Source organism: Malaclemys terrapin, chromosome 9 (assembly GCF_027887155.1).
Source record: "Malaclemys terrapin pileata isolate rMalTer1 chromosome 9, rMalTer1.hap1, whole genome shotgun sequence".
Lineage (NCBI taxonomy): Eukaryota > Metazoa > Chordata > Testudines > Emydidae > Malaclemys > Malaclemys terrapin.
In genome coordinates this window covers 32345191-32489369 of record NC_071513.1, presented here as the reverse complement: position 1 = coordinate 32489369, position 144179 = coordinate 32345191, and positions in this window count along the sequence as shown.

Genomic DNA, 144179 nt, shown 5'->3' with positions numbered 1-144179 from the left:
ACCATGGCATGAGAATACAGGTGATATTGTCCTGAACTGTGACACGTTCTCTCAGGGCTATGCTAGAGTGCTCCTTTGGCTCCCTGCTGACTTTTTTTTTTGCCTGTTTCTGTGCTCTCTCTCACTGTGTCTGTTCACTCTCACTCAGAGCCCTACCAAAAACAATATCCAGTGACTGTATTTGCATTCAGCTCTGCTTACATAGTTCAGCTCCTAACCAGTAGTGCATGTGGCCTGCATGATGACCCTATTGTTTCAGCTATCTTAGTCCAAAAGAGTTTATCCTGAATGAAGGGTAGCTGTTACACCTACCAGCTTCAACCCTAACCCTAATTCAACCCCCAGCATAAGAGTATTATCTCTTCTGAATGAGGGACTCTGTGCCCCACATTGTACTAATGAGTAGTTGAACAATTCCCTACACCATTGATCTATTTTTACACTGGTGTAACCTTGTTGATTTCTGTGGAATTACAGTGACGCAAAACTGATGCAATGAATCTGGCCCTTTGTAAATGTGATTATGAAAAATTGGTGGAATTCAGATAAAAGGCAGCATAATATTTTACAATTTTATGTGTGAAAATTACAAAGCAGTGGTCTCTGATATACAGTTTTTTCAGTGAAGCTCAATATTAATCTCTTTTCTCATTTTTGACATGTTTCTTCCTTTATCCGACTATGCTTACCTAATGAAACGACAACTTTGACACCCAAATGGCTTTTTCTTGTTTCTTCACTTCATATGTTTTTCCAGCTTTTGCATCTCTTTTTATGCCAGCAGCAACTTCTTCCAACAGAGCTGTCAACAATCTTTCTTGGGTCATAAACTTATCTGAGTAAAGAAATAGTCCAGCTGAATTTCTGTGGGCAATTAGTAGGTTGGTTTTCTGTCAAAAAGCTATATACTAAAAAATGGTTAAAAAATTAATTTAGCTATTTTCCAAGAAAAATGTGACAAACTTTTAATTATTTTTTTAAAGTTTTTTGATGAAGAAGAGGGTAATCATTTGCAAAAACGTTCACATTTTTTCTATTTACTCTGGGCTGGATTCAGATCCTTTTACTCAGATTGCTTATTCTATTCTACAAATAGTCCCATTAACTGTGACTACCTGTGTAATAAATTATTACCCAAAGGAATGGTGCTGACTCTATGTGGATATGTTGGTGGTATCTCAGACTATCAGTAGCTCTAATCTGAGAATTGATACTGATGCTAATTAATATGAGAAATTGACATTAAGTGCATGTTTTAAAAAAGGATGAGCAAGGACTGTCTTGCTCGACCCACCTGTTCAAGGGAATAAGGACTCTTAAGAAACCACCCTAACTCCCCTCCACAAGCTACCCACATTGGAGGCCCCATCCTTATGGGGCCACTATGCCTTCTTCCTCTCAGGTGGGCAGAGAATGGGTGGGTAGAGGTGAAATATGGATGGACCTTAACTACCCCCCCCCCAACATGCCACTCAGTAGGTCTGCACAGACATTTTGGGGGTCCTGAGACAAAATCTGAAACTGAGGATCCCCATCCTCCCACCCTGAAACTCAGGCCTGGGGGAGATGTGGAGATGGATTGGAGAGCGAGCCTGCTCTGCACTCTTCCCTGTACTGATAGCTCATGTTTCATGGATCGGGGCTTGGCTTCCCACTCTGTGCACCACAATCTGTTACACAGGGCCCCAGTACCACTGAGGTTTGGCATGGCCTCAATTCTGTAATGATGGGGGGGGGGCAAATCTGAGTGAGTGGCATTATGACCTGGCATATGGGGTTGCAGCACCACTCAGTGCCCACAGAAACTAGGTCAAACCTGAGTGGTGTTCCGCCCCGTGCTCCAGGTTGCCACACCACTCACTAAAATTCCACTGGTTTAGGGACCCTCTCAAATAGGGGGATGAGGGGCAAGTGCTCTGCCAGTTAGCCCAGGTGACTTAGCATGGGGGGGGCGTAATTAGGTGCTACTGTTATATCTTCCCTCTGGAGGCAAGAAGGAGACATAGAGGGAATTGAGATGGTGTCAAAAGGTATGTCTAGACTAGAATAAAAGGTATTTTTTTGAAATGGGATAATCTATGATTTTTCAGCTAGTATATTTTAAAACCGTAGTGTTCTCAGGGAGGAAGGTTTCTCCTCTAGTAACAAAACCTGAAACCGCATGGATTTTTCATGGCCTAGGACTTTCTCTGTAAGGCTCTGTAGACCCCTATTAAGGAACCAAAGATATCGTTTACTCACAGGCCACCAGAGAATTCTGGTATTTCAGTGTCTCTATATACCTTTTCCAAGTTATCCTCAAGCTGTGAGGGTACGCAAGGCATAGTTGAGAGGATGAAGGAGATCTGGGTAACAGAAGTCTTCAAGATTAAAAATTAAATTAGTAGCTATAAAGATCAGTGGAAATTTATGATATATATATATATATATATATATATATATATATATATATATATATATATATATATATATATATATATGAATTTTATAACCTATAAATTCTTAATTATGATATTGTTCTATGCTCCTCAGTTTAATAATTTGCCATACATTTTACAGTTCATTACTATAGAAACTAATTACTCTGTTCACACATTTGTCTTCAAATATATGATGGGGGAAAAAATGAAAGTGAACAAACAATTCAATGGCATAAATGTACTTTAAGTTTTAACAAGAAACTTCACAGATGTTTTTACACATATTGAAACCCAAAAGAATATCCAGGAGGATATTTCCTTATTGCTACCAAGCACAGTCATATCTAACAGTGAGTTTGTGATTTAGAACTATATTGGTAATTCTTAGTAACCTACATTCAGACAAACAATGACTATTCAATTATTATTATGTATTATTTGTATTATCATTGTGTCTAGGAGCCCTACACCATTCCTTGTTTGCTAAGGATGATAACAGTAAGTGGAGGGATTCAAGGGGAGACTTGTTGGGGGGAAGGGGAGTATTAGAACTGCTTGAGAGGAGTGTCTTGTAGAGAGAGAAGACACATTCCTGTAGATGTCTGAGTTCATGAATTACAACCTCAAGCAACTATTAAAAAATTGGCTCCCAGCCATCCATTTGGAACTGATAATTCTAAGATTCAGTTTGTGAATATGATCAGAAACTAGATCCTACAGCATGTACATACACTGATTTCACAAAACATCATGGCAATTGCTGTCTCAGTGAAATTAAATTAAGAAATCAAAAGGCACAGTTTCCAAGACTCCCATCAGGAAATCTCACTACAAATGTATGTCATTCTTCAGGCAAAATTCCTAAAGTCCGTTTTCATCAACCACTCATCTACCAAAGCTTCCTGTAGTTGCAAAGTGTCATGAGGTTGTAGTTTCTTGATGGTTATTGCTCTTTATTTATATTTGTTGAAAAGCGGCAGCTACTGTTTGGTAGTAGGACAGATAATTAGTGCTATTTATCATATGCACAGTTGTATCATAATCATGATGTACGCTGCTGGTGTGTACAGTATTGCCAACCCTACGCATTCAAAAATAATGAACTAGGCCCCCAAAATTCACAAGATTTGTTTCAAATCATGAGATACTTTTAAATACTTGTGTGTGCTTTTTTCTTCCATCTGGTTTCTACACCTTTAGGCTGCACTTGTTTTTATGTTGTCAAGATTTCTGCTGCAACCATGAGGATTTAAAAACCTACTTTTCCTTAATGAAAGCTGAGTTCAAGTAATTACTTGTCTTTAATAGCTGTGGCTTTATGAAAAACTCCAAATATTACCAGACTAGCAACAAAAGCATGACAGCTGGCAAGGTTGGTTTTATGTTTATTATCGGTGATTTTACAGGTATGCTTTACCTGCATGATACAATGGTAACCTATAACGCCAAGGCTCTGACCACTCCCCATCATTCTCTACCTGTTTCACAGTTTTCCTATATTAAACATACATAGCTTGACAATGATGAGGATGTAGTTCTATCTTGACCTTTCCCTGCCCCAACGTGCCCCTTATGCCAAGGTTGGAGGGAGTGGGTGAAGAAGCAGGAATAGGGACTACATTAGATCCACTTCCATCGATAGGGAGTTCTCTGTCTGGGAAGTTCTGCAGCCAGTTTGAATCACTTTAGTGGTATAAAGGGGCTGGAAAATGGCCAGATCTCAGTACAGAATCCATCCCTAAGTCTTCAGTCCACATTTTATCCTTTACATTTTATAATATGCATGTTCTAGCAATAAAGGAGACCAAGTAGCCATTGGCATAATTTCTACACTGCAGGGAATTTATGGTGAATAAAGGAAATCCACACTGAAGTGTGTTGTTTCATTTCATGAGGGACCCCAGAATTCAGGGAAGAAAACAGCACTAATCAACTTTTTTTTTAATGAAATGAAATCCTCTTGATGACTTTGTCATTATCAGCTTTAATGCCAGCAAACTTTTTCCCATTGATGACTTTAACATTCACAAAATTAACATTAATGACTGCATACTAGTTGAATGTCTGTCACTCTTCAGATTAATTTCATCTCCAGTAGTATTTTCAGCTCCTTAGTCACTTTCTCAATCTTGGAGATATCCTAAAACAGTTTTCCAATAAATTGAATAGTTACCTAATCCCTCTCTGATCATTTTATAGTAAACTGTGAAGTTTATTTCCAAAAGCTCATTTTTAACTCTGAAAATCCATACATTATTTATCATCTAGAAGCTATTTTAATGCTGATTTATTTGACAGGTCTGTTTTTATGCGATAGTTTTAATTACGTTTTTCCTAAGAGCACCAAAAATACACCTTTTTCTCTCACACATACTCAAGTAAAATAAATGACGCCAAACCAGGGTTGTTAGGTCTGGTAACATCCTCATCTCCTAACGCATCTTCCATGGGAGACAGGAATAGATGCTTTAAAAAGTTATTGGAGCACTTAAAGGTGGTTTTTTTGTTTCTTTTTTAGCATGAAATCACACATTTCTCTTTTGCGTTAGTAAATGCTCCATTTTCAAGTCTGAATGTGAGGCACAGCCATAGTGAATGCTGCGCACATTTATATGTATTGTTTATTATCCTATTTGGCAGGCTACTGGGCTAGTCGCTGTGGGAGACAGTAGGAGGTGCTACCTCTATGCTTTCACTTCTTACTGAGCCATCTAGGCCCAGCCGTGAGCAATTATTTTTAAATACAACATTGCTCCTTTGGCCTTCTTCCAGCAAAGAGCACTATGACACAACTTTTATTGCAGCCAGTGGATGCTTCTTCCTCCCCCAGCTCTGTGCGTGTGACTGCAGAACAAAGCGGGAGACAAGGGCTAGGAGGATGAGAGGCATTGTGGTAAAGGGGTCACTAGGGAGATGTGATGAAGGGGCAGAAGGTTTGGAAGCAGAGGGGACAGAAGAGTTGCTGGGGCAGATCGGGGAGGGGTTGGGGAATGATGATCTGCTTCGACAGGCAGGATTGATAGGAAAAGGTGAGATGCTGAGGCAGAGGGTGTGGGGTTACTGGGGACTGGGAGTGGGCAGTTTGTGGAGGAAGACTGAGTAAGGGTTCTGGGGGCAGGAAGAAAAGCGTTGAATGAGCCAGCAGAAACAATTAAGAGTTCACAAGCACATGGGAATGGTTGTGTATGTGTGTGTGGGGGTGGGGGGTGGGGGTGGGGGCAGAGACCAAAGGGAGAAATTGAGAGAGGCACCATAGGGAAGGATAGGAAGAGAGGAGAGAGAGAGCCCTGTGAGCAGAAGTAGAGACCACTGTCGGGGGTGGGGAAGGGATTAAAAATATGAACGAGACCCAAGGCAGAGTTCTATGATAGCAAGGGGAGGTTCATAAGAAAGGGAAGTGGGGGGGGAGGGAGGAAGAGATGCTGGAGGAAGGAGGTGTGACGAAGTGGGAATGTTCTTAATGTTTTCTCTGAATACTGTGTGGGTGCCTCAGTTTCCCCTATGCCTTTCTTAAGTATCTAGGTGGTGGGATAAGGGTGTGTGATTGTTGCAGAGCCCTAGAGGGCCAGTGTGATGGTGTCACCACAGAGACTGGCTGAAACCCTGTCTGGGTCCCTCCCCTGCAAAGGTGCCAACTGAAGGTGTTGGAGAACGAAGAGATCAGGTGGCCTCAGGGGAGAGACAAAGGCCAGAGAAGAGGCTGGAGGGGGCTTCAGTTTGGAGCTGGTTGGGGAAACAGAGGGAGCCCCAGGCCTGGGGTCTAAGCTCCCTGCCCCCCAAGATGGACCTGACTGAGGGGGTCCTGTTGTCTGTACCTACAAGCTCTGTGTTGGACTGTGTTCCTGTCATCTAATAAACCTTCTGTTTTACTGTCTGGCTGAGAGCATGGTGAATTGCAGGAAGTGGGAGGTGCAGGGCCCAGACTCCCCCACACTCCGTGACAGGAGGAAACCCAATGACAAATAGACTCCAGGAGAAGGGAAACGTTTTCAGGGGATACAAAAAAGGGTGTTGTGTAGTGTTTGGTGGAGACTCAATATGGGGTGAGGAAATTAGTTCAGGGTGGGTTGGAGTCAGGAGGGAGAGAGGGAGAAATGTATTCCCATTTTGACGTGGGGCCAGGTTTTTTATTGCAAACTTGGCAGAGGCAGACTTTGTGCCAGATCCGCAGCTGGTGTAAATCCACACAGCATATCTGAAATCGGTGAAGCTAGGGAAGTTTACACTAAGTGATATTCTGTCCCTTTGTGTTTTTCATGTTCTCTTTCAGACAGTGGCTCCTGATGGGGAAAATAGGGTTACCATATTTTGTGCCTCCAAATGGAGGACACTCCACGGGGGCCCGGCCCCGCCCCGCCCCCGCCCCAACTCCGCCCCCTCCCCAAAGTCTCCGCCCCTCCCCTGCTTCCCGCGAACATTTAATTCGCGGGAAGCCTGAAGCAGGTAAGGGGGGTGTGGGGGGAGGAGGCGTGGCCCAGGCTGGCCCCCCCGGCATTTCCAGCCTGGGTCGGCTTGGGCCCTGGGGTGCCGGCCCCGGGCCCTGGGGTGCCGGCCCTGGGCCCGACCCCCGGCCGACCACCCCCGGCCCGCCCAGCACTGCCGGCCCCCAGCGGCCCAGCGCACCCCCCGGCGGCCCGGCCCCGCGGCCCCGCGGCCCAGCGCACCCCCCCCCCGCTACCCCGGACTGGCTCCTGCCCCGCGGCCCAGCGCACCCCCCCGCTACCGCGGACTGGCTCCCGCCCCGCGGCCCAGCGCCCCCCCCGGCGGCCCGGACCGGCTCCGCGGCCCAGCGCGCCCCCCCCCCCCCCCGCGACCCCGGCCCGGCACCGCGCCCCCGGCTCCCCGCCCGGCACCGCGCCCGGCCCGGCACCATGCCCCCGGCCCCGCGACCCCGGCCCGGCCCCGCACCGGCCGAGCCCTCCCTCCCTCCCGATTTTCCCGGACATGTCCGGCTTTTGGGGATTTCCCCCCGGACGGGGATTTGAGCCCCCAAAAGCCGGACATGTCCGGGAAAATCCGGACGTATGGTAACCCTAGGGAAAATATGTGTATGTGGATGCTTATAGCATTTTTCACCTAGCTTTGAATCTTTGAAGATAGACTGGCATTACAACTGATGCTGTAGGGATGTTGACAGCAGTTTCACTGTTTGCAGTTTTTCATACTGGGATGTTGGCCCTAGAGGTTTGAGAGATCATTGGAGAGGAGCCAAAACTGGGACTCACAATTTCTGATTGATTTTATGTCGTTCATCACTGAGTGCTAAATAGTCAATAAAGATGCTGAATATTTTATGTTCAGAAATAAACATTAACTGGGTTGGGAGAATAAGAGAATATCAGTGCCACTAAATGTTTGGATCAAGCATTTTTCTAGCACCCTGAGATTTTAAAATATATAAAATATTATATAATATTGCAGCTTGCTCTCCTGATTCATGCTGGTTTTGTAATACTTAAGCAGTCAACTTTTACCCATGTTGGTTGTCTGTGCACATGCTGAGGAGATGATTAATTGGTAGATAACAAAGAACTCCTTGATCTCGGAGAATCTTATGCCTTTGGTCCATTGAAGTAATCACCAAATCATCATACCACTATCAAAACACACATACCCACCAGTATTAACTTATCTTCATTAGCTGGAGCAGAAAAAAACCCGATGGTTATAAGCTACAGTTCAAAGGGCTGACAAAGGTCACACTAAATAGCAAAGCAGCATTATGTGGTATCATATCCTATTAGTATACAGTTATAAACAGCTACCTTCCACACCACATAAACACTATTGGACCTAGAGAAAAGTGGTATAACAGTTTCAATTCAGTGCTGACAAACATGGAGAAGTCATGCACGTGGGAGTTGTGCAGTGTTCAGCAAACTGAGCAGTTCCAGATAGCTTGGGATTTTCAAAGGAGCCTTGGGGATTTAGGTGCCCAAATTCCACTGGGTTTCAATTTCAGTTCCGCAACTAACTTCCTCAACTTCTTTGAAGATATCAACTCTACTAGGCCAACCTATTGCCACTGTTTGTGTCAGCCTGTAAATCTGGGTTAGGAAGGGTCCTGCTAATATGGGCACATGACTCAGCCTCCTCCATGCTAGCAGCACATGTCTGTGTCAGGCACATACCACCATGAGTTGTCTACAAAGTACACCTCATAGAATTTAAGGCCAGAAGGGGCCATCATGATCATCTAGTCTGGCCTTCTGCATTTTGCAGGCCACAGCACCTCACCCACCCCTTGCTGTAATAGAGCCATAACCTCAGGCTGAGTGACTGAAATACTCAAATCTTGATTTAAAGACTTCAGGTCAAAGAGAATCCTCTAGTTCAAACCAGCAAGTGACCTGTGCACCACTCTGCAACAGAAGATGAAAAATCCTCAGGATCTCTGCCAATCTGATCTGGTGGGAAATTCCTTCCTGAGCCCAAATATGGTAAATAATTAGACCCTAAGCATGTGGCTGAGACCCACCACCTAGACATCTTGGAAAGAATTCTCTGTAGTAACTCAGAGTCCTTCCCATCTCCAGCTGTTGGAGATATTTGCTAATAGCAGTTGCAGATGGGCCATATGCCATTGTACTTCATCCTCCATAAACTTATGAAGTTTAGTCTTGAAACAAGTTGTTTTTTCCCCCCTCACTATTCCCCATGGAAGGCTGTTCCAGAAGTTCACTCTTTTGAGGGTTAGAAACCTTCAGCTAATTTCAGGCCTAAACTTGTTGATATCCATTTGTTCTTGTGCCAACATTGGCCTCAACTTAAATAACTCCTCTCCCTCCCTCTTCTTTATTCCTCTGATGTATTTATAGAGTGCAATCATATCTCCCCTCAGCCTTCCTTTGGTTAGGCTAAACAAGGCAAGCTCCTTACATCTTCTCTTGTAAGGTAGGTTCTCTATTCCTCTGACCATCCTAGCAGCCCTTCTCTGCACATGTTCCAGTTTGAATTCATCTTTTTTAAATGTGGGAGTCCAGAATGCACATAGTATTCCAGACGAGGTTTCACCAGTCCCTTGTACAATGGTAATAATACTTCCCTATCTCTGCTGGAAATACCTTGCCTGATGCATCCTAGGGTTGCCTTAGCCTTTTTTCATAGTCACATCACATAGTCATTTGATCCACTTCTTTCTCCTCCTGTCATTTTCAAATAAGTCCCCTTTTACTATTGGTTTTAATTTCCTTTGCAAGGTTCAGCTCTGCTTGGTTTTTGGTGGTTCTCACTTTTTGCCTGCAGTTTCTGATCTCCAAGCTTTCCTTGATGATCCATTCCTCCTTCCATTCCTTGTAGACTTTTTGCTTTTTGTTAATAACCTCAAATTACTGCCTGACTTCTTCAGAGGGTTTCTTGTGCTTCTCTGAACTTTTCAGACTTCTTCACACACACAAATACAATAGCATGCATAATATTTTTCAATACTGCTCTGTCCTTAGCTAGGTTTGAGCAAAAATTTATGTTAAGTCTGATTTTTAATTTATTTACTTTAAAAAATGTTGATCTGCTTTTTAAACAAGTGAAGTATGGAATTGTGTATGCAAATCCCATTTGCACGTGCAATTATTGTGAAGGGATTCACAACAATGGTAAATATATAAGCCAGTGTCCATAATTAGTGATTTGTTCAGACAATTATCCTATTTTCTTCTCCAGTCATGGAGACTGTGCGCATTTGTAGGCCCCATTTTAACAGATGCTAGATACATGACAAAACTCATTATAATCACATATTTCAAAGTTGCACATACAAAAATCAAAGATGACCTTGAATTATTCCTTTCCCAGGTAACACACAACCAGACTGAGTGCCAAAAATCTGTTTCACCACAAATTTCTCCTAAAGCCAAATAATAATAATAAAAAAAATGCTCTCAACTTTTAAGCCTGCAGATTATAAAAAGAAAGACATATTCCTACTGAGCTCAGTGCAATTGTTATGTTGATGTTTGATACTATGTGCTTATTCTGAGAAGTTATAGTATACAAAGTATTAAGACACAGCATTATGAAGATCAGTATATAATCTTACCGAATCCAAGATTTGCAGTTGCATAATTTTTTTACAAGAGGCTAAAGTTTAAGTTCTTATAATTTTGTTCTTAATATTGTGTTTTAAATATCTCAATGTGTTTTATCATGGGCAATTTATTTTTCAATGAGCCTATGTGCAGGTTCTTAAGAATAGCTTTCACTTAGGATCCATTTGCTCAGGTTTTACTCGTTGTGGTGAGCACTTATGGCACAACAGTGTATCTGCTTAACTGAGTAAGTGATCACAAATGTGGCTAAGGGCTGCATGATCAGGCCTTGACCCATTATGATAAAATAATTAAATACGTTTAACATTTGTTTGTGAAATAAAAGAGCTCTTGCTGTGTTAAATTCTAGCTGGTACTTCTCTGAAGGGAAGACAGAGATTGGGTGCTTCTGTGGATGCATAAATCTGAGAGGTTATAAATGCCTTTGATCTGAGTTTTTTAGATAAATTTCTTGTGTCTGTGCCTTTTGTTTTACCTCTCCCTATTTAAATCTCTGCTGTAAAATCCTGATTCTAACTGGATGTGGTAACTGAGCTTTTTGTTTTGTAGTAAACTTTTCAGGAAGAAATTAATTATCATTATTACTGAGCATTATTGTCATGTTGGTCTACAGTAAGTTGATAATTGTTTGGAACTGAGTAAGCCCCAACTGCACCCAGAAACTAACTGGCTGCTGAGAGTTGTCAGCAATACCCCCTAAACAAGTATAAAGGTCACTTTCTCTATTAATGCTGAAAATGGTTTTGTTCCATATGTATTTGAAGTGAATCCATTTTCAGAACCAGTTTAGGAAAGCCTGTTGCTGACAAGCATTATAAACATCAGGTCAAATTGCTAGAAATGAAATTCTGGCATCACTCAAGTCAATGGGAGTTTTGCCATTGACTCTGTTGGAGCCAGGATTTCACCCCAGATTTCCAGTTTCCAAGCTGTGGCCTTGTGTTGTTGCTCTAATAAAGATGATACCATACAAACTTAAATGATAGTGCATTCTGTTTTCTGTTGTGACCAAGTGATCACTGTCCTTAAATGTTGAAAGAAACCATAGTCACTAGGACATCTTCTGTCTTACAAGATTAAAGAGAGTCAGTCACAGCTTTATGGAGAGAAATTCAGCATGCTGTGCTGGCAGTCACAAGACCAGGTTCAGGAATGTTCAGAATGCTAGGACATGGGCCACTATACACTGATTATAAATCCAGTACAAATTCAGGTGCTAATAAATTAACGTTCAAAAGACAGAAGATTTCTCTCTGAGTTATGTTCCCAGGTCTTCCTCACATCTCTGTAGAAGAGTAGCAATACATCACTTCTAGATGAGTAAGGGTAGTGTTTTAAAGTGATCCTAATTGTATGCACATAATTTTCGAACTGCTGAGAAGGATCTGCTATCACATTTTTGAAGCACTGAATATCTATTTATATAAAATCTATTGCATGCCTTTACCAACTTAAAAAATAGGTTTGACTTTTTGTAGTCTAGTGTGTTTTATTAGCCAGCCATCATCAATATCCGCAAGCCATTACTGGCAGTAAGACTGAAAAAGGAGCAATAGATTGTCCATGAAGCTGTAGTAATTCATTGCTCATGTTTAGAAAGACAAATAAAAGGAGCACCATGTCCCTCTTCCATACATTAACCTTAGGAAAATAGAGACACACTGTATTTTCTGTATAGACAACTTGCTAAGCATTCATTTGCCTGGCAGTCTGCAACATATTAGCGATAAAAGGTGGGGGTCCAAAATACGTTCCGTGGGCCAAATGCATCTTGCTTCCCCTTGTCGTCTTTAACACTGAGGGGCAACCCATTGAGAAAACAGGACCCAGCCTGCGTTGTTTACATCTTGACAGCTTTCACCATTGTCTGCAAGATCCGTAGCGTATCTTTCAGGATAATCCAGTTTACAGTGATATTAAGGAAAAGGCCTCTGATCAAGATGAAGCACAGTATATTCCCTCTCCAACATCCTGGTTTGTTGATATGGGCTGTGTTCTCAGGTTGGTAAAATCAGAGCACTCCTATTCAAAATGTTAAGAAAAGGACAAGTAAGTTAGCCTGAAAGAACATCAAAGGCAGTGTCAATGCAAGCATGACAAACAAAGTCAGTAATTGCTAAGCTAAATTCATTATCCAATAGAATGTTCAAAAGAGTCAGAATTGTAATAGAATATTGTTTGATACAAAAAATATTAGAAGCACAGATAGTCCTTAATTTAATACTTACTGAGCGTGTTCCATGACAGGGATGACAATGGTCCAGGGTCTAATCCTGTGATGTCTTCACCCTCAGGTCTTTAAAATTTATTGTCTCCGAGGACCAAAAAGTATATGTGTCTAAATCAGACACAGCAAGGCAATTCTACGAAGATTTCCTCTTTGGCTATATTTGTATTTCTCCCTACAGTGACACAAGAGCATGAGTATCAACCTCTCAGGGTAGACTGTTTGAAAACCAGGGCACAAACCCCAAGTTAGCTGTGAGTTTTAAATTTAGATTTCCCCAACCACCTGCACACAGTGCAAACTCCTCAAGCATTTCAACATCCTTAATACAGATTCATAAATAGTTACCCAGGGTACTCCAGTCTGTCTTGCCACTCACATGAGTGTATTTCTGATAGATGGCCCTTTAAATCAAGAATCACAGCAATAGTCAGGTTACTCCTAATCCCAAAGGAACAGTCACTTACCCAGGGTCAATTGCGCTTGGGCTCTCACACCAACGACAATGCTTGTAGTCAATCCTATAGTAAACTTTATGGGGATTCATTAAACAGGAAAAAGAAATTAGAGAGTTATTTCTGAGGTTAAAGTAAACACACATAGATACATAAATGAGTTTGTCTTAGGTTTCAAAAGGTAATATAGGCTTCTATAATCAGCAAGTTCTATTTGACTTGCAAGGTTAATACAGGCTAAGCAGCTAGGGAGCTCGTGCTTATGCTTAGAAACACCTTACCCCCTCCCCCCAGAATCCAAGCTGCATAGAGATGTTTATTTCCTTTGGTTTTGAGTTTTTATCCCCCTCTTGCAATATGCTGAGCTTCAAACTGAGCTGATGGGTGGCATCCACTTGCAAGACATCTTCACAGGGAGGAAAGCAGAAAAATAAGTGTTTAGTCTTTTTATTGATGGTTTCTTAGTCCAGATATAGGGAGTTTCCAGTTGTAAGATCCAACCAGAGCCCATCATGGGTCTCCTCTTTCAGGAGGGGCATATCAATTTTCTGTAGGAGAGCAGCTTTTCACACTAATTAATATCCCTCTCCTCTATGGCAATTCATATAGTCACAGAGGCTCATAATTCAACTGCTCAAATATATTACAATATGGAACATGGATATTAAAAGTAAGATTAATGCATGATAATACAGATTGTGTTCAACTAAGACATGGGGACCTTGGCATGAGCTGACGAGTGGCCTGCTAATGTCACAGTATTGTTTTACAAAAATTTGAACTAGCCCTTGGAATAAGTGTTCTGTACTGTCTCTTTAACTTGTTTCCTTCAGCAACAATTTTTAGCTAAGAAATCCATGCCCTTCTCCAGTAACAGGAAAATATAGCAATGAAGAAATGAAGTTTTCTTCATGAACTATAATCTCTTTTGCTTGCATAGATGACAGGTGCTGGAATGAGTACTAATGGGAATTCCTGTGCTCCCAAGCGTAAAATGTAAGCATCATGGAGAGGAAAGATGGGCTTGTAGTTAAAGAACTGGACTTGGCTCAGGACATTTGGGTTCATGTTCTTACACTGCTGTAGACTTCATGTTTGACTATGGCATAACCTTTGGAATTCCTTGCTAGAGGATATTGTGAAGGCCAAGACTATAACAGGGTTCAAAAAATAACTAGATAAATTCACGGAGGATAGGTCCATTAATGGCTATTGGCGAGATGGACAGGGATGGTGTCCCTAGCTTCGGTTTTGCCAGAACCTGGGAAAGGGCAATGGGATGAATCACTTGATGATTACCTGTTCTGTTTATTCCCTCTGGGGCACCTGACATTGGCCACTGTCGGAAGACAGGATACTGGACTAGATGGACTTTTTTTTTTTTACCAGTATGGCCGTTCTTATGTTATTAGCACCTAATCTTCAGTAACTCATCTGTAAAAATGCAGATTATAATATTTATCTCTTTGTGAATCCAGTAGTAGGTAGTCTTCAGAAACACACTAGAAAGGGAAAAGTACCCGTAATTATTGCTTTAGAATTCTAGCCCCTACTGAGGGGCTCACATTAATGGTCTTTACTGAGGGACCGGAGCACAGAGTATATTAATCTCCAGTTACTCTATTGTTCTTCTTATCCACCGCCTGTCTCACTTCCACTCCCTCTTCCCATACCTCCCATATCCCAGGAACTAAATTTTCTGAGAGCAACCAATCTTCCTCTATGCATTACTTTTAAATCAGATTACTGGGAGGGGGGAGATAAAAAAACAAATACAAAATCTCCATGGAGATGTTAGACTGTGTTACTCCCTAGATATTAGCCATTTTGAATTGATGGATGCAGTGTTGTATGCATGTTGATCCTAGGATATTAGAGATACAAGGTGGGTGAGGTAATATCTTTTACTCGACCAATTTCTGTTGGTGAGAGAGACAAACTTTTGAGTTTAAACAGAGCTCTTCTTAGAGAAGAAGAGGGTTGCTTGTTCTTTTTCAGGATTGCTGGTGAAGTGAGGAAGCAAAGTGTCCCAGGAAATGTGACCCTGGGTTTGTGGCAGCATAGATATTTTTAGTCTCATATAATAGGGTTTTGTCTCAGGCGAGTATATTTTGGGGGGGAAATTTCAGCCATGCTCCTCACTCTTTGTCAAGACCATAGAGTAGATAAATGAGCAAGTTGTATCTCATGAACGAAGAGACTCAATTCATACTCCAAGCACAGACTGGATGTACATTTTTAGTTGGTTGGGGCTGGAAGGGATGGAGAGTTAGTTTATTGGTTTGGAGTCTTTATATTGGTTTGGGTAACTCATCCTATCTTTTACTTGGTGGCATGAAGGCTTATTCCTTGATAGAAAATAGCCCATTGTTTTCTCAAATCCCTCTGAAATTCTCTCTGTTCCTTTTACTTGCTACTTTTTTTCTCTCAAATTCTCCTTCTGCTTTCTCCACCCTGTCCTCCAATGTAATGTCTGATCCTTCATTAATTGTACTTGTTGGCACCGATTTGTTTTGATTTTACTCCATATTAAGATCAGCTACACTTTTTCTTTGCATGCTCATGCTTTCAATATAATTTTCTTCCAGCTACACTCAGAGAAAAGAAATGTGCCCTTTAATGGTGAAATGATTTGCTAAATGTCATAAAAGTATTTGGGAATGTCTACTGAATGTTCTTCTCGTGAATAAAAGGGCAGTAAGGGTCAGCAAAAGCTGATAATACATGTTTCAGCTATGTAAGACTCTTATGACAGAAAACTTGGATTTCAATCAAAAATAGATTGCAGATAATACTCTTATTACATGAAGTACAAAGTTAAAAAGAGGTTACTGTGCTTGCAATAATCCAACTTACTTGTGAAGTTTAGGAGTATTATAAACCCTTAATTTGTGATGTGACACTTTTGTAAGGGGACTGTTGCCCCCTTACTAACACTCAGTGGGGGTGTTTTGGTTGCTAGCTCCCAGCACTAAACGGGGAAGGGTCAATGGCAAATCAGGAGCCTGAGACTGACAGTCTCCAGGAACAATGGCGAGAGGCCAATGCTCCAGGTAAGCCTGATTGACAGGGCGGGCAGGCTAATCAGCATGACAGGAGGCCAGGGTGGGTCCCGTCCTCCGTGTGAGTTGGAATTACCTGGGTCAGACTGAGTGGGGCCGAGCTAAGGAGAGAGCAGGGGCCCAAGCTGAGCTGGAGAGCAGAACCGTGCCAGATCCAGAGGGGCCAGAGGCGCAGCCACAGAGCCAGAGATGCAGCCCAGGGAGAGCAGATCCTGTGCTGGGAGCAGAGCTGCAGCCACAGAGCCAGGTGTGGTGAGCAAGTGGGGCCAGCCAAGGGGGGACCGTGGGCAAAGGGCCCAGCACAGAAAGACACCCCCAGACAAGGGCCCTTGCAGGCCAGACCGGGAGGGGGACCTTAACCCTACGGGGGGCTGACTCTGGGAAGAAGGGTCCCACCACTCAAAGCCCGGAGGTGTGTGGCCACCACCATTGCAAGTGTCCAACCCGCAGCGTCTCTGCAGCACGGCCAGGGCCTGAGAAGGAGGCCTGGGACCTACAAGGAGCAGACTGTGACCTGCCCTGATGTTCCAGAGACAGTGTTTGTGATGTTCCCTGCCACAGAGCGGGATGATGTGTTTTCCTTTAACCTTTCCCATTTTTCCTTGTTCTTTTCTTTAGATTGTTAATTAAACAACTTGTATTTGCTTTAAATTGTATGGAATAATCAGTGGGTCAGGGAGGTGCCCAGTGCAGAGAGAGTATCCCGGAGTGGGGACACCCTAGCCCCTGTCCTAGGTGACCACAGCAGGGTTGGGGGTCGAGCCCCCCAGGAATCCTGGGCCCAGCCTTGTTGGGGTTACGAGGACTCAGCCAGACAGGAGAGTGGAAGGGGAGCCCTCAAGGGCAGGGAGGCCTCTGGGTAAAGAAAGTGGGAGCGGGGACTCAGATCCTTTCGCTAGCCCACCTCACCGGGGTAGTGCAGAAGCCAGGAAAGTTCCCCACAATAGCGGGACCATTCCCCCGCTTACACTTTGGTGGCTTGGTACATGATGGAAGCTTTCATTTTTCTCTCTTCCTTTCTGCTACTGAATGAAATAAGTGATACTCTTTCTTCCCTAAAGTTCTATTTCAGGTATGTCTACACACAGAGACTATGCAAGCTTAGCTATGCCAGCATAACTTCCTAGCCTACATGGAAGGAGGGTTTTTTTTGTTGGTGTAGGAACACCATCTCCCCAAATATAAGTATCATTCTTATGTCAACATAGTTGCATCTACACTGAGGGTAGCTACGTTGGTCAGGGATATGGCATCAAGTGTCTATGTTGATCTAATTTTTAAGTGTAGACCAAGTCTCAGCTCATCATTTAAGGTACTTCCAAATTCTTGTGTATAATTCAAAGATTGCTTTAGCCCAGAAATGTGATTAGGTAAAATCAAATCTTGCACATTATAAAATTAGTCTCTCTTCCTCTTGGTTCAGCACATGTATGAATTATTTTTGTAATATACTTTTATACAATAGTTACTCTTTGTACAAATTTTGGATATTACCCAAGCCCAGTGCAACATAACATAAGAACATAAGAATGGCCATACTGGGTCAGACCAAAGGTCCATCCAGCCCAGTCTCCTGTCTGCCAACAGTGGCCAATTCCAGGTACCCCAGAGGGAGTGAACCTAACAGGTAATGATCAAGTGATCTCTCTTCTGCCATCCATCTCCACCCTCTGACAAACAGAGGCTAGGGGCACCATTCCTTACCCATCCTGGCTAGTAGCCATTAATGGACTTAACCTCCATGAATTTATCTAATTCTCTTTTAAACCCTGTTATAGTCCTAGCCTGCAAGGTTTACAAAAAATGAGCTATAAATATTCAGTACCTCTTTGTTTTGGGCTTTCTGATTAAAGTATAGGAATAGAAACCCCTGTGTCAGGTATGTTTTATTTTTTTTGATGCTGCAAATTTTTCAGGACACTGACTAATCTTTTAGTGATCTATTGTACAAATGGTGCAGGGTCTGTAGTAAGGGGCAGTGAGGCGCTACAACATCACATAGGGAAGGACTGGAATTCTGGCTGGCTATCATGTACATATAAGAGGATGGGGTGGAGTCATTGTCCTGTTTCCTCCTACTGGCATGAGACCCCAGTTGTCTTATCTTTTTCCATGCTTCTGTGAGTAGTGGGATATTTACCTTAATCGGGCTCTCCTGGAAGGTGAGAGACTCAGTTCTGTGGTGGCATATCCATACCTGCGATGCCATGGAAGCTCGCTGGATGGATCTCAAAGGTTTTTCACAGTTTTGAGGGAAGAGATGGAGATAGGTGAGGTTGGAATGAGGAACAGCTAATGTTCATGGCAGTATCTTCTGTTGAGTTTGTCGACCTAAAATTGCAGTAGCACTAATTCCCAAAGGGTCAATGCTGATAATATTTTGAACTATGATGAAGGATGTTAATGGCTAGACCATTTTCTCCTTACTTGGGAAAAACTCTTCTTGATTTCAGTGTTGAGTCCTTAGAGCAAGATTGGGCTCTAAAGCATCAAACTGTAAAAATATCCAATATTTTATTTAGAAGATTTCTGACATGGAAGGAAACCAGCACCAGTGCTGTATAACAAGAAGGCAACCTAAAGGACTGAATTTACTGCATTTGAGTACAGGCAACATCCAGTTACTATTAAATAGATTGTCTTGTAGGTGAATAAATGAGATACCATCAGTGTACCAACTCTTTTCCCTCTAGAAATGGCAGCTCAAACAGGCAGATTGGTGCTCAGAAGACTGATAATCCATTACTGACCTTGAAATGGGTAATATTTACCAAAGATTAACTGTTCTTGGACAATGTTTCCAATGTATTAAGGACAAAAAGCTTCTCTCTCTTATCAGATGTGTATGTCTTCCTGTTGTACCTGTTTTATTCTTGAATACACTTCTTTTGTGGCCATTGCAACACAAATCACTCCTTCTGTTTAAGTCTTTGTTGCATGTGTCTCTCTCTTATAATATTCATGACTGTGCCTGGGAGTTGTTCCATACTCAAAGGGTTTACCATTTGGCCTGTGTTGCCATTCTGCAAGAAGAGGACAAACACTTCCTTTATCTGGAAGGTAAACCCTGTTATGGCGATAAGGCTAATCAGAGCCAAATAACAGGATTTTTTCATTCCTGTATTAAGTCCTTTGCTATTGTTACCGTAGTTCTCCATGGAGTCTGTTTTACCGCACAGATATTTTATCTGATACCTGGTTGTTGGCACTGTACATTGTGTATTAGATTCAGTCACAAGTAAAGACATATTAACAGTGGAAGTTTATATATGTAGAGCAGAGCAAATAATTCTTAAATACAGCAAAACATTAATCTAATATTGATTCTTTTTCTGTTGGCAAAATGTTTGCTAGTAGACCACAAAAATTTCAAAAACATTCAATTTCTTGGTGAAATCTTTCCTCTCTAGGTGGCAGGGACTGGACCAGAATATATATAATTCTTGCAATTAAGTCTAAATTGTGCTTTGAACAAACATTGTGCTAGTGTAGCCCAGGTGGTCCAATTGTTATTGAATATATAGATGATATGGTTGAATTGAAATTTGCTTTCCAATTTAAATGAAAATTCACACAAAAGGGCTTTTCCACCACTGATTTTTGGCTCTAGATGCTTGTTTAATAAGCAGCATTACAGGAAAGGAAAGAGAAGAATAACTTTATCCCTCAAGTCCTTGTAATTCAATATTTTGCTTTCTCCTACCGGTAGTTTCATTCTTCATGTAGCACTACTGAGAACCTACTACCTTTGAATGACTTCCAGCACCAATAGTTCCAGCTTTGCAGATTGAAATTATTTTCTTCATTTTAGCATGAAAATATGTATAGCTTGCACTTTGTCCCTTTACCTAAGAATGTTCAGTGGCACCAAGGAAGCAGATGAGGCAGAGGCAGCGGAAGAGATTGCCCTGTAAGCATCAGAATGAGCAGACTCTAAAGCAGAGCTGCCTTGTTGACCTATGATATGAAACTGACCTGTTCTTTCCCTACTGTATACACAGAGATACTTCCCATGTTGATGGATATATTTCAAAGTTTGTTTCTGTAAATATTTGTGTGGCTGCTTGACCCTGTCAAACAGCAACGTTTTCCTATGGTCATTCTTGATATGCATGAAGAAATTAAGAATTAGCTAAAACAAGTTCAGGTTCTAGTATGACCATTTCCAGTGAATTTGATGAAAACCACATAGGTGCCTATACATTTTTCCCCCCATCTACAGAGTATTTGTATGCAAAAGAGTGATGAATATAGATTAAAGAATGTTCACAACAATGTGAAAGCCTTTCAGTAATATGCTAAAGATAATGTTTTTAAAAAATATATATATATAAAAAAATCCTGTTTGACATTATTACCTTTATCGACCAATGTAACATTCATGGAAGGTATATGACTTGATACTACATGACATAGTTTCTTAATCAAACTCAACATGGCACCTAGCCTGTTTTTAATCCATTTAATATCGGGTCTTAAAATGTAACTGTAAATGGGGAATGACCTGGAAGAATGTAAAATAATTACTGATAAAATTTGCAGATGACAAACAAACTGAAGGAGTGGTAAATAATGAAGAAGACAGGACACCCATTCAGAGCAATCTGCATTGCTTGGTAAGCTTGGCACAAGTAAATAATATGTAAAGTCATCCATCTACAACAAAGAAGGCAGGCCCTACTTACGGGAGGGGGACTCTGTCTTGGGAAAAGGTAATTCTGAAAAGGACTTGAGAGTCATGGTGGTTACTGAGCTGACCACAAGCACCCATTTTGACGTGGTGGAGTCAATGCGATTCTTGGGTGTATAAAACAGGAATATCAGGTAGGTGTAGGGCAGTTGTATTTAAAGCTGGCCAAAACTTTTTGGGCAAATAGTTTTGATCAACCCAAAACTGTTTTCTAATTTTGCGTTGAGTTTGCTGAATAGTTTTGACCAAACTAAAAAAAAAAATAAAACCATTTCAGTACAGTTGTAACAATTTTTCATTTAGAATCAAAATATTTCAATTGGGGCATATTGACAAAAGCATAGGAAGACAAGATTCATAAAACCCTTGGTGGCAGGGGAAGGAGGGGAAACTCTTGTGACAAGCAGGAGCAAAGTCTGTATTATTTCTTAGGAATGTAATGAAATACTTTGTTTCCCTGTTCAATTTTATACGGCTGCCTAACTTAAAGCATATAGTCAAATCAAAGGAGGCTGTAAAGAGAAGCTGTTAAGGTACCCAAGAAGGCTAAAACAAAGAGACAGGTAAGACAGCCTCTCTATTATTCATTTCATAGGAATTAAGACAACAATGGCTGGACCATCAGTTGGGGAAAGAACCTACCTGTCTGGCACCATCTATGTTAGGATATTTTTCTTTTCCCAAGGCTAGGGCTGAGATCAAAAGATGCCGAGGAGTTAAAAAGGTGCCTCTAGCAGAAAGGGAGGGAGAAAGGGTCAAGTTAGCTAGAAGCTGATAGGGACCACAGAGAATTTGCAGCATGGCTCACTCACAGACTCACTGCTGTAAGAGTAAGGGTCTGCAGCACACAAGCTGGTGCCCAGAAAGAACAGAGCACATAAAAGCTAAGGTATGTCTATCTGGGGCTTGAAGGGAATGCTAAGCATAGATAAAACAATATGCATAGAGACCTCTCTGTTATTTTTAAATTGACTTCTCTCAGCTCAGTGTAACATTTGGTAAAATACATCATACTTCATTACAGAGAAACTGCTTCTGTATTACTGCAGACTATTACTGACCACAGGCTTCCAAAAGATAACTTCCCCAGTGTCCAAGCCCACTTAGACCTGCTAGGTAACGGTTCACACTGAGGAAGGTTTAACCTGGAGACCCAGCCAGGGAGAGGTTGGAGTGCACGATCCTGTCACAAAAAGAAGCGGTGGCATGGGCCTGCCTCTTGAAAGGGGGACTGGAAAAGGATCTCAGAAGTGGTAGACGTCCCAGGGACCAGGCTACCTCCTTTATAAACATTAGCCCAGTGGTAAGGGTGCTCTGCTCTGCTCTGCTGTGATATGGGATACTCAGGTTTGATTTCCCCACTCTGGCTGTTGTGGAAAGGGTCTTGGTCCTTCATAGTACAGGACAGTACTCCAGCTACTGAGCTTTCTAAATCTCTCCTGTCAAAACTCTTCCACTTTGTATAAATAATGAAATAGTAATTGGAGCAGCATCAAGACCTTGAAGCTCCTACAGCAGGGGTGGGCAAACTTTTTGGCCTGAGGGCCACATCGGGGTGCCGAAACTGTATGGAGGGCTGGGTAGGGAAGGCTGTGCCTCCCCAAACAGCCTGGCCCCCTCCCACTTCCTGCCCCCTGATTGTCCCCCTCAGAACTCCCGATCCATCCAACCCCCCCTGCTCCTTGTCCCCTGACTGCCCCCTCCCATGATCCCCCACCCCAACCACCCTCCTGAGACCCCACTCCCTATCTAACCCCCCCTTCTCCCTGTCCTCTGACTGCCTGGACTCCTATCCACACCCCCGCCCCGTGACAGCCCCCTGGGACTCTCATGCCCCCACCCACAGAACCGCCGCCCCATCCAACTGCCCCCTGCTCCCTGTCTCCTGACTGCCCCCTGGAATCTCCTGCCCCTTATCCAGTCTCCCCACTCCCTGCCCCCTTACCATGCTGCTCATAGCACCAGGACTGGTAGCCATAAGTAGTACACCGTAAGTAGCACATTCCTATGGGGAGCAATTTAATACACTACACCTGTGGTTCTTGCAGCCACGCTACCCATCAGGAGCTTGCAGCCCTTCCACCCAGAGTGCAGGTGGCATGGTGAATTGAGGCTGTGGGGAAGGGGCCAGGGGCTAGCCTCCCCAGCTGGGAGCTCAAGGGCCAGGCATGATGGTCCTGCGGGCTGTAGTTTGCCCACCTCTGTCCTACAACCTGGGTGAGTACCCTAACCAGCAGCCTATAGAGTCATTCCCAGTCTCTCTCATTGGCCCAATGGCTATATATTGTCATTATAAATGACTATGAATTGCCACTGTGAATGACAGTGAATAGTTTTTGGGCAGAGAAAGTGAATGTGAATGGCTTTATAGTCTGCTGGTTAGGGTACTTGCTGCCAATGGGGGAGACTCAAAATAAAAACCATTCTCCCATGAGTATTTAATTATTTACACAAAGTGGAAGAACTTCAAAGGGGAGGTTGAGAAAACACTGCAGCAGAGCATTGCATAGCCCAGGGGCAAAGTTACTTTCCTATAATATGGAAAACCAAGTTCAAGTACTTTCAGAATTGGGAATTGTACATGGGCCTCCCACATCCCAGGGAAGTACACTAACCACTAGACTAAAGCTAATAAAGGTGGGCTGATGCCACCTACCACTTTGTGAATCTAGTACTCCTTTGTTTTTATCAAAATGTCTGAAATTTAAAAAAAATATATTTTTAACAAACAATACCTTTTTGTTTTAACCTGACTCAAAAAAAATCAAGTTTTTGATTCACTGAATATTTTGAAAAAGTGTCATCTTTGGTTTGACCTGAAACAAAACTGCTTAGATTTTTCAGAATTGTTAGTGAACCCAAAAATCCATTATTTGCCCAGATCCAGTTATGTTGCCTATATTTGGAACTGTGCATCTACTATTGGAATACTAGGTCCAGCTCTGGTGTCCACAATTCAAGAAGGGCATTGATGAATTGGAGAGAATTTAGAGAAAAGCCACAAGAAAGATTAAAGGATTGGAAAACATGCCTTAGAGAAAGAGACACAAGGAGCTCAAGCTGTTTAATTTAACAAAGAGACAGTTATGGGGTGACTTGAACACTGTCTAAATACCTATATGGAGAACAGAAATTTGATAATAGAGGGCTCTTCAACCTATCAGACAATGGTATTAACAAGCTCCAATGGTTGGAAGGTAAAGCTAGACAAACTCAGACTAGAAATAAGCCACACATTTTTAACAGTGAGGGTAATTAAACATTGGAACAACTTACCAAGTGTTGTGATGGATTCTCCATAAATAGAAATTTTAAAATCATGATTGTATGTTTTCCTAAAAGATCTGCTCTTGTTCAAAGAGGAAGTTATGCAGGGAAGTTATATGGTCTGTGTTATATAGGAGGTCAGACTATCAGGGATAGTCAACTAGCAGACAACAGGGGGAGGGATAGCTTAGTGGTTTAAGCACTGGCCTCCTAAACCCAGCATTGTGAGTTCAATCCTTGAGGGGGCCACTAAGGGATCTAGGGCAAAAATCAGTACTTGGTCCTACTAGTGAAGGCAGGGGGCTGGACTCAATGACCTTTCAAGCTCCCTTCCAGTTCTTTGAGATAGGTATCTCTCTCTCTCTATATATATATATATATATAAAAAAATCTGGATAACCAGATGCTTTTTGAATGGACCACAAAATGTTTTTATTTACCTGTTATTATTGCCATGTGAAAAATGTTTCTCTGGACTATAGACTATACCTTTATCAAGAAATGTGGACCTTGACAAAAAATAATTGACTAGCCCCAGACTATATGATCACAATGGTTCCTTCTGTTTTTATAACTTATTTTGGACTTAAACTAGTACAATTCTACTCTTCAAAATGACATTATTATTAATAAAAATAAATGTTAAGCAGAAGAATGGAAAAGGCTGCAAGACAATGGACTCTATTCTTTTTAACACTGTTGGCAAAGTTCCTAGTTCTACCATTTCCAGTTAATTAGGAGCAGACACGGCAGTACTAGTAAACCCCACCTCACTGTGAGCTTTAGTTGCTGGTTTGACATGCTACAGCTCATCACTGCAACAATTACTTTTCCATCTGACTAATAGTTTTAATTTAGATTTGCTTCATTTTGTACATCATTACCCTGGACATGTCATTACCCTGGACAAATGGTGTCTCCTCCACTTGTCTAAGAGAGTTTAATATTCAGCCTGACAGATATCCAGCCAACAATGCCTTGTAAGGAAAGAACAGTCAGAGACTTTCTCACTACACCGGACCGAATAACAAGTTAGCCCTCCTTAGAGTCAGCCAGTTTAGCATGGCAAAGTTATACCAAATTAATTTATTTTGAACAGAAACCTGAATTGTTTTAAAATGAAAATTCCACATAGAAGAGCTCCAGATGTCAAATATTCCATTGATGTTGCCTCATGTTAAGGTATTGCAGTGGGTATCAGTCTTTTATTCTAGTCCAGTTTAATCTACTTAGATTTCTGCACACCAGATACTGTAATTTTACATCTGATTTCAACAGGGTAGAACTAGATACTCCCTTGGGTAGTATCTTGGAGAAACTGCCAAGGTTGTCATCGTGGAGGCAATAAACCTTCTCTCATGTGCAATTAGGGAATGACCTGGCTGCTGACTGACTAACCCTGTGAGTTATGCTTCACTGAGGAGTAACTTATCAAATGTCATTTTGGAGTTGGAGAACCAGAATTCCTTAATTCTCTTTAGGCTGAGTAGCTGCTTCAAGGAAATTTGTTCCCCTCAGTAAGAAGTCTGCTGGCAATCACAGGCAAGAAAAGTAATTGAGTTGCATGAGGATCCTAATGTTATGTTCAGTTTTTGAGTAGGGAAACACTTGCCCATTAGCCAAGCTGCTGGTGTAGGATGGTTGCAGCATGAATGAGAAACCAGTGACAGAGAATGAGCACACTCTTAGTCTTTCATAACAATATATCTACAAAGACACACAAACTCACAGCAAAATACAGGATCTGGGCAAGTGCAGTCTCTTCTGCTGCATCCCACACAAGAGTTTTATCCCAGCTCTCTATATTTGAAATATAGGAAACTCTGTTAAGCTCCATACTCCTCTCTGAGGTGCATAGTCTTACCAGGTAGATTCAGGCATCAGGCTCCTCCTTTTTAAGTAGCTGTTTTTACTATTCAAAGGAGTGCCATTTGAGTGCCTAGCACTCATTTATTTTAATAAGGTGTAAACAGCTCTACCCTGACATCTGGTGGTGAATTATGGTGAGTGTGGAAAAGAACTTTAGGGGCTGATCTTGTTTGCATAGGCACACCCACCCAGCCTAGCATGAGCCCATGGCACCCCAAAATGGTCACTTTTGCAGCTGTGGGATCCCCAGTTTCTCTGTTATTGGGGCAGGAGAAATAAAATGTTGTTACCCTGATTATGTGAATCAAGGACAATGGAACTGTTTTATGACAGAGGGTCTCACCATCACCTAAGTAGCACTCGCTAGACAAGGGACATGGGTTCCAAAAGCCAGTTAGTTGAGAGAGGTTGGGGTATAGGTATGTATGCCTAATAGTATGGGTCCCCTTTGGGGGCCTGGAACACCAATTGTACTACTTCCTCTCCCTCCACTATTGAATAACAGAGCAAATTTTGTTTCTATTAAGAGTCTAGCTAGATGTTGCTGAGCTGAATTCACTTTGGGCCAATGGTGCATTAGCACTGGAGCTCCCCTACTACAAGCTGAAAATGCTAAAAGGGCTGAGCTGAGATGAGATAAGATACTGAATGCTGTGTTAACTAGTGGGAGAGCCTGAAGATATATTGCTAAGCAGCTGGCAGAGTGGAGCAGTTTGTGGGACGGTTGGAGCAGCCCATGGAACAGTGAGTGGAGCAGAGCTGAGCAGTTTGTGGGGGCAACTGGCATGGTTCATGGGATGGTTGGTGGAGTGGCTGGCAGAGCCGAGCAGTTTGTGGGATGGTTGGAGCAGCCCATGGAACAGCGACCGGAGCGGAGCAATTTGCGGTGATGGCTGAAATGGTTCACAGGACAGCTGGAGGAGTGGAGCGGAGTGGCGTGGGGCGGCTGGTAGAGCGGAGCCATTTGTGGTGAAGGCTGCAGCAGAACTCCACGGAGAGGTGGAGCAATTGGCCTTGGACCATGTAAGGTGCCCCTTAACACCCTGTGTACCCCCCCCCCATTTCCACTCAGGCTGGGGGAGTAAAACTCTGCAGATAAACTTGGACTTAAGACCCTGAGGGGAAAAGGACACTGCCAAACTTACTTGGAGGTGGGTCTTTTGCTCATGGTTTGTGTTATGAACCCTGTTTGTGGTGTTTCCTCAACATAATGCCTTCTTTATTAAAAGGCTTTTGCTACACTCAGACTCCGTGCTTGTGAGAGGGGAAGTATTGCCCCCTAGAGGTGCCTGGGGGGTGGTATGTAATTGTCCCAGGTCACTGGATGGGGGCTCGAGCCGGTTTTGCATTCCGTTATTGAAACGAAACCCCTAGATACTGAACCCGGCCCTTGTTGCTGCCAACTCAGGGGTAGAAAGGTTACAAAGGTCTATGATCATCTTGGCTTCCAAGACCCTTAATGATATTTGGCCCATTAGCCCCTCTTTCATAACAATATGTCTACTAAACTCTTTGCATAGTAATTATCAAATAGTACATATCAGCCATTGTATTACTGGCTTCTTAAGACAACAGAACTATTGAATTTTTCATCACTATTCTCGAGTTCTCTTGGCCTAACGGAAGAGAATGCTCCTGAGCTACTTGCAAAGGGGGTATGCAGATAAACACAAGGGAGAGTGAATACACAATAGTGTACTGTGAGCATGTTTTGTTGGCATGGGAGCTGTATTACTAATGACTGATAAAGCCACACATAAGCTTTCTAGTCTTCCTAAATGAGCATCAGTGAAGCCACCTTTCCTCACCAGCAGGAAGTTCAGATTACAGTGGTGACTTCATGGTGTGAGGGGGAAGGTCAGGATTCAGGGGGTCATTTCATAAGCAGAGATCTCATCTTCCTCTGCAGCCCCTAGCTGGCTATAGATCTTGTGGGGTTCACAGGTATTTGTGAACCTAAGTTTCTTAGCACAAAGGAGCACTGATTCTTATTGGGAGGCTCTGGGTGCTACTGTAATCAAATATTAAATACGTTGTCAATAACAATAAGAATCAGTGTTGGTTCTTGGCTCCCTTTGTGGCTGAGGCTGACTGAGGCAGATTAGGAGTGTTGGTCCCTGTCACCTCTCATTACTGTTCTTTGGTGCATGTGTGGGAGTGTTGCTTTTGCTGAGTTTTGCATTGCTTAAGCGATGGAGGGCTTATGACTAACCCCACCCCAGGCTGGCTGTAAAAGTCCATGTATGCCTTCTATCCTAAGGGATGGATAATCCAGAGGCCAAGGGCATCTTTGCACAGACAGCTGTTCACTGCTTTGCAATGGAGATCCAATTATAGGAAATTACAGACAGATTGGCTTCAGATTTCAATGATGTGTGTGGGGGGGTTCTTTCTGACAAAAAAGAAAAGAAGACAAGCCTTCATGAGGCACAAAATGTGATCTCAAATAATCTTTTAAATATGTCAGTCTATAACTTATCCTGACTCACTTTTTTTAGAAGGTGTCAGGGAGAAACAGAATCCCCATGTGCTTTAAACGTGTACTGTGAAGCTGTAATGAAGTGTATGTATTGTTATGCTCGAAGGTGTTACAGTGAACCTTTGATACAAAGACAATCACAGACCTGGTTAAAGCTTTGATACAAAGACAATCACAGACCTGGTTAAAGCTGAGTCATGTGCGAAGCACTCTTCTTTCAGGCTAAATGGTAAGGCAATTAATCCCCTCCCTCTAGTGAGATATTTGGAAGCAACAGAAGCTACCATCCAAGGCAATTCGCTTTCTTTCAAGCCTTGAAAAGTGGCTAAGTCACATAGATAAATAAGGGTTTCCCTGATTGCAAAGGCACGGGCTGAGTTTTGAGTTGGTGTGTATGGTAGATGAGAAAACCATAGAACCCAGCAGGGAGTGAAAGAAGCAGCAGTGAGAGTCACACTGAGCAGAACAGAGCCAGAGTTCCTTGGTCACCAACTCAAGGGAGAGGTAGTCTTGGGGATTTATGAGCAAGGGAGCTGCCTGCTGTTGTTTCTACTGTATTTCAGGGGTACAGGACTTTGTGTACATTCTGACTCAAATAATTAATTTTTCCTCCAAAGGCAAACAACCCTGCAAGGCCCCAATACTGGCTAACTGCTTGTGTCAAAGGGGCAACAGGACCAAGGCCCAGTTACCTTAGCTATGGAACAATGTTAATTTTGGCATTATGTAGATTTATTTTTATGGGTTTTTCTTCCCAAAGATGGACTATGATTTTGATGGGTGATAGGTCAATTCCTTTAGGGCAGGGGTTCTCAATCTTTTTCTTTCTGAGGCACCCCACATCCCCCAACATGCTACAAAAGCTCCATGGCTCATCTGTGCTACAATAACTGTTCTTTTGCATATAAAAACCAGGGCCGGTGTTAGGGGGTAGCAAGCAAGGCAACTGCCTGGGGCCCTGCCACAGGAGCCCCCATGAAGCCACATTGCTCAGGGTGGCGGGGTTCAGGGCCCTGGGCTTCAGCCCCATGCAGTGGGACTTCAGCTTTCTGCTGAGGGCCCCAGTGAATCTAATGCTGGCCCTACTTGGCGTATCCCCTGCTCACAGCCCCCTAGGGGGCCCTAGACCCCTGGTTGAGAACTACTGCCTTAGTGTAAGGTCTGCTTCCCCACACTCTGCCAAGAAAGAGTTAATGCCTTTATTAGAAAGTCTGCTTCACAACTCCCTGACAGCCGGGGATTGGCCAGAACCTGCTAACTGTCAAGTTAGAAGTTCTTGGGAGCTGCAAGAGCAACAGGTGATAATTGCAGGCTAATTATTATAAAAGATACAATCACATAGCATATTCATTTTCCAAGGAGAGGGGGTATGAGAACTAAGAGCTCTCTGACTTGTTTATAAAATGCAGAAGCATGTTTGTTATTTTTTCTGGTAAGTTTGTTTAAGAGACTGATTAGGATTCAGTACAACAGAGAGGATGAGATTTGAGAACTCCTTTTGTTCACCTTATTGATTAGCTTTTTGTTTTCAAGTGAATAAGTTAGGTAGAATAAGAGCAGTTGTTCTCTCATTTGTCTTGCATTGGCTAACCTGGCATGTTAAAATCCTACATCAGCAACTGAAGGGGTAAGACTTAACAATTAAATACATTCTGAAACAAAATAGCTGAAAATCAATTGATACTTCAAATTTTGTGCAATTTCTAACATTTATTTTTCTGATACACTGGTCTATAATATGCTCCCTCAGACCTTGATCTCTTTCACTTTCCTAGTACTTGCTCATATGTTTTATAATTTTAGAAAAGCTTTTTGTTTCATCTCTATTAATTCTCAATGGTCTTGTAGAGGAATAAGTAAACATGCCTACAAAAACCCAGGGTAGGGGATCAAAGCTGGGGCAGTCTTTCAGTAAGGAGTAATGAAGACTTAAAGCAGTAAACGTGAGGGGTCTTGAATAAAGGAAAAAAGCTTAGCTGCTATTTGAAAATGTGCCCTATTTTTTCCCAACCTTTTTTCATTCTAATCCCAAACAAGAGGCAATACTGAAGAAGAATTTCAAAAATAGAGTGTCTCAGAAAATGCATGCCAGTTGAGCTATATGCACACATGGCTTTGTGCTGTTATGTCAAGTTAGGTCACATCACATGCTATGAATTGACCTAAAGTAACCCAGTGCAGCTTGATGCATATGCTTCATTGCCTTGCCAGTTTAAAGCACCACTGCCTTTTATAAGGGACAGTTCAAAGTTAAAATTGCCCTCCAGTGGAATGTATTTTGAGGGTTTCCAACAGGTATGTGCTGCTCTTAGAAATTCTGTGGTTTTGATCAGAACCTGAGAGCAAAATTGTGTGTGGGAGAAAAAGGTAAATTAGCAAGCAAAGAAAAAGTTAAAGTAATTAAAAATGTGTTTATACATGTGGTGTTCATTTAATTCTCTAGCTGTATTCTATACATTATTTGTAATTAAATCATTTCATCTAACTTCTGTGATTGTTAAAAATGCAAGACCTGGGTCTCTGTTTGTGAAAGAGTTAAATGGCAGGACTTCTTTCAAGCACATAAATAGAGCAGCATAGCACAATGTGATGGGGTGCATGAATCCAATGCTGGCAGTGACAGGGTTATGGGCATCTGGAATGTCCAATCAGATGCCACAGAATGGGCTGAGGGGAGACAGGATTAGACCCAGCTAGGGAGAATAAGAGTGGGTGGCTCCCATAAAGGGAGGAGAGCTGCAATAGGAAGCTTATAGTCAGAGTGGCTGTGAAAGGAAGAGAGTGTCAGGGGTTCTAGGTGGCTCCCTAGCAACAGATTGTCTGGAAGCTGTACAAGGAGTCAGACTTTGAGAGAGATACATGCATAACAACTGGAGGAAGTAGTCTTGCAAAAGCTGTCTGTGGACAAATTGAGGTAGGCAGCAGCAGCAGCAACGGATTGTAAGGAGCAGGTTTTAGTTCCTTAAATACAGGGTCCCAGAGGAGCCAGTGGGCCTGAGTTCCCCTACCATCCCCAGAAAGGGAGGTGGAAGAGCCTGTCTGAGAAAGAGGGGACAAGAACTGTAGATCCCAGACTGAGGTCAGGGCTGACATCCCAATTACAGGGAGTTTTGATCTGTTACCCTTGAAAAGGTGATATTATAAATGACCTGACTGGAGTTGTGAGAAATGGCCAATTGTCAGAGAGCCAAACAGCTGTTCAGGGAGAGGGGGAGAACTGAGATGGAGTCACTGCAAGGGCATTAGTGGTGAGCTGGTTGGTGAGTTCACTCCAGTGAATGTACTTGCTATCATCAGGCAAGAACCTTATCCTGGGAGAAGGTTGTTTTCGCTTGGTTGGGTTGTGTAGGACTGGTCATAATGGTAAGTAGAGTGCTTAGTAACAAGTTTCTGTGGGATTGAGCCTAAAAACAGAAATAAAACTGGCCCTTCGGAAACAGAATCAAGAAGTTGGATATCTTTAGTAATTGCTTCCCTTTCTCATCACAGAAAGCTTCTCTTCTCTGATGTTTCATGAACATTTCTGTTTTCATTATCCTCAGTGGTATGTTGGGGAAGAAGGTTGGTGCATAAAGGAAGAATGATTACTGTGTGTGAATAACCCCCTGTGATGTTGCACTCCATAGGTATTATGGAAATATGCTTATGAGTGTGAATATAATGGAACTGGAATATGCTTTATGCAAAGGTCTCTTGTAAGGTATCATTACAAAGTTTATAATCTGAGTGTTCATATTTCTAGCTTCAGATACAAGAATGACACATCCATACAAATAGGATGAAGTATAACTCTGAAGTCCTATTGTAATTCTGCAAAGTGTGGGCCATTAATAGTGGTTTGGAAGCTTGATGGTTCCCATTGACTAGGACAATTGGTTGTAAATGGCTCTGTTTACTTGCAAATCTCCCTGGGTATCTGCATGCCAGCCCTGGAAGAAAGAGGTCTCACAGGACATGTAACTGTACCACCTGGACCGGAATCCATCTTAAACCTGGTCCTTTTCCAGTTAGAAGGAGGGGAGGGAATCCAGAGAGACAAAGGGTTTCTGCCTTGGGCCAAAGCTATAAAAGGGGGTGGAGCAGAACAAGGGGGGCTGCCAGTCATGAGAATCCCCTAGTTACCACCAGAGCTGGAACTAACAAGAACTGTACCAGGTAGGGTGACCAGACAGCAAGTGTGAAAAATCGGGACAGAGGGTGGGGGGTAATAGGAGCCTATATAAGAAGAAAAACCAAATATCAGGACTATCCCTATAAAATCGGGACATCTGGTCACCCTAATACCAGGGGAAAGGATTGGGCCCAGACTTGGAAGGAGTCTAATCTGTGAAAGAAGTTTATTGGAATCTCTGAGGGTGAGATATTACCTGCATCAGTTTCTTAATGTATTAGACTGAAACTTGCGTGTTTTTGTTGTATTTTGCTTGGTGACTTACTTACTTTATTCTGTCTGTTACTACTTGAAGCCACTCAAATGCTACTTTTTATACTTAATAAAATCACTTTTGTTTATTGATAAACCTACAGTAAATAATTAATACCTGGGGGAGCAAACAGCTGTGCATATCTCTCTATCAGTGTTATAGAGGGCAGACAGTTTGAGTTTACTCTGTATAAACTTTATACAGAGTAAAATGGGTTTATTTGGGGTTTGAATCCCATTGGGACCTGGGTGTCTGTGTGCTGGAGATAAGTGACCTGCTGAGTAGTTTTTGGTTAAAGTCTGCAGCTTTGGGGGCATGGACCAGACCTGGGTCTGTGTTGTAGCAGGCTAGTGTGTCTGGCTCAACAAGGTAGGGTTCTAGAGTCCCAAGCTGGAAATGGGCTCAGAGGTAACTTCAGCACATCAGGTGACAGTCCCAAGGGGGTCTCTGTGACCGAACCTGTCACACCTCCTCCCCCACAATGATCGATGTTGTGTTGCAGCCTATGTGAGCATGACAAATTATATAAAATTACCTGTTCTTCCCCCAACAACCTCTTCAGTTATCTAGGCTATGTTGAAGGAAAGAGCTTGCTAGTTCAAAGGTAAGAGTAATATAGGAGCATTAGAGTTTGTGGTTACTGCTTTGTAGCAGTGGAGAACAAATAACTCATTGACTTACTTTGAAGCATAATGCTTACTACCTAAGTGTTTTGAGCAATTGGATATAAAGTTCTGTCCATCATCAGAAAAGGTCTTTTTCTGCTGTTAATCGGAAGATTGCTTACATCCCCACTTGAGCACAAGATTTGTAATGGTGTTTAGGTGCCTAAAGATGCAGATACGTGTCTACCTGGATTTTCAAAAACTCTTGGGTGCCTAAGTCCCACTGAAATTGATAGTGACAGTTGGAATGAACATTCATTTTTTTTTTAAATAAATTGTTGTTTATAATTTGACTTTTTAGAACGGTGTTCTGGACAACTTTGTTGCAAAACACTTAATAAAATCTTCCCAAAATGGTCTTAAAATATGAATAATTTTATCTAATATGAACAGCTACCTGGATTTAAATGAATTTTGAAATTTATATTGTGAGTGAAAGTTCTATGTTTTATGATATAGCTGTGCAAAATTAAGAAACCCTTTGATCTTGAGGGGTGTTTGAATGCTGCTGCAAATGCTATAAACATTTGTTTGAAAGCTTTCCAATTATAATGTGCTTGCCAGGTTAGGAAAAAATCTGGACCCAGAGAAGGAAATACTGTGGAATGCCAAATATTTTATTTTACAGCTGCTGAGGAGGGAGACTTATTAATTTTTCCTCACTGGTGATTAAAATTATCCTGATAATCTTGGCTCAGGAGGTTATTTCTGTAGTGCATGAGCAATGGAACCATTTTTAATAATCAGGACATCTGTCTAAAGGCCAATGCTATGGTTTCTGTAGGGTTGGGTCCTCTGTCTTCCAAAAGGCCTCTCTTTTTTTTTTTTTTTTCCATTCCAGAAGAAGGTAAAAACTAGATGAATGATCAAACATTACCACTCTGCAATGCTCATAGAATGAAGATTTATTTTACAAAGTACAGAAGTTAGTGACATCCCCATATTTGCACCATTGTCTCTTTTTGAATGGTTCAAGGAAAGAATGTGTACATCTAAGAACTAATATTCATGCTGAATTCAGGGAGAAGTGGGGATTTATAACATTAATAGATTAGAGAGAAATGTAAACACTCGATATTGAACACATTTTAATTTTCAAAGGTTTGCAGTGGGAAAATAACACCAAAACATGAGTTTTGTGGGGGGGAAAAAAAAAAAAAAAAAAAAAAAGCTGAACACTAACAAATATTTTTTTTGTAAAAACAGATGTTTGGCGGATGAAGACATTTTTCTTCAATGAAAAGAGAAATACATTGACTGATCCTGATCACCTGTACACTAGTTGTACACTACTTTACATTACACAGCATTAGGAGATCTATTTCAGGCTAATTCTTAATAAAATTTCAAATCCATGTATCTATTCCTTTTATGAATTGTCTGTGAATTTGGAGTTCTACCATACTTTTTTTCAGGCAAACCATCTCAGTGCTTCAGGTATTACTACCACTCACCTACCAAACTCTGTAATCTCATTGTAAATGATCTCTTTAAATGGACCTGCCATTGGGTGCCCTTACATCTCCTGCTTTTCTTGTATTTAAAGGTAAAATGGCACTGCAAATGCGTGGAAATAATGGTTGGTTTTATATGGCTACTTACAGTGATGCTATATGTTAGGGAAGGACTTGAGCCTGAATATTTGATCTATTCTTAAACTTTGGATATGAAAGCTAGGCCACTTCATAACTTTTTTACTGTCTCTACACATGGCTGATGGAGCTAGTTGATGGTGTGACCCCATCTAAAACAAAATCCCATCTTCCATTCCCCTCCCCAAGTTTAGTAAAAGGAAAAACTTTGCCCAGTTCTGTACTTAGTCAAAAATGGAAAAACTTTCACAAAAAAAGACAACAATTTTGCCAATACATTGAAAAATATTGAGTCGTTCTAATGGCTATGTGCATTTTAGTATATATGGCACCTTAGAAACAAGTACAAACCTTGATATTTTTCTTGCCAATATATTCTCGAGGGACAGACCCCTCATGAACTTGGTTGGAGTCATGGAAGCACTTATGACAAATGAAAGGGATTCCGTGCTCCACTAAGCTTCTGCTAGGGTGAAAGGTAGGGCCAGCAGAGTCCTATGCCACAGCCTTCTTTGAAGATTGAAATGCCACATAAGTCTTGGGAGGGCTTCTTCCACAATGATGAATTTCACCTAGGGGAGCACAGAAAAAGCTATGTGGCTACCATTAGCCCTGTTCTGTTAGGATGATTAATAACAGAGGCAGAGAGGTATGTCTACTTTAAAGATATGTGGAAAATGTGCCTGAACTAATCCTATCTAAAACCACTAGACACAGGTTCACCCATTTTTAAAATACATTCCTAGATTAATTGTAGCCTGCACATAATGAATACTGTAAACTTATGAGAGCAATGAAAAGTTGGTGCTGTTCCAGAGAATCAATTCAGAAAGCTGATATTGGAAAGTTCCACATCACATCTGGGGTGCACAAGGTCAGACTGTGGCCAGTGGGTTCCTCCAAGGAGCTCCAGCGCCTCCAGGCAGAGAAATTTCTCTCAGCACTCCCTGAAAGAACTATCACGGCCACCAATTGTGCTGTGATCTCATCCTGCCCTTGCCAGCTGTGGCACTTTTCAAGACTGGATTTATGGAGGCTTTTTTGGGTTATTTTCTTTTATATTGCATGGATGGTAAGTGGTTTGCAGCACTTCTCACAGGGAGAGTAATTGTGTGTGTGTGTGGGGGAGTGGTGATACAGTGGGTGACTTAATTTCAGATACTCTGGAGCATGCTGAATCTGAAATTAACTGGGAACTTGAAGCTTAATGGACTTAATTCCCTGCCTTCAAAGTCTTGAACCCCAGCAAGTTTTAACAGAAGCAAATTCAATCTTCAAGCTTTCTGTTAATGTTAGAGAGCTGCCCTTTGTATAATATGGATTTTGGTTATGGTCAAGGCATTGACCCCATATGACTGGGCTAATTCTTAGTATCAAATAAGTCATAGAATCATAGAATATCAGGGTTGGAGGGACCTCAGGAGGTCATTTAGTCCAACCCCCTGCTCAAAGCAGGACCAATTCCCAACTAAATCATCCCAGCCAGGGCTTTGTCAAGCCTGACCTTAAAAACCTCTAAGGAAGGAGATTCCACCACCTCCCTAGGTAACCCATTCCAGTGCTTCACAACCCTCCTACTGAAAAAGTGTTTCCTAATATCCAACCTAAACCTCCTCCACTTTAACTTGAGGCCATTACTCCTTGTTCTGTCATCTGGTACCACTGAGAACAGTCTAGATCCATCCTCTTTGGAACCCCCTTTCAGATAGTTGAAAGCAGCTCTCAAATCCCCCCTCATTGTTCTCTTCTGCAGACTAAACAATCCCAGTTCCTTCAGCTTCTCCTCATAAATCATGTGCTCCAGCCCCCTAATCATTGTTGTTGCCCTCTGCTGGACTCTTTCCAATTTTTGCACATCCTTCTTTTAGTGTGGGGCCCAAAACTGGACACAGCACTCTAGCTGAGGCCTCACCAATGTCGAATAGAGGAGAATGATCACATCTACACATTTGGCTCTCTGAAGGAAACTATGGCGCGCACAGTGAAAGATTCTGCCTTGGTGAAATTCACCCCAGTGATACAGCATGAGGTCTACATATTTCATAGGTCCCATTTTGAAGGCCAACCACTTAAGTTCCACTTAGAGCATAGGCTGTGTGTTTGTCTCTAAGGGGTGAATTTCATTCTGTGTATTTATAATAACCTGCAAACTATCCAGTGAATCATTGTCATTCCTGTTCATTGTTTTTAATGCATTTCTTCAGAGTAAGCTGTTTTGCTTTTTCTAGATTTTTGCTTTGTGAGACTGTCTTGCTTTTGGCAATTGAGGTTTTTAATCAACTTTTTCCCCTCCCTGCATCTCTCCAAAATGCAAATTCCATATGTCCATGCATTTGCAGTTATCGCATTTCATGGCAACTGTACCTCTATTCCACCTCTATGATCTAGCAAGGGCACACACTCTAGGCTTCCAGCTCTCCAACCGTTGCTTCTCTTGGGTGATGTGCCTTTTTCCCTTATGACCAAGGTATCTCTATAGTGTGATCCCTAAGCAGGCTTCTTTCGCCATCTCTTTAGAGACAGTACACAGTATAATTGCCACTGTTACAAGTTACCTCACCATCTTTTTTTTTTTTTTAAAGTAAGCACACTTTATTCTTTAGGTTCTGTGTATGGTTTTACCTTTTTAAAAACAGTAAAAGAACCTACATGCATGCTAATAAGCTTACCAGAGATCACTCCAACACCAACATGGGCATTGGCAGGTGAGCAGTCCTTCAAAACCCTACTGGGGGAGGGGATTCAAATTCACTACGCCCTTTGTCCAGAACAAGAATGCAGTCTTATGGAGCCTCTTTAGCCTAACATCCTTCCAATCTTTCACTAAGGATTGGGGCCCTGCATCGACCAGGGCTTGTCAGTTTACTGGATGAGGAAGAAGGCCCTCAGTCAGTTTTTAAGTCCGGCAGTTTAAGCTGGGTGTGGGAAAGGGAGGGGAAATAAGGGGGTGGGGGACATAAGTCCCCCCATCTGAAACCTTGGTTTTATTTCAGTTTTTGAAAAACAGTAACAATGTCCTTGTCAAGGCTGATTTCCCCACTCTGGCACTTCGAGTGTGGAAGGTCAGGGCCTGCAAGGACTCTAAAAATTAATACTGGCCACTCCGGGCTTGTATTAAACTCCCAAGGTTACAGCTTTTCTCTGACCTTGGATTGGTAGATGCTGCCACTACCCAAGCGCAAAACCCCTTTGAAAACCCAGGAAAGTGCACTTGGGAATTCCTTCCTGTGGGGTATCCTCAAGCTCTTTCACTCCCTGTGGCGGGCTCATACCTCATCAACCCATTAAGACGGAGACGGGAGGTAACCCTGCCTCTCTATGCCTACGTCCATTTTCTAACCCCTCGCCCCACCCCTGGTAGTCAGCACAGCATGGCCCAAGAGGCACCTACTGCCTCTTCCTGAATGGGGTAGCATGGCCTAGTGGCCAGAGTCCGTTTAACATGCCCCTAGGGCAATGCAGCCCAATGGCCAGAGTCCACCTGTCAAAGTTAGAATCAGGACTCACAATTTTGTCAAGACCACTCTGTTTATTAGCACAGCGCTCTGCTAATACAATCAGATAATGTGAGCCTCCATGCAAGATTCAAACAGTCTTATTTATACAGATAAAAGGGTGCAAACTAAACAAAAGGACAGAGAGAGCAAAATTGTAAAATATGCATGGAGCACAATATGCATATCCTGCTTCCTTGTTAACTCTTATCGATCTAAGACTAATGCTTCACTAATTGCCCTTAAGTGGCAAGTTAAGCAGTTAATGTCTGCTTTCCTGCACACCTGGCTTGCAGCATTTCTAATTTCTACTTAAAGGTACATACAGCATTCTTTAATTCCTTCTATTTCTTTAGTATAATTCATTTCACTTTCACAATCCCTCCTTTTGGTCAAGCTTACGCAAAGACCAACAATTACTGGGTTCCACATATTAATAGTTCTTTATCTCTTTGTTCATCAGCGATATTTAACATCATCATATTAGCACTCTGTTTTGGGGTAGTCACCTGAGTGGCATACCTTACACAATTCTGGATACAACAGGAGATTAACTGAAAACATACAAAAATCATTAGGATTCCACACAGGATAGTCAGGGCTCCCTGAAACAACCAGTTTCCTATGCCAGAGAAATTGAATAGGTTACTTAGCCACTTCCATAAAGAACTTGGCTCTTCATGGGGAAGAGATGCAATTTGTTCTAAGTGACTAGCGTCAGGTATGAACACACAACATTCTTTTCCAATGAGAGCACAGGTCCCTCCTTTGGCCGCCAGCACTATGTCCAGTGCCTGACGGTTTTGGAGGGCCATCTGTCGGATCGCCCCTGTTTCTTTGGCCAGGGTTTTTAAACTCTCTCCGGTTTCATTTGCCATTATTTCAACTACTGCTTGTAACCTTAGGAGCCTTTTTGCATGGTGTATTACTCCCCCAAGTGGGATAAGGGAACCACCAATGGCCTCTTCCCAGGTCAAGGGGCTTATGTTATTTACATACCATTGGGCATCTGATAAGTCCCTTCTTCTTCGCCTGAAATTACGCAGGCGTTCTCGTGGGAAGGACCCCAGCACTCGGAATTGTGGGAAGAGTCGAGCGGGATAACAGATACCTGACCAGTTAGCTGGTAACACAGTATAAGCTTTGGTCCCACAAACCCAATGATGGCCTATTAAGGCTGGGAAGGGTTGGTTGCACCCATTTGTCACATAGGTGCCTACAAAGGAGGAGTAATATCCTCCGAAGGGCACAGGGTAATTCTCCTTATGAGGAGTGGTGTTATTTGCATGGCATTGGAAGATTGTATTGTTTCCACTAAGATTACTGTAGGGGGAACATGAAATTGATTTTTCTGTTTGATCCCAGGTTGAGAAAAAATTCATATCCCCATACGCAGCCCGCCACTCTTTAGTTTTGTTCGAATAATCCCATACACCATTTGCCACAATATGCTGAAGGCAACGACTTTTTCCCAGATCCAGCCCTGTCCCATTACACACCCAACACCAATGACCTTTTCCCTCCACCACACTTATCCATTTAGATACATTTATTCCCACTGCTTCCCAAGTGTCATTGCTGTTCCATATTTTGTTAAACGGACGAAGTCCCCCAGTGAGCTCTGGGGAATTGAGTGGGATTGCCAGGACAGGAACACCAGCTTGAGAGTGAGCTGGGATGTGGCTGCAGACCCAGCAATTAGAAATATTAAGAGTCTGAGCTATCCACACTTGCTGCTGGATAAAAGAATTGTCATTGTGGGCTCCCCAGACCTTAAGACACCAGCAGCCAAGGAACAGGCGCCACCAGAGGTGCATGTTGGAGGCAAGGCCCTTCTGGTTCTGACAACCTCAACTGAGGGAACCGTAGTTACGGTTTCACGTCCACCAGGCAGCAGGCGCTAGGCTCACTACTGCTCCTTCTCGGGCCTTGCTTTAGGTCGTCGTCTGCTTCTGGCAACCCTTACGAGAGGGTAGATTGTAAGGTATTGCAGGCTGTTCCTCTACGTCTTTTTCCGGAGTCAAAATTGACTCTGCGCAGTCCTGAGGTGATGATTGGTTCGCCGGGGAGGGTGTCTTCTTACACTGCGAAGCATGTATCCACGCTGCAATGCCAGATAGTTTAACAGCTGTCTGGGTAGTAAGCAGTACCTGATGAGGACCCTTCCACCGGGGTTCCAAGGCGTGTTTTCGATGATGGTGCCATACGTAGACCCAGTCACCTGGCTCGAGGTTGTGGCAAGCGTCAGAGGTGGGTTCTGTTGGCCAGGCGGCTCGAACCTGTGAATGGAAGTGATTTACAGTGATTTACATTAATCCCTTGCAATATTGAAGGAGCGTACTGTGAGTCAAGTTCAAGTCTGGGATTGGAGTAATGGTAGCCATAGCTCGCATGGGCCGTCCCATAACAATTTCAAAGGGACTCAATTTATGCCTTTGGGATGGAGTGGATCGCATTTCCATAAGGGCTAGTGGTAAAGCTGCTGGCCAGCTTAACCCTGTGGAGTCACAAATCTTAGCAAGCTTATTCTTAAGTACACCATTTCGCCTTTCCACAGCACCTGCACTTTGTGGATGGTAGGGACAGTGCAGCAGGTGTGTGATATGTAATATACGATCCAGGTGTTGAACAATTTGTCCGGTAAAATGTGTACCCCGGTCACTGGACAGAGTGGCAGGAATTCCCTTGGCAGGCATAATATGATTTAACAAACATTTAGCAACAGACAGTGAATCAGCCTTGCGACAAGGAAAGGCTTCAATCCAACCAGAAAATAAACATATCATAACCAAAATAAATTCATATCGTTGACACTTAGGCATTTGTACAAAATCAAGTTGCCAATGCAAGAATGGTGCCTGGGGCAGGCCCCGGAACCCCTGAGCCACTTTTACAGGTTTACCAATATTGTGGCTTTGGCAAGTGGTACAGGCAGCACAGTGGCGGGCTGCAAAGGAGCTGAAATGCGGGGCCCACCATCCTGCCTTAGTTACAGCAGAGACCATCCCCTCCTTTCCGACATGCGAAACACCGTGTAGCAGGTCGGCCAGCGACGGATAGAGTGAAAAGGGGGCCACAAAGGCACCAGTAGGCGAACGCCAAAGGGAATCAGGATATAGAGAGCAACCCTGGGCAATCCAGGAGTCTTTTTCGACTTCTGGGGCAGAGTCTTGGAGCAGGGTGAGGTTAGTGAGGGACGGCGGTGGTATAGAAACAGAAAGGGAACCTAGAAATGCATCTGGGGAAGGTTCTATGGCAGCAGCATGTTTAGCAGAGGCGTCAGCAAATGCGTTACCCTTAGCAACATCAGTATCTGCCATCGAGTGGCCAGGGCACTTAACAATAGCTAGGGCAGATGGAAGTAAAACTGCATACAAGAGGGCAGCGATGTAGGGGCCATTCTTAATAGGGGTACCGGCAGAAGTAAGGAAACCCCTAGCTTGCCAGAGGGTGCCAAAGTCATGTACAACCCCAAAAGCATAGCGAGAGTCAGTGTAAATAGTGGCGGAGCGTCCCTCTGCCAAAAAGCAGGCACGGGTGAGGGCAACCAATTCGGCAACTTGTGCTGAGGTTACAGAAGGTAAAGGCGCAGCTTCTAGGGTCTCAGCGAGTGACACTACAGCCTACCCTGCAAGGAGACGACCTTGGTTGTCTCGAAAACAGGAACCATCAGTAAACAAAACAAGGTCAGAGTTAGGGAGAGGGGCATCAGAGAGGTCAGGGCGCGGTACGGTGACAGCAGAAACAGTTGCAAGGCAGTCATGGGGATCACCGTCATCAGACAAAGGAAGGAGAGTGGCAGGGTTTAACTGAGAACAACGCTTCACAGTAATATACAAAGCTGACAGCAGTAAAAGTTCATACCTAGTAAGGCGAGCGGAGGAGAGGTGGCCTGTGTTACGTTGTAACAGCAGGGTTTCCACAGAGTGAGGGACCATGAGGGTAAGGGGAGAGCGAAGGACAAGGAATTCGGACATTTCAACTAGGCGTGCTGCGGCAGCCACAGCACGCAGACAGGGGGGTAAGCCTTGGGCCACAGGGTCCAAAGTGGCAGAGAAGTAAGCCACTGGGCGGTTCTTGCCTCCGTGCACCTGAGTGAGAACTCCAAGTGCACACCCAGATTGTTCATGGCAGAAAAGGGTAAAGGGCTTAGAGTAGTCAGGCAGCCCTAAAGCAGGGGCAGAAGCCAAACCCTGTTTGAGGGAAACAAAGGCAGAGTCTGCTTCAGGGGGCCATGGCATGGGGTCAGGCACAGAGAGTCGAGTGAGTTCCTGGAGAGGTTTTGCAAGGGAGGCATACTGGGGAATCCATTGCCTGCAAAATCCAGCCATGCCCAAAAACTTTCGGACCTGGCGTGGGGAGCGGGGTCGGGGAAAGCTAAGGATAGCCTGGACGCGGGCGAGAGAAAGTGTACGGGAACCCTGGGAGAGGAGAAAACCAAGGTATGTGACAGAGGCTTGACAGAGCTGTAGTTTTGAGCGAGAAGCCTTGTGACCTTTTTTTGCTAGGGCAGTAAGGAGCACTAAAGAATCAGTTTTTGAGGCAGATAATGAGGGGGAACAGAGGAGTAGATCATCTACATATTGGACTAGAGTGGACCCGGATGGGAAAACAAGGTCAGCTAGGTCTCGGGCTAGTGCCTGGGAAAAGTAAGATGGGCTTTCAGTATACCCCTGGGGAAGCGTAGTCCATGTATATTGCTGTCCCTTGTAAGAAAAGGCAAAGAGGTACTGGGAGTCAGGGTGAACCGGAACAGAAAAGAAAGCAGAACACAAATCAACAACAGTAAAATGAGTTGCCTCTGGTGGGATAGAAGCCAGAATTGTTGCTGGGTTAGGGACAACAGGAAAGGCAGGTATGACAATACGATTAATGGCTCGAAGGTCCTGAACAAATCGCCATGATTTGCCATCAGCTTTTCGAACTGGGAGGATAGGGGTGTTACAGGGACTGGAGCAGGGAACAATAATGCCTTGCTCCCGCAGGGCGGTCATGACCGGAGCAATGCCAGCCTCGGCTTCGGGGTTTAAAGGGTATTGAGACAGGCGAGGCAGAGGTTTGGAGGAGTCAACAGTAATGCAGACGGGGTCAGTATTTAGGTGGCCCACCTCAGAGGGATGGGTTGGCCACAGAGAGGATGGGACCTGCGAAATTAGGTGTTCAAGGGACGGGACCAGTGTGCAACAAGGGACTGGGGTGGAAAGGGGGGTCTCAGACAGCAGGGAGGCCACAGAATCACTCAGAGAGGACTGGGGAATTTGCAAATAGACACCATCCGGGGAACAGTATATGGTGCAGCCAAGTTTACATAACAGATCCCGACCCAAAAGGTTTACTGGAGTGGAGTCAGAGAGAAGAAAGGCATGATCTGCAGATAGGGGACCAACCTGGACCGGTAGAGGTTTTGAAAGGGGATAAGGGGTTGGGATTCCCGAAATGCCCACAGCAGACACAGTTTTTCCGGAGCAGGGAACCGCAGGCAGGTCAGTAGTACGAACTGCAGAGAGCGAAGCTCCCGTATCAACAAGGAAAGGGAGAGACAAATCATTGATAGTTAACACACACTCACCCGTGTGAGTGAGGGGTAGTAAAGGAGCTAAAATTTCCTGAGGTTCCCTGGCATCCCGTCATTGCTGTGGAACAAAGTAAGGCTGGGGACTGACTGGCTGTGCCGGCAGGGGGTCTAGCTGGTTATTTACAGAGTTATTAGGCCTGCTCGGACATTCGTTCTTCCAATGTCCGGGCTGCTTACAGTAATTACAAACATCCCCATAACCCGAAAATCCAGTTCCTCGGCCCCTCCCTCGACCACGTCCCCGTCCCTGGTATTTTCCCCGTCCCTGGTACTGTTTGCCCTGTCCTGAATAATGCTGTATTTGCAGGGCCATTAACTGTTGAGCTGATTGTTCCTCCTTTCCTTTTAAAGTACGTTGGCAGTGCTCTGCCACTGTTTGCAGTTTGTCCATGGTTTCGGTCTCCCACCCAACACTTATTCGTTTTAGCATATTACCAACAGCAGGTAGGAGGCCATTAACAAATGCATTAGCCAGGGCGCCCTGTCCATTTTTATCCGGTTGCTGTATACCAGAATGTTGCAGAAAAATGTCAGTTAACCGGGAGCGATAGTCACCCGGGTTTTCTCCCTGTCATTGCTTACAGCCGTTTATGGCTGTCCAGTTAGTTTTAGGAGTCCATACCCGAGGGATGGCTTCAAATAGATTTTTAGCTCGCTCCTTACACCTTTTCCGGTATTCAGCATTAGGACCAGTGTCTGGTAAAGTAGAGTGGCGGTCAGCTGCGAGCCAATTTGCTGCTGTGAGCCATTTTTCATGCTCACTAGGGGTGAGTAGCTTGCACAGCTGCAGGAGGTCTGCCTCAGAGGGTTCATAGGTGTCACATACTAACAAAAATTCCTCTGCGAATTTGGTAGGATTTTCCCGGGGCTTTGGAAAGCCTTTTACAACTGAAAGGAGTTCTGTACGAGTCCAGGGTTTATAGCTCCAAGTGGGACCCCCGTCTTGGCCCCCAGTATGCAGGATTCGGAGGGGAGCCTGGATATTTTTAAGGCCCAAGCGTAAGCTTTTACGGGGCAGAGCGGGATCAGAGGAATGGGCCTGGGTGGTATCGGACGATCCAGATGGGTCTGAACTGGAGATCTCTGGAAATTGTTCCTGAGCTGGGGAATCTGGTGACAGTTGTTCCTGAGCTGGGGAATCTGGTGACGGTCTATTGATCCGACGCAAGGCTGCCAAGCCAATTAATGCGTCTTCCTCATCATCATCCCCAGAATCTAACAAGGAGTTTTCTTCATCTTTTTTCACAGAGAGACAGGAGTATGAAGGGGGATCTGCTCGGAGAACGGGGAAAAGGGGAGCGCTCGGTCTGGTGGTGGGAGAGGAGGTTTTCAATAAAGCTTTTAACTTATCATTTGAATCTTTGAGAGAGGCGAGTTTCGATTCTGTCCACCTACGATTTGCCTCTTCCCACCACTGCATGAAACAATCAACCTCTCCTCTGGCCAATTTAGTTTTAGATTGGCCGAGTTTGTCTTTTAAGACGTCTACTCGGTCCTTGTCCCAAGATCCTAACAGTGGCCACTGAGTTTTGGGATCTCCCTGAGTTAGCCTAGACCATTTTTCCAGAAATTTACAGGAGTCCGGACCCTTCCTAAAATACATAAAATGAGCCGGCGTTCCTTTAGGGAACTGTCCCGACTTAGACGTCTGGTTACCCATACAGGAGGACTTTACACACACACCAATCACACAAGAAGGAAATTCGGGTTCGTCAGAGCGATGCCCGGTGCAACACACAAAAGGAGCCCACAGGCTACTGCCTCAATCGCCCTTGCTTTCACACCAAAGGTTTTACCCAAGGTGTGGTGCGGCTGCGATTGTGCAGATTTCACTCACTCAGACCGTGGGGACAGGAACCCCTTGGTCGGCCGATCCCCGGACGGAGATGGCACCCAGACTCAAACACTCCACAGGAGGACAGATAGACACAGAGACAGGACAGTCCTCAGTCCGGACAAAACACAGAAATAATTACCTGACCAGCTTCCTGATGCCAGATCCTGGGATCCCTACCAGAACAGAGTGGGAACCAACAGGTTCAATGGCGTAGACCTCACTGTGGTTGTGTGCCCTTCCGTTCAGGAGGAGGACCGCTCGGGCCAAATGCCCAGGTGCCGGCTACCACGGTCGTCCTACAAAAATGGTCAGAAATCACACAGCCCCAGTGAAGACAGTTGCCATCTCGGTGGAACCTCCAAATTGTCAAAGTTAGAATCAGGACTCACAATTTTGTCAAGACCACTCTGTTTATTAGCACAGCGCTCTGCTAATACAATCAGATAATGTGAGCCTCCATGCAAGATTCAAACAGTCTTATTTATACAGATAAAAGGGTGCAAACTAAACAAAAGGACAGAGAGAGCAAAATTGTAAAATATGCATGGAGCACAATATGCATATCCTGCTTCCTTGTTAACTCTTATCGATCTAAGACTAATGCTTCACCAATTGCCCTTAAGTGGCAAGTTAAGCAGTTAATGTCTGCTTTCCTGCACACCTGGCTTGCAGCATTTCTAATTTCTACTTAAAGGTACATACAGCATTCTTTAATTCCTTCTATTTCTTTAGTATAATTCATTTCACTTTCACACGCCTATCTCTCCTCCTCGCTAATGGGATAGCGCAGCCAGAGTCAATACAGCCACCTTTGAAGGCAAAAGAGTGGGCCTAGTGGCTGATTCCTGGGGGCCATCACAAGGGGATGGCAGCCCCAGGTAGGGGGGCCCAGGCCCACCCGACTCCACCCGGCCAGCCCAGGGCCCTGACAGCGGCGGAGCAGTCTGCCACGTGGTCAGTGGGGAATCCTACTGAAAAATGCTGACCTCATAAAGGTGGGAGGTACCACTCCCTCATCCTCCCTGGGTCAGTTCTGACCAGCTGTCCTCCAGCAGTGGTCCATATGGTATCAGGGGCTCCAGGTTCCTCAGCACCAGACACTCCCTGGGGTCCCAATAGCAGTAGGCCTCTGGTCCAGGTTTCTGGCTCTTCAGCTGGTAAGGGCTGTAACAGCTCCTGGGCTGGAGTTCCTGCCAAGTGTCCCTCCTCCTTGGCAGTCAGCCAAGAGAAGCAATGCCTGGGGAACTGGAAGCCTAGAGTGTGTGCCCTTGCTATATCATCGCTTATAGATTTTTAGCTTCCTCTGCTAAAAGGGAAAGATTAACCCACTCTGAACCAGTGTGGAACCGCCCCATCACCCCACCGCACCCCACCCCAGGGAAGAGCTGAGAAAGAAAGGGGGTGGGGTGGGATGGAAGGGATCTCAAGAGGTCATCTAGTCCAACCCCCTGCTCAAAGCAGGACCAATTCCCAACTAAATCATCCCAGCCAGGGCTTTGTCAAGCCGGGCCTTAAAAACCTCCAAGGAAGGAGATTCCACCACCTACCTAGGTAACGCATTCCAGTGCTTCACCACCCTCCTAGTGAAATAGTGTTTCCTAATATCCAACCTGGACCTCCCCCACTGCAACTTGAGACCATTGCTCCTTGTTCTGTCATCTGCCACCACTGAGAACAGCCGAGCTCCACCCTCTTTGGAACCCCCTTCAGATAGTTGAAGGCTGCTATCAAATCCCCCCTCATTCTTCTCTTCTGGAGACTAAACAATCCCAGTTCCCTCAGCCTCTCCTCATAAGTCATGTGCTCCAGACCCCTAATCATTTTTGTTGCCCTCTGCTGGACTCTTTCCAATTTTTCCACATCCTTCTTGTAGTGTGGGGCCCAAAACTGGACACAGTATTCCAGATGAGGCCTCACCAATGTCGAATAAAGGGGAATGATCACGTTCCTCGATCTGCTGGCAATGCCCCTACTTATATAGCCCAAAATGCCATTAGCCTTCTTGGCAACAAGAGCACACTGTTGACTCATATCCAGCTTCTCATCCACTGTGACCCCTAGGTCCTTTTCTTTTCTATCACAGTCCTTTTGAAACTAAACAAAAAAAATTGTTTGAAAATGTTAATTGAAAGTCAAATTTTTCCTGTGACACAGGCAGTCCCCTTGGGTACTTGGATCTATCTTGCCACTTTTCACGATGATGGTGTCTTACACCAAGAATCACAGCAGTATTCAGATTACTCCCCAGGTCAGTTGCACCTAAGATTTTACAGCAAAGACACTTGTAGCCAATTGTATAATATACATTTATTAAGTAGGGAAAAGAAACAAGGTTTTTTTTATAAAGTTAAAGCTTGTAAACATATATACACATGCGTTACAATCTTAAATTTAAAAAAAAAATAAGAGAAGCTTATATAATCAAGCTCTATATGTCCTTTAAGACTAACTCAGGCAAAGCACCAGGGATCTCTTGCTTATGCCTAGTAAACCTTGCCCCCTGAGCAAGGTTTACTAGGCATAAGCAAGAGATACCTCAGGGGGCAAGGTTTACTAGGCATAAGCAAGAGATACTTAGTTTCTTTGGTTTGTGGTTTTATTCACCTCCCGCCATGTACTCTGAGTTGCAAACTCAGCTGATGGGAGGAATCTACTTGCATGACTCCTGTTCTTCGGGCAAGAAGAGAAGAGCAACAAAGTGTTTTGTCCTCTTTAGTGTCTCATAATAGTCTGTCTGTCAGTGGATCCTTCTGGTTGGGTAGGACATAACATCTTCTGTTGCAAATTAACTAGTGTGAAGTGACTTAGGCCTTGGCTACACTTACGAGTTACAGTGCAATAAAGCAGTCCTGGGCACCCTAGCCCACTCCCCGTCCACACTGGCGAGGCACGTAGAGCGCTCTGATTCTACAGCTATAGCCTGCTGATACTCCACTTCGGCGAGTGGAATAATGTTTGCTGCGCCCTGCTGGAGTGATGCAGTGCCACTGTGAACGAGGTGTTGCATTACTGCACTGTGATCAGCCTCCAGAAATGTCCCATAATCCCCTTAATTCAAGTGGCCACTCATGTCATTGTGAAATTGGCTGCAGGAATGCGGAAATGCCCTTTCAAAGCTCTGTTTCGGAGAAGCCGGCTGCTTATCAGCTCTGAGAAAAAGCAAACATTTACCGTTTGCTTTGAGTGAGTGAGAGAGAGAGGTGTGTGTGTGTGGGGGGTCTGAACTTACAAGACAGCATGCTGACACACAGTCAGCACCCCAAAAACCCACTCTCTTCCCCCACATACACATGTCACACTCCTCCCCCCCGCCCATTTGAAAAGCCTGTTTCAGTCACTTGCATGCTGGGATAGCTGCCCATAATGCACCACTCCCAGTGCCACTGCAAGTGCTGCAAATGTGGCTACACCAGTGCATTTGAAGCTGTCAGTGTGGACAGACTGCAGCGCTTTCCCTACTGTGCTCTACGAAGGCAGGTTTAACTCACAGCGCTCTACATCTGCAAGTGTAGACATGTCCTTACATAGCCTTGTAAGTCACTACGCTACAGAGTTAGGTTGATGCAAGGCAGCTAAGCATCTCTCTAAGCATCTACACTAAAATTTTGCTCCAGACAATGTAACTTGCCCTCTACGCAGACTTAACTCCACTTCCACGAGAAGCATAGAGTTAGTCGGTGTGGCATAGATGCTAAGTTGCTTACATTGACTGTTGCTGGCTTTCAGAAGCCATCCCACAATGCCTCAACCAGTGCAAGTGCTCTTCGAGAGAATGTGCACAGCTGACACGAGAAGTAAAGTGTAGACACACACAAGGGATGTAATTACTGTGACAGCAGTATGCCAACCTAAGTTAGGTCAACTTAATTTTGTAATGTGAGCATACCCGTAGTCAGAGGCTCCCCCTAAAACCTCTTAAATATTATCTTACAACATGGGAAACAGAAGTTATAAGTGAGATTAATGGATGCAGCAACTCACAAGCATTCAATAAAGTCTAAACACATTCTTATAATTGTAATATTTATTTTAATAATACTAACACACAGGTGAGCCAGACAGATTCCAGCTACATATTTGTCAGTATTCCACTGATGCATGAGGACCTTGGTAAGAGCTGGCACCTGGTCTGCCAGGGTAACAGATAGAGCCTAGGGTATGCAGAAGCAGATGCGAGATACTATTATTGATAGATTCTGGAGAGCTTGTGAAATGCCCTTTCTTTTTAACTCTAAAATCCCCACATAATTAGGTCCTTCAAGAATGGAGATTTAGAACCACTTTTTATTTCAGAAGGTCTTCTGCACAGCTCACCAGTTTGATGTGATTAGTTACCTTATAAATTCCTGTAATAAAGTTATTCTATGCTTTTATACCTTATAAAACAGAAATATTTTGAATTGCTTTATAAGGCACTGTTTATATTTATTGTAGATATGTGCCTAACAAGCTCAAGTATTCTCATGGTTATTATCAATTGTATATTTGATTATTTTGACAAAAATCATGGTAACTGGGGAGGATTTCTTTCTTATTTTCCCTTTTATGTGCAAGGAGTGTGGCAGCTAATATAACAGAAAGTTGATGTTTCAGTTCCTTGTTATCTTTAGTAACCTGATGCTTGTGATATTTGGGGAGTTGGAACAACCCTACAATCCCAACCTCTTCTGTAGCTTCTTGTTAATTGACAGAAACAGTTCCAGGATGAAAATATGACTGGTGTTTTGGAAAATTTCAGAAAAACCTATATCTGAATTGTTAATTTGCCATTCTTATGATTAGTCATACCCAGGTATAGTCTTTATAAGACAATATTTTTAAGTTCCTTCACACAGTGAAAATCAGTCAATTCTAATAATTAAAGAACCATCATTACTTATATCTGAAATGCAGGCAGAAAGGAATGCAAACATAGAGGAAAAACAAATATCTATTTTTTTAGGGGCGGGGAAAGGACGAGAGTGGAAAAGAGCAGTAGAGCAACAACATACCTTCCACATATTCTCTTTATGCATTTGCTTGATTGTCACCTGCTATTCTATGTACCCAGTTCTACATCCCTTGTAAAACACCTAAGTTTGTTCCCCTGAATATCTAGTACTTTGGTTCATCCCTCATAGCAAATAAGTCCATTTTTAACTCTCTTCCAACATTAATCTCACTCCATTTAGCTTTAGGAAGGAGCCATCTAATTTAAGAATGTAGGGAATACAATTGTGGAAATATAAAAACCATTTCAATTGACTTCTGGGCTATAATAAACTGTTATTGAAGAAAATATCGACCACATACCAGAGAAGTAGCATAGGCCTGGAACCCTAGACCTGTTAGCCTTGATTCTCATTTCTGGACATACATGGGACAAGAGCCAAGGTGAGGGTTAAAGTGACTCACCAATTTTGAGGTTCGCTGAGGCGGCTTCAGCCACTTGAATAAGTTAAAGTAACTTCAGAGATGCTTTTACCTACACTTGATTGCCCAATAGTCCTTTATAGCAACATCCACTTTTCCCAGCAATACCAAGTCATTCAAGAGGGGTGGGAGAAAATTAGTCATTACATCAGTTCCGTTATCCCTGGGTGTTCCCCCGACTCTGGGAGAATACACAGGTGGGTACATCAAGTGGCTTTGATACCTTGTTCTGGTGGAACAGCACAAAGATGCCGTAGCACAGTGAGATTCAATATGGCCTGCCAAGGCTTTGTGTGTGGCCCAACTGCTCACCTTAAAAAAAGTTTATAATTAAATTCACGAAGAGAGATGCACTGCCTATCATTTGCCTCAGACTTCCTCTTTTAGTAAGTAACTTACTGGCGGTATTTCATTTGTAATGAAAGAGGTGCTGGGGCTCAGCCCTGGCACGCCCTGGCACAAATTAAGCACTGCTTACTGGATCTTAAGTTCTTGCGATAGCATCAGCAATGATTGAGCTAGGATGCTTCCCATTCTTTCATTAGTGATGGAAATGGAGCCAAAAAGGAATGTGAGTAGGAGTAAACGTCACAAAGTTCACAGTGAAAACCAAGCTCTTATCCCAAACTGGACAACAGATTTTCTTTTTATTATGCCACCTCATTTACACGCAAAACCTTTGTGTTTAATATGCTAAACCACTATACCCATCTGTAAGATGGTCAAAATGAGGCACCACTTTGAATCAAAGTACAGTCATTTCAGTTCGGCCTATCATCCTAGCCGTGACAGAATTGAAAATCTGAAGTTTTCATACCACACTTCAAAGGTCATTCTCACAATATCAACGATGGTATAGGAAAAAGCAATAGCTGCTTCTCTTCAGATAAGTTGGTACTATCCAAAAAGAAAAAACCTTTCCTGGGTGCCAAGCTTGTGAAGGAGTGCATGTTGGAAATGCTGGAGGAACTTTTTGCTGGGGATAAAAACAAAGATGACATTGTGAACCGTGTGAAGCAAGTTCCCCTGTCTGATTCCATAGTGGTGCAAAGATTGTATTTAATTTGTAATGAAAAAGGTGCTGGATTTCATGGATTTGTTGGATTTCATGATGGTGAAATTTTCAAGGAAGAATTTTTATGCTTAATACCATTAGAAACCTACACCACAGGAGAGATTATATTTGAAATGTAAAAGGCTTTTTTGAAAAAGAAAATTGTTGCTTTTTAAAGACGGAGGTCCCTCCGTGACAGGGAAAGAGAAGGGCTTTTCTTCACGTTTGGCAGTGATATACACTTCACTGCATCATTCATCAGATTGTCATGTGCGCTAAATTGCCTGGGTACTTGAAAAAAATGGGTATTGTGATGAGATTAGCAAACTACATCCTCTCAATTTGTTCTAGCTTGCACCATCATCCTTTTTAAAGCTCCTTTACATAACATTTCTGCCAAATACAGTGACCTGTTGCAGCATTTTCTGGTTAACTGGGAGTGTATGTTAGAGGAACCACAGTCAATGGGAGCTGCGGGGGTGGCACCTGTGGACAGGAGAAGTGCACAGAGCTGTCTGGCCATGCCTCCGCCTAGGAGCCGGAGGGACATGCTGGCCACTTCCCAGGGGTCCCCTGAGGTAAGCGCTGCCTGGAGTCTGTATCCTGAACCCCCTCCTGCACTCCCCCCCCCCGCACCAAAACTCCCTCTTGGAACCCACCTCCCCTCCTGCCCCTCCAAGCCCCTGCCTCAGCCCTGAGCTCCCTTCCACACCGACACTCGCTCCTGGAGCCCGCACCTTCTTCTGCACCGCAATCCCTGCCTCATCCTGGAGTACCCTCCCACACTCCTAATCCCTCAGCCCCATCTTCCAGTCTGGAGCCTCCTCCTGCACCCTGAATCACTCGTCCCTGGTCCTACCCCAGAGCCCACATTCCCAGCTGGAGCCCTCACCCTCTGCCCCAGCCTGGTGAAAATGAGCATGTGAGGGTTGGGGAGAGCGAGCAACAGAGGGAGGAGGGATGGGGCGTGGCCTTGGGGTAGGGGCGGGGCCTCAGGGCAGGGGAGGAGCAACATTTTTGTGCAATTAGAAAGTTGGCAACCCTATTAACAGGAAAGATGTTGCACTTTCCCACATTATGTGTTGTTGCTACAGATGAAACGTCAATGAAAATAATGCAAGAATTCCTAAACAATCTCATTGAAAATTTTAAAATGTGATTTGAGAATTTTAAACTTCCAAAGTATTTGCTTTTATTTGTTCATGATCCATTGGTTATCTCTGCCAATGGACCTTGCCCTTCTGAAGCAAAGAACATTCTTGAGTTAGTTGAAGGTGCTTTTTCAATTAGAAATTGTAAGATTCCAGAGCTCAGATGTCTAGAAGGCAAAATTCAGAGAAGTGAGATTTAGTGATTTCTGTGTGATTTCAATGTGCAGATCAGTTTCAGAATAGACAGAATCTAGCCATTTGTCTTTTAATGATGTTTGGATCAACGTACCTCCGTGAATCTGGGTTTTCTACCATGAACATTATAAAAAAAAAAAAACACTGCAATGGCCTGTCTTCACTTGTGCATGCCCCTTCCCCATGACCTCCTCCAAACCACTCTTCACAAAGCTTGACCGAGATTGTTGATCACACCTTTTCCATTATAGATTTGCCATAAACACATGTAATGTTGATTTATAAACGTTGTTTAACATCCCCCCCCCCAATACTTACATTGCAATCCAAGTCTTTATTTATTGGCAGCGGAAGGGTTTTTTGTGTATTTTTTTTTTTTTTAATTTGTCAGCCTTCTGTGCAAATTGCCTTTTTACATAAAATTCTCATATCGGCTACAGGTAGATCTAATTGGGTATCATTGCTCTAACAGATCTGAGATTGGACCTATTTTGTCCTATTCCTGGCTCTATCCATGACTTACTCTGTGGTGACTCCATAGTTAAACTTATGCTAAGGTTTGAAAGACATAACTTTGTTTCACAACTGACCATGGTTCACTGTGGAAAATAATGGAAAACTGTTCAGACCCCAGAAGACAAGGTCATTTTCATTTTAAAATGATTTCCATTATAGTCCTGCTATGTAATGTTCTGTGCAGGTTTTTAATTTAATGGACCTTGTTCTGCTCTTTTTTTTTTTTTGGTCTCGATGTAACTCCATGGACCTCAATCCAGATACTCTTTGATTTGCACCAGTCTAGGTCAGATCAGAATGAGACCCTCAGTATTTCAGTGTAAAGGCAGGAGTATGTCACATAAGTATGTACTGCTCATGCTGATGCAGTCACTTGTGCTGTCCCAGAGGTGCTACTTTCATAACTGTCCTGTTGGTATGGCAAGCCAGAGAGAGGGCTAAAGGATATGGTTTTGTTCCTTACATATAGAAACTTAAAACATTTATTTTCATCTCTTAATGGTGTTGGCAAGGATGGTCCCCTAGTCACCATTTCAAGCACTTGCATCTTGAAGGCCTTTGTAATGGTGTAGTGCTGATGATGTGATGTAAACCAGAAAAAGAAAACTACTCATTCGTAGGCAGCCAGAATTTTCAGGTGTTTGCCACATACTGAAATCATAAAGAATATGAAAGCAAATGTGTTGAAAATCATAGAAATACACACACTCTCCCATCTCCCTGAGTTATTTTATAGATACAGAGTTCAGCAAATAGTGGGAAAATTGCTTTTCAAATACTTAATACTAAATTGCTTTTCAAATACTCATTTGAATTCAGAAGGAAACTTTGATTTGTCTGTTTCTACATACAGGCTTTCCTCAAACGTATGAATGCTTGAGTTTTTACTAAGGTGAATTTTTTAACTTCAAATTCAGATTTTTTTTCCCAAAGCAAATTTTAAATTAGTATTTAGCTTGGAATATTAAAATTTCATTATTTGTGCAAAGTTTAATTACATGAGGCATACAAAAAAAAACCCTGTAAGCAATACTACATGACTCAACTAATCAATACTATGAATTTTGAATCATGTGAAGTGTTGGTCAGCATTTTTCAAACACAGCATTTAGATGGGAACTTCTTAAAATCACATCCAATTGTGAATATTTGTTTAGCAGTTGTCATTAGCTGAAGAAATTCTCCAATAATACACGCACAAAATTCACAATGTCATAATAGACAATTTCTAAATGGAAACTATATTAAATGGATTTATTCTCTTGGCTTTATATATCTTGGTTCTAGTTAGATCTCACGTTTGTACTTCGCATACAGAAAAAAATGTTCATTTGCAGTCCATTCTAAAAAAAATGTTGCACTAATGTTGCCAATGTCAGTTTTGGCTTGGGTAGCCGCACAGCCTGGAACTGCCCAGGGACTAGTTTAATTATAGCATGTGACTTTTTTTTCTTTTCTTCAGAAAAAGGTTCTGGTATTTTCAATAAATTGCTATTCTTTACAAATCTGCAGAATTTCCATTCCCATGTCCTCATTCTGGCCCAGAGATTTTCTCCTTTCCCCTTCCATCTCTCCCCCCCCACCCCAACCGCAACAAGAACTAGGCCCTTACCAGGCAAATCACCCACTGAAATCAGTGGATTAAGGTGCTATCTCTTCCCATTCCTACATGGACTGACTAATTCATGGCTTTGTGAAACCACCATGATTCATTTGTGGAAGAGCTCTGTTGCATGCAATTTAAGCTTCTGTAGAAATAACTTTTCATGAATAGCATCTGTACGATATACCTGCTTGTGGGTATTCGTGTATACTGTAATAAGACACAATTGCCTAACTGATTTATTGACACTTCTAGCTCGAGATCAGACAGGAGGTTTAATCCACATGAACTACAGTCAACTAAATTCAAGCCTCGATAACTTGAATTTGATGTAGTCATGCTAACTTCTAGTGTTTGCAGTGCTTGCCACTGCAAGTTCATCAGCACAATGAAGGGCCCTAAGGCCACCATGAAAATCTAGTCACTTGACACGTCAACATGTGACATTGACTGACGGAAGCCACAGTGACAAAGTCATGCTAACTGAAAGTATGAGATACTATGCACTAATAGTGCCAGTAAAAGAGCATGTACCCTTTAAAATAGCTAAGCTTTTTGTTTACACAAGGCTAACAGAAGGAACATTATTTACAAAATAGTAATAATAAAAGCCACTGCAGTATGTGCTTTTATTTTCATTTGCTTTTTTTCACACAGTAGTAATTTTTTTTCTTTCTAAAGAAAATGTTGACTGAAAGTCCAAGTCATTTCTGAATTTGTTTCATTTGCCCTTTATAAATGAACACCAAATCTGGACATTTCTTTTCTACTAAATCTTTGAGCTGTGAGACAATTAAATTTTACATGGCAGGAGCAGGTGGCAGATTACCTTTATAATGGGTTTCTGTTTCCTCAAGTGTTTGTTAAAACAGAGGCACTTTGGACACAGCGACAAATGAGGACTTTAAAGAGAAATAACCAGAGCAGAAAAGTGTTACCTTGGCCTTCATTTTTTCTCCTCATATTTGATAGAATTAATATATAAGTCAGGGGAGATCTTAGTTTGCAGAGAAAAAAATGCAGATGGTCTGTGTTGAAGCTTTAGAGAAATATGCTGGCCCTGCCCATTTCAGAGCAACTGTTTGCTGCAGGTTTAATAGGATTGTGCAGCATCAGAACTATAGTAACCACTTTTTTGCCCTGGTACTCAGAGATGTAGTTTGAATTGCTGAGCTGTGACTGAAAAACCAATTAAAATGCGACTCTTCCACCACCACAGAAGATTGTACCTAGAGTTGCATCAAATCTGCACAGAACAAGAAGGTGGAATTGTAGCCTGCATTTTTCAGTATAATTAAAGACCAGTTATTTGCACATGAAAACTTGCCTTTCATCTTATGAACAATTAGAGAACATTGTGAGGCACAAAGTTAATTGAGCCTGCACGAAGCACTCATAGCTGCTGTGAATTTCAGCAGCTTCAGATGCCACAGGACTGGCTCTTTGAGAAGTAATGGACTTATAAAATAGGTAAGATAGGACCTGAGATGAAAAGCAAAAAGCTTTCATCTATAGGGCCAGTTACTCAATGAAGCTACCCTGATTCACTCAATTAGAGGATTTGGCCCACAGGGTTTCCAGTCCAAGGGAAGGGGCTGTTAATTTAATTTACATCTCAATATTTTATACTAAGTTTTAGCTGTGCAAAATGTTGGAGATAATGTGGAGGTCTACTGCAATACCAACTGGTTCATCATTAACTGTATTCATGCTGAGGAAAAAGGTACCTGAACCCTGCACTAGAAGATTTTCTTCACCCTTAAAGATGGGTCTCTTGTCCCCTTGGTGGGTATCCATGGGCTCAATCCTGCAAGGCGCTGGGTTCTGACCCTGATCCAGCAAAGCATCCAACCTCCCTGTAAGCACATGAGTTGTCATATTAATTTAGATACTCATGTGCCTTTGCTTTGCTGGATCTGGGTCAGAGTGCTCATAGCCTTATGCTTTGGAGTCAACAAGAGTAACCCCGATTATGGGGAAATATCTTCCATTATAATGTGAAAAATTGCAAGTGGACTGAGGAAGATTTATATAACTGCATATTAAAGGTCACAGACCATTTGCTGAGATGTAAACAACTACACTGTTCTACAGCCAAAATGCTTCTGAAATAAATGTAGTCAAACTTTACTAATTCTGGGTCACTGAGAATGAAAATGATGCTTAAAATTGTTGATTGGCTCTAGTTTTCAAGATATGCTATTCGATCAGTATGTACGACCCTTGACTTGGGAATGGCGGAGAATAAGTGAGTTATAAAGGGAAGGGATCTCAATTTAAACCAGAAATGACTAAAATACATCTTTGACTGGATCTATGAATAAATCTATGACTGGGTTTGGACAGTACGTGCTTTTTAGGCAAAACAATGAATGATGCAATCTGAAGCTGGTATTGCGACATACATGATATGAATTGCATCATGTTATTCCTAGAAGTCATGGATGATGCAATCATAACGAAGTTTACATCACTCTGCTGAACAAATTGCCCTATTTCAGCTCTAGAAATCATACAGTGTCGTGCTCTTATTTGTCAGTGTTTGATTTTGCAAAGGGACACATTTCTGTTTAGCCAAAGTGAGCAGAGATGCCTCGTACTTGTGTGAACAGTGCAGATAACTTCTGCTATGTTTGTGGTGAAGTGACTTTTGCATCACAGAAGCGCAGTATGGCTATGGTTAAGAAAGCCTATCACCTTTATTTTGGCTGCAAAATTGGAGATCAGGACAAGAGGTGGGCCCCACACATATGCTGCAACACTTGGGCAACAAATCTTCGCCAGTGGTTGAACAGGAAAAGGAAATCTATGCCTTTTGCAGTGCCAATGATTTGGAGAAAGCCAACAGATCATACCAGCAATTGTTACTTCTGCATGGTGCCTCCAGTTGGGAAAGGTGTGTCAAAGAAGAAAAAGTGGACTGTGCATTATCCAAACATTCCATCAGCTATACGCCCAGTACCCCACAGAGAAGGACTGCCAGTTCCTGATGCACCAGAATCATTCTCACTTGAGTCAGACAAGGAAGAGGAAGAGGATGCAACTTCTGGTCCTGAACCATCCATGTCACAGGACCCACATTTTCTCCCATCCTCCTCCTCTGAACCACACCTCATAACACAAGGTGAACTGAATGACCTTGTCAGGGATTTGGAACTACCCAAGAGTAAGGCAGAGCTGTTGGGCTCCAGACTACAGCAGTGGAATCTCCTGGCAGGTGATGTTAGGGTTTCCATGTTCCGTGACCGTCAAAAGGATCTTGTCCCATTCTTCTTCATGGAAGGTGATCTTGTAGCCTGCAACAACATCGATGGTGTGATGGCAGCCCTCAACATTGTTCACGATCCAGATGAGTGGAGACTGTTCATTAATTCATCGAAGATGAGTCTTAAAGCTGTTTTACTGCATAAGGGCAACGTTTTGCCATCAATTCCAGTTGGTTATGCAGTCCATATGAAGGTAACCTATGACAACATGAAACAACTTTTGAGGTGCATAAACTATGACCAACATCAGCGGCAGCTTTGTGGATATTTGAAGGTTGTTGCTCTCTTGCTTGGTCTGCAGACTGGATACACAAAGTACTGCTGTTTTTTCTGCGAATGGTATAGTCGTGCAAGAGATTCCCACTACATGAAGAAAGATTGGCCACTCCAACAGTCATTGGAGCCTGGGAGGAAAAGTGTTCAGCATCCACCACTTGTTGAATCAAGGAAGATTTTGTTACCACCCTTACACATCAAGCTGGGTCTGATGAAGAACTTTGTCCAGGCCATTGACAAAATACAAGCAGCTTTCAGGTACCTCCGTGGAAAATTTCCAAGGTTAAGTGAAGCTAAGATAAAGGAAGGTGTCTTTGTTGGTCTTCAGATTCGTGAACTTCTTTGAGATGATGCATTTGACCACGCACTGCGTGGCAAGGAAAAGATGGCATGGAAAGCCTTCCAGTTAGTGGCAATAAATTTTCTCAGAAACAACAAGGCAGACAACTACAGGTTGTTGGTGGAAAACCTCCTCAAGGCATACAAAAGCCTTGGTTGCAACATGTTACTAAAGATACATTTTTTTGCACTCTCATCTAGATTTTTTTTCCACTGAACTGCGGAGCAGTGAGCAACGAGCATGGTGAGCGATTTCACCAGGACATTGCAACAATGGAGAAACGCTATCAGGGCAAATGGAGCCCATCAATGCTTGTAGACTATTGCCGGACAGTGATAAGAGATGCTCCATTTAATGAATACAAGAGACAAGACAAGAAGCGCCGAGTAGACACTGAATAGGACTAAACTATGTACAGAATAGTTTTTTGCCTTTTGTTTCATAATAAATTTTATTTATATAACCCTTTTGCTGATTTTTAAAGTGTTACATAAACAGGACAGGTGAAATATTATCGTGTAAAGCAACCATAAACACATGAAAAGACCTAGGTTTACAATTTATGATTAAAACTCTACTATCTACACAATATACATAAACATAAAATGTAAAAACTTAAATATCTTAGAAATAATAGCCAGTCAGTTGTTTTAATTGTCATATTTGAATTCAGCACATCAAAATGCATAATAAATAGCACATTTTATCTCTGAAGCAGACGACTTCTCAAAAATTGTAGACCAGTGCTATATCACAGACATAGGTCCATCAAGACATTTTTTGAATCGCAAAAAAACCTTTTATACTAGCTGAATGTTCAGAATCCAATGGTCAGCTAGAGCAATTAAACCTACTTCTTAATTTTTTTCTTTATCATTCCTCATTAATCAATACTTTGCTTTTTAGAAGAAGCAATGTCAGTTGTGGACCTTGAAGAGGTAGAAATAGTTATTGAGAAACTAGAATACAAAATTTTGAATTTGTGATAAAAAGCCCTGAAAACAAGATTGTAGTTTAGGAAATGCTTTCTTCTTTGATTCCAGTAATAGAGCAAAACTCAACACCTTTTTAGAAGAAAACATGCATCAAGGCTTTAAAGAGGAGAGTATGATCCTCTAGAACTACCTGAATATCTGGAATAAATGGAAAGAAAGAAAAGTAATTGCCTTTATTTATTATTAATGGTTGCAAAAACTAATCTAAGTACCAATCCAACTACTGAAGTTTAGAAAGGTTCTCTTTGTTCTCTGTGGGAGTTGGTTTGCTCCCAGAGAGAACAATTGTGCAAGCTGTTGAGCAAACTCCTTCCCCAATGATGTCCACACCTATCAGGTACTGAGATTGCTTAGGACAGTCCTTGGTCAGATTCTAAGGGCACGTCTACACTTAAAACACTGCATCAGTGCAGCTGCACCACTGTAGCACCTTAAAGAAGACACTCTAAGCCAATGGGAGAGAGCTCTCCTGTTGGTGTAGTTAATCCACCTCCCCAAGAGGCTGTAGGTATGTCAGTGGGAGAAGCTCTCCTACCATAATAGCGCGGTCTACACAGGGGGTTAGTTCGGTATTACGATGTTGCTCAGGGGTGAGGTTCACATCCCTGAGTGCCAGTTATACTGTTATAGGATGGTAGTGTAGACAAGACCTTTTATTCCTTTCAAAAGACAGAACTACTCCTTTTAAAATGCAGTTGTAATTTCTTGCTCAAAGATTTAGATACAGGATTTTATATCAAGCAAATGTGTTTGGTACAAGTGGAGAAGTAATGGGGGAAAATCTTACAAATATTTTATTTTTTAAAATGGTGTGCAATTTGTCTAACAATGTTTGCCATTACTTGCCCAGCTCTGAATCAGACCTGTATGGCACTTGGTAGGAAGAACTACAAGTGCTTTTTAGAAAAGTAGTCTCTCTCCTATTATGTTAGACAATTAAAATAACAGCTATTGCACTTTTATGTGACAGCTCACCAGTAAACATTTTTATACAGTGGAATAAAACTACGTTATACATCTTGTCCTCTAAGATTGAATGAGATGAGAACTCACATAGATATATCATTCCAAACAGCTTGAAAATGTTACCCTACAAGTGGAGTTTAACTTTTCATCAGCTGACTCTTTCATCTGAAGTTAGCCGGGTGAAGGATTCACAGCTCCTCTTTGGTGTAGCCTCTTGCATCCTTAACTCTAACCACCACTCTAACATCTTTGACTAGGTAGAAGAAAAGCCTGCATCTCCTTACTGGTATGTGCTTCATCTGATCTCCACATGGAGCTGTTAAAGGCTTGCATGACATGGTAAACTAAGATTCTAATTAGACCTGCTTCTCAAATATCATGTGGTATGAATGAGGAAGTTAATATCCTGGCCAAATTCAGTTTGAATAAATGCATGTTAATCTTTATTCCTCATCCTTTAACTCTTGTGCAGCATTGTTGGTTAATTTGGCTCATTTCCTACTAGAGAATCCGGGTCAGATCCTAAGCTGGTATAAATTGTCATTGCAGTCAATCATGCTATGACAATTTACACCAATTTAGGATATTCCCCTTTATATTTTGGAGATGGGTAGGTAATTTGTTTAAAGAAACTTCAGCTATCAAAATGGTGCTGTGCGGTGTCAGTAAACAAGAATAACTTTGATTGCAGTGTGAAATTTGCTACCAAATCTGACCAGCAGCTTTAACTATCTGTGCAATGTGTAAAGTTTGGAGTGATAAGATAGATGTGTCCAGCTTTCCTCCCTGGCAATCTTCTTAGAAATGTAACCAGGTTCACTCACTATGGGGGCACCTCCTGTTGGCTGTCCTGGGGATTAGCTTGGTTCACCAGAGTGTCGTCCTCTGGTGGTGCCTCAACACTGCCACTCCTGCTCTAGTCTATTCCACGTCTCTCCAAGGACTGCAGCGTCCTCTTCAGTGGCACAGCCCTTCGGCCATGCCACACACTTTACTCCCCTCTTCCAGGGGACCTGCATCTGCTGTTCAGCCACTTCCCTTAGTGGCTACTGCAGCAAATTGTCTGGCCACTTCCTTGTGGCCCTAGCATCCTCTTTGCCCTTCCCTCAGGGCCTCACCTTGCAAACCCCAGGAGCTGGCTCTCATTGCCCCGGTCTCTGCTAGCAGCACTGCTCGGCCCAGGGTGCTGGCAGTTCTCTCACCGCTCCAGAGACACAGTCCTCCTTCCCTGGGCTCCCAGCAAAGATCTGCCTTCCTCTGCCCTGCAATTCCTTTTTTATATGCTTGGCCCTGATTAGCTGCTCCCTTCAGCCCTTCACTGATTGGCTGCCTACGGTGCAGCCTCCCTAGGACTCTATTAACCCATTAGAACCCAGTATGGGGCAAGCACCCCATCACAAGAAACAAATGGAGCTCTTGTAAAATCCAGTTAGAACATACAGCTTCAGAATTATAGCCCTGCCAAGGGGATGAAAGACAATGACTCCATTTAGATTTTGAGAGTTATGGTTTCTAGAAATATTGCAAATGAGTGAGGAAAAGGATGCCATCTTCATAACTGATCACATAATTGGATGAACTACTGCCAAATTTGGCAAGACTCTTAATGCTGTTGTCATTAGTCTCAGACTTCAGACAAAGATAAGATTTTAGCCATGACATGCAATCAAAAGGATATTACTTATTAAAGATAAATAGATCATTGTATTCTCAGATCTGGATCTAATAAACTAAGATCAAAAGCAGGTCTTTTTTCCCTGCTTAATTCTGAAATGCTACTTTTAGAAGAGAAATTACAGAGCTTATTTTGTTTTCTATTGTATATCCTGCAAAACTTTGGTCTTAGCAAAGACCATCAGCTCTTTTTTTATGGTAGAGGTTTCATCTATGCTTTTGCACTTCCCTGGATGCTTGTCCACGTACTTCTAGCACATATACCTGTGCCGAGTGTCCAAATTTGAGAAGCTGGGCATGGGTACACACTATACACAGGTATATATCCATGTCCACACTGTCCCTTTTTGGTTCATAGCTTTACTGCTACCATTTGAGAATTCAATGCATCATAGGAGATACTCTAGGAACTTTCTTGGTGGTACTGTATGCCACCTTCACACATTTGGTGAGGTCAGCTTCTGTCAAACTGCATTGGAGACATGGAGCAAGTGTATGATTATATGGTTCTGCTACCATTCACTAGCAAATGTTCATGTAGCAAATGTTTAGTACTGGATACTGGATGGAATCAATCCATAAAAATTTGAGACTGCAAAGAAGGCTGACCTAGAGGGGGGAATGAAAATCCATTTGGTCACAAGAAACAGATGTGCTGTGTGCCACGATTGCAGTGCTTTGTGTGAATCACCACTTCTAGTTCCGGAGAGCCAGCATCATGTGCTGGGACCACATAGGGAAAATTGGGATGATGACCATTGGCTTCAGAATGAGGAAACAGATCTTCATGGAGTTGTGCAAGCTGCTTGCACCAACTCTCCAGTGCCATACCACTGCGGTGTTTTTATAACCCATTCAGTGTAGAAGCATTGTAAAGCAGAACACACCAGTTGTGCTGATTGGCAACCCTCTGCATTGTTGGAGATTCCAGTGCCATGTGCAAGAGTAGCGGAATGAAGTCCCATATGGAGTCAGAAACAAGAGCTTTAATAGCATTTTCACTAACGAAATACAAGCAATTTTTGGATTCCTTACCACTTGAACTTAGGACACGAATAAAACTGCAGTGTCTCCTTGTTGAACTGGCCATGAGAGATGTTGTTAATGCCAATGATTTGTAATCACAAAAAGCTGGAAGCCAGGTTTCTGCCTCCATGCAATTAAAATTATAACTGCTTTGGCAGTGCCAGTGGGCAGTGTCTGTTTGATACTCCTGGGTCGAGAGGAGAGTAGTTACTCTTCAGTAAGAATGAAACAAACGAGCCCCACAGCATGGATCTCTTTAACGTTAGGCAGCCTGTAGCTATTTGTGCCTGCATCCAAAAGCAAATAATTTAAAATATATATATTTAATTATATATTATATATAATTTAAATAATACATATATGAGCTTGAATACCAAATATTAGTTTGGAGCAAAATTTTCATAGCACGTTTACGAATGCTGAAAATGCCTTATAATAAAAATGAGCACAAGCTCTTCACTAAAAGGGGCCTGATTGAAATACAGTACCATTTTTCAAATGACCTGGGGGACATATGAAAGTTTTGGATAACTTGAAGTGCTGTTAAGTAACTTAGGGCTACATGGGAGACACGTGGATTCAGATAACTAGGATTTTTGGTTAACTGAATAGCTGGAATTGTATGTGTATATTTATGTGTGTGTGTGTGTGTGTGTATATGTGTATATATAGTCTAGCTTTCATTTTGCAGAAACTTCACCCAAATAGTTTGTGACAAAGCAACCAAACATGTTGTTTTGTTGAATCAAGTCAGCCAATGCTAGTGTATGTCATTAGTGTGCCTAGCAGTAATTGAGGCTATGTCTACACTGCAGCCATGTCAGCATAACGTATCGCTCAGAGGTTTAAATAAACCATGCCCCTGTGCGACATGAGTTACGCTGACATAAGCGCTCATGTGCACAGCGCCATGTCAGCAGGAATGCTACTCCTGCCGACATAGCTTGTCGCTCACAATGTTTTTTTTTTTATGCTGACAGAAGAACCGTTGGCATAGAGCATCTTTACCAGATGCGCTGCAGTGCTGTACGTTTAGGCGTGGAAGCTGTCCATTAGAAATCCCTATTTTCAGAGATTTATCATTTGGCTATAAAAATTTGCTCTAGGCTGAAACTAGGCTTGGCAAATAACAAACATAAAAGAATTTTACATTTGTTTTTAAGATATAAAATTCATTTTTGCTTTTTTAGATACGTTTTTTAAAGTCTTGTAGCTCAATTTTGTGCTACCAAATATGTACACAGTTTTCTGAATGTGGATTGAAAGCAGGACATGATCATTAGGCTATGTCTTATCTTACTACTTTCTTTTGTTTAAGAGAGTCTATCCCTTCTGTGTTTCTTCCTTAAATTCAGCATCGAGACAAATTAAGGGTTTTATTTCCTCACATTTGGCTTTAGAGTCTCTTAAGTAACTTCTTCCACTATTATTCTCCCCATTCCTAAAGCCTAGCATGTGTCAGGGCTAGATGACCCCTCTTCCCGGTCACTCAGAGTGCACCCCTTCCAGTTTTAAGCTTCTTGTCTTCACCTATCTTGGAGTGGAATCCCACTCTCTGTGCCTAAGCTGCGGCCCTCTAGGCACCAAATGTGATTCTTCCACAGGTTGACTGGGTTTGATTACTTCAAGCCTTCCCTTCAGGACTTGTGACCAGTGGATAATCCAGTGACCTAAAACTGCCTTTTCAAAACAAAGTATTGTTTAATCTCATCGGTGAGAACAAAACATAATAAGAGAAAAGCAGAGCTTTGTGGAGAGAGGTTATTTTACTCCATGGAGGATTTTGATATTTTTAAATTGGGTTAATTCTGACAGAGCAAAAACAAACCAAAACAAAAAAAAATCAGAATTCTCTGTGAATGGAAAAGCCCTGCGGTCCTTGACTCAGAGTCTGCATGGTTGGTTGCCCCCGAGTTGTGGACCTGGGAATCCCAAACTTCCCAGCTGCCTGACGAGCTCGAGCTTTAGTACAATCCATGTGCACCTATCTCTTACCTCTTTCTAACCCTCCCCCAGGGTCCATCTTTGTCTCAGGCCTTGGCTACACTTACCAGCTAGTTCGACGGCTGGAAATCGAAGTTCTGGGTTCGACTTATCGCGTCTAGTCTGGATGCGATATGTCGAACCCGGAAGTGCTTGCCGTCGACTGCGGTACTCCAGCTCGGCGAGAGGAGTACCGCGGAGTCGACGGGGGAGCCTGCCTGCCGAGTGTGGACCAAGGTAAGTTCGAACTAAGGTACTTCGACTTCAGCTACGTTATTCACGTAGCTGAAGTTGCGTACCTTAGTTCGAATTAGGGGGGTAGTGTAGACCAAGCCTCAGTCTGCTCCTTCTTTTCACAGTTCACTGATCTCTGCCTCACTCTCCCTCGTTCTTCAGGGGCTGTATCTTTATCTGCCCCAAAGCTCTTTATGTGAGTTTCCCACCTGGTTCTCTTCTTTTCCCCACACCCCTGGGTTACAAGCTCAAGAGCTAAACCCAGCATGTTCAGCGGTAAAACCCCAAATGAAGACTCCTGCATTGTCTTTTAAATACTGATAAATGGGGCACTCTGATGCTTTCCTGGAAATGGATGAGTGACTCCTGCTTGAATTAACCCTTTATACTCATGCACCCAACAACCCTAACAATCAAAGATACAGATAGAATAAATCCTAATTAGACAGCTCCTGTGTCCTTCACATTTAGTGTAACACTTTTTTTATTTTTGACACAGTCCCTCCCACAAGTGTGTTGAGTTTAATTATGCTGTGGTGGTTATTACTTTCTGGCTGATTTATAGCTACTGTCTGAACCAGCTCCTGTGTGCCACTTAGAACTAAGAGTAGCTTTTACCTCCAGGTGTTCTAAGTAGTAATCACATAAGATTGTGAGAAATGTATTCTCTAAATCTTGCTCCAAATTGACATGTGGTACATGTATGGACAGCTGAATTCACCCACTATTAGTATTTAACAAACCTGCAAACTTCAAGAAACGGTTAAATTTTTAATTGTGAAAATCTAATCTTTTGATCATAGTGAGGAAAAAGTTGTCAAATCACTCAACAAATCCAACAAAAACATAATGTTTTGATGGGCTCACTAGAAGTTCACATTTTTTTTTAATCCACTTCTAATGTGAAAGCAGAAGTACTTTCAGAGGTGCTTTCAATTAAATACTGTAAGTCAGAGCTGAACTTCAGGTTTCCCATGACTGGTGAATTAACACTTTATCGGGCATTTGGCCGGCCATATTTATGGATGTCCCGGACTACTTCTGTAGTGTTTGTGCAGTACCCATAGTTTAAAAAATTCCCATGGTTGTGAAAGAGTCAGTTTTCAGTTCTTCAGCAGCCCACTGAACTAAGGATTCCATTTGGTAAGCTTTGCTAAAAGCAGTTGGATATGTAGGGTAGAATTAATGGGCTCCTATCTTACTATCAATCTAACAAACTTTTAGAAAATATATAGGGGTGTATATTTAAAGTGCACTCAACCCAGCTTCCAGTTTAAAGGTTGTTGGACATCAAACATTTAGTTGTCCAAGTGCCAATATTTGCACCCACAAGTAATTGCTTCCCCCCCCCCCACCCCGCAATTGGATGCTTTTATTTAAAACTGTGGTACTTCAGGCCAAGTCCTGAAGACTTTACTCATTTCCTAATCAGGCAAAATGGCCTGTCATAGGTTTACAACATTAGCTTCAAAAGTACTGCGGAGTTTATATGTGGTGAGAAGTGCTTTTGTGTGTACATGCTTTCTGAGCTGATCAAAAGGAGTGGAGTTTTCCTTCAAGTTATGAGGCATATCACACATCAAGCACATTTCCCCCAGTTTGGGCAGATATGGGAAATCCAACCCTTAAGTGTGAATGTCCTTTTATTTATTTTTATAGGGCTAACAAGCCAAATCTCTTTTATTGTAAGTTCTGATGTGAATTTCTGTTTTTGTGAATGCGGATGGCACATGCTGCAGGTAAGGGAGAGTTCAAACTTTCATTCTAAACTCCCCTTTTTTATTTGTCATAACATTAATCCCAAAAGGAATTGGTTTGTTAAATATGTCAATCCTTTGTGTCTGAGGTTAATTTTATTTTTCTGTTCTTATTCTCCTTTTTTTTTTTAAGTTTGAGGAAAAATTAGTTTAGCCATTCCTGAGTTATGTATATTGAAGTACCTCAAAAAACAACAACATATGGTCCAATCAGAAATTTTGCACCAAGCTACAGTAACCCAACAGCTGAAGGCAGAACTATTAATCTTGGCTCATTTTGTAGATGCCATTGACATCTAAGGCATCACTGAAATCCCTGTTTTTGAAGAAAATTGGTTCAGTAGCTTTTAAAGTTATAAGACTGTTTAGTGGGAAATCTACATGTGTAATTGTTTTGCTTACTTTATTTTAATGTAACTTTATTTTTTTTTTTAAAAAAGATGAACAGCTGAAACAATTTAGACCATGGGAAACATGCTGATTTATTTTAAAGCAATGAAAAATTTCAGCTGGCCTAACAGTTGAGAGAGTCCAAATTTTTAAAATGTTCTAGTGTTCGAGTTGGCTGGGAGTTTGAGACTGCATGGCAAAGGCTGGAGTGTTCACATTTGAAACAGTCTCATTTTGAGGTAGTGCTGGTGAAGTCAAAATAAGCAAAATTAAACTCTCTCTTTGGGAAAGAAACTTACTGAATGTTTGTACAGTGTGGAGCAAAATGGGGCCTTCATCTGTGTTGGGGCCTCTAGATGCTACTGTAATATCAGAAGGAAATGGCTACTGGTAATCATACTTGGCCAGAAGTTTAATGGAACTGTTTTATTGTCTTTCCTAATGAATAAGTTGTCCGGTTATGGTCCTGAAAGCGTGACCTCTCAGTCCCTTCTCATAGCATTTCACATTATTATATTTTAGTCTTTCCTGTGGTGTGCTGCAGTTGTCTTGTGTTATGTGTATAATATATTTGGACTTTCTTTTGTTGTTCCTTTTCTGTTGTTCATGATTTTTTCTTCTTCCAGCACTCCTGACATTGTGATATTGTTCTTTCTATAACAATAGAACCCTTTTAAATATTGCTTGATTCTTTTTGTCCCCACAGGAAAAATCCCATAAAGTCATAATTAAAAATACAATAAGTGCATAAAAGCTTTTCTGATTTCCATGTCTTCTAATCATTCTGGATATCTCAAGCACTTTATTTAAAGGGGAAAAAAATCCCTATGGGAGCCATTGTGTAAGGCAAGGGCAGTCATATTGTCACAACAGGAAGTGAAGGTCTGATAGATTTTGATAGAGCTGTATGTGAAGCAGTTAAGGTTTTTTATATAATTGTACTGTATATTACTTTGTGCACAAAGAAAACGTTTGCAGCATATAGGGGAAAAAAAATCTTTTCTGATTAAATGCTTCATTTAATGCCCCCCTCACCACCCCCTCAAAAAAAAAATTGTACGTCTATTGTAAATTAAAGTTTGGAGAATCTTTGACTGGATATAATTTATGCTTCTTTCAGTTTGTAAACTCTGAGAGCAACACCAATGGTGAACTAATCCGTGAACAAAAAGATCTATGGTTTGTGCTGCTGCAGCAGCATGTTTATCTGGGAAGTTATTTAGAGGGGGTTTTGTCTAATAAAGGGCCTGATTCTGCAAACACTTGCATGCATGAGTAACTATTCATATGAGTGGTCAAATTGAACTCAGTTAGTCACCCGTGAAAATTATATTTCTTAGGATGAGGGCTCAGTTCTGAAAGGTACTGGGAACTCAGACCCTGATTCAGCAAACACTTTAATAAGTCCCTTGACTTAAAGTTAAGCACATCCCACACTTTGCAAGTTCAAGCCCTAAGTGAAATGGTCTTTCAGTTTGACTTGGTTTGTTTACGTGAGGTGGTGTTAGTAAAATATCTAGGACTTATCCTGCAAACACTCGTGTACGTGAGTAACTGTAGTCATGTGGAGACTCCCGTAATGGGAAGCTTAGGTACAGAGACTGAGTATGACTCTCCAGGGAAGTTAAACAGCTGTCAAGCTGGGGCATTAGAATAATGCCCAGAATGCCTACCCTATAGTCAGACAATGACTCACTGGCAGAGTTCAGTGTAGAACCAACACCTCCTGAATCTGTCTTGTGGATGGCTACTTAACTGTGCACTGCTTCCTCAGCATTATATGATATATAATAATGATTTTTTTTACTGTAATGGCCCCAATTCAGCCAGCATTTAAGCATGTGCTTAAATTGATCCCTATGGAGCAAAACACTTCAGCACATGCTGAATGGAGCTGGATTGCTAAATCAGGACCTTTTGTGAGCCAAAATTATATAACCTAGACAATTTTGGCACAAGGCTGAAGTCAAAACACTCACTTGATGCTCAAGGGAGTAAGGAATAGATAGAGGGAGACCTTTTGAGCCCAAAGTCCTGATCTAGAAGTACTACTACTATTACTTTCCAATTTGGCTGCATTGTGCACCAGGGTAAGCTCTCTGAGCAGTAGCATTACATAGGATACCTAATGTCAGTTAAAAATTGTTCCTGCAGCAGGGACTGAAGTAATACATTTAAAAATTCAGCATTAGAGTTCAATTCAGTCATGCTTGGTTTATTTTATGCACCAATGAAGTGGTTTAAAGTGAGATATCAAAATAGTTTTCTTTATACCATGTAATTATTGGCTGATTAATACCTGGTGTGGGTTCATAGGAAAAAGAGAAATGTTTTTTGGTAAGGCAATAAAGACAAATTTTGGATAATATAGTTTATCTGTTTTTGGTCAATAAAATCCTCCATCTTACTGGGTTATTCAGGTATCTTAATATAGCAATGACAATATTATACTGTTTTCCTAATATCTATGTTTCTCAGCAGCAGAAATCACTGTGGGCATCTTGCAATTTATAATCCGCTCTACCCAGTTACTTGTCAATTATTTTTGCTACTAAATGTAGTACCACTGATATATATTTTATCTTTATGGTACATTCCTACAGCCTGTGGGACTGTTGCTTTGAAGAGAATCTTGAAAGCATTGCTATTAAATGGTACTAGCCAGTGCATCTGCTCTAATCCTTAATTTTGTTCCAAGTCAATCACCTTCTGTTTTTGACAATGCACTTTCATGGATGTATGGTAAACACAAAAGAACCAACAGAGAACCCCAAATGTCAGTAACTTTAAGAACACTTCAAAAAGTTCTAATGTTAGTGAAACATTTTTATTCATGTAAACAGCAAAAGAGTTTAACTAAAAATGTGTTATAATGTGAATAAACAATATTTTGCCTGAATAGATTAGCTTACAATTTGTTTTTGTATTTTATTTGTATTTTTGGGAGAAAACATTACAAACATAGAAAACATTTCAAATACTACAAAAGTTTGTGGTTCATTATTCAAGTCTGTTCTGCTTCTTCAGTTAGTCTTTTGGGAGTCTGGACTGTGTAATCAGAATGAACTTTCCCTCAGACATAGCAAGCGCCATACTGGTGCATGTGGTCATGTGTAAATTCGGTGACTATTGATTACAAGAATGAGAGGGGAAATCCCCTTAAGAAAGAGCTGTTTAGTGCAGTCCTTTCCACAACTGTAGTCAAGGCCAGTACTTAGATACTTTGTGGAGATATTGGCTGTGTTTTTAGTCTTGAAACAAGAAGATCAAGGAGAATTGCAAGGTCCAGAAGCTTCAGTATGCAGTCCCCTTTATATTCTTAATAACTTGTGAATTCTATCACTAAACTATAGCTTGGTCTGCACTACAAAGTTAGGTCGACTTGTATCAACCTAGGTATATATGTGTCCAGACCAAATTTTATCTCTTGTTGATGTAAGCACCCTGCTACAGCGAGGCAATAACACCTCTTCTTTGAGTGACTCAGAACCATGGTCAACCTACTTTTGGCTGACACAGCATGAGTATAGACACTTCATTATTTGTGTCAACACAAACAGTCCTCCAGCAGATAATCCCCCACAATGCCACTGATCCTGTGATAGTAACCGCTCCTGTCACAGTTTGAATGCCATTGCCCTGGGATCATGGAAACTCACTCTCCTCCTTGTTTTTGAAATGCCTTTTCTTCATTACCCACCTTGGTGAGCACACCTACCAGCTCACCTTGTTTTGTGCATCCAACTATGCTGGTTTCATGAACGCGCAACTACTAGATGTGCTCCTTCCTGGAGCAGGAAAGAAATCCTGGATCTCCTTGCAGTGTGAGGAGAAGAGGCTTTGCAAGTACTGCTACAGAACTGCTGAAGAAATATCTGCATCTATATGCAGATTACACAGGATGCTGCAGAAAGGGCATGACCTGGGTAAGCAGCAGTGCTGCAGGAAAGTGAAGGAACTTTCTGGTGAAAGAGGGCAACAAGAAATCTGGTGCTGCCCCATGGATTTGCTTCTTTTACAATGAACTGCAGGCCATACTTGATAGCGCCCTGTCTATGACTTTGGCCACTTGGCAGGAGCCCAAGACACAGGCTCCTGCCATGAACAGAGAAGAGGGGAGAGATGTGGTGGGGGACTCAAACCATTCTGAGAACTAGGAACTATTTGACTCTCTGTAGCATTCAAGCCAATCCCTGCAGGCGAGCACAGATGAGCCTACTGATGAAGGGGAATGGCATATGTGGGTACCTGCATTATTTTGTTTTGTTTCCCTGAAAGCTTATCTGTCCCATCCAATCTGTAAACTTAAAGAAAAAAGGTATTGAGTCTTGATTTGTCTTAGGTTTACTGATATAATGTTATAAAATAAAATAATAGAGACTAAATTGACAAACAGTGGTATAGCAGTCTGATCACATAATCCGCATCAGATCAGTGTCCTGTACTCTGGTGCAGGTACAAAAAACAGAGTTAGATTTAGCATCTGCTTTTCATTTTTTTTTTTTTTTGGCTTGTTGGGCTAGGTCCCACACAAAATGTTTTGTTTATTTGAATGGGGGTGTTCCTTTTACCCTCTCAGAGGTATCACTGACACTTTTCCATGGAGATGTTATATGACTGTCTCTAGAATGTTTTGAGGGATGGCAGCTTTCTTTCACCACATTTGGTGACTTTCCCATGCCACTCTGAATTTGGATGCTGCTATTGCAGTAAATGGACAAGTAGCATATGACCCCGGGCTGCTTCTGGGCCCCAGTAGCAGCTGGATTCTCTGTTCCTTTGTTGCCCTCAGGACTGAGATATTAGCCAAAATTAACATTGCCTCCATCAGCAGCATACCTTCACAGTTGGCTCTTCTAATAGCCTTTGGGTCTAGCTATTCAAATTCAGGAGATAGATGGTCCGCCTTATCCCTCTGCTTTGGCATCAGTTTTCTCCCCTTTATCCCAAAGATAATATGTAGTACATAATATGCAGCTATAACCCCGGGGATGCTGAGATCCAAACTAGTGCTTAAACAATGCCACATCCCTTCACTCAACCAAAAGCACATTCAACCGTGGCAGGATTCTTGTATTGATCCATCATGTTAGTAGATGATGGAACTTTGCAAGGAGATTCTGACTTATACCTTTGGAAAGTGCTGTACATTAACTGCATCCTTCCTAAAAGGAACATGGGAGTGGCTCTTTGGGCAGAGCGAACTAGAGGCTGGAGCAGAAAAAACAAGAGATATCATTAGGGAACTCCTAGGAACAGCCAAGCTTTGGGAGAATACATAGGCTGAGGTCTATGTTTTTTGTTTTGAAAGTCCAGAAAAACCAACGCCATGAATGGGTTTAGCCAAATACTCTGTGGGAAGATTCAACTCATGGAAGAGTTGGAATACCACCTGCTTCCAGTACAGTACTCTATATTACAATTATATACAAATGGAAAGTCACATTTCCTTAGGAATGGGAGCAGGAATTCCCTGCATTGTAATAGCTCCTCCATTTTCATATTGGCACAGTGCAGAAGATTATTCATTACAGCAAGACATAAAAAATCTGTAGGATAATATGCATGAGGCATGTAGTTAATCCACTACGGATTCCATTAAGAATTGAGCTGATATACAGCTAACTAATTACCCATTCATTAAATAGAACCATAAATGACATTTCCAACATATTACAAAACCTCTCCCTGGTAATACTTTCCCATCTACATCTATTCTGACACTTTATATTCTATGTCTATTTCATAATTATTTCAAATAATTTCTTTGACAGATTGAGGGGGGGACAATAGCTTAAAAAGCGATTACTTACCATCTACCAGTTGCTTGTAGAAAAAGCCGCATGGAACTGCTACTTATTTTGATATATTAACATAATATTGAAATGCTTATGTCTCTAAGCATTGCTATTCTCCCACCTACCATTATACATATGTGCATCATGGTGTGACGCCTTCCCCCTCTCTCCCTCCTCCTCCCCCCCCCCCCCCCGCTTCTGATTGTTTGCTTGGAAGCATCTTTTTCTTGGGAGTTAGGTGCCAGAGACAAGGAGCCTTATTCTCCTCCCACTTGCACCTCTGTACATCAGGAGTGACTCCAGTAGGGCAATGGACATCACAGCCCCATGAGTAACTCAGAGTAGGTAAGAGAAGAATCAGGTCCAATGTCTCTAGTTCCTGATTTTGGCTATTACTATTGCAACAGATGCGGTTGGATATGAAGTAAAGAGGGGAAAGTTAGTGACTCAAATAGAAGCTGGATACAGAATAAAGATGGCTTCAACCCAGGGCCGGCTCTGGCTTTTTTGCCGCCCCAGGCAAAAAAGCCTCCCGCCGGAAGTGTGGCAGGGGAGGGCGCCGAGCCCGGCCGCGGCCCGCTCTCCCCAACCGGCCAGAGCACCGGGAGGAGGGCGGTGAGCCCGGCCGGGGCTCCGCTCTCCCCAGCGGCCAGAGCGCAAGGAGGAGGGCGGAGTGCCTGGCCGGGGCTCCGCTCTCCCCGGCGGCCAGAGCGCCGGCCGGGGCTTCGCTCTCCCCGGCGGCCAGAGCGCCAGGAGGAGGGCGGAGAGCCCGGCCGGGGCTCTGCTCTCCCTGGCGGCCAGAGCCCCAGGGGCAGGGTGCCGAGCCGGCCGGGGCTCTGCTCTCCCCGGTGGCCAGAGTGCCGGGGGGAGGGCGGCAAGCCCAGTCGCGGCCCCGCTCTCGTTTCATATCAATATTTAAGCTTTAAATTTTTCCCTATGCTCATTCTCTTCCCTTTTTCATCATTGTAACAGCTTCCTTTCCCCTCCCTGCCTAACCAGACACTTCTCTCTTCATCCACCCCTCATCCTTCCTTCAACTGTACTAGGCCACATTCCCCATCCCAAAATATCCATTCTTCGGCTAACTCTCTTTCTCCCCCCGCCCCCAATCCTCACCCTTACACGTCCTGCAGGCCCTATCACCACTTCACCTTTCCCCTATTCTATTATAATCTCAGGCCTATCTTCTTTTTCTGGTATTCCAAATTCATCAAAGTTTGTACAGGTCCCATATCTAGTTGCTATTTTCAAATCTCATGCATTTAAAAGGAACCTCATCAAAGTCAGCAATATGTTGTGGGCCTCATCTGACTTGGACCCTTTGACATCTGACGAGAGGAAGCAGACTGGGTTTAGCACAGATTTGCCCAACCTGCTGAGATCTGTAGTGGGTTAAAAATATCAGCAATGAGAGGAAGGGCATGATGCCACTGTGGTATTGCATGCTATTCGGAGATAAACTAAAGTAGATCTTATCCCGTTATTACAAAGGGACTGATTTCTAGAAGCAAGAGGAGAGATATCCTTGAATCAGAGCTCTTCACTCTTGCAGATATATTTCCTGCTAGTTCAAATAAGCATGTGGCACACATCCTGTTATCAAAACACATAAGCCAGAGAGTAGACCGGTCAAGCAATTACAATAGCTGTCATATCCATGGATGGAAAAATAATCCCCTGATGCCACCTTGCCTATGGTTGTTGATACCCAAATGATTTCTAAACTATTTATCATATTAAGAAACACAAGCAGCTTCAATGGATTAGAAAAAGCTGCAAGTAGTAATAGACCATGATGCACTGCCAGATACTGAAACAGTCTGAAGTCCTGAATAAAATCTGCTTACTACTGAAGCATGGCCATTGATGCGTGATCAGGAGAAGACAGCTGCTAGTATACAAGAAGCTCAGACAAGTGTGAGACAGACAAAAAAACTGCTAACAAGGCCTTGGAGTACAAGAGCAGCAAGGAGTTCTTCCACTTGACTGTATGGAATCTTTCTTAAAGTGCTAGCCTTAGATAAAGGGGCTGTGGCATAAGGGGCTGGGGGAAGAGAGATAAATAGGTAGTAGAAGTACCTGTGGAACGATAATAGAATGGAAATCCCTGTATTCCAGTTGATACTGTGAGGATAAAAAATATGGAGCTGGTCAGATGGGAACACGTGTGTAAAACTTTTTGAAATCTTAACCTTACCAGCGCAATGCAAAACCTTCAGAGATGGAGAAATCCACCTGAAGAGTCTACAAATTGAATGGATACAACCACAGTCCTTGTCTGAAACTTATGCTTGAAGGAACAGAGTCACCTTAAGACAGTAACAAGCAAACCCATATAGAGCTTTGGAAAAGAACAGAGCATTGCTGATCTCTTTGAGAGTGAAAGAATCAAGGCTAGTAAACAAGCAAGGACTGGCAATTTCGCAGCCCAAGTGGCAAAGCAAGGAAATGTGTGTGGGGGAGGGGGGAAGTGGGAGGGTGGAAAAGAGGGTAAATAACTTCAATTGTTTATTTAAATGGTTGCAATTTATGTGTGTGTGTGTGGGGGGGGGGGGTTAGTGCAAGGCCTTAATATGGGATGAATCCATCTTCAACTCACATTGCTCATTTGCCTGGTGTCCATGTAGCATAGGCTAAACTGTGTTATGTTAGAATGGCTGCTTGGAATTTTCATTAGCCATTAAATTCATTGGAAGAGAACTCCAAATTGTGTTGGCATGCAATTGCCAAAGTTTGTGGCGCAGAGCTCACATAAGCGCCCATCTTCACTAGGAGTGCATGCATCAATGTAAAATGTGCTGCATCCTGGATAGGTATCCCAGTGTGGTCTGTGCTTCCATCTAGTTCAGTGCCTAAGGGACATTTTCTCAGCGTTCTGAGAGATACCAGTGATTTGTCCGGGGATTTTGGGGAGTTATGGGTCAAGTTCCCACCATGCCACTTTCTTCACCTTACAATATCTTCCATATCCCCATAATCTTCACACTATTTATTTAAAAAAACTCACACAGTCCTGCACAGCTCTTTTTGGTCTCTACAGCTCTCTGGCAGAGGCATAAATCCTGCAGAGCTCAGCACAGTTGTCATAGGCATTGCTCATACATGATGTATGATTCACCTGTATTTGCAGAGATTGGAGTACTACTACATCTGGGATTATTAAGAGGAAGTGCAGAGATGTTTAAATTCAATAACTGCATGCTGAGGGATGTAATGTGGAAGTGAAGTTACTGCAGGCATACACGAAGCAGCTCCACACGGTGGATTGCCACTTCGGGGCTCAAGAAAAAAACATTGATTGGTGGTTCACATTGTAATACAGCTTTGGGGTGACAAGCAGTGACTGCAGAACGTTTGGCTGCAAAAGGCCACATTCCTGGATCTAGACTCTAAGCACACCAAACTTTCTGATCTGGGTGCTGCATTTGAAAGCTGCCATTTGACAGTGGAGAAATGAATGGTGATCATGCTCTGGAAGCTTGCAACACTGGATTGTTATTGGCGAGTGGGCAATCAGTTTGGAGTTGAAAATCTCCAGTGAGGGCTGATGTCATCCAAGTGTGTAAGGCAATTAAGTACTTTTCCAACACAGGACTGTGACTCTCAGTAATTTACTGGAAATAGCAGATGGATGAACAGCAGTGGGTGGCACAATAGATAAATGGCACACACATACCTATGCGGATACTAGGTCACCTTGCCACTGAGGACATCAGCAGAAAGGGATACTTTTTCATGCAAGTGCTAGTTGATCACTGAGGACATTTAACTGATTACAATGTGGGCTGGTCAGTGAAGGCGTTTGACACTCATAATTTTAAGAACACAGGACTTCTCAAAAAACTGCAAGCAGGGACATTCTTGCCCAACCTGGGCATTAACTTTTGGGATGTTGAAAGGCCAGTAGTGATTGTGGAGGACCAACACTACCCACTGCTCCCCTGGCTCATGAAGCCATACACTGGTCACCTCAACAGCACCAAGGAAAGATTGAACTGCTGGCTTAGTAGGTGCAGAATGATTGTTGAATATGCTGTTGGTAGATTGAAGGGTGTTGGCAGTGTTTGCTCACTAGATTAGATCTCAGTGAGGTAAATATCCCCATGGTTATGGTTTAATGTTGTACTGCACATTAGCTAAAGGAAGAAAAGCAACTGAGGGGTAGGGGGAAGAGAGGGGAGGACTGGCTGTCAGCAGTATTTGAACAGCCAGACACATGGGGTATTAGAAGAGCTCACCATGGAGCTGTGTGGCTGAGGAAGGCCTTAAAAGACCATTTTAACAATGAGGCACATTCATTTTGTCTGATGAAATGGTGTTTGGGGTGGGCTACTGCCCCCGGCTTGGAAATCTATAATGCTTGGTGTAAACTATTTAATGTATGTGGTTGGGATGGTTATTGTGTCACTATGAATTATGTAATGTTTGGTGTGCATTATTTAATATGGGGGGTTATTGCCCCCCCCCCCCCGTAATTTTCTGTAGCTTTGTCAAAAGTTTTGAATATTTGTTTTTAGTGCCTACCGATTGAATTCTGTAATGTATGAATTATGCATTAATACAGATATGCAATTTCCAAATAATAGAATTTTATTGTGTGCAATGATACAGTAAAGTGCACCCAAAAAGGGGGTAGTGGTGGTTAAACTATTCATCAGCAGTATGAATCCAAAATGGAATGAAATAAGTAGTGTCTGTACAGCCTCTTCTCCCCACAGATCCAGGAGATCCAATACTTCATGCCTGCTCTGGGCAGGAACACGTCTAGTAGCTCTCTGTGCTTGGAGCCTGCACATGGCATAGGAGGGCTGCTGGGTGTGCTCACTGTGATGGACAATCAAAAAAAAGGTATGTCAAAAACATATGGGAAGTTTCAAAGGAGTGGGGGAGGGGCTTTTAGTCTCTGTGAGCCCTGGGCAGTGGTCAAAATTGTGACCAGAGCAGCCACTGTCATAGCATCAGGGGAGCTGTGGGACAGCTTCTGGAGGACTGTTATGATCGATACAGATTATGCAGTGCCTACAATCAAACTGTGTTAACCCATGTAAGATGACCACGGCTCAGCATCACTCAGGAAGGTGGTATTGTTGCATCTGTGTCATGGGGGGCTTTATGTTGGCAGGAGACAAATTTTGGTGTAGACACATGCATAGCTAGGTTTATACAACATGACTTAAGTCAACTAAACTTGTAGTGTTGACCAGGCCTAAAAGAATACTATTTTTTTTTAAATCCTTCAATATAGAGAAATAAGGAAGAATGGGATTTAAGGCCTGGACAAACCAGTAGAAACCAATGTGTGAGATAAACAGATTTATGCAGCACCTTGGGGAAAAAATAAATTCAGCCATTTACACAGTTGCATAGTATAGGCCCCTGGCTAAATACATCTCTCAGCAAAGGCAACTGAGAAGATCAGAGCTAGAGGACGCCCCAAGAAAGGCATGGAATCAAGCAGCCTTGAAGGCCCAGAATCAAGTGATGTAGGTGGCACCAATAACAATTCAAGCCAGAGGAAAAAGCACTCAGGTAATTGAATGGGACAATGGCTCAAGGCCCTGAAGACAACAGTGATGATGGCAAGCTCACATGCTGCTTCAATAGAGTATCTCCTTTATAAAAAAAGAAGCATGAAAGGAGACTGAGACAACCAAGTCCGACTGATGTAAAAGGTAAGGTCAAATAATGCTCAACAGAATGAAAGGCATTGAAATGAGCAGAAATGCAATGCAGCTGAGCACCCAGACAGTGATACTCACAGGACCAGGCTTCCCAACTGAAGTTGGAAAACAGCAGACACCTTGAACTCTGAACAGTTTGCAGATCACACAGGAGAGGTGCTGGGGCATCCCCTCTTGGAGCCCCTGGATTGTAACTGAGACCTGAGGCAATTTCCTGTGTTCCTATGTGCAGGGGCCTGGACACAAGAGGGGGGACATTCTGAGATTTAACTACTAGCAGAAATCCTCATCGTCCCCACTATTGTAACATGGGGACAAAGCCTAACATTCTGGTGTGTGAATTGTCTGACAAAGCTGGTAAAGAAAAGAAACAAACCTTACTGAGATACAATATCTAACATTGGCTGAGAAGAGTTAAAAACATTGCAGTTCTACCTAGCTCATCAGCTTTGGTTAATTGATAAGGACAAATAAAATGCCTTCAAGCATAATGAGCCATTAGTTTAAAAGTGAGGATCATTGAATTCAAATGGGTCCCCCTCTTGTGTTGCAAACAACTGTATGTAGAGCAGAGATTCACCCTTAAACTTTGGGCCCTGACTCATCGATTTTTAGAGCCAAAAGGGATCATTCTGATGATCTAATCTGACTTGCTGCACCAGATAGGTGTGTTGTTCCTGTAAAATTCTGTCCGACCCCTTGAGCAAGTGGCTGGATAGTGATATTTTTGGATGACTGCTTCAATTCTAAGACGTTTTATTGTGCAGGGGGTCCTGGGGTCATGGAGTGGGGGTGCTGAGCTGCACCCCTCTTACCTGTATCTGCGCCCCTCACCGCCCCCTAGAGCTGAGGCCGGGAGCAGGGCTGTGGCTCGAGGATGGGGATGCGGACAGGGATAAAGCGGTGGAGGTGGGTGCAGAGCCCGGCATGCAGGGCCGGCGGCTGAGTGGGAACCGGACTGGTGGCAGAGCCCCTTACCAGCTGGGGAGCCAGTGGTCGGGACCCTGGGCAGCAGGGGCGCTGGCTGGTGGCCAGAATGCCGGTCGCAAAACCTGGGGGTGCTGCAGCGCCCCCTGCACCTCTACTTCGCACACCTATGACCGGGATTAGGGGACACAGTCACAGCGTGGTATGTGGGAAGAACAGTGAGGCACAGTAGAAAAAGAAGCAATTTGGGAATGTGAACACACAGGAACTATCTACACTTACAGTGCTGCACCGCACCATAGTAGCACTTAGTGAAGACACTACCTATGCCAATGGGAGAGCTGCTCCCGTCAGCTATGCTGAATGCAGAGGCCCTCCTGTCGAAATAGCACTGCCTACACCAGGAGTTAGATCAGTATAACTGCATTGCTAATGGTTGTGGCTTTTCCACACCCCTGAGTGACATACTTATACTGACATAAGTTTGTAGTGTAGACCAGGGCCAAGTTGTATGTCTTCACTGCAGAGTTAATCCAGGTGCTGATCACCTGGGTTAGCCTAGCCCTACTGTGTGCAACCATACCGGAAAGCCAGACCTGAGCTAGTGTGTCCTCACTTGTGTGTCACTAGGGTATGTGGTGAGGAACTATGTACATACCATGAATAAAGTAAACTAGGACAAAAACAACCTGCATCTGCAGCCATTTAATTGTGTCTGAGTGAACAATTAACCCACCACAGCAAACCCTTCTTGACCTCTCAGAAGCCAGGTCATTATTGAAAGAGAGTCTATGTATGTGTATATCTTGGTTTTGGTTACTAGATGGTAATATTCCTGAACTGAGACTATAACTTCCAGTCACTTTTCGACAGAACTTTAATACAGTTTAAAAAAAAAAAAAAAGCCAGGATACTCACACTTCGAATCAAGAGCTCCTCTCTGTGTCAGACTGTTATGTGGGTGTGTTTCTACAAACATATAACATCTGTTATAACTTTTTAATAGAATTGAAACTAGTACAGTGCCTTTGCATTCTATACTGTATCAGGGAATATTACCAGGTATAATGAATCTCCCAGCAAGATTACACACTTAGACAGAACAAGAAGGTTTCAGTTAAAGTAATTTGGAGGTATAATTCTTTCATTTTATTTTACTTTGTGGCTACTAAAATGGAATTCACAGACAATCTTGGTATATCAGCTGAACCATTATATTCAGCTGTAATTAGAATAAACTGCCAGTATGAATTACAGTACATTGGTTTTAGAGATCTGTTTTGAGACAACTGCTTCTTACCAATGCAGAGACACAGCAATTTGCTGTCTAACTTTGTACATTTGCAAAAGACACATGGTGTAAAATTAATTAGGTCATTAGAAACCTATTATCTTGCCTCTAAGGACTGATTTTAAAGGCAAGTGTGTTTCCTGTACAATGTTCCATCTTAGCATTCAAAACTGGTTGTGCTTCATTCTTCAGGTTTTACGGTGCTTTTCTGTATTTGTCAGTTATAATCTGATGCACGTTTCTGCATTCTATCTCACAATACATTAGCATGTCCCAGAAAAAGGTTATTTGACTGTTTACTTTATTGCTCAGTATGGCTGAGTGAACACTTCACAATAAATAATGTATATTTTGTGAATTTAGTCTTTTTTTCTTTTTTAGCATTGTCCACAAACAGATTGATTTTTTTTAAATGAATTTCAGCACCTAGTGAATGTTCAATTAATCTTTCATACAGATAGATTTCATCGTATGGATTGCTCATGAACTATTCACTGCAACTGTTAATTTGAGTAGTTGATATTCATACTGTGTGTGGGTTTCCATTGGTCACCCGGTACTTCACTGGTCACATGTGTTCCCTGACTGGATGAACTGAATAAATAATTGGGGCTTCTGTTTAAGGAAAACTGTATCCAAAAGAAAAAGCATATTTGGGCATGTACAAGGACAACAGATTTTCTTAAAAAAACAAACTGGCCTCTTCCTAGCTAAGGGGGAGGGGAGAGGATATAAGACCTATATATATTAGCTGTTCAGCAGGCTTTACATCCCGTTTTTTTTTCTCTCACATACATAGTCACAAAAAGTAACTGCATATAAATGTGAAGTCCTATTTCCATATTTGTAACACTCTTTAAGTGCCAGGGCTTTTGCCAGAGGGGATGGGAGGAGAAATGTTGTAGATCTGCTGTATATTCTCCATACCATGTACAGTAATCAGGAATGGTGGTGTGTATTATATATTTATAGGTATTTCTAAGACACTGAGCATTAAGGATGCAGTGAATACTTTTGACCAGTCACAGAGGGAGGAGGCACAGGAGGTCAGTGTATCTGGAGAGGAAGGATTCATTGTGAATGAGCTATGATAGAAGAAACAAAGCTCCAAGTAAGATGATGACAGAACTGTTGTCACAGGCCAGTTACTCCTGAGGAGTGGAAGGAGCCTGAGGAATCTCTACACTTTACGTGTTGGACTGGCTCTGAACAGAAACAGGCCCACTTAGCCTTCTGAGTACCTGAGACTGAAGTCGTAATTTCCAATAACACTTAATTTTTAAGCTTACATTGATCTTTGTCAGAAGCAAAGCTTTCCAGGAGAAAGGAAAAAAACCTACAAGATAGTTTCATTAGTCTATATGTATAAAATGATGAATGATTTTGATCTTGTAATTACTAGGGCCAGTTAGAAAACAAGAATTGTTTTGCAAAATATATATCAAGGTTTTGACACTTGTTTTGCAAAAAACTAAACTTCTCAACTCTTTTCACAGCCACCCTCACAACAGAATAGCCAATACAACAATGGTTGGGGCATTAACTTGGGATGTCTGAGACCCAGGATGAAATCTCCACTCTGAGGCAGAGCAGAAACTCGCACATTCCAGCTGAGTGATTTTACCCTCTGCTTACTGGTTATAATGCAATGCGGGGAGTTTCTCTCATTTTGACCAGAAACTTCCCCAGTGAAGATTTTGTCTAAACAGCTGTTGTGCTGTCTAGAGTGGCTCATGACTGTGAGTGCCAGCCTCAGGGCAACCTGCCAAAAACCTGAGATACCCCAAATGGCAGAAAGGGATCTAGAGGTTATAGTGGACTACAAGCTAAATCACTGCTCTACAGCCAAAATGCTTCTGAAATAAATGTAGTCAAACTTTACTAATTCTGGGTCACTGAGAACAAAAATGATGCTTAAAATTGTTGATTGGCTCTAGTTTTCAAGATATTCTATTGGGTCAGTATATACAACTCTTGACTTGGGAATGGCGGTGGATAAGTGAGTTATAAAGGGAAGGGATCTCAATTTAAACCAGAAATGACTAAAATACATCTTTGACTGGATCTATGAATAAATCTGTGACTGGGTTTGGACAGTACTTGCTTTTTAGGCAAAACAATGAATGATGCAATCTGAAATTGGTATTGTGTCATACATGATCTGAATTGCATCATGTTATTCCTAGAAGTCATGGATGATGCAATCATAACGAAGCTTACATCACTCTGCTGAACAAATTGCCCTATATCAGCTCTAGATATCATACAGTGTCGTGCTCTCTTATTTGTCAGTGTTTGATTTTGCAAAGGGACACATTTCTGTTTAGCCAAAGTGAGCAGAGATTCCTCGTACTTGTGTGAACAGTGCAGATAACTTCTGCTATGTTTGTGGTGAAGTGACTTTTGCATCACAAAAGCGCAGTATAACCACTATGGTTAAGAAAGCCTATCACCTTTATTTTGGCTGCAAAATTGGAGATCAGGACAAGAGGTGGGCCCCACACATATGCTGCAACACTTGTGCAACAAATCTTCGCCAATGGTTGAACAGGAAAAGGAAATCTATGCCTTTTGCAGTGCCAATGATTTGGAGAGAGCCAACAGATCATACCAGCAATTGTTACTTCTGCATGGTGCCTCCAGTTGGGAAAGGTGTGTCAAAGAAGAAAAAGTGGACTGTGCATTATCCAAACATTCCATCAGCTATATGCCCAGTACCCCACGGAGAAGGACTGCCGGTTCCTGATGCACCAGAATCATTCACACTTGAGTCAGACGAGGAAGAGGAAGAGGATGAAACTTCTGGTCCTGAACCATCAATGTCACAGGACCCACATTTTCTCCCATCCTCCTCCTCTGAACCACACCTCATAACATAAGGGGAACTGAATGACCTTGTCAGGGATTTGGAACTACCCAAGAGTAAGGCAGAGCTGTTGGGCTCCAGACTACAGCAGTGGAATCTCCTGGCAGGTGATGTTAGGGTTTCCATTTTCCGTGACCGTCAAAAGGATCTTGTCCCATTCTTCTTCATGGAAGGTGATCTTGTAGCCTGCAACAACATTAATGGTGTGATGGAAGCCCTCAACATCGTTCACAATCCAGATGAGTGGAGACTGTTCATTGATTCATCGAAGACGAGTCTTAAAGCTGTTTTACTGCATAATGGCAATGTTTTGCCATCAATTCCAGTTGGTCATGCAGTCCATGTGAAGGAAACCTATGACAACATGAAACTCTTGCTTGGTCTGCAGACTGGATACACAAAGTACTGCTGATTTCTCTGTGAATGGGATAGTCGTGCAAGAGATTCCCACTACATGAAGAAAGATTGGCCACTCCGACAGTCATTGGAGCCTGGGAGGAAAAGTGTTCAGCATCCACCACTTGTTGAATCAAGGAAGATTTTGTTACCACCCTTACACATCAAGCTGGGTCTGATGAAGAACTTTGTCCAGTCCATTGACAAAACACAAGCAGCTTTCAAGTACCTCCATGGAAAATTTCCAAGGTTAAGTGAAGCTAAGATAAAGGAAGGTGTCTTTGTTGGTCCTCAGATTCGTGAACTTCTTCAAGATGATGCATTTGACCATGCACTGCGTGGCAAGGAAAAGACGGCATGAAAAGCCTTCCAGTTAGTGGCAATAAATTTTCTCGGAAACAACAAGGCAGACAACTACAGGTTGTTGGTGGAAAACCTCCTCAAGGCATACAAAAGCCTTGGTTGCAACATGTCACTAAAGATACATTTTTTGCACTCTCATCTAGATTTTTTCCACCGAACTGCGGAGCAGTGAGCGACGAGCACGGCGAGTGATTTCACCCGGACATTGCAACAATGGAGAAACGCTCTCAGGGCAAATGGAGCCCATCAATGCTTGCAGACTATTGCTGGACAGTGACAAGAGATGCTCCATTTAATGAATACAAGAGACAAACCAAGAAGCGCCGAGTAGACACTGAATAGGACCCCAACCCCGATATTCTATGATTCTAAGTCCTATAATAGTTGTTTGCCTTTTGTTTCATAATAAATTTTATTTATATAACCCTTTTGCTGATTTTTAAAGTGTTACATAAACAGGACAGGTGAAATATTATCATGTAAAGCAACCATAAACACATGAAAAGACCTAGGTTTACAATTTATGATTAAAACTCTACTATCTACACAATATACATAGGCATAAAATGTAGAAACTTAAATATCTTAGAAACAGTAGCCAATCAGTTGTTTTAATTGTCATATTTGAATTCAGCACATCAAAATACATAATAAATAGAACATTTTATTCCTGAAGCAGACGACTTCTCAAAAATTGTAGACCAGTGATATGAGTCAACATTGTGATGCTGTTGCAAAAAAAGCAAACATGATTTTGGGATGTATTAACAGGTGTGTTGTGAGCAAGACACGAGAAGTCATTCTTCTGCTGTACTCTGTGCTGGTTAGGCCTCAACTGGAGTATTGTGTCCATTTCTGGGCACCGCATTTCAATAAAGATGTGGAGAAATTGGAGAGGGTCCAGAGAAGAGCAACAAGAATGATTAAAGGTCTTGAGAACATGAACTATGAAGGACGGCTGAAAGAATTGGGTTTGTTTAGTTTGGAAAAGAGAAGACTGAGAGGGGACATGATAGCAGTTTTCAGGTATCTAAAAGGGTGTCATAAGGAGGAGGGAGAAAACTTGTTCACCTTAGCCTCTAAGGATAGAACAAGAAGCAATGGGCTTAAACTGCAGCAAGGGAAGTTTAGGTTGGACATTAGGAAAAAGTTCGTAACTGTCAGGATGGTTAAACACTGGAATAAATTGCCTAGGGAGGTTGTGGAATCTCCATCTCTGGAGATATTTAAGAGTAGGTTAGATAAATGTCTATCAGGGATGGTCTAGACAGTATTTGGTCCTGCCATGAGGGCAGGGGACTGGACTCGATGACCTCTTGAGGTCCCTTCCAGTCCTAGAATCTATGAATCTATAAACCAGTGGTATGTTCTATAATTAGATTTCACCCAGCCAGTAACAAATGTAAACTCCTAGATCACTGTAACAGTTTTACCATGGAGCTAGACAGTCCTCTTGGGCTCTGCAGTCTATCTTGCCACCCAGACAAACAGGACTTAGTGATAAATGGTCACTTACACCAAAAATCACACAATATTCAGGTTGCTTCCAATTTTAAGAGATCAGTTACTTTCCCCAGATCAATTGGTATCTTGGATCTTACACCAAGATCACCCCTGCAGCCAATCCTGCAATAAATTATGTAATTTAATGATTTATTAAGTAGGAAAAAGAAATGAGTTTGATTTACAGGTTACAGCAAGGAAACATACACACACAAATGAGTTATTAACTTAATCCTAAGAATGACAGAGAAAGAGCAGGCCTGTCCTGTCCACTTTTCCCCACCATGGACCCCGCCCCCCTCGCCTCCTCATGCCCCTGTGTCCCTGCCCCGTGGGTTCCCCACCGAGGGCAGATGGTGGGTCTGTGCCACAGTTCCCCACAGCTGCCTGCACGGCTCTTTCCATGGCTGGGCTGCAGCTCCGAGTCCCTGCCCCCCAGTTGGGGTAAGAGCTGCACGGGCAGCTGTGGGGAGCCCGGGTCCCTCCAGCTGCCTTGGACAGGTGACCGGAGGGCTGGGACATGGGCAGGGGGCTGCTTTTGGCCCCCCCACCTCCTCCACCCTGGGTGGGGGTAGGCTCCCTGGCCCCACTCTGGCTTGGCCAGGGGTGCGGTCTCAGGGGAGGAGGCAGGGCCTCAGAAGGTAGAGGTGGGGCATCAGGGGCAGGGGCCCTGTCCTCTCCCGCCCCGCCGCACTTTTGGGAAGGCACTGTCCATTCCTACCATGGGGATCTCTAGCTTCAGTTTGGTGGCTCTGGCCCTGTGAAAGTTCAAACAGTGAAGGCATGGAAAATTTTTCTGGGACTGTTTAATTTCCTTCATTCAGCTTCTAAGTCCACAGATGAGCTTCCTTGCATATAGCATTTCCAAGGTATTTCCAAGGGCCTTTAGTCAATCCTTTGTATTGAGATTTACTTGATGACAGATCTGATTTTGGTAGCCCTTCTGGATGGGGGATGATTCCCGTACCTGGGTTCACAAGTTCAAAGCAAACATTTTCAAAGTTATAAAGCAAAACTTAAATATTTTATTATCACATGGAATACAGACATTACCAGTGAGATTAATGCATGCAGCAATGTACACAGATTTTAGTGTCTGAATAAGGAAAAGTTGTTCCCATAACATAAGAACTAGGGGCCACAAATGAAATTAATGGGCAGCAGGTTTAAAACAAATAAAAGGAAGTTCTTCTTCACACAGCGCACAGTCAACTTGTGGAACTCTTTGCCTGAGGAGGTCGTGAAGGCTAGGACTATAACAGGGTTTAAAAGAGAACTGGATAAATTAATTGAGGTTAAGTCCATCAATAGCTATTAGCCAGGATGGGTAAGGAATGGTGTCCCTAGCCTTTGTTTGTCAGAGGCTGGTGATGGATGGCAGGAGAGCGATCACTTGATCATTACCTGTTAGGTTCACTCCCTCTGAGGCACCTGGCATTGGCCACTGTCGGTAGACAGGATACTGGGCGGGATGGACATTTGGTCTGACCCAGAACGGCCATTCTTATGTTCTTAAATACATTCTTATAAGACTAATACCTATTTCAAGCAAAATAATAGTTGGGTGAACTGGTTTGGTCTTCAGCTGTGAGTTTGTCCTGTGATAATGCCAGCATTTGGGCAAGTTCTGGCATCTGGTCTGTCAGAGTCACAACTGTACTTTTCTGTACAAAGTTTCAGTTTTGATAAACTGGCATTTTACAATAGAAAACGTTTAATCAACATTTAAATAGTGAATGGTGGTATGACGTTTCTTTGGTACTGTATCTTATTGCTCTGTAGATATTTATAGGTCCCCATTGCTGTGGTATCTGAGCACCTAGACGTGCACTGCTCAGTGCATCCTTTGAATTTGTGTTGCCCATGGAAAGAGCTGTTCTGACCATGTTAACAGGGAAGACAGGAAAGTTTTCGAAAAACAGATCCCAGATCATAGTGAAATAAACATTCTCACTGTAAAACAAGTCAGACAGGATGTCCACTGAAGTGCAATTGTATGCATGTGCAATAGAGACTTAGGCTGAGACTTTCAAAGCTGCTTCAGGGATTTGGATCCTCAGTTCCCATTCGTTTTAGTGCATCATATGGATGAGGACTTGGTGTTGAAGCAAAGGAGAGAAGTCTGCAACAGATAAACTTTGCAGTGACTGTTGAATTTAGTTCACAGACTGCTGCATTTCAGAATGCGTTTTCTGAGTAATTGTGAAGAGCAGCTGTCCTCTTTCTTCTGGAGCTATTTTGATACTCTTCTCCACCCTACCGCCCTCAATAAAATTATTTTGAACCATTATTAAAATGCAAAGTTAATCAGATTTTGAAATGTATGTAACTTCTATTGACTGGCAATGTTACGTCAGGGCTAGACTGAGCTGTTAAGTTGAGATCTGTGAAGAGGGCAGCTCACAGCTGTGCTGTCTCTGAAAAGAACAGTGATTAACTCCTAGTTCCTTTCTCGTTTTCCCCCTTGCTGTGGGGAATAAGCTACCTCACCTTTTCAAGGTGCAGCTTATTTTCCCCCACCCCCTTTCATGTGGCCAGCTCCCTTCTGAATAGTGGTGCATGGTTCTGTCCACTTCTCAACTCTCACACCCCTGTACTTGCTTCAGTCCTCCCCCCCCCCCACTGTAGTGGCCTCCCCAGTCCTCCTGGTATACTCCAGGGAGTCCTCAAGTGACCATTCAGGGAAAGGAGAGTAGGACAGAAGAGCAAATTTACTCTTCCCCTCCATGGGGACGCTTCAGAGCTCAGTTCAGATTGTAAGCTCTTTGAGGTAGGATACATCTCTCACTAAGACCTTGCCTACACTTGTGGCAGCATGTAGAGCATGTATAGAACTACATGTTGCTGTGAAAAGCAGGCTGTGTCCACACTCATTGTGGAGCTGCAAGAGCCTTTGCCTGCTGCTGGAATCTTTCACTGTGGCGAGGAAAGAAAAGCCACTACAGCAGGGAAGCAGTGGGACACTACCCTGCTAAAAATAGCAATGGAGATACGAGAAGCCCTGCTTGGGTGTGTTAGAGAGCTGTGTAGAGTATATAAATTAGGGTTCAGGAGTGTAGGGCATTGTACTGTATTTGCCCAAGCTGTGCCTCACCGTCTACACCGCTATTTATACTGGTGCTAGCTGGGGGTGCAGTGCCTGTGCTCTGCATGTCGCCATACATCTAGACATGACCTCAGTCTCTGTATCATGGCTACCATAATAGGGCCCATCTCCATTGGGGCCTCAAAATGCTCCCATAATACAAATCATAACTAAATAATGGACAATTTTTCTTTAACGAGGAAAAGTAACATTTAGATGCTTGGTTGCTGTTGCCTCAAATTCTGTTTAGATAAATCTTGCGGATTCCATCAAACTCATTCTATTTGCCACTTTATGTCTTCTCTTAACTACCTCTCTCTTTCTGTTTCCAAAACAAGAGTTTTTTATAATCACAGTAATTAACAAACATACCCAAGAACCAGTCTGCTTTTCCACACCTTTTTCAGAAAACAGAGAACTCTTAGATCCCTTTCCCTCCTAAAAACTGCTTTAGGCAATTTAGCCAATTTCACTGCTCAACCAGAACTTTTATTTACAGAATTTCTCTGTGCTTTCTTCAAAGCCACCCACCAGGTCTCCCTCCCTTTCTGAGAGTTCCCTGCCGTGAGTCTGAATGCTGCTGATCATATGGATAGGATTCAGCTCAGAAAAACACAGCAAGCACAATTTACCTTTAACATTCAGCTTCCAGCTTCTGCCTTGTGATGCCTGAGTTTTGTTTTTGATTACAGTGAATGCATGTGGCACTGGATTGCCACAAAGAGGATTGTTTTGACTTTTCAAAACTTAGAAAATTTTCTTTTCACCTTTACGTTCAAAAACTTTTACAGTAAAAAAAAACAAAACAAAAAATCCACAAACAAACAAGCAGAGTGGCACAGCTGGCAATGGGAGTGTGACAAACAAAGCATTAGTTTACAATTAAAATGACTCTGTCAGGGGACTAGATCAGACAAAAGAGGTGGGACGCACCATGACTTCCAACATCTATTGTTCTCTGATCTTGAGCCAATAAACTAGAAAGGCTCACAGAACCAAAAAGTGTTGGGTTTAATATCAGCAGTCCTGAAAGCACTGCCTCAAACACCAATTGCAATATGATCTAAAGTGGACTGGCCAATGCTGTGATAACAATGGCTTTTGAATGGTGTTGCTGTGGGGAATGATTACAGGGAGCCAGATCTGTGAATAAACAGACCAGTATTTGGATGAGCCTGTTAGAATCTGGGTAGGTTAGATAGTTCAGTCTGTAACTATCTGCGATACGCATTTCAATTGCAGTGCATTTGCATTGTAATACTATTGGCTATGAGGCTACCCCACACGTTGGACATCATAGTTCACCTTAGCTCCCTCTTCATATTTTGAAGTGTTATAAACTTCATCTAGATAACATGCACAATATTAAAATATCTATCTCCCCTTGTAAGTATTCTCACACTTCTTATCAAACTGTCTGTACTGGGCTAGCTTGATTATCACTTCAAAAGTTTTTTTCTCTTACTTAATTGGCCTCTCAGAGTTGGTAAGACAACTCCCACCTGTTCATGCTCTCTGTATGTGTGTATATATATCTCCTCAATATATGTTTCACTCTATATGCATCCGAAGAAGTGGGCTGTAGCCCACAAAAGCTTATGCGCTAATAAATTTGTTAGTCTCTAAGGTGCCACAAGTACTCCTGTTCTTTTTGCGGATACAGACTAACACGGCTGCTACTCTGAAACCTAATATTAAAATACTCAACCTCTTTTGGCATCTCTGAACATCCTTAAGGACAGGATGCAGCAGATGGACAGTGACTTCACCTTTTTCCAATTTAAGTGTGGTTGACTATAATATTCGTCGTGTACTTCACAAACTAAAATATCATTTCTGCAGAATAGTGAGAATGCAGTTAATTATCAAAGCGCTGAGCAGGCACAAAAAATAGATCTCTCTGAAATGTTAAGACGACAGTAAGCTGATCTTGCAAGTTTGCTCAGTTTTAATTGTCTGCTTGTGGCAAGCTTGCCTGGTATTGACGCATCCACATGGTGCAGGCACTCAGTGAGCATGCTAAAAGACTCTTAACACAAAGCTGCTACAAACTTCATTTTGGTAAGAGTCGTGCTGCAGACAAGCTGCTGCAAAGTTAATTTTGAGCCAATGTTTAATGTCTCTTTCAGATAACCTTGGCAGAAGGTGTTAGACAACTGTGAATTGATCAGGCTAATCCCATGCAGGGTGAAGACGATTGCAGCCTAGTGTTGTCCTTTCAAAATCCACAGGTTTTGCTGACTGTCTGCTGTGAAAAGCTTGCTGTAATTTGGTGGCAAACATGCAGGTAATTCCTTATTATACAATAGTTTGGAGTGTTTTATATGTAAACTGCTGAGCAAGTAATAGCAAGCCTGTAACCTTACTCTGAGCAGAGCAGGGATGTGTAGTTCAGGTTAACTAGAACTGCCGTTATTCCTTTATGCTCTTTTATCATGGGAATTGCCTCCCCTATATAGTTCTGCCATATTTACTCTAGATGGAATTATGCAATACTAAAAGATGACCTTAAAAGTTCAACACAGAAAATAGTAATGACCTGATTCTCTAGAGCCTTGCCACCTGTATAGTCATTTAGACCTGTACAAAGTGGCGGTTCAATGCTACCAGGTCAGAACTATAGTTTCTTACATCCTTTTTGCATAGGTCTCAATGATTATACTGAAGAATCAGGCCCCAAATGCCATAGAATGTGTCTGTATGGGGAAATTGACTGGCACAGCAGCACAATTATTACTGGCATAACTACCCCCTGTTAGTTATGTCCCGCTCTTCCAGGGGGAAAAAAAGTGACTTTATTCTGCTTTGCAATTACTATAATTATTTTGCAATAGCTGTGGTCAATTTCCCACATTTCACATATGCTGCCCCAAAGGGTGTTGAACTGAGCCAGACTCGGATATGATCACTATAGAATTGTAAACAATATCCTGGACAAAAAGTTGGGTGACTGTTGACCTTACATGTTGACAGCCTGGATCCGTTGATGCTTTCAATTTGAAATCTGATAGAGGTAGATTGTACACTAGGTTCTGTCGAGTGCTATGCCTCATTCAGAGTCCTGTTCCTCCCCACCTACCCTAAGAGGAACTCTGGTTGATGCAAATAGCACATTGACTCCCACTGCCATGGAACCTGCACCACCAGTGAAAAAACAGAATAGAGTATGTCTTCATTGCAATAAAACACCTTCAATTAGCCTGCGTCAGCTGACTCGGGTTCTCAGGGTGGATTTACTGAGCTATAATTTTGTAGACATCTGGGCTCGGATAGAAACCCAGGCTCTGAAACCCTGCCAAGTAAGCCCAGGGCTAGTAGAACTCAAGTTATCAGACCCTGGGTTTGTTAATCTAGGGCTTCAATGTCTACACTCATTTCTAACCCCAGATTAGGAATTGTTGAACCGTGGGTCCCAACAATTGCATTATGCAAGCCTGAGTCCTACCACCCCAATCTCAGACTTCATAGCGCCCTCACTAAATGTGGCCGCTCTAGCTTTTTGTTCATGGTGCAGCGTAGGAAAACTTGACTGTCCACCAAACTTGACTATACAGCATGAACTGTACTCCCCAATGAGATGTTGGTCAGTCCTTGTGCAGGAGCACTAGGGAACATAACAATGGCCCTACGGGGTCAGGCCGAACGTCCATCTAGTCCAGTATCCTGTCTTCCATCAGTGGCCAGTGCCAGGTGTCCCAGAGGGAATGAACAGAACAGGTAATCATCAAGTTATCCAGCCCCTGTCACCCAATCCCAGCTTCTGGCAAAACAGAGGCTAGGGACACCAATCCTGCCCATCCTGGCTAATAGCCATTGATGAACATATCCTCCACAAATTTATCTAGTTCTTTTTTGAACCCTGGGAAGGGAAGCAACTTGCACCCTCAACCTTTTGTACACTCATACAGGGGCTGAGCAGAATGTGGCCCATAGTCCTCTTCACCATGGATGTAAAAGAAGCAGAGAACCTGCTGGAGGCATGAGAACATGGCAAATGTGATTCTTTTCTGGTTTTATGCAGAAAATCTTTTAAGCTATCACATGTAGCTGGAGCACTTTGGTGAAGCTTTGTCATAGGCAAGACTAAGTTTTGTGACAACAAAACAGCTTCCTGGGCAGTAACGGTGTCACTGAAAGAGGGGGAGCTGATGGTGGGATAGGTTGAATCTCGTAGGTTGAATCATGCTTGGTCGCCAACTTGAAAGGTTTGAGAAAGCAATGGAAAGCAGCACCTCCGCTCCTGTCACATCAGGAGAAGATGTGTGAAACGACAAGCATGTGTACATGTATAATTTGTTGTTGAACAGCAAAAATCAGCATCTGCAATTCAGCTGCTATTCTATCTTTTTTTTTTTTAACTGTAAAGGCAAAAGAAATCAGTGAATTATTTGTTGCTCTCTGAGAAGGAGGAGGCTTACAAGATGCTTGGAGATTTGCAGAGATACAGTGTGAGTCTGGCAAGGGATAAGGCAAGATAGGACAAAGGGGAAAAGAGACCCAAGGAAAGCATTCGTGACCCTGCTAGCAGCACTAACAAAGTCCACTCCACCCCACCTCCCAAAAAACCAAGCGATGTAACCATAGTAAGAGTGCAAGCTCTTACGAAATGGGGGCATGCGTGCAGTAGTGGAGAGAGGTTGGACTGGCAGAGAAACCACTGCATTTTGCCTTTCTCCCGCAAACCAAAATCAGCAAGAGAAATGGCTAATCCTCCTTTTGATTGAACAAAACTGATTTTTTTTGTCTCAGCAATGCACAGCTACCTATGTGAACTTTTATTAAAAAACGTTTTCAGTGTAGCATACAAATTAGTGGTCACCATTCATGTCAGTGAAAAGTTTAGTTGTAGGTGTGTTGGTCCCAGGATATTAGAGAGAGAGAGTGGGTGAGGTAATATCTTTTATTGGAACAACTTCTGCTAGTGAGACAGACAGGATCTCCCACCAACAGAAGTTGGTCCAATAAAAAATATCACTTCACCCACCTTGTCTCAGTAAAAAGTTTGTCAGTTTCAGCAATTATATTTTTATAAGTAGAATCAATCCCTTTCTTCCTGCTGGACAATTGAAGCCAGAGAAGTAGAATGGATTTGAACTCTGGAGGGGTTCTGAACTTTCATCAACAGAGCAAGAGAAGTTGTGAGTATAGGTAGAAGAGGATACTATAATATTAAGCACGTTTCTTCCCTTGAGCCTCATGGATCCTCTTGTCTTAGGTGAAAAACGTACATTGGTATAATTATAGAATAAAGACTGAAGTCTTTCACCTGTAGAGCATCAGTTAAATTCCAATCTGAGTATGCAAGTCATTGGAAAATACCTAGAGCGGTGCAAATATTGGGTGGGCGGGATAGTCTGTGAATATTTTCAATTTTTTAAATTAATTCACTAGAATCGTTAATTCTGCTGATATTCTTGTATATCCATTTACTGGCAAATATTTGCATAAGTAATGACTATTAAGTGAATACTATAGAATATTATTGGGCAGCAAATATGAGATTTGAAATCATGAATATTTGCAACAGAAACCTGATTTTGAGTTATTCATCCAATCAGAGGACAAAAACATACCATCTGACCTGGGTGTCCAAAAAGAACCAGCTCAGATATGAAAGTCTGAATGCTCACAATGCTACTGCTCATAAGCAACCTAAAGGCCCAGAATTATTCATGGAAATTACTGGCTGAATGATTTCAATAAACTTGAATTGTTTGCAAATGAATTTTCTGAAGGACATACAAGAGGAAGTGGAATTCATGGAATGAACTCCTTATTGTGAATCACATGCCCCACTCTAGTCACTTCCATCTGAGGACAATGTGATGGGCTAAATGACCTGAGTTGGTCCACTCATTCCAGTCTCTAATGGAGAGTTGTACAAAAACTAACATCACATCTGAGCACCCTCATTGGCAGTCCCAGCAGAGAGCCAATTATTGCAAGAGCCATGGAAGCTGAACTACTCTTTAATACCTAGCTATTGTCAGGGTTGAAGAAAATTGATGCGGCAGCACTAGGTGGCTAGAATTGCTGCTGTCTGGGAAAAACAACAAGGAGTCTGGTGGCACCTTAAAGGCTAACAGATTTATTTGGGCATAAGCTTTCGTGGGTAAAAACCTCACTTCTTCAGATGCATAGAGTGAAAGTTACAGATGCAGGCATTATATACTGACACATGGAGAGCAGGGAGTTACTTCGCAAGTGGAGAACCAGTGTTGACAGGGCCAATTCAATCAAGTTGGATGTAGTCCCAATAATAGATGAGGAGGTGTCAATTCCAGGAGAGGAAAAGCTGCTTCTGTAATGAGCCAGCCACTCCCAGTCCCTATTCAAGCCCAGATTAATGATGTTAAATTTGCAAATGAATTTTAGTTCTGCTGTTTCTCTTTGAAGTCTGTTTCTGAAGTTTTTTTGTTCAATGATAGTGACTTTTAAATCTGTAATAGAATGACCAGGGAGATTGAAGTGTTCACTTACTGGCTTATGTATGTTACCATTCCTGATGTCCGATTTGTGTCCATGTATTCTTTTGCGGAGGGACTGTCCGGTTTGGCCAATGTACATGGCAGAGGGGCATTGCTGGCACATGATGGCATATATAACATTAGTGGATGTGCAGGTGAATGCCTTGATGGTGTGGCTGATGTGGTTGGGTCCTCTGATGGTATCGCCAGAGTAGATATGGGGACAGAGTAGGCAACGAGGTTTGCTACAGGGATTGGTTCCTGGGTTGGTGTTTCTGTGGTGTGGTGTGTAGTTGCTGGTGAGTATTTGCTTCAGGTTGGGGGGTTGTCTGTAAGCGAGGACTGGCCTGCCTCCCAAGGTCTGTGAGAGTGAGGGATCATTTTCCAGGATAGGTTGTAGATTGTGGATAATGCGCTGGAGAGGTTTTAGCTGGGGGCTGTATGTGATGGCCAGTGGTGTTCTGTTATTGTCGTTGTTGGGCCTGTCCTGTAGCAGGTGATTTCTGGGTACCCGTCTTGCTCTGTCAATCTGTTTCCTCACTTCCCCAGGTGGGTATTGTAGTTTTACGAATGCTCGATAAAGATCTTGTAGGTGTTTGTCTCTGTCTGAGGGGTTGGAGCAAATTCGGTTGTATCTTAGGGCTTGGCTGTAGACGATGCCCTTGGATGGAAGCTGGAGGCATGTAGGTATGTATAGCAGTCAGTAGGTTTCTGGTATAGGGTGGTGTTTATGTGACCATCACTTATTTGCACTGTAGTGTCCAGGAAGTGGATCTCTTGTGTGGACTGGTCCAGGCTGAGGTTGATGGTGGGGTGGAGATTGTTGAAGTCCAGGTGGAATTCTTCAAGGGCCTCCTTTCCCTGGGTCCATATGATGAAGATGTCATCAATGTAGCTCAAGTAGAGGAGGGGCACTAGGGGACGAGAGCCGAGGAAGCGTTGTTCTAAGTCAGCCATAAAAATGTTGGCATACTGTGGGGCCATGCGGGTACCCATAGCAGTGCCACTGACTTGAAGGTATAAGTTGTCCCCAAATCTGAAGTGGTTGTGGGTGAGGACAAAGTCACAAAGCTCAGCCACCAGGCGTGATGTGGCCTCATCAGGGATACTGTTCCTGACACCTTGTAGTCCATCCTCATGTGGAATATTGGTGTAAAGTGCTTCTACATCCATGGTGGCCAGGATGGTGTTTTCAGGAGGAACACCAATGCATTGTAGTTTCCTCAGGAAGTCGGTGGTGTCTCGAAGATAGCTGGGAGTGCTGGTAGAGTAAGGTCTGAGGAGAGAGTCCAAATAGCCAGATAATCCTGCTGTAAGGTGCCAATGCCTGAGATGATGGGGCGTCCAAGGTTTCTGGGTTTATGGATCTTGGGTAGCAGGTAGAATACCCCTGGTCAGGGTTCTGGGGGTGTGTCCATGTAGATTTGTTCCCGTACTGTAGCTGGGGATTTCTTGAGCAGATGGTGTAGTTTCTTTTGGTATTCCTCAGTGGGATCAGAGGATAGTGGCCTGTAGAATGTGGACTTGGAGAGTTGCCTGGCAACCTTCTGTTCATAATCCGACCTGTTCATTATGACTACAGCACCTCCTTTGTCAGCCCCTTTGATGATAATGTCAGAGTTGTTTCTGGGCTATGTGTGTTCTGAGGGTAAATATTTCACGCTCCCAGACTAACAATCTGGCACTAAATGTATTTAAAAACAAAGTTTGCAGAAAGAATAGGCAATGGCAGATTGAGTATTGCTAATTTGTTGACATTTTCTTGACCATTGGCTGCTTTATTTTTATGTGATCATGTGTGCATTAGTTGAGTTAATAACAATGATAAATTAATAGCTTAACCAACACCCTGTAAAGATGCTGTCCTTTGAAAAGAAAGAAAAAGAGGCTCAGAACATAAAACTCGGTTATACATGTTTTTGTTACATACCTCACAGGCAGAATTGCATATAACTGAGTATGGAGAATCCTCTGACAACCTATTGAGAAACTAAGGCCAGTTTTATTATTTAAAAGAAAACTAAGAGAGGCTTGATCGTAATCTGATTTACATTGATGAAGCTTCATTCATTTCAACAGATGTACACTGGTGTAAATAAAATCTGAGTCAGGCTGATTGGTTTAAACTAGATGCATTCACAGTATGGTGCTATGCTGTGGATGTTTGATGTTCAATTATCAATGTGACAGGGTATAAATGTATGGTTCTACAGTGTATGAAATGCCACATTAATATTTCTAACCTCTTGGGGCCTGACCCAGATTCATGGCAATGGGAGTTTTCTCACTAACCTCAGTGGGCATTGGATCAGGAGCTCTATGCAAACAAGGAATACGGTGCTTGATGAGTTAATATTTCCAGTTGCCAAGACACCAGGCTATTTTTGACACTTCTACACCCTCTTGACAAATTGTTGATTGTAGCATTTACAATTGTAAGGGATTTCCCCCCTGCCCTCCGTGATCCTCTTTCCCTCGTACTGAATTCAGAGGGTGGAACATAACACAACATAAGAATGGCCCTACTGGGTGAGACCAAAGGTCCATCTAGTCCAGTATTCTGTCTTTTGACAGTGGCCAATGCTAGGTGCTCCAGAGCGAATGAACATCAAATAATCCATCCCCCTCGCTCATTCCTAGCTTCTGGCAAACAGAGACTAGGGACACCATTCCTGCCCATCCTGGCTCATAGCCATTGATGGACCTATCCTCCATGAATATATCTAGTTCTTTTTTGAACCCCGTTATGGTCTTGCCTTCACAGCATCCTCTGGCAAAGAGTTCCACAGGTTGACTGTGCATTGTGTGAAGAAATACTTTTTTATTTGTTTTAAACCTGCTGCCTATTAATTTCATTTGGTGACCCCTAGTCCTTGTGTTATGAGAAGGAATAAACAACACTTCCTTATCTACTTTCTCTACACCAGTCATGAATTTATAGACCTCAATCATATCTCCCCTTAGCTGTCTCTTTTCCAAGCTGAAAAGTCCCAGCCTTATTATCCTCTCCTCATACAGAAGCTGTTCCATACCCTAATCATTTTTGTTGACCTTTTTTGAACCTTTTCCAATTCCAATATATCTTTTTTTGAGATCGGGCAACCACATCTGCACACAAGATGTAGGCGTACTGTAGTCGGTCCTAGCCGGGGCTCGACCCTTCCGGACAGGAGGGGAGCCACACCGACTCACTACTGTGGGAACAAGTAGTCAGTTAGTCCCGAAACTCCGGCTCTTTAGTGCAGAGTCGGAGCAACCACAGTTAAAGCTCAGGCCCTTGACTGCAGGGGCTGAGCGAGCAAATAGTTCAGAGCCCAGGCCCTGGATCAGGGCGGGGCAAACACAGTTAGGCTCAGGCCCTTGTTTGCAGGGGCTGAGCGAGCAAAGAGTTCAAAGCCCAGGCCCTGGATCAGGGCTGGGCAAACACAGTTAAAGCTCAGGCCCTTGTTGCAGGGGCTGAGCGAGCAGATAGTTCAAAGGTACGGCTAGGCTTGCTGTAGCCGAGCGTTGGGTGAGGGGGAAGCCTGCCACCCGTGCAGGGGGCGGCAGGGGGGAACGCAGGCCCACCCACTCCACTGCGTTCCAGCCCGGGGCCCTAACAGCGGTTGCTGCCGCTGCTGGTCAGTGGGGTATCCAGGCCGCAACACACTGACATAGGCTCACACTCAGTAGCAGCCGGACCGGGGTCGGCTATCCCCGGGCTACTTCCGTGATCCCCCTCACAGCCTACCTCGTTCGTTACGCCGGGATCGGGCCAGTCCATCTCCATGGGCTCCTCTCTGCCCGGGCTTGGCGGCAAGTCTGGTAGCTCTGCCGGGAAGTCCGGCCAATGGTCCTCAGGCGGCTCCTCTGGATAGCAGCAGGGGCGAAGGGGTTCGGGTCCAGTCTCACCCTCAGGGTTAGTGGGGTCCGGTTCCCAGGGGTTCTCCCAGTGGCGGGCGTGAACGGGCTCCGGCGACTCCCCCTCGTAGCGGGCCCGGGGTAGCTCAGGCCAGCCAGGGTCCAAGCCCCGGTCTTCGACGGTCTCCTGGCCAGGAGCTACCGGCCGCACGTCTGCTCCCTGTGGTGGCTGGGCCCCAACTGAGCTCTGGCGGCCGGCCTTTATACTTCCTGTCCCGCCCCTTGACTTCCGGGGGGCGGGGACAGGCGGTGGTGGTCCCACCCACTCTGGTGCCGGCACGTGGGCTCCCTCTTCTGGACAGGAGGGGAGCCACACCGACTCACTACAGTACCATGGATTTATATAGAGGCAACATGATCTTGTCTGTCCTATTATCTATTCCTTTCTTAATTATTCCCAGCATTCTGTTCGCTTTTTTGATCGCCGCTGCACATTGAGTGATGTTTTCAGAGAACTAGCCACAGTGACTCCAAGATCTTTCTTGAGTGGTAACAGCTAATTTAGACACCATCATTTTATATGTATAGTTGCGATTATGTTTTCCAATGTGCATTACTTTGCATTTATCAACATTGAATTTCATCTGCCATTTTGTTGCCCAGTTACCCAGTTTTGAGAGATCCTTTTGTAGCTCTTCGCAGTCTGCCTGGGTCTTAACTATCTTCAGTAATTTTGTATCATCTGTAAATTTTGCCACCTCACTGTTTACCTCTTTTTCCAGATCATTTATGCATATGTTGAAAAGGACTGGTCCCAGAACAGACTCCTGGAGGACACCACTATTTACCTCTCTCCATTCTGAAAACTGACCATTTAACCTACCCCTTGTTTCCTGTCTTTTAACCAGTTACCAATCCATGAGAGCACCTTCCCTCTTATCCCATGACAGTTTACTTTGCGTAAGAGCCTTTGGTGAGGGAGGCTTTGGTGGAAGGGGGCTAAGGACTCATGGAGTTAGTTAAGGGTACACTTACCATCCTTGCTATCAAAGTTTGTGATGATTTAGACTCAGATCTGTCAACTTGATGTAATAATTGTTGCTCATAATGGTCCTCTTTGGTGCAGAACCTATTCTAGGTCAAAAGAAGGTTCATTGTGACTTGACTTGAGAGAGAGCAGGCTTAAATGGTTACCTCCCAATGACAGGTGCATTTTAGTACTGGTGTGTATGTTCATTTCACATGAGTTTGAATGCTCACTTCACCAGCATTAGGGTTGTGTTATGTGGCCATTTAGGAAACAACTAACATCTCAGCACTAGCAATGGAAGAATTTCAAAGGATTTTGTTCAATAAACAGTCAAATCTAGATACTTATCTGAATCTTTAATCTCTCTTGAGTCTGGAAAAACAGGGCAGGATTGTTCTTGTGAAATTGTTGGGATTTTTGATCTTGGCTGGAAGTGCAGAGGCATGAGGGAACTATCCTTTTTTTTTTTTTTTTTTTACTTCAGATACCTTTTATTTTTGGCTTAGTACATGTGAAATTTCTGGAGGTGGTTTTCATGACACCCCAGTTGAAGAGCCGGCAATGAAGGAAGGGTAGGAATAGGTTTTATTGGTGGATTAGAGTTAAAAATCCTTTCTGAGGGAGATAAATGGGGCACTTGTCAGCAGTTATCTCAGCAGACAGGCTGGGACCGACAGGCTCTGTGGAGGAGTTTGAAGGAACTGGGCCTTTCCAAATTCAGGGTATGGTAAACCCTAGGGAAAAGTAGACCTGTATAGGATGATTCATTGGTTTTAAGGTATGTTTTCTCTTAAGTACTTTTTTCCTAAATAAATATTACTTTTAATGAGGCTGTCTGCTCACTGATGACCATGGTCATTGCCTTGGCAGGAATAGAGTTGCAGGGTCTGGACATAAGTCAGACCTGTTAACGTGATCACAGTTGATGCACAGAGGATTGCAGCCCAGGGCTGAGTCTGAGAGTGGGAGAATTCCATGACTCTATCCCAAGATGGAAGTGATGACTAGAGGCCTGAGACCCGAGGAGCGCAATTGGGTGCAGGGAGATGGTGGTCAGAGGTGCAATTAGCATGGGAATTTTGGCATCAGTATATTGCTATACATGTGGCTAGGAAATCATTCAATTCAAGTTTTCTGATTTCCATCTTATACCCGTTATATAAACATATACACCAAAAAGAGAAGATCTGGAATTGGGATTGATTTGTTGGTCTACAGGAGGATATCTGGCTGAAAAAGTGATTGCTACTCAGTATCCGAGGAGCACTGTCTCATCCTAATGTAGGATGACCAGATAGAAAATGTGAAAAATCAGAATGGGGCATGGGGAAGGGGGTAAGAGTTGCCTATATAAGACAAAGCCCCTAATATTGGGATGGTCCTGATAATATCAGCATGTTTGGTCATCCTATCCTAATGCACAGACAAATATTGTATCAACATTTACTACACTTACTGATATGAAAGGATCGATTTTTGCAAAGGAGGATGAGCGTTTCTCACAACAACCTAAAATGTTACTTGCCTAGTGAGCGAATATAAATGTCACTAATCCAGTTAATAAAAATCACCAAAATGTTCACTTTATATGATGACAATATGCTAGCGAATTCCTGTTGTCCAGCCAGATGGCTATAGAGCTGGGGCAGGCAAATTTTTTGGCCTGAGGGTTTCGGAAATTGTATGGAGGGTCGGTTAGGGGAGGCTGTGTCTCCCTAAACAGCCAGGTGTGGCCCGGCCCCCACCCCCCTATCCCCCCCTGCTTCTTGTCCCCTGACGCCCCCCCAGGACCCCTGCCCCATCTAGCCCCCCTTTCTCCCTGTCCGCTGACCACCCCCGGAACCCTCACTTCTGACTGTCCCCCACTGCCCCATCCAACCCCTCCTCTCATTCCTGACTGCTCCTGGAACCCTCACCTCTGACTGCCCCCCACCGCCCCATCCAACCACTCCTCTCATTCCTGACTGCACCCCCCGGACCCCTGCCCCATCCAACCACCCGTTCTCCCTGCCCCTGATTTCCCCCACCTCCCCCCGGCTGCCCCATCCAACCGCCCCGCCTTCCTGACTGCCCCCTGGGACCCCTGCACCCATTCAACCCCCCCGTTCCCCACCCTCTGACCGCCCCAACCCCTATCCACACCCTCTGATCACCACCCTGAACTCCCCTGCCTTCTATCCAATCCCCCCCCGCTCCCTGCCCCCTTACCACACTGCCTGGAGCCAGCCACACCACCGCGCAGCACAGAGCACCGGCTCAGGCCACGTCTGTGCAGCTGCGCTGCCCAGAGCATTGCGCCGGCGGCATGGCACACTGAGGCTGTGGGGAAGGGAGAACAGCTGGGGAGGGGCCGGAGGTGAGCCTCCCGGGCCAGGAGCTCAGGGACTGGGTCAGATGTGGCCCACGGGCTGTAGTTTGCCCACCTCTGGTATAGAAGAAGTAAGTAAAACTGCATGTGAACCCACCAAGAAAACTTATTTGAGAGTCCCAGAATCTGCAGTTCTATTTCCTTGCTCTTATGATCACATTGCTGTGCCTGAGTCATACTGGAAATATTTGGAGATAAACTTTTTTCACAAGAAGCACTTATATTAACCATTTTCTGAATCAGATGCTTGATTATATCACCTGCTTCTTTAGTGAATATAACTCAAGGATGTGTCTAAAGTCGGTTAATTGAAGTTCTTCTAAAGTTTTACTTGTGTAATTCTACTAAGAAACTTAAGGCACTTTTCACTGAACAGTGAAGGGGTAGAGGATATACTGGAGTAAAAGAGAAAATCTCCTGCTGTAGAGCACTTCAAAAATTACCCCTGGAAAATGCATCGTATGTATGCTATGTTGTTGTTTTTTTGATAACTTTTAGGGATAAACATTATTTAGTGTAAAGATAACCAAGTCAAGTTTTTGATAAGAGATTTCCAGTCACTATAGGCAGGTAGTGAGACAGATTTTCAAATCCATTAATGTTTTTTTCCCATGTGATAATCAAAGCTCCTATACATAATGCAGAGACAGTGGGTGGGTGGAGTTATTGTTAGAAAACAGATCAACAAGCAGAGCTGAAAAAATGGGGGCGGGGGGGGAGGAGAAAGGGAACAGGAGAAAATTAATAAATTTATGTTGAATTCTCATAGGGGAAAAATGGGTTTAATAAAAGATGGACTTTTTAAGTTTTATTTAATTTTTTGCTGCTTTATTGATGTCTTGTGAGAAAATAGGAAGATGGCTTGTAACAGAGAGGTTTCTAACTGAACAGAAAGAAAGTAGAAAACTCACGGGAAAAAAAGTAGGGAAAAGGCAAGCAGAAGTAAAAAGCTGAAAAGTTCATTCAATATAAGGCATGCCCCAGAAGCATCTCCTATAATGGAACAACAGATCAACTGTAAAACCACAGAGAATGTAACTGTGACTGAGTCAGTCTTGGCTGCATCATTTATTCAGCAGTATATACAGGAGTACCCACACAACCCTTTACTGATCCATATTTAGTCCCATCTCTGATGCCCTCTCATGAAGGACTCAGGATAACTACACAAACATATAGGCCATCTCCACAGTAGAGAAATGGACGTTCCTATCTAAACCAGTGGGGTAGAACTGTTTTAAGAACAAATGATTGTGTGTGCCCATGCTGTGTTATGAACTGTTGAAGCATTGTCTTCTCATCTATACTAGTCCTGTTGCTGAAGGTGTATAGTTAAAATGCCTTCTAGAGTCCTGTCCCTCAGTTCCTAGAAACAGTAGATTCTGGGAGATTCCAGAATGGCCCTAGTGCACTGTCAGAGAGTTGTGGATGGAACATCTGAACAGATTCACTCAGAACTGTTTTGGTGATGTTTACACTAGCACTAAATCAATGTAGTCTGAACTGGTGTTGAGACATTTTGGTATTTTGAAATCCTCCAGATTCCAGGAACTAATCCAAAAGGCAGTTGACATGCATGTAAATTTTGGAGCACTGTTATGTGTGTACAAGAGGTGTTTTATGGACATGATGGTGGGACCAAATGGTTCTAGGAACGGTACGTTTCTCTAAAATAGAAAAGGTCATCTTTGAATTCTTCTGGGCTGGGCTCTGAATGTCCCTAGAGTGTGGGGCCTCCAACTACTTTCTTTGTGGTACCTCTGTGAAGAGGAGATTAAAAATGTATGTGCAATGTATAACCCCTGATAAAATATTATAGCCAACTTTAACAAAATAATCATAAACAGACCAATAGTCCTTACTCATTTGTAACTGGTAATTTTTTTTTCTTCTTATATGAAAACTACCTTTGCAAATACTTTTCTTTCAGAAAGCTTTCTCCTCGTCCACCTTTTTTCACCCTTCCACTGATTGCTGTTCATGATACAGTTTCACCTATATACACCTTCAGCAAACAGCCAATTATTTTAGTATTTTTCCACATTATAAATGGGGGAACTGAGGCACAGGGTTAGTGACTTGCCCAGGCTTGCACATGGATCAGGAATACAACCTGGGTCTCCTGTCTCCTTTTCCCCTGCTCCAACCATCAGATGAAACCATTTCTTATTTCACACTGCTATAAAAACCCACACTTTCTTCCTGTGATGGGGTGCACTTGCCCCACACCAGACGGGAAGGGATTAACGCTACATTGTGGGCTGAAGAATCCATGCCCCCTTCTCCCTACTGGGCATGCTCCTGGTGTACCAGTATAAAAGTGAATAGCCCAGCTCAGAAGACGCTGGCGTGGAAGGATGTGTGCCTGGAGCTCTTGCTGAGGATGGCCTCCAGCCTGTGCCAGAGGGGAGCGGAGACATGGACCACAGCCTCGGACCCCAGCAGCTCCTGGAGCCCCAGGGAGTGGCCGGTGCAGGGGAACTAAGAGATCCCAATGCCTCCTGTACTACAATGCCCGAGACTGCAGTAAGAAGTGACCCAGGGGTGGTATTGGAGTGGTATCTCCCACAAGGTAAGCTCGGCATGTTTCGGTGGGACTCCCTGCTGAGCTGTTAGCTGGTCATTCCACCGCTACTATGGCTGTGGGTTGGGGCTCGGTGGAGTCGGGCGGGCCCAGGCCCCCGAGGGCTGGCGGCCCCCAGGAACTCTGGCCATTGGGCCACACTGCCCTGATAGCAAGGGCTGCACTACCTTGAATGAGCGGGGCGTTTGCATAGACTCTGGCCATTGGGCCATTCTGCCCTGACAGTAGAGGTGTGTTTCATGGACTCCAGCTAGGCTGCACTACACCCAGAAGGGGGGGGAGAATAGAGCAGTGACACAGCCGGAGGGCTGTGTCCAGAAGAGGACGCCGTAAACCAGGGAGCAATGCAGATCCCAGACAGCAGAGCAGGCAACACCACCCACAGAGGGCACTCCACGGCTAGAATGGAGTTAATTCCCAGAGCGACTGGCAGGAGGTGCCATGGTGGTAAGCACAACCCGTTACACTGCCCTACAAGTGCGTGGAGAAATCTGACATTATCTAGACTGTTGATGTGACAGGTCACGTATTCCAATGGTCTTTAAATTATTCCTCAGTAGAGATGTGAGGATAGAATAATGTCACTTCTCACATCTACCATCTTGATGTATTGTTAGTATTATTTGGCATTTACACTGTGGTAGTGCCTAAAAGCTACAACCAGGTTTAGCCACTTTGTGATGGGTGCCATACCGACATATTATGTTACCTGCCTTCAACTGCTTATAATCCAAAAGGCAAGCTATAATAAGTGGGCTGGGATGGAGTACAGGAGATTGGGCAAATAAATTCAATAGGATATGTTAGTTACTAACTGGCTAGTAGCAATGATCACAGCTGCCTAGCAATTGTCAGGTTGCATTTTGTATGCATTATGAAAAAGATGAATGGAGGGACAAGATAATTGCTTGATGGATTTTAATTGAGAGCTTATTCTACTTTTAAGAGATGGAATGGGAGTAGGCATGTCAGTGCATTTTGGAGAAGCAAAGCATTGGATGATTGAGAACAGCATCATTGATGGAGCAAAGGTAGGAGCTGAACTTGTGATAAGATGATAGTCTGGATAGGCAGAGAGAGCTAAATTGCAGAGGGGTTTGAAAGTAAGAACAAGGAAATGTTTGCATTGGAAGAATGGAAGCCAATGGAAGGACTTAAAGCAGAGGTGACATAGTTGGAGTCACAGCCAAGATGATCTTAGCAGTAGCTTGTTTTTCATTTATTTGTGGGGGTGCAAGGTTGCAGGTATCGAAGACAGAGAGGAGGAGATCAGTCACCAAGATATGAGATGATCATGGATTGGACAAGAGTTTTGGCAGTGTGGTCCGAGAGGCCAGGTTGGATCCTGGACATATGCAGGAAGAAATGGAAGACTTAGACATGGCCTGTCTTGGTATAGGGTCAAAAGAGAACCCAAAGACAAAGCCAAGATTTTGGGATTGTGTGAGGGGGAGGATGGTGGTGGTGTCCATGATAAAGAAATGGAGGATTTAGACGGAAAGACTGGTAGCTTGATTTTGGCCATGTTAAGTTTCAAGTGTATTGTATCATGATTCCTGGAAGATGCTTCTAGAACTGACATTTGAAAGAGACAGTGAATTAGATTTGATGGCATAAATGTATCATTTATGAAAGGACCTGATATTTTGTGAGAGACATGATAATGCCTAATAAAGAAGTAGAAAGCACCTTTCCTCATGGGTTTAGAAGGACCTATACCTTTGGAAGTAGCAGAGTTTACATAAGCATAATATCCACTTTATTTTCATTCTTTCTATAGACCTGCAGTCATTGACCAAAAAGCAGACTCACTAGTGTCTCTCTACAATGGATTAAATGAAGAAGTGACGTAAATGGTTATTTAAGTTAGATTTTTGTAAGTGAGTGTAATTTACATGCTAAAGTGGCAGAAGAGGTGGGGTTGTATTAAGAAAAGCAAGCAACTGAGCAGTACAAGATATAAGAAAAACTAGCCTCAAATAAAATTGAGTATAACAGCAAAGTATTTTCTTAGTATTTTAATGTATTTTAAGTGGTTATATCTTAAATTACTAAGGAGTGTTGCCTTCTAAAATTAGAAACATACACAGTAATAGGGATCCAATAGTGTGTGTTAGGTTAAAAATAAAAACATATATATTCACAGAAAGCTACCCAGATCTAACCATATAAACTGCAAATAGCTACAATGAAAACCTGAAATAATTCCTAGAATATAGGCATTGGAAAATGTTTGAAATCTGCAGTTTGAGTTATATTGCTACTATTTTTCTCCTATCCTAATTCACTGAGACAGTCTTATTTGATGTAAACAAAATCTTCTGTGTAAAAAGAAAGAAATATTGACTCTGGCCTCTGTTAGTGGTAGGGAGATGGGAGGAAGGAAAAAGTCCATTTCAGGAGCTCATTCTATTGAAACTTCAGTGATTCAGTGCAAATGGAAACTTGCTTTATTGATTATACTTGTGCTTTCTGGAGGCAGATTCATTGTCAAAGTCTCCAGTATGCCATGTTTTAATTCTACATGTGCTTCTATGAGGCTAAGAAAAGCACTGTTAATTGATTTGTGCAATTCAGGACCAGAGCCTGAATGGTTATAAAAATGAATGCTTTAGTGTTCCTTTCTTTAGAACTGTTGTACATCATTGCCATGTGAGATTTGTTATCATATGGGCATTCTGGGTTGTTTTATTAATCCCAGAATTTTCCATTATGTCAGTTACTTGATAAATATAACATTTCTGGCTTTCTTTTTTTAAATATAAATGATGGCTGTTGATAATCTTTAACTCTCCATAAATCACAGCATTGTTTCCCTATCACTACCAGTGTGACCCCACTGTTTTCCCTCTTGTAGCTTTAATCTTATTTAATTCTCTGTAGAAGAAACTTCATCTCTATTAAAAAAAAAACAGTAGAAAGCTTGGGAGTCTCGCGTGTATATTTGATTTTGTTCAAAGTACTTTGATATGCTATAGATTAACAATTATGAAGGGTGGTATTCTATTCGCACTCAGTTCATTTTTTATTGTAAAAATAACCCATTGGCCACATGATCTAAAAGCAATTTGAATTCATTTCTAAAAGATGAAAACTTTGTCTAAAAGGACATGCATATAGGAATTCAGATTTGGAGCTTTGGTTAAAAATGGGTCTTCATTGAATTAATTTAGTTCTCACTGAACTAAGTGACTAATGGTCCTATCTATTTCTATAAAAGGAAATTTACTTTAACTACACTTGGATTAATCTGTAGAAGCCAGGACTAGAGTCAGGCATTATGTGGGTAAATGTTGCTTTCCACACAGTTATACCAAATAATTTTATTCCTGGCCTGCAATCCCCATGTTGTAACACTTTCACTAATACTCAGCTGTGTAGTTTTGTGATGGGACTTCAGTTGGAGATATACCACCTTTGTTTTCACTTTTGACAGGTTTTGAATCCAACTTTCCAAAGGTGAGAGATTAGTGCAAACTATTGCATTGCTTTCCCTGGACTGAACTAAATCCTGCTGATTTTCTCCCTTTCCCACAGAGCTGGTGATAGACAAAGCAATTACTTGGGGCCCTGGGTAGATCAAGGGGCCCCCCTATTATTTGTATATGTTGTATGGGGGCCCCCAAAATATTCCTGCTTAGGGCCCCCAATGAGCTAGCACTGGCACTGCCCATTTATATGTACTAGTAAGAAACTTGTTACAAACTTTTAAGTACCATAGGAACAATAATGCACAGGGCCCAATTTTCAATTACACTAAGTCCTCTTTATGCCAGGTCATAATATAAATGAGAATCTGGCTTGTGATCTTTATATTTCTGTGTCATAATTAATCAGACAGGCAGTTTTCTCTGTCTTACCTACTCTTGACATATGTAACCGGAAAACAGTCCGTAAACTCTTCACTGCTATTTTGGACTAAGAAATACCTTTCCCCATGTGTTCTTCCCTACTTGTTCCCATGCTGCAGAGCTGGGGATTCTTTTGGCAAGTGGAATCAAAGAAACCAATTTACAGTGAGCTCAGTGTCTCATCCTGAGAGGTGTGTCAGTTGTTGAACCACCTGCAAGTTCTCATTGCCACCAATGGAAATTGCAGGTTCACAGCACTTCCCAGGATCAGACCCTAGCTTTGTGATTCCGTCAGAGTTCACAATATTACAAGGAAAAGTGACAGTGCTATTGTAAGAAAACATTGTGCAGTGCTGTTGAAGGCAGTCTTTGGTTCAGCATTTTGTGTGATCAGAATTAGAGCTTCAAGAGCTTGAAGAAAACCTACCTTGCAAGCAACCTCACTTGAGAGGATATTTTTAAGCTCCTGTACCTAGGGAGAGCTAAATTAAAGTCAAAGGAGAGCTTAAAGGTAAGAAATAATTAGGGCAGGGAGAAATAATAAAAATGCTAGGCAGGAGAGTCAGACATCAATGATTAAAGGGTAGGATATGTCAAGTATAGAAATGTCATCTATTGTGGGAAATATAAAGAGATGACATACTGTAAGGGCCCCACCTACCGATTCTCGGTTATAGATGTCAAGCATGTATGGTCGCTTGCTGCTTGAAAATCCTGCAGAAATGCCCTGAACATTCTCCATGGAGTGTTAGCCTCACTTAGCGTCTCTTCTTCTAGTGTAGTAATAATTATTTCTGTTCTCCAACTTTATTTCCTATTATTTTAAGTAAAGATTTTTTATTTCATTTCCAACAGCGTGGCAATAATCTATCCAGTGAATTTTAGTTAGGTATTTCCAAACTAGAAAATTAGGGATTTGGGGTGAAATCTTGGCTCCATTGAAGTCCATCACGCAACTCCCATTGTCTTACCTGGGGCCTGGATTTCACCCGTTATATCCATTCTTGAAAAATACTGAGCATTATCAGTTCCCATTATAATTGTCTTTCAGGATCAGACCCTTTCAGAGAGTTGGGTAATTCGTGAACTATGCTGTTGCCATGGTTTTGTGAAGGTGGGATTCAATTTTTACCACCAAAAAAAAAAAGCCTCTCATCTTGAACTCACATTTCACATTATACTTTACAATCAGTGTCCGATGATATTGTATATCAGCAACAGTAGGAGAAAGAAAAGACATTAGTATCTTACCCTAAGAAATAAACTTATTTGTGTCTGGATCAGTCATTCTCAGTGTATAGACTTGTTTGTCAATCAGTGGCATGAATGCCAGCTGCACTAAAAAGACATTATGAACATAGCCCTGGTGTTGAGGAGAAGAAATGTTTGCATCTCACACAGCAAAACCCTAAGAAATGTTGGTCCTTTCAGGTTTAAAAAAAAATCAGTCTGGCCTCAATGAAGTGTGTGTATGTGTGTGCGTGCGTGAGAGAGGGTCAGAGAGTAGAAGAGTTTAGATCATCAATGAACACAGTCTTCTTTCATTCCACAGGTTCTCCCCCAAGCTGATTTTAAGTCTTGTCTCCAATAAAATTACATGATTTGGGAACGAATTTACAATCTCTCTCTTCCCAAATCATGTTCTGACTCCTTTTAGTCTTAACTGTGTAGACAAAGCTGCCTTATAGGAACCTAAGCTGCATCTGTAACTTTCACTCTATGCATCTGAAGAAGCAAGGTTTTTACCCACGAAAGCTTATGCCCAAATAAATCTGTTAGTCTTTAAGGTGCCACCAGACTCCTTGTTGTTTTTATAATAGATCAAAGTTTCCTTATTGTGGGTATTATTGCATGATTTGGGCTGATTTACACAAACAAGTTTTTTTTTTTTTTAATATAAAAACCCTTTCCCCCCCCCAGGGCCTAGGCATTTATCACCTTGGCATTTGAGCCCCTAGGATGGGGGACAACAGAGCTGTAAGTGGGTGCTCCAACCCAGGTGTAACTTTAATATAGCTAGGAATTTACACCCATGTAATCTGTGCCCCCCACTATAATAAAAATGTATTAAATCCTGACTCAGGTCTGTGGCCCAACTGGTATTCATCATCACATACCTGGTATTCTGATGATGAAGGCTGACCCTTGGCAAAGGTAGCTAAGTCACTCCATGGCCACCCAGACCTAGCCAAAGAGCTGTCTTCCTTCTGCCATATATTAGCAGTAATCACCAGGAAGTATCCTTGCATGGAGGTAGGGGGTCTCCTTGGCTGAACTAGAGACAGTGAAAGGTCAAGTGGCCACCCACTTCCTTATGTCAACACTGAGCCATCTGATAGCTCTGAAATTGAACAGATGCCTAATGTAACCTTCCATTTTCTCCAAGCAAATGGGGCTCCATGAAGGGGGGAGCTAAAATCCTCCCAACAGCATTTATAGAAGGGCTGTGACTAACACCTGGATCCCACCTGCACTTGTCACCTCATTCCCACATCCTTCCAGACACACACAATGGAGGGGAAGAGGCAGAGAGGAGAACTACTAGCCACTACCAGTTCCTGTTTCGAGTGTTTCTGCCTAAGTCCTCCTCCTATAACTGGGTCCATCTCTCTGTGCTGCAGAGTCTTCTTTCAAGAGTTATGTACTGGTCTTGTGTTCTTCTGTGGGAGCAGAAAGGAGAGCAGGGTGCTCAGAAGCCTAGTCAAGAGGGGCCTGGAGAAGATTTTTTTTGTATGAGCTCTTTCCATACATCCCAAATGAGTAGCCACTATAGGCCCTCTCCTGCACTGGTTTGAACGTCCTCAGGATTGATTCAAGTGGCAATGCACTCCCAATCATAGGACTAGTGGGGCTTCTGCAAGCCATAGGATTTGACTCCAAAGAAGTCAAAATAAGGCAAAAGCAGAGAGGCACTAGGCAGAAAGCCTTAGATATAATGGTGTTGTGGTTTTTGGTTTGTTTCGGGGTTTTTTTAGCAAATTTTCTGCTCAAAGAAAGGTGTTATACTGTGGAAGTTCCAGCTTCCTCCCATTGCTTAGATAATTCATGTCAAACCTGGCCTGAAGAGACCACCTCTAGCAGTGAAAGTACCATTAGGTCTCCTTGCTCATCCATGAACAGCCTTTCTGCTAAGACTTCCATTAAAGGTGTCAGTTATGATGGTGCTTTTCATGATGTGAAGATGTAATTAACAGGACTTGCACTGAGACCACAAACACATTTATTATAGACCACGAACACGCAATGATTTTCAGTCATTAGTGGCCTGAGCTGGATTCAAACTGGTGATGTAGAAGGGCAATATATTTTAATGTCTTTATTTTGTTTATTATTCTGCTGGAGCAGAGAAGAGCAGAGAGATTTTGATTAAAGGTTATTTGAAGAGAGAATCCATCCAACCCCTTTTCACCCAGCTTCACTCTGAAAAGATAACAGGAATTAACCCATCAACACACTAGATTCCTTTGTAAATCAGAGCATATATAGTGGCATCGGACTTGCATAATTTTGATAGAGGAAAAGAATCCAAACAACTCATTGAGGGCTATTCATAGAGTATGGTTGGGCTCAGGACGGGGGTTTGATTAGAGCTGAATGAATAATTGATATTTTCACTTTGGGGGCCAAATCAATCAGTTTGTTTTTAAGCCAAACTGATTCAGTCTTTTTCACTGAAATGAAAAATTAAAATAAATGTTTAGGATCAAAAAGAAAAAATCCAAATAAAAGAAAAAAAAAACTGTTTGTTTCATTTAGGTTTTGGGTGACTTTCACGCAGCCCCCCCATTTAAAAAAAGAAAAAAGAGAAATTTTTAAATGAAACTTCATTCCAAAATGAGAAGCATAAATGTTTCAACATTTTTCTTTTAGACTTTTTTTTTTAATAATTTAGCATAAACTAGTTGCTGAAATTGACTGGAATTCACAACTAGTTTTTGGTGCACCAAAAATGCATTTTTTTTTTGAGAATTTACTATTCATTTAAAAAAAATCATCCAGCTCTAGTTCTGACCAAATTTTATTTATAGAACATAATCTTAGAGTCATGGCTTATCATAGGGCCAATGTCAAGTCAGAGAGCTCATTTATTTTCCTCCATATTGTTCATGGTTTTTATTTTGACGTCTTGTTAAGCTAGTTAGATCATTTTTTTCCGTAGTAACTTCAGATATACTTATTGATACTTATGGCTCACATCAAAACACATTGTACTGAAGATTTGTTGATTGCTAGTCATTTTTCAGACTGTCTGTTTATGATAACACGGTACTATGCTGCATACTGTGGGGGAATCTCTCAACTTGTAACTTTTTCATTTGCCTTGGATGTGATGGATACTAATCTCATTCTGATGGTGAAGACAGGACTGTACACTTTTAATATGGAGCTGGGCTTACTCCAGGGTCAACCAAGAATGACCTACCTGCATCACAGATCTGGTGATGAGCAGATCACTTGGGGCAACTGAACTGATTTGGAGAAAATAAGAAGTAGTTTGAATTTTATTTCATTGCTTCAGTTGAATAGAACCCCGAACATGAGCTAAACATGCATTTCAGTTTCCATTTCATTTACCTTCAACTGTTTACTTCCTTTGGTCTGTCAGAAGATGTTTTTTTATGGAGGAGGGTAGCCAGGTTGTTACCCTGCAATGCTAGGTACTTTTTGTGGGGTGGTCTTCTCTTTCCCCTTTCCTTAAGCAAACAGGATCTTGTGTGCTACAACAAATATTCTAAGACGACCAGAGAAGAGTGCATTAAGCTTGCAACAGACACCACAATTGTGATTTAGAGTGTAGAATGGGTGGGAAACAGATTTTCTGTTTCATGGGAAATTCCATGATTTTGAACATTTTTGCCATTACAGAATGTGATGAAAAACAAATTTCAAAATTTTGCAAGAAATGAAAGTCTGGGGAAAAATCCAGGTTGATGAAAATATTTTGTTCTCACACAATTGAAATGTTTTGTTCCAATTTCAACATTTTGTATTATTACATAAAATAAAGGAAATTTCAAAATGAAAAGTTGTTTTGAAGTGAAATGTGGAAACAGAATGATTCAGCATTATCAAATTGTGTTGTCAGGTTTTTTGAATGGAAAGTCATCAGAATTGACATGATTCCCTGAAAAGTTTCACTTTTGATACTTTTTTTTATTATTATTATTCCTCTGGTGGAAAAATGTTCCATTGAAAAATTCCTGACCAGATCTAGTGGAGAGTTTACTATATCCTGCTATTCCACCTACTGCCACCAGGAGCAGAGTATGTCTAGCATTTTCCAACAACAGATCCTATCACTGGAGCAGGCTGTAGACAAGATTCAGTACTTCAGTGCTATTTCCCAGTGACTCATAAAAAAGAGCTGTGGCACAGACAGATATAACAGGTTTGTGCAGGTCACATGGAATCGGGAAAGGAAAAAAAGGGCATCCAATTAAATGTTAATGAAAGGGAATTGTTTTTAGTATTGTGTGTGTGTAAAACAAATATGTCTTCTCCACTCAATATTTATGACCTACTGTGATAGTACAGTGAACATGTAAAATAATCTGTTCTTGTGAGAGCTTTATATACTATATGTGCACAACTGAATGAAATCAGCACAGAATGAAAGCTCTTAAATCTGAGATTTGAATTTCTTTGCTTTTGTAAGACTCATAACATTACAAAGCTGGCAGACATAGTAATAAAAGCTTCTGTATGTGTTCCAAGTGCAATGTAATCCTTCTGTTCATCTGTTTTCAGCTATCAGTTAACACTAGCGGAAGTACAGTGATTTGGTGGTGTCAATTAAACCCTCATAAGGCATCAGCTCTAGTCCAAGAAACTGCTGTACTGTACAACTTTATATTAAATTATTTACGTTAATCTGATATAAGACATGGATGTTAAGGGAATCCTAACAAGGAATAAGTAACACTAAGGAAGTCAGTTTTGTTGGGTGAGCTGGACGTCTGTAGATGAAGAACAGAAAGTCACTCTTAGCTCTGATAGGTCATTTGAAAGATTTCTAATTTCCCAAATGTTCTTTCTGGTGGCAGAGTGGATCCATTCAGTGCTTGTCAATTCCACTTCTGTCTTCCTTGTGTGATAGGAGCCAAAGCTGAAGGCTGGTTGGTTAGTCTCAGTCTAAAATGGAAATGGATAAGACTTAAAAACATATGAAAAACAGATTTAGTCTAGATTGTTCTAACAAAACCAAAAAGCAATAATATATAAAAAATGTCCTTTCATCAGATTCTTTTTTGAATGAACATTGCTGAATTCGATGGCCCTTGCAATGAGTTTATCTGCCCCTTTAAGGGTAATTGTGCTTAGGGGTCAGCCCATCTCTACAGTGTGTCCCCTTCAAGATTTGGGAGGTATGGCAGGCAAAGACTGAGGAAGCACTGGGAGAGAGGAAATGGTCCTGGGAATAAGTAGTGTTTAAGAGGAATCGTGTTATGGATAAGAGGGAAGATCCTTTCATGGATTGAGAACTGGTTAAAAGACAGAGAACAAAAGGTAGGAATAAAAGGTAAATTTTCAGACTGGAGAGGGGTAACGAGTGGTGTTCCCCAAGGATCAGTCTTAGGACCAATCCTATTCAACTTAGTCATAAATGATCTGGAGAAAGGGGTAAACAGTGAGATGGCAAAGTTTGCAGATGATACTAAACTGCTCAAGATAGTTAAGACCAAAGCAGACTGTGAAGAACTTCAAAAAGATCTCACAAAACTAAATGATTGGACAACAAAATGGCAAATGAAATTTCATGTGGATAAATGTAAAGTAATGCACATTGGAAAAAATAACCCCAACTATACATAAAATATGATGGGGACTAATTTACCTAAAAACTAATCAGGAAAGAGATCTTGGAGTAATCGTGGATAGTTCTCTGAAGATGTCCTCGCAGTGTGCAGCGGCAGTCAAAAAAGCAAACAGGATGTTAGGAATCATTAAAAAAGGGATAGAGAATAAGATGGAGAATATCTTATTGCCCTTATATAAATCCATGGTACACCCACACCTTGAATACTGCGTACAGATGTGGTCTCCTCATCTCAAAAAAGATATACTGGCATTAGAAAAGGTTCAGAGAAGGGTGATTATAATGATTAGGGGTTGGGAACAGGTCCCGTATGAGGAGAGATTAAAGCGGCTAGGACTTTTCAGCTTGTAAAAGAGGAGACTAAGGGGGGATATGATAGAGGTATATAAAATCATGAGTGGTGTGGAGAAAGTGAATAAGGAAAAGTTAGATGGATGGCATGAGAGAGATCACTTGATCATTACCTGTTAGGTTCACTCCCTCTGGGGCACCTGGCATTGGCCACTGTCAGTAGACAGAATACTGGGCCGGATGGACCTTTGGTCTGACCCAGTATGGCCATTCATATGTTCTTATGTTCTGTCTCTTTAAAGGTCTGGGACCAGGCCTCTTGGAGAGTGAGCCGGGCGGTGTTGCCATCTTCCCCAGCCAACTGGGATGAGTTCCAAGAAGGGAAACAGCATATATATTGCTTCCGCCCTCATAATAAGGCAGCTATCAGCAAGAGAATTCTGGCCTGCTGAATCCTCCAAACTGGGGTCTGGGTGTAGAGGATAATTGGGAAAAGGGGTCTAGCTGAAGGCAAAACTGGCTAAAGTTTTGTACCACGAGGTGAACTGGGGCCTCCTGCCGTAAGGATTGAGTAGAATGCCTAAACCAACACCCCGGCTCCACAAAGGAGAGCTGAGTGGGAGATGCTAACTGCCGTAAGGGGTGGGGGGAGGAGGGGCAGTAGACAGAGGGATTGTTTGAAATACAGCCTAGCTGCAGTGAGAGGGTTTGGGAGCACCTTTGGGGGAGTGCCTCCATTGCTGGCTAAGAAGAAGGTCTGAGGCACCACAAATCCAAGGTGGGGGTAACAGAGTCCACAGATATGCTGAAGATGCTAACAAGCAGAGCAAAGGCAGAAGCAGCCCAAGGAAGTGACGGAGGAACAGTCGTTAACTATCTAAAACAGGGTGTCTGGGCTAGAACCCAGAGAAGAGGGAGAATCTGGGTTCCCTATTTCTTCTCCAGACCATAGGGAAGAAAGGCCAAGAATGAAAACTGTCAAGAACTAAGAGTTCCAGATGGGGGCTGAGGGCCAGGCTTAGAGGCCACTAGAATATGGGTTTCTTATTTTGGAATTTTTCTGTTAATATCAGAAGGGGAATAGACTGAGAGGTGACTTGGCTGGAGCGCTGGGCCACAGAAACAGCAGTGAAGATGAGATAGGCAAGGGATGTGGGGTTAGAGTGAAAGAATCCCTGCAACACCACATCCTGACATGAGGGGGAGCTCTATTAGTTCATGCATACAGCCTGAATCTAAAGACAGAATGATGTTTGTTTTTTAATTTTCTTCTGATCCTGAATTATCTATTAATTTTTTCCAACACAAAGGCTTTAATAGTGTTAAAAACTCAGATTCACAATCCAGGCACAGAGATTGCTCATTTGTGACCAAAGGTTCACAAAAACTGACCTGAGGAAGAGCTCTGTGTAAGTTCTACAGTTTGTGTCTCAGACCAATAAAAGTTGGTCCAATGAAAAACATTATCTCACCCACCTTGTCTCTCTCATACCCTTGCTGGGGGAAAGCAGGCAAAAAGTTTCTAAAATTTACAAGAATCCTGCTTTTCAGTGTCAAGTATCAGGGGGTAGCCGTGTTAGTCTGTATCTACAAAAACAACAAGGAGTCTGGTGGCACCTTAAAGACTAACAGATTTATTTGGGCATAAGCATCCGAAGAAGTGAGGTTTTTACTCACGAAAGCTTATGCCCAAATAAATCTGTTAGTCTTTAAGGTGCCACCAGACTCCTTGTTGCTTTTCAGTGTGTGCACCTGCAAATCAAAATAAAGTTTTGGTTAGTTGAACTTCGGGCTAGGGACATCTGTGTCAGTTTTCAAGTCCTTTAGACAAAATTGTGGCAGTTTTCCAGTCCTTTAGACAAAATGGGAGCGGAGAGAGAGACAAACAGAAAACAAACCAGTTGAAACTCATATCAGACACCCATGATGTGTGCCATGTATATTTCCTTTTAACTAGTAGGTCTGACCTGACTCCAGCTCATTTGACCTACCTGAGCATGCTAATATATGCTGTTGGTATCCTCCATCTTTTTTTTGCTTCCAGGCGAGCTGCCAGCAAATCTAGATGAATGCTATTGAAGCTAAAGTTCCTGTATGTTTGAAAGTATTTCAGTAATATTAGTATCGTGTGTGTGGGTGAGACCCATTAAATGTTGCTGCTTTCAGTAATTTTTGGTCTGAAGTTTGCCTTGCTACTTATACTATACAGAATTGAATTATTTTATGAAAATGGAAACAGACATCTGTGGGTATGCACATTGTACAGTTATCACAAAACTTGAAGTTATTAAAAAAAATCTAGTCTTTGGAGGTATGATTACATAACCATTTTGCCAGAAGAAAATATAAATATTATAGAACTGAATGCAAATTTTTAGAAATGGAACAGCTGGTTCAAATTGCCTATAATTATTTTGCAAATCATGTTTTCCCATTAGCATTATATTGCTTTAATTGATTTTCCAATATATGACAACAATGTAAACACACAGTGCATATAAATTGTTAAAATAACTATTTAAAAATACTATGTGCACATTAGAGCTAAGAGGCAAATGCCTCTGTTGTTCTCCAGTGCTACCATCATCGTAACATGAAGAATAGACAGGGAAAACAAGATTCCAAACATAACTGATGTACACTGTCTGACTTTCATGTCCCACTTGTGTCAGATGATCTAATAGTGGGGGGCAGGACATGGAACCTCAGTTGGCTAAGGCATCAGGTAGAGGAAGTTAATTACAGTGTGTCTAGAACTATGTGGAATGTTTCTCTTTCATATTAATTTGATTGAACTCGTTCAGAAATATCCTGATCACTTTGGATGTCATTTAGCAATTCCCTGTTTTTCTCAGAGTTTCAGGATCAGATGTACCTAAAATTGTCAATAAAGATGCTGCTGAAACTGGCTGGCTCTCAAATGAAACTGATGGATTTAGCTATGTCGCTGATTGGTTTTGTAATTATTATTACTACTACCAGGGCCAGCTCCAGCATTTCTGCCGCCCCAAGCAAAAAAGAAAAAAAAAAAAAAAAAGCCGCGATCGGCAGCGGCAGTTCAGCGGCAGGTCCTTCGCTCCTAGAGGGAGTGAGGGACCTGCTGCCCCGAATTGCCGCAGGTGCCGCCCTTCTCCCTTGGCCACCCCAAGCAGCTGCTTGTTAAGCTGGTGCCTGGAGCCGGCCCTGACTACTACTACCAAACATTTATATCATGGTAGTACTGAAAGGCCACATTGGGGGTTGGGACTTCATTGTGTTGGGTGTTGTACAAACATAGGACTGGATTCAGCAAAGCATCCCTATTCAGTACAGTGCTTAAAGTTAAGCACATGCTTAAGTGCTGTCCTTGATAGGAGTACATTTAAATATGTACATAAGGTATTTAGGTGCCTACAAGGATTTTCAAAGATGCCAGAACCTGACTCACATTGATTTCACCTGAACTTATCTGCATCTTTAGATACCTAAATACCTTTAAAAATGTGGCCCTAATTGCTTTTCTTGAATCATTGCCATAGAAGAGAGAGAGTCCCATAAAGAACCCCTATTGATAGAACACAGTGTTCTTAGCTTGGCAAACCCACTCTTGTTCTGTGTCAGGAAAGAATTCAGTGAACGTCTTTCACAAACTTAGTCAAACAATTCAACCAACCTTTTCAACTCTTCTGGGTTGCCTGATTCTGTGTTGCATTACAAAATAATTGCAGAGCTCTGAAATTTGGATTCATAATGTTGGTTAATTTTTCTTGTATAAAGCGCTGTTTCTAGTAAAAACTTTATCACTATATATAGAAACACATTAAAAATATCTGAACAATCAATAAATATGATAGAAGTTTGTAACTGCAGCAAGGTGATATATTTTCTTTTTTTAGTCTATGCAATGAAATCTTGAGATGCTCCAACAAAGGAATAAACCTAGCAAATTTTATTAATTTCATGTGTACTTATATAATTTACATTAGGTGCAGGAGATTTTAGTTTCCCTAGATATAAACTAAGGCTTTATTTAGTTCTGAAATATTATATTTTTGTTGTACAACTGTAGTAAGTGTCATCTGCATTAAAAGGAACCAATAACATGTAATGTTACACATCTCCCTGTAAATGGATCGACTCCCACCTGAAGATTTTCCCCTTGCAAAGGAAATAAGAATACCAGAAATTCAGAGAAAGGTGCTTATACATCTGCAATATGTGCACAGTATCTTTATGACAGGCCATGAATACTACAGGTTTTATACTGGTATAACTATTTTAGTTAGGGATGTGACCCCCTCCTCCCCCCAAAATAGTTCAATCAATACAACTCCTAGTGTGGACAAAATTATATTGGTATAAGGTGCCTTAGACTGGTGTAATTTATTACCCTTCCCCAGTAGACAAAAGCTGAAGTACTCAATGCTTTTTTTGCTTTGGTCTTCACAGACAAGGTCAGCTCTCAGACTGCTGCACTGGGCAACACAGTATGGGGAGGAGGTGAGCTGCCCTCAGTGGTGAAAGAAAGGACTATTTAGAAAAGCTGAACAAGTCCATAGGGCCGGATGCAATGCATCCAAGGGTGCTGAGGGAGATGGCTGATGTGATTGCAGAACTATTGGCCATTATCTTTGAAAACTTGTGGTGATCTGGGGCAGCAGTGATGGAACAATTTGTGGGGGTGCTGTGGGGCCATTGAACCTAACTGTAAATCCTGTATATAATGGGAACTACTTCAAGTCAGGGTGTGCTGCAATACCCCCCGCACTCATAGTTCCAGCACCTTTGATCGGGGGAGGGTCCCGGATGATTGGCAAAGGGCAAATATAGTGCCCATCTTTAAAAAAGGGAAGAAGAAGAATTCAGGAAACTACAGACCAGTCAGCCTCACCTTAGTCCCCAGAAAAATCATGGAGCAGGTCCTCAAGGAATCCATTTTGAAACACTTGGAGGAGAGGAAGGTGATCAGGAACAGTCAACATGGATTCACAAAGGGCAAGTCATGCCTGACCAACCTTCTATGATGAAAAAACTGGCTCTGTGGATATGGGGAAAGCGGTGGATGTGCTATATCTTAACTTTAGCAAAGTTTTTGATATGGTCTCCCACAGTATTCTTGTCAACTAGCTGAAGAAGTATGGATTGGATGAATGGACAATAAGGTAGATAAAAAACTGGCTAGATTGTCGGGCTCAATGGATAGTGATCAACAGCTCAATGTCTAGTTGGCAGTTGATATCAAGCGGAGTGCCCCAGAGGTTGGTCCTGTGGCTGGTTTTATTCAACTTCTTCATTAATGATCTGGATGATGGGATGGATTGCACCCTCAGCAAGTTCTTGGATGACACTAATCTGGGGGAGAGGTAGAGACATTGGAGGGTTGGGATAGGGTCCACAGCAACCTAGACTAATTGGAGGATTGGGCCAAAAAAAATCTGATGAGGTTCAACAAGGGCAAGTGCAGAGTCCTGCACTTAGGATGGAAGAATCCCATGCACCACTACAGGCTGGGGACTGACTGGCTAGGCAGCAGTTCTGCAGAAAAGGACCTGGGGTTTACAGTAGATGAGAAGCTGGATATGAGTCAACAGTGTGCCCTTGTTGCCAAGAAGGCTAACAGCATATTGGGCCGCATTAGTAGGAGCACTGCCAGCAGACTGAGGGACGTGATTATTCCCCTCTATTTGGCACTGGTGAGGCCACATCTGGAATATTGTGTTCATTTCCCCCTCCCCCCCCCACTACAGAAAGGATGTGGACAAATTGGAGAGAGTCCAGCAGAGGGCAACAAAAGTGATAAGGGGGCTGGGGTCCATGACTTATGAGGAGAGGCTGAGGGGACTGGGCTTATTTAGTCTGCAGAAGAGAAGAGTGAGAAGGGATTTGATAGCAGCCTTCAACTACCTGAGGGGGGTTCCAAAGAGGATGGAACTAGGCTGTTCTCAGTGGTGGCAAATGACAGAACAAGGCGCAATGGGCTCAAGTTGCAATGGGGGAGGTCTAGGTTGGATATTACGAAAAACTATTTCACTAGGAGGAGGATGAAGCATTGGAATGGGTTACCTAGGGAGGTGGTGGGAGCTCCATCTTTAGAGGTTTTAAAGGCCTGGTTTGACAAAGCCCTGGCTGGGATGATTTAGTTGGGGATTGGTCCTGCTTTGAGCAGGGGGTTGAACTGGATGACCTCCTGAGGTCTCTTCCAACCCTAATCTTCTGTTATTCTAAGGGAATAGTTATACTGCTCTGAGGGACTCTGACATCAATATAACTGCATCTCCACTAAGAGGGTTGTAATATTTTAACTATATTGGTGTAGTTCTGTAGGTTTGGACCCCAAAGTGGGTCAGGACCCCATTTTAATGGGGTCGTCAGGGCTGGCTTAGACTTGTTGGGGCCCAGAACCAATACCGAAGCCTGAGCCCCACCACTCTAGGCCAAAGCCTGAGGGTTTCAGCCCTGAGTGTTGGGACACAGGTGCAGGCCCTGTGCCTGGAGCTGAAGCCCTTGGGCTTCAGCTTTGCCGCCCCCCCCCCCTCCCCACGGATTACTGGGGCTCAGGTGGGCTCAGGCTTCGATCCCCCATCCTGGGGTCGTGTAGTAATTTTTATTGTCAGAAGGGGGTTGCGGTGCAATGAAGTTTGAGAACCCCTGATATTGTTAAATAACTGTAGGCCAGGCCATAGGAAACTAGTTTCTTTCTACTGAACCCTCTCTCTGTCACTGTGTCAAACCGTGAAAGCTATAGATCGTGCTAAAGTACATGGAACCCATTCACAAAACTGCTACAAATATCCTCAGACTAATTTTTTCTCTTCCTTGTGATGGTGAAGCAATGAGAACAGATTTCGTTTCCTGGCTAGCTAATGTGATTTTTATCTCTCTGCTGATGAATATTTGCTTACTCGGGAGGATTCTTTTGGTGATTTGGCTTACTCTGCACTGAATTTCCAGCATTAAGCATTAACTCTGCAATGATATTGGGTATTGTTTAGAGTGTATTCACAAATTCTCCTACAGATTACAGTCTCACATGATGGGCTGGATAGAATAAGTCATATTTCTTTATAAGGTAATATACAATGTTATATTCTCAATATCATTGTTATTTTTTACACCGCAGTGTCAGCGGATATAGTTCTGCTATTTTTTCAGTAGGCATTTGTTATCCTACTGGATAGATTTTTTTTGTTGTGGAAGTCCGGAGGTCTGAGGCCAGGTCTGCACTGTAAACTTATATTGGTATAAATACATCTCTCAACAGTGTGAAAAATCCACACCCCTGAGTGACGCAGTTATATTGACCTCACCCCCAGTGTAGACAGCGCTATGTTGACAGGAGAGCTTATCCTGTTGCCATAGCTACTGCTTCTCCCATCCACATAGTGGTGTCTTCATTGAAGTGGTGCATCCACACCATTGTAAGTGTAGACCTGCCCTGATACATGGAGCACAAGTTCATCCCAAAGACAATTCCAGCCTAGGACTTGATCCTGCAGTGTGCTGTGCACCTAAAATAAAAATAAAAAAATAAAATTAATGGCGATATCCTATCTCCTAGAACTGGAAGGGACCTTGAAAGGTCATCAAGTCCAGCCCTCTGCCTTCACTAGCAGGACCAAGTACTGATTTTTGCCCCAGATCCCCAAGTGGTCCCCTAAAGGATTGAACTCACAACCCTGGGTTTAGCAAGGCCAATGCTCAAACTACTGAGCTATCCCTCCCCCTCATGAAAGATGGTGAGTGGCTTCAATCCCAGCTGAGTTGAGGCACTCAACATTTCACAAAATTAGTCCCTGAGTTGGAGATGCACATGGCCAAGCCACTGGCATGTCAGAAAGAGAAAGAATGAAGCTATTAGTGCATACGTGGAAAAGTTAAGAAGCCTGTCGCTTTCTCTTATTCTGTTCTTAAAATACTAGAAACAGCTTTAGACCCCTGAGACTCACCCTCCCAATGTATTGTGTCACGTCTTGTTCTGTTGCTACAAATACTACTGTGTAGCCCAAAGAGCCTAGTGCATAAGGATACTGCCCTGTCCTTTTTATACTGTAAACTGGAAAATCCAGTGCTAATCTGATTACTAGCTACTGCCACAGCCTAAACTGTCTCTTCTGGTTCTCTTTCACTAGGGTGAACAGAGCAGAAATGTTTCATGGGGCTTTCTTGGTACAAACCATTTTCTCCTCTCCCTAATATCCTCTTTCAGTTGGATCATTTCCACAAGGATCTTCCCAGCCATTACCCCTTCTCTGTTGTCTCTAGCTGTTATTTTTAAAAGCTTAAATTAAAACTGTATGAATGATTGATTTAAACAGGTTTTCCCTATCAATGGTTCTCAATCAGGGCCTGGGGCTCCCTGGCGGAGGTGGGGGGGGCACAAACAGGTTTCAGGGGGTCTGCCAAGCAGGGCCAGCATTAGACTTGCTGGGGCCCAGGGCAGAAAGCCAAAGTGCCACCACATGAGGCTGAACGCTGAGGCGCTGAGGCCCTGAGCCCCGTCACTTGGGACTGAAGCCGAAGCCTGAGCAGCTTAGCTTTGTGGGGGCCCCTGTGGTATGGGGCCCCAGGCAATTGCTTTCTACCCCCTACAACTTGTCCTAGATTTTATATGCAGAAACCCAGTTGTTGTGGCACAGGTGGGCCATAGAGTTTTTATAGCAGGCTGGGGGGAGGCGGGGGAGGTCTCAGAAAGAAAAAGCTTGAGAACCCCTGCTATATATGACACTCCTCAGGGCCCAGCAAAGAAGGTCCAGGGTGCAAGCTTTCATTATAAGATTTTTCTAGACGGTAAAAAATGTATTGTGGACACACAACACACAACACCAACCTTGCAAGTGCAATTGCAAAATGAGCAAAATCAATGAGATTTTTCACATTTTGCAAACTTTTCATGAGCTGTCCTGACTCTCCAAGTGTTGGCTACAAATGATAGATGAATGAAAAAGAGAGAGCACTGCACCACTCTAGCTTCTATTTAGCTGTCCATTCTTTTCAACATTTCTCTACTGTTTCACTGAAATGCCCTGGCTAAGTTCCAAATCCCAACCTTTTCAAGCTGCCCGGTGATTTTGGAAAGTAATGATCACATGAGCAAGCTCGAACTCACCAAAATATGTTGCACCTCCTGCTGTTCTAACTCTCTCAGAAACATGGGAGCTCTGTAGTTAAGAGTCCTTTGAGATAGAAATCAGGGATGATATTTGGAAACACATTTTTAAAAGAGGACACATGCTGTGTTTAAAAGAATTCTCAATGGTATCAGAACTTTAAAATGGGGCAATACTATACTTTCTCTTAATGAGCAACATCAGATTGGAAAGTGACAAAGGGAATTTTTGATGAAATAATCAGGGACTCTTAAAAAGAATGTACATAAATACACCTCTGCACTAAGAAAAATAAGTTACATTAAGTTCTGGTGTATTTTCATTATTTTGAATATTTTAATACAGGCTTTGGAAAATTTTCATAAGTACTTGAAGTACAGTGAGTCTTTTGTGCATAATATTAAAAATATACATAACAAAGGCCATCGTAACAGTTACTGAGTGTACTAGTGGACTTAATTTTCTAGATTTGAGGCTGTTCTAAACATAATGGGAAAGTCTCCCAGTGACTTCAAACAGCATTGTATCAGACCTTTAGTGACTCATTCTCTTAATTGAGATATTCACTCTTGTATTATAGCTAATTCCTATTTTGATTTTAAGGACCCAGACCTACAGCTCTTACTCACATTGTAGCAAATCCAGAGATGAGTCTGAAGGCTTATCTACACATGAAAGAAATAGAATATAGAATATATAATATAGAAAATACAGAATAAGATAGGGTGTGCATTTAAAGTGGATTAACTATTCTTCATTAACTCCATCTGTGGATGCTCCTATTTGTAAATAAGAGTACCTTGTTCTGAATTAGCTTAATTCAGGTGGAATAAAGTACTTATTTTATCTATATAAGATTCCAAGATTGTCACTCTGAAGTCTATTATATCTGTAGAGTCAGTATGGAGCAATGGAAAGAGCTACAAGCATGACTGAGAGCTCTTTTTGTTCAGAATATCACCAGTTATTCACCAGATGAAGAACATAAGAACGGCCATACTGGGTAGACCAATGGTTCATCTAGCCCAGTATCCTGTCTTCCGACAGTGGCCAATGGCAAGTGCTTTAGAGGAAATGAACAGAACAGCTAATCTGTTGCCCAATCCCAGCTTCCGGCAAACAGAGGCCAGGGACATCATCCCTGCCCATCCTGGCTGATAGCCATCAATGGATCTATCCTCCATTAACTTAGTTCTTTTTTTAACCCTGTTATATTCTTGGCCTTCACAACATCCCCTGGCAAAGAGTTCCACAGGTTGACTGTGTGTTGTGTGAAGAAATACTTCCTTCTGTTGTTTTAAACCTGCTGCCTATTAATTTCCTTTGGTGTTCTTGTGTTATGAGGAGTAAATAACATTTCCTTATTTACTTTCTCCACACCAGTCATGATTTTATAGACCTCTATCATATTCCCCCCTTAGTCATCTCTTTTCCAAGCTGAAAAGTCCAAGACCTATTAATCTGTCCTCATATGCAAGCTATTCCATACCCCTAATCAATTTAGTTGCCCTTTTCCAATTCTAATATATATATTTTGAGATGAGGCAACCAGAGCTGCGCACAGTATTCAAGATGTGGGCATACCATGGATTCAACCATCACGAGGATTCATGGTCTGTTACCGTTGAATTTTTAATTTCTCAGACATGTTGTCTTTACCAATTACACCCCTGCAACAGCAAGACATGTAGTTGTGCCATGCCCAGAGTCCTAAGCCAGTGTGATATCAGAAGTAAACTCAACCACTCACCATTTTTTACTCTAAAACTAATTTGCTTGCAACAATTTTGTTGATTTGTATGAGGGAGATTGCACAGATGGTGGATTACTTGGCCTCACTGCCACACCTGTCCGATAGCATGGGTTGTCAGCTACTAGTTCTGGAATAAGAGCGTCCATGGAGTTAATCAGGAATAGGTATATCAGAGTATCTCCCTGTGTAGAGAAGTCCTAAATGAATCTAAGAGAATCTCTGCTGGTATAATTTAAGCTTTGCTCTTTACCCCTCAGTGGAGAAATTGTATTAACATAACCTCTTTTAGGCCTGGTCTACACTGAGGGTGTGTGTGTGGGGGAATCGACCTAAGATACGCAACTTCAGCTATGAGAATAGCGTAGCTGAAGTCGACGTATCTTAGGTCAACTTACCTCGCGTCCTCACGGCGTGGCGTCAACTGCTGCCACTCCCCCATCGACTCTGCTTCCTCCTCTCGCCACGGTGGAGTACAGGAGTCGAAGGCAGTGTGATCAGGGATCGATTTATTGCATCTACACTAGATGCGATAAATCAATCCCTGATAGATCAATAGCTACCCGCCGATCTGGAGGGTAGTGTAGATGTACCCTAAGATTCAGATTCAGTGGGCAAAATTAAGAGGTGAAAGAGGGCAAAATTGAAGTAAATGAGAGTTTTGCCACTGACTGCAATGGAAGTAGGATTTCACTATAGTTTGTATGGGTGTGTTTCAGTATAATAGTTTACATGTGCTCAACGGCTTAGGAATCCCAATAACTTCCCATCATTTTGGTTGCTGTTGTATTTTCACATTCTGAATGGGCTTTTTCCTTAGCTGTGAACACAGATTAATTTTATCATTTCCCCCCAAGGATATAAACGGGTTCCAAATAATTTTCCATATAAAACTCCTACATTTCTGTATTCAGATGATGATTGTTTCAAGTTGATAAATAGCTCTAAAAATTTGCTACAGTATAAATGATTTTGCCATTGAAACAGTCAATTCAAAGAAGCCGCACCTTCACTTATATTTGTCTGAACTCCTGGAGGACAGATCCTGTAAATAAATGATTTTAGACTATTTGGGTAAAATGCAGAGAGCTAGATTCTCTATTATGACCTGGCCCCTGTGTGGTGGAAAACAGGTAAATCTCAGGTCTCCCCTCAGACACTGGAGGAGCTAGGTGATACCATACTCTACTTCTCGGTTGGCATACTGCCCCCTTTGGGCCACATCCTGCCAGTGTGGAACAGCCCCAGAATCAGAGAATAGCAGCAGCCTCTTTGAGTCTCTCTGATATCTGCTAGGTGTGGCTGAGACAATCAGCTGAACAGCTGTCCTACAACTTTTAAGGCGCTGTCCTTTCTTAAAATTGGGTGTCTTATAAAATAAATGCTCTAGTAAAACCAGCAGTTATGGCCTTTATTGCAGGAATCACTGGCTGAAATTCTCTGGAGGTCGAACTATGTGATTGTAAAGGTCCTTTCTGGTCTTAATATCTATTAATATATGAACTCTTTATAACTTAGGATCAGTTTTTTTACTCAAGCATCAGGGGGTCTTAGCAATGCCAACGAGGGCAGAATTTGGCTCAGTCAGTGTTGTTTATGAATGATATTGTACTATTTTGGCACAAACAAGCAGTTCTACTGATTCACATGCTTTGCCTGTGTAGTTGAAATAAGGATACTTGCAGTGTTGCAGGGTCCCTTAATAGAGAGCTATGCTTTGCAATGTTTAGTCTTGACTTTGTGCTTGCTTACAGCCTAAGCAACTCCACTGATGTCAATACGATGCTATGTGTCACTGCAGAATTTAACTCAAGGGATCATAATTAAAGGTTTTACCTGGAGCACAAAACCAAGAGAAGCAAAGCAATTCTGAGTTCACTAAATCTTAATGTTGTTTTAAAGTAGTTTTTAATGGGGTTAATTTCTTTAGGTGTTTTTTATCAGGGTAGTATAACTTGATTGATATAATTTCCTTTCACTTTGACATTGTAACTGGGTCTCATTAGGCCTGCAATAAAATTGAAATGCTGTCATAATACATCATAAAGGCATATTAACAAGATCTCTATAGACTTCTATTAGAATAATTTTTTCATCATAACTTTAATATAATCAAAGCAGGGTCTTACTGACCAGAGAAAATAGGGGCAGAGAGGACCAAATTGACTGGGACCTGCATTTCTAAGATCTAAATGCTGTTTACAATTCTTATTAGTTGTAGAAAACTAATTGGCTACCAATCACAAATAAGTCCCATTTCACTTCTTAATTATAACCCTATAGAATGATACTGCTGTTTTCCAGTTATTTTATACTGTGCCTCCCACAACCCTCCCTTCCTACTGGCTTTTTGGCCCCTCTCTTTCATTTTCCTTTTTTCTCCTCCTACACCATGTTTTATTTTGAGGTATGTATTTCTGGCTTGGCTTTTCTTTCTCTCTCCTCACCCACTCTTTCCTGACCATTTTTATCTTCGTCCTTTCATCTGTCCCCCCCCCCCCAAGGAATAACTGGCTATCAAGCCCTAAAATACAGTTGGACTAGCTAGGTGTTTTTTAAAAAAGATGAACTGAAGCATCAAAAGATGGTGCTCTTTTGTAAGAGTCCAGAAAATCTGGTAGAGGGCTAAAGAGGAAAATCTGATTCTCTTCAGAGCCAGGAACCCTTCCTTAAGCTGAAATTACTTTATCATAATTATTCCACCTGTCAATGACACCATGAAGGTGTAATTCCTTAATTTGGCCTAACATGCTCTCTCCTGCACAAGTACTTGTGAAAGTGAGGCTTGGGAAAAGGGGGATGAGAAGTGAAACTCCCTGATAGCACTTTCCTAGAGTTGCCCTAAATCAGTCCAAGGAAGGTAGCAGATGGCGTGTGCCCCCTCCACGTTGGAATAAGCAGGACCCAGATCAAACCCTGCAAAGAGAGTGAATACTGTGTGAATACAATTTGGCTGCAGATTATTGAAACTGACAGAATTGTAATAATATTTGCTGCTTATATTTATGCTGTTTTCTTTTTGCATTTGTCTCAGTTTGGACAATGCAAACAGACTAGGCATTTTTATTGACTCTATCAAGGCTCAAGCATTAGTACGATACTATAATGTGTGGCTTGGTAACACAACTGAGAATGTTTGCTTAATTTCTGCTGGAAATTTGAAGAAGTATGGAAATTTTTCTGACAGTTTTAAGTTGTTAAATCTTACAAAATCTACATATGGGGCTAAGTTTGACCTGATGGTGTCCCTTAAAGAATAGTAAATGCTACTGTAATATGCTGCTGCAAATTCCATCCATTATCATAAAAGGATTAATATGGTAAGGAAATCAGTATAAGAGTGACTTGGAAATAGGTTTAGTAATTTGTGTGAGGTTTTTTTTATTTAAAAAATATCATTCTTAACTGATGCTATGTCATGTGGTATGTTCTTCTACAAACTGTTTCACTATATTAGTATTGTATGTGGCTTGGCATATCACTAGTTAATAGATTCTCCTATTTCCCAGTCACCTGAACTGTCACATTTTGGTGAATTATAAAAAAATAAACCTCAGCAAATACTTTGGAAAAATGTAGGCTACACAACACAGCTATGCGAATTGAAATATTTAAAAACGTTTGCATGATTAACTCACCTACTATCCTGGAATGATTAGATCTGCTAACGTCACATGTTTATAGCATTCAGGTAATTTAATCAGCCTGAGAAGGCTTCATTTATTGCCAAGTGTTTAGAGTGATGATGGGTCTGATTCATATTTAAAAAAAAAAAACATTTTGGTTTTTGTTTGTTTTGTTTTAAATGTGGGTGGTGCACCATTTGTCTCCAGATCATTCCATGAATCAGGGCATACACTGATATTGTATGGAGTATTCTAAAAGAAAAATGAGGGACTTATGCAGAATCATTTCAGCTTGGCAACTGAGTGTTATTGAAGGGCACATAGTAGTTTCATGCTAAAGTCAAATATGTAACAGGAGGAATACCCCTTTTTTACACATTAAAAGGTTGGATGTCATATTCACAGCTGGAATTTTCACAGTTCCTGAGTCACTGGCAATGTCATGAATATTTTGCAGGAAGCTACACGGTGGCTCAGAAGTGATGTGACAAGCCACATAGCTTACTATAATATTCTCCTCCTGTCTCTCTCTCTGTCTCTCGAGTAATCATTCTGATTCTTTTAAATAAAAAAGAAAATGAATTTAGGTGACTTTATAATGAGATCTGAAAGCAAAAGAAAATGTCTAATTATAATGTTTTTGTTGTCATTTAAAACAGCACAAATGGCTTGCCTGCGTCTGTTGCAGAGGGTATCCTGTATGAAGATGTTTTTTCATCTAAGTACAATAGCGTAATGTATTAACTATGGCTGTGTCATTATAATAGGCCTTAATGTTTTTTGTAGCGCTTTGAAAACATAAACGGATTAATACTCACAACAACCGTGTGAGGTAAGTAGGTAAATATTATTATTGGGGCTGGTTGAAATGTGTACCCATGAATAGTTGTTTTTATGGAAAACTAGCCAAATATTTTTCAGAACAAATTATTCAGCTGGTTCTGATGATAGTTCTCATTTTAATGATAAGGAAACAGAGGCAGAGAGAATAAGGAATTTGCTCAAAGCCGCAAATTGAGTCAGTATTTTTTTTTAAGACTACAGTCCACCTCCACATGGTTCCCCTACATCCCATTGCCTCTCATCCTGCAATGAGAACAAAACAGAGTTATATCATACAGTGTGAGCCTATCATACAGTATATTTATACAGTCTTTATGAAGTCTGTTTTCTTCTGTGTAAAACTGCAAGAAAATGGTTGTCACCTTTTTAAATAAGGTTTTAAAGTCAGTGGGGTTCCACCCAGAAAAATTTTTAGGACTGAGGCCTTAATATCGGTTGGGCTAAACATCCAAACACTTAAATCTAGTCTGCGCTACTGACCTAGATCAGTATAACTACATTTTCAGAGGTGTGAAAAATCCCCCTCCTGTGTAGACAGCACTATCTTGGCAGGCGAGCTTCTCCCATCAACATAGCTACCATCTTGGGGGTGGTGGGAATTAACTACACTGATAGGACAGCTGTCTCCCATCTGCTTTGAGTGTCTTCATTAAGGCATTATAGCGGTGCAGCTGCATTAGAGAAGCTCTGACAATGCAGCATTTTAAGTGTAGAGTTGTCCTTACAAAGCTTATTTAAATGGATCTAAACTGCTTTGGTCTCTTCCTAATAATGAGATTTCTACTACTTCCTGCTTTCTGCCATGCTGGAAAGAAAGAACATTTTGAGAAAAGAGGGTGGGGTCAGATACTTCTCTACCACTGCCAGTCAAGAAGGGGTTACAGAATATCTGTGGTTACAATTAGCCCCAACCTGCCACACCTGCAGCTTGTCAGGGCGGAAGCAGACCCTTAAAAAGAAGGAACTCAGCTGAGTTGGGATGTGATTCTGAAACAAAAAGAGCTCAAGCTCACAGGCCAGCCAGGGGGTTCCTTGATGAGGAGCAGCTTGAGAGTACAGCCAGCCTGCACCCTCTGAGGCAAGAAGATGGGCTGAATTTTGTTTTGTTGTAAACCCCAGGACTAACACTTGGCCTCTAGCCCCACAGTGTGTGGAAGCTAAGACTTCTTGTAAAGCCCTAAAGGCTGCTTCCCCTCATTTGTATGAGGAAAGGGTCCTGGCACTGTGAGGGGCTTGGAACTATTTGCTTTTTTGTTTGAGTTGTTTTACAATTGATGGAAGGGGATAGACTTGCTAAGGGGTACAGCCAGAGGGTGATACCCCAGGAGCAGGCCACAAGACTGCCATTGCCTGGGGAATGACATGCAAGGTACTTGCCTTCACCCCAACAGGGTAACCTTCACATACAATCTTTGATAGGGATTCAACTTTCTGGTACTCTTCCTGGCTGATACCATTTTGTGCAAATGTTTCTTTTAAAGGACAAGAAATGAACCAAACTTTTTTAACCTTAATTCAGTAAACAGTATTGGGTCAATGGCTGGGTTTATCTGATTTATCCTTATGAGCAGTTTAGCATGAATTTAGTGTTAAAGAAAGGAATAATAGAAGGGTCTAGATCCAGGCAGGCTGGATACAAGGACTCTTCAACGTTCTTACTCTATACTTTTGGGAATGGCAGATCAAGTAGAAACAAGTGTTCAGTGTATGCTGTTCTGCAGTAATGGCTCTTCAAAAGGCCACAGAATAAATAGTGATACTTCAATGTTTGGGTATATTCCTGTAGAATACTGTATTTATCTAATTTGGAGGGAACTAGTCCATTCTTCTCTCTCTCTCCAACTATCGGCAATATTTTGTATACCTGCTGACACAAGGTTGATTTCAGTGACCCTCTTCAATTCTTACTGCTGTGTATGTGGATGCTGTATAACAATTTAGTTTTCGAAAAGCTAACTTATGAGTCTTAATCATGAGACTGACAGTGTCTCTTTAAGCTTTTGACTATCCCAAGAGCTTTGGTTAGAATATCTCTTCATACACCATAGGATACATATGTAATATGAAAACCAGATATATAAACTGATTCCTGTTTCAGGGCAGCAGTAAAAGAGAACAGTTATTAGTCAGATGCTAGGGATGATGGTGGAAGATACACAGGCTGACTTGTATTTCCAGCAGTTGGTAAGGACAGGCCTAGATGGGCCATATGGTCTTCTCTTGGGCCTTAAGTATTCATAATTATATTAAGCAGTTAAACCTGCCATATGGTTTGCTTCCATGCAGAAGAGAAGCATCTGCTTCTTGCAGATTTTCTGGGAGTTTTTCTTAGTCTCCCTCGGCTCCTAATATTGACTTAAAAATAGTTTTTCAAACCTACATGGACAGTCACAAAGAGAAACAACAGCATAACCTGTTTCAGAGGTATAAAATTGACATTTTTTTCTAATTCAATTTTGATCTGTTGCAAATGAGTTTTTCAATTATTGGTGAAAAATGGATCTCTCTTCTCTTTACAATACGAAAGTGAATGAGAAGTCAGCATGCCTTGAATTCCATTGTTCCAATCTTGACTAAGGTGAGGTTTTTAGATGTGTGTTTTGCTATGTGGCTCTTCGCTACAGATCACAAATAGTAACACAAGGTATTAAAAAAAATTGAGATCTGTACTCACATTTGATTGAGATATTGACCTTTTATGATCCCTTATGTGTGCTTGGTTAGGCTCCAATTGTTCAAGTACCTACTTGATTCAGGATAGTCTATTAAGGTATGTAGCTATTTTGGTTGGGGGAGGGTTATTGTTTTCGGCTTTTGTGGGTTGGTTGGTTGTTTTTTGTTTGGGGAGGGCAGCAATCACAAAGCCTTAGTCAAGCATACCTCAGTACAACATGTAATGAAGGACGCTCTAGCTAAAATAGCAGACCACATTGAGCCGCCAAAATGTCAGTTTAGTGTAAATAGAACTAAGAAAAATTTGTTTCCAATTTTAATGGATTAGGTAGCTCATTCAAGCTCTATTTAAAGATATGAGTTACATAAAATGTTGGCCAATTACTCACCAAAGGTAATTCTTTTTTATCACAATGGGTTAAATGAGGGTTACCTTGGAATGTTCAGATCATATGTTAGCGTAATGCACTATCTGAGTGAAAGACCCAGGTTCAGCACAGACTCCTTGGGTTCCAGCCCATGTCAAACAGGAGTGAAAGTTTCTCTACTATTCCTTCAGTGATGCTGTAGTTGTTGATGTTAATTGGATTTTTTGCCCTTAGCTACTTCATATCATCCTGCCACACTTATAGTATTTCAACCCTGGAGACAGATACTTCTTCTGAAATGTGTGCTGTAGTTTTGTAATATAAATATCTACATACCAGGGTCAAGACTGAAATATTCCAAGGAAATGGACTTAAACACTTGTTTTCATAATTTTAAAAACACATCAACAACAAAAAGTCACTGATCATAATCTCCCTTAGGATGTTTAAAAACAAAAACTGTTTCCTTATTCACTTCACCCTTCTCTCCTCCATCACCTAAACATGAATTCTTTGATGTTGTAGGGATATACCTTGGCTGATGGGCTGTACTGGCCTGGATAAGGGAGTGCGAGTGTTTGTTTTCATGGTAATGAAGTTCTCATGTAGGATGCCAGACTAATACTTATGGAAATTGAAGTCCATTTGGGGTCTACTATAGAACACCAAGTCATGAGGAAGAGGTGGATGACGTATTTCTAGAACAAATGACACTAATATCCAAAACAGAAGACCTACTTTTAATGGGAGATTTTAACTACTCAGATATCTGTTGGAAAAGTAATAGGGCAAAACATGACATGTCCAATACGTTTCTGGAACGTATTAGGACAACGTGTGTTACAAGATGGTGGAAGTAACCTGGGGCAACAGCCATTTAAAACTTGATTCTGACTAAGAGGGAGGAATTGGTTGTGAATGTGAAGGCTTAAGGCAATTTGGGTGAAAGTGATCATGAAATGTTAGATTTCATTATCCTAAGGAGAGGAAGGAGTGAGAACAGCAGAGTACGGACAATGGACTTCAAAAAAGGAGACTTCAGCAAATTCAAAGAACTGGTAGGTAAGGTCCAATGGGAAGAAAATCTAAGGGGAATAAGAAGTTCACGAGAACAGGCAGTTTCTCAAAGAGACAATATTAAAGGCACAACAGCAAACTATCATGATGGGAAAGAAAGATGGATAGAATAGTAATAGACTAATATACCCATATCAGGAGCTCTTTAGTGGCCTGAAAATAAAAAAAAAGAATCCTACATAAGAGGGAAACATAAACAAACTGCTAAATGTGAATACAAAAGAATAGCATAAGCGTGTAGGGACAAAATCAGAAAGGCTAAGGCACAAAATGTCCCTAGCAAGGGACAATAAAAGCAATAAGAAGGTTTTTTTAAAATAAATTAGGAGAAGGAGAAAGATGAAGGAAAGTGTAGGCCTTCTATTAACCAGGCCAAGAGAACTAATAAGCAATAAATCAAAGAGGCTTAGGTGTTTAATGCCTGTTTTTTTCTTCAGCCTTCACTAAAAAGGTTAACTGTGACCAAATGAACACAATTTATATTAAGGGAGAAGGAACAATGCCACAATAGGGAAATAATGGGTTAAAGAATGTTTAGATGATTACATTTAATTTAAGTTGGCAGGTCCTTATGACATTCACCCTAAGGTACTTAAGGAAGTAGCTGAAGCAATCTCAGAACCATTAGCAACTGTCTTTGAGAACTCACGGAGGACAGGTTAAGTTCCAGAGGACTGGAGCAGGGCAAACATAGCACCTATCTTTAAAAAGGGGAAACAAAGAGAACCCAGGGAATTATAGAGTGGTCAACCTAACTTAGATGCCTGGAAAGATACTGAAACAAATTATTATACCATTATTTTGTGAGCCCTTAGAGGATGATAGGATAATCAATAATAGCTTATGTGGACTTGTTAAGAACAAATTTCCTTATTTAGTAGGGTTACTGACCTAGTGGATAGGGAGGAAACTGTAGACGTGATCTATCATGATGTAGTGAGGCTTTTGACATAGTCCCACATGATGTTCTAATAAGCAAACTAGGGAAAGTAGGTCTAGATGAATTTACTATAAGGTGGATGCACAACTGATTGAAAGACTGTACTCAGAATAGTTATCAATGGTTTGCTGCCAGTGTGGAAAGATGTAACGAGAAAGGCCCTGCAATGGTCTTCCCTGGGTCTGGTTTTATTTAATATTTTCATTAATGAATTGGATGGCAGTGTGGAAAGTGTACTTATAAAATTTGAGGATTACACCAAGCTGAGAAGAGTTGCAAGCACTTTGGAGTACTGAATTAGAATTCAAAATAACCTTGACACATTGGAGAATTGGTGTGAGATCTGTAAAATGAAATTCAATCAAGACTATTGCATTTAGGAAGGAAAAAAAATCAAATGCACAAATATAAAATGGTGAATAGCTGGATAGGCACTAGTACTTTAGAAAACTATCTGGGGGTTCTAGTAGATCCTAAATTGAAAATGAGCCCAAAAATGGTGCAGTTGCAAAAAAGCTAATAGCATTCTTGGGCGTAGTAAAAGGAGGATTGTATGTAAAACACAGGAGTTAACTGTCCCGATCTTCTCTTTGCTACAATATCTCAGTGAAGTACTCTGTCCAGTTTTGGGTGCCACCCTTTAGGAAAGATGTGGACAAATTGAAGAGAGTCCAGAGGACAGGAACAAAAATGATAAAATATTTGGAAAACTTGACCTACAAGGAAAAGTTTAAAAACACCCAAATAACCGGGTATGTTTCTTCTTGAGAAAAGAAGACTTAGGGAGGATCATTGAAGGTAGGACAAGAAGTAATCCTGCAGCAAGGGACATGGAGGTTTGGTCTGCTTTTAGCACAGGAGGCTGGATTAGGTGCCCCCTCAAGATCCCTTGTAGCCCTTCATTTCTATGATGATTTATCCCCAGACAAGGTATAATGCAGGCTCCAACAACACAAGCTTCCCCTCACTCAGCTGCCAATGTTGACTGCTTCTGTGTCTGAGGGTAGTTCAGTCTGCATGTGAACTCATTCATTCCTTAGCCCCTTTGTTGAGAAGGTCAATGACTTTGCTCATCTGTGTTGCTAACGGTTGTGCATTTTTTTTTCTTTCTCCTTAGTATATCTGGGAATAGGTTTGCAACAACTATCTTGTTTCGCATAGGCCACTGAACAGCCAACAGATGATCATGACTGTCAGCTATTGAACAAAATCACATGGACTTCCTAACAGTTTTATTCTATGCAAAGCAAAGTGAGGTATGACTAAGGCTACATTTTAGTCATGGGTATTTTTAGTAAAAGTCATGGACAGGTCATGGGCCGTAAACAAAAATTCACAGCCCGTGACCTCTCCATGACTAAAATTAGGGCAGGGATGCTGTGGGTGCTGGGGGAGGGGAGCGCTACAAAAGTCATGGAAAATCACAGAATCTGTGACCTCAGTGACAAACACTGAGCCTTAGATATGCCTACATGAGCCAGCGTAAGTAATAGTTTAATTCTCTGATCGGTTACTGTCATAACTATAAAGGGAAGGGTAACAGCTGTCCTGTGTACAGTACTATAAAATCCCTCCTGGCCAGAGACTCCAAAATCCTTTTCCCTGTAAAGGGTTAAGAAGCTCAGGTAACCTGGCTGGCATCTGACCCAAAGGACCAATAAGGGGACAAGATACTTTCAAATCTTCGGGGGGGAAGGCTTTTGTTTGTGCTCTTTGTTTGGGAAGTTCGTTCGCTCTTGGGACTGAGAGGGACCAGACATCAATCCAGGTTCTCCACATCTTTCTAAACAAGTCTCTCCTATTTCAAACTTGTAAGTAAATAGCCAGGCAAGGCGTGTTAGTTTTCCTTTGTTTTCTCAACTTGTAAATGTACCTTTTACTAGAGTGTTTATCTTTGTTTGCTGTACTTTGAACCTAAGACTAGAGGGGAGTCCTCTGAGCTCTTTAAGTTTGATTACCCTGTAAAGTTATTTTCCATACTGATTTTACAGAGATGATTTTTACCTTTTTCTTTAATTAAAAGCCTTCTTTTTAAGAACCTGATTGATTTTTTTCCTTGTTTTAAGATCCAAGGGGGTTGGATCTGTATTCACCAGAAGTTGGTGAAAGGAAGGAGGGGGAATGGTTAATTTCTCCTTGTTTTAGATCCAAGGGGTTTGGATCTGTATTCACTAGGGAATTGGTGAAGGTCTCTCAAGGCTACCCAGGGAAGGGAATTAGCCTTGGGATGGTGGCAGCGGACCAGAGCTAAGCTGGTAGTTAAGCTTAGAAGTTTTCATGCAGGCCCCTACATTTGTACCCTAAAGTTCAAAGTGGGGATACAGTCTTGACAGTTACCATGGAATTAACCATTTATGGAAATTAGTCAATTGGAGGAAATTTCATAGATCAATAAGTGGCTTATAATAGAGTAACCACTTGCAGAATTATGGGAATAAAAGTACACAAGATCCTATGGAAAAGTCAAGGCACGGTTGTGTTGGTCTACTGGGTGCATTTCAGTAGCCTGCTCTCACCACCGTGTATGAGTACTACATGCCCATCACAGCCACACTGAAATAGATGTGATCCATGCTTGTTTAGTGCAGGTGATCAACACACCAGGAGATATGGAGCAAGTCTTCACATACACCTATCTCAATTGTCCTGATAATGGAGGGGGTGGTATGATGGGATAGCCTAATTTTGGCAGTTAATTGATCTTTGACTATTTGTGGTAAATATGCCCAATGGCCTGTGATAGGATGTTAGATGGGGTGGGATCTGAGTTACTACAGAGAATTCTTTCCTGGGTGTCTGGCTGGTGAGTCTTGCCCACATGCTCAGGGTTTAGCTGATCGCCATATTTGGGGTCGGGAAGGAATTTTCCTCCAGGGCAGATAGGTGAAAAATCCCCAGGGCCTCTACCATCCTCTGCAGTGTGAGACATGCAGGGGTGAAAGTAATTTACGGGTACTGCCAGAGTCCTGAGGGGGCGTGGCCTCATCCGGAAGAGGTGTGGTCTCAACTGGAAGAGGCGTGGCCTCTCAAGATTTAAAGGCCCTGGGGCACCGGTTGTGGCTGGGAGCCCCATGGCCTTTAAATCAACCCAGGGCTCCCAGCTGCAGAGGTAGCTGGGAGCCCCCAGGGCTCAGGGACAAATTAAAGGGCCCTTTAAATCCCAGCCCAGCCGCCGGAGCTGCGGGTGGGATTTAAAGGGCTCTAGGCTCCCCGCAGCAGCAGGAGCTCCGGGCCCTTTAAATCCTGGCCCCAGCCTGGGTGCCGAGCTGCGGGCGGGATTTAAAGGGCTCTGGGCTCCCCACCGCGGAAGCCAGTGTGGTCCAGCACGACGTACTGGCTCTTGCCGGTATGCCGTACCGGTTTACTTTCACCTCTGGGGATAGGGGTCACTTGCTGGAGGATTCTCTGCCCCCTGAAGTCTTTAAACCATGATATGAGGACTTCAGTAGCTCAGACATAGGTTAGGGGTTTGATAGAGGAGTGGGTGGGTGAGAGTCTGTGGCCTGCGTTGTGCAGGAGGTCAGACACGACTATCATAATGGTCCCTTCTGACCTTAAAATCTATGATTCTATAAAAAATTGCTGTAGTGGTTTGTGGCTGTGATTGCAGTTGACAGCATGGGCAAAGAATACCGCTAGACATGTCATCAGGTAGTAGCTATCTACTCCTTCCCCTGTGATTTACCTAGCACTTTCCATGCCCACCTCAGGTTGCAGATGGTGCTGGCCAGTATTTATTTGTTGCAGCTTGTTGTTCCTTCCCCTTCGAAGTCAGATGGTTATTCACCCTTATTCAACAAATAAATCCATCTCCAATCACAGTTACCATTTCTGTGCACTTTTCTTGGACTGCACAGCATTATTTGGCCACCAGCTACTAGTGTTTCTCATCTCAAGCACCACAGTAGACCCATCTTTTCAGTGTTTTGTGTAATCTGTGGTGCTTGCTTGCGTAAGTCAAGTTATTTTGTATTTATATATGGATGTCCAAGTAACTTAACTTGCAGTTCCAGTATTAAGTGGAACTTGACAGAAAAATGTGGGGTAGGTTCTGAAGTAGGCATTATTCTATTTAGTTGAGTTTTTGCAAGAGGACTCCATTTGAGGTTTAGTTCAATTGTGTACAGCATTAGAGGTATTAATCAACTGGGCTCAAGCACCAATGTTTGGAAGCCTGCCTCGTGAATTAAGGTGTTAGAGTTCGTTTGATTAGTTCATGTTTGATTGTAACTGATTTAGTAGTTATTGGACAGGGATATAAAGAGACCATTTTGGAAGCACCAAGAGTAACAGGTGGCCCTGTATAAACTGCTGCGTGTTTGCTGAAATGTACTGTCTGGCTGTTCTTGCTAAAGACTTGTTTTTTAGCATCCCTATGAATGTTTTATTTAAGGACATCTGGTAATTAGAAAGAAAAAAGACTCATTTTCAAGTACTGTGCCCAAAGTAAACAAGTATTTTTCATCCATTGCAGATTTGTATTCCTGATTAAATGAAAATAAACAAAGGAAAATAATTTTTTCCCCAATTGCATAAGCTTAACAGTATTTTTTTTTAAACATAGCCATATTCTCTACAGGGTTATGTATACTTCAGTTTTTACACTGCTTCTCTCTGTGCCAGATTCAATTTGGATTGGCTAACTACAATCTGATATGATAGTAGTTATTGGACCAGGAAAACATTATTTTTTTCCCATAGATTCTAACTGTCACGTCACATTATCTTACTAATGCTGTGTCATGTCATGTAATATTCTTTCAATCTCTAGGCGAGTTTGACACAATGTAACATGATCTGAAACACAGTCAGTGATGTAAAATAATGCATCATGTCACACAGTACATGCAGCATCTCATATACTATGTTTAACATGTACAGACAAAGCCTAACTTTTATTTCCATTTTACTGCTCTTGATCAATGAGTGGGGTATTAGTAAAGGTTGCATGCATGGAACATGAGACCAATATATGGTGTTAAGGCCTGATCCAAATGCCACCCTGGTAGATGGAAAGACTCCCATTGGCTTCAATGAGCTTTGATCAAGCCCTTAGTCCTTATATTTATAGGATATGTAATTTTGTCCCAAATCAGGCATTTAATTTACTAGATGTGTAAAGTGAGTTTTCTGCTAACACTGCTTAATATGTAATCCATGCATTTTACTAAATCTCATATACTGAAAGTTGTGCAAGATAGTGCTGTGGGGAATGTTTCACACAAAAAAAATGGTTTAATGACCTTTGTGAAATGGGAAGGTCAATGAAATCAACTAGGCATCGTTGCTGTACCATATACCAAGCTGTAACTATAAGTGATCTAGTTTTGAAATGACTGGGCGGTGGGTTCTCTTCCCCATCTTTCTCCCCTCCCCCCATCATTGCTATGTTCTGACTGAGATGAGTTCTCATCAGTAAGTCACTGGTTTCAGGTTCACCTGCAAACTTGTGCCTCCTGGAGGGACTGCAGAAGAGCTTTCTTCTTGCAGGACTGGGGTACTGCAAAGCACAGGCACTGTGCATCAGAAGAATTTCTCTGCAAGCAAATTTCACGGGACATTCAATGTTCCTATTATCAAGTATTTTGATTAACCAGGTGATAAATCATCAGGATTTGTCTACAGTGAAAACTTGTAGGAATGTAGAGTGCAGTTCCCAAAATATCCACATTCTGTACATGACTCTTGCAGTTCAGGTTGTGGGGAATCTCTACTTATT